The 144,179-nt window shown below is 42.9% G+C and overlaps 1 protein-coding gene across 5 annotated transcripts; it reads right to left on the bottom strand.

Annotated features, from left to right (window-relative positions):
- Positions 1–5,025: 5,025 nt before the first annotated feature.
- Positions 5,026–106,999, bottom strand: FAM110B (family with sequence similarity 110 member B). 5 transcript variants are annotated; one of them, XM_066624993.1, is made up of 3 exons: positions 106,729–106,999; positions 71,465–71,606; positions 5,026–7,953 (listed from the first exon to the last, which is right to left on the bottom strand). In XM_066624993.1, exon 3 carries the CDS (start codon positions 7,622–7,624, stop codon positions 6,512–6,514), a length of 1,113 nt encoding a protein of 370 aa, XP_066481090.1. In that variant the 5' UTR covers positions 7,625–7,953; positions 71,465–71,606; positions 106,729–106,999; the 3' UTR covers positions 5,026–6,511. The 5 variants fall into 5 exon arrangements, with proteins under 5 accessions (XP_066481090.1, XP_066481091.1, XP_066481089.1 ...); XM_066624994.1 differs by lacking the exons at positions 71,465–71,606; positions 106,729–106,999 and adding an exon at positions 50,356–50,489; XM_066624992.1 differs by lacking the exons at positions 71,465–71,606; positions 106,729–106,999 and adding an exon at positions 50,331–50,489.
- Positions 107,000–144,179: the final 37,180 nt, after the last annotated feature.

A 144,179-nucleotide genomic window follows, 5' to 3' on the forward strand; every position in this document is an offset into this window, starting at 1 on the left:
TGATTTGGATGTCAGCTATAGAACATTTTCCTAAACTTTGAATCTTTTATTTTTCAAGAATCTAGATGTGATATCATTGAAAGAAAACGTCTGCCTAGTTGTCAGCCAGCCAAGTGAAGCACGTTAATTTTGACTTAAGGAGTTCTTAAGAAAAATGACAATTAACAGTTGGTCATGGCATCTCCCCCATTCCAAAATATCAGGTTTGATTCTCAGTCTTGTGTTAGTGGGTTGGCCTCCTGCTCCATGATATGGCTGTCATACATACAGTAATTTTGTATTTAATACAAAGAAATGGAAACTGCAGGTTACAGAAGAGGTATTCTGATGTTAGTGGTACATACTGGAAACACAGATTGCATACTTATATTCTTGGTCTATAATATTATTCCAAAATGAGTTTTGGAATACAGTACTTGCAATCATTTGGGGGCCATGAGAGAAAGATGCAGGGGGTAAATTGTACCTGCTCCCAGGGTCAAAAAGGGAGCCAGGAGCCAAAGGAGGGGCCTGAAAATTTTCTGGAATCTTACATTTTCCAGTTTCACCAGGGTCCATGAGAGACGGTGTGTAGGGGGCACATCCTACCTGAGTCAAAAAGGGGGCCTGGGAGCGCCAGGAAGGGAGCTGGAAATTTCCTGGGATCTCAGGAAACGTTTGTATATATCGTGTGGAAACTAGCATTTCCATTTTGTGTAAGTCGGCAGTTTTACATATTGTAATTCATAGAAATTATGATTCAATCATCGTGATGATCCAATGGAGAAGGAAAGGGGCCCAAATGAAACTCTGTACCCCCTGATAAAATTCCTCTCAGAGACCCTGACATCATTAACAATATGATCTATGAGAAGAAGGCATGGATGCTGACCCCAAACTAATATTGAATCTGCTATGCAAAATACAAACATGTGTACATCTAAATATTGGGAAAAGCTAGCTCCACTGTCAATAACAGACAGGCTTTAAAAAAAAGATTGGGAAATTGCACTATCTACTTCATTTCTCAGTGTTATTCCTTTAAGAATCAAACTGATAGGCTTTATAAAAAGATGGCTTTTTATAAATTATCAGAACAAGATTGATTTATTTTGTGATTTATTTTTCAGTGGTACAATATTTTGTATGATATTTACATATACTTCTGTAAAAATAAGTAAACTCAGAGAAATGCAAATAGTCGAAACAGGTAATAGTGTATATTCAGTTGCTGTAATCTTAAACTCCTTTATCAGGGAGTTTGTTAACATGTATTCCTATTTTTATAGCAACGTTAAGCCTTTGCAAAATCCCAGGTTAAGTAAACATATTTAGAATTGCAAGCCTTCTAATCCCCTTTATATTAATGTTTATGCTACTTGTGTGCATGTATTAAAAGATGATGCTATTGTGTCTGAATCCCAGAGTTCCAGCATTACATTCAGGCCAGAGAGCGTCTGCTTCAGCTGCCCCTACTTGGCGCTTTCCAGGTGATAGACTTCTGTGAAGAGTTTATTTGACTTCCTCTCCCAGGGCTGCATTAAGCACTTTGTTTCTCCCTGAATGAGCAGAGACTTGAATCAAATATGTGCAGCCTCTATGGATGGTTGAAGCTGTGGAGAGAAAGGAAAATGCAACACTGCTGATTGGCTGTGTTTTCTAAATGTGTCTTGATTGTTGAATTCCTGCCAAACACATTATTCCTTCTGTCTGCCCTTCAAAAGCCCTTGATAATCAGATGCTATGTTTCCTTTGCAACACAGACACAGCCTCCTCTAGCACAAAAAACTAAAATTCATAATTTCCATCCCAAGCTTTTCATCATCATTTCTTTTCCTCTCTCTCCAGATTTCATGATCTCTCCATTTTCATGCTAGCATTTCATTGCAAAATATGAGATAACAGAACAGCTGCAGTTCCACTTTCTCAGGAATCTCTCCTTTGGGCATAAGCAGGAAATCATTGATTTTTTGTTCCAGAATTTTGAAACAAGAGTTCAGAAGGACACACTCCATTGCAAGTACACTAGAAATATGGGGGGACATGCTTTCTGACAAACTAGAATTGCCACTTACGGAAGTACACATGTAACACGTACACATGTAACACATGTAACAGGATGTGCTGTCAACTGGGGCTGGAATCCTATACACTTACCTTGGAGTAAGCCCCACTTAACTAAATGAAGTTTACTTCTGAGTAGACATGCATAGGATTGTGCTGTAGGTGGGTGCAAACTTGGTGTGGTAGTTGCCAAATCTAAAAAAATCTGATACTTGAACAAGTTGCAAAGTTTGCACCGGGGAGTTCTCAGAAAACACTGTGTACTTTTGCAATGCTTAACTCTTATAAGTTCACTTCCATTAAGCAAAACTAGCCACAGATCAGGCCACCGCACAATTCAGACTAAAACTGTGTTACATTCAGAAAGAAGGAAATCACCCAAGATATTGAGGCATACCCCATATTTGTGTTCACAGGCATACTGGGGGGGGGGGTCAACTCTCTCCCCCCACTGCCCCTTTTTCTCCCTTAAGGTCCATTTACATTACCTTAGAAGGCCTTAAAAAGGCATAACGCGTTAAAAAAAAAAGGCTCTGGCAGGCCTAAAAAATGTCATAATTTTCAACGAAAACTGGAAGTGATGTTTTAAGCCCTTCTGGAGTCATCAGAAGGTCTACTGAGGGCTGGGGAGCCTGTACGTGGCCTCTCTGGCCCTCAGAAGGGCCCTCTGGCCCTCAAAATTACTTTGAAAACCAGAAGTGACTTTTTTAGGCTTGGGGGGCGCGCAGTATTTTGTGGCCCTGGCCCCAGGCGGCACAGAAACCAGGATCGCTATTGCTTGGGTCAAGATAACATGCATTATGTGATCAAGAAATTAAGCATCACTGGAAGCATTTTCCCATTTTACCAACAGGTAACATCAATTCCCATTGGAAAGGAGTCAAATTCATGGCAGAGAGCAGAGAATTCAAGAAAGCAAGTTAACAATTTATTCAGGACAAATCACACATACAGTATATAGGTGAAGGATTAAGTGTATGGAAAACACAAAACATGTTCTCGTTCCTCAGCATATGCACAGATGCAACAAGATTAATAGGGACCAACCCTATCCAGCTTTCCAGCACTGATGCAGCCATGCCAACAGGGCATACGCTGCATCCTGTGGCGTGGGGGGAGATGCTGGCTGCATCAGCACTAGAAGGCTGGACTAAATTGGGCCCTCAGGACTCAGTCTTATCAAACTTTGCAGCATTGATGGAGCTGTGCCATCCTGCGGTGGGGGACGGGACAATCCCCATCATGGAATTAGCCATTTTCACTGATGCCACATGTGGAGTTGATACTTTTCCTTAACCTACCTGATATTTAAACATGAGCCAAAGAACTCTTTTCAGGTGAATTCACAGGCCATGCAGAGTCAGTACCACAACAAATCCTTGGATATGCTACTGCTTGCTTTCCTTCTTGGCTTATTCCTATATTCCGTGTCTGGTTTTTCACTCATTGAACATGGGGAATGTTATTATCATGGGAACCTATCCTCTTATTCATTGTGAAGCTTACACAGAAGTCTTTGGTGAGCAACTTGTCAAACATTTTTTCAAAGTTTAAATATATAATGCATCCTGAATTACCCTTACAGACTTGTTTGATGATGGATTGGCAAAGCAAGGTATCTTGCAATTACCATGCTGATTTGCCCTTAATAACACTTTCTATCACTTTCCCACATCTGGGAAAAATAATAGGCTAACGATCCCCTCCTATGCCTTTTTTAAAACCGCTGCATTAGTTATGTTACAATTAGGAGACTAATTGCTTTTTTTTTTAAAAAAAGGATCAGCAATTTCAGATTTTCATTATTCAAGAATAGTTTGTCTTCATTTTTAGTGTTTTATCTGGGAAAGAAATACAGTTAATTATTGTTACAGCAGAGACGTGCTGTGCAGTATCATGGTCCCTGCTAACCAGGCAATAAAACACCCTTTAAAGTAATTGCTCTCTTATGTTTATAGGAGGGGCAGAGGAACTAACCCTCTTAACCCCAGCATAGCTTCCCTCCCAGTGGCTATTTCTAGCATCTCCTTTGTGTGTGTTTTTTAGATTGTGAGCCGTTTGGGGACAGGAATCATCTTTTCACACCTTTGACTATGCAAACCACTTTGAGAATTATTTTTGCTGATAAGCAATTTATAAATAATAATAAAAAAACATGTGTTGCCAGAGTTTTTGCTCCTCATTGTTCTTTTCATGCAGACAAGACTTCCACTTGTTAAATACAGCCCCATGATGTACTGTAGCATCCTCAACTCAGCCCATTAACCGTGCTGACAAGCTTTAACACTGGCTTGAACCTTCCCTAATTTGTGGTAATTGTTAAAATCTGAGATTCCATTACAGTGGTTCCAAAAAAAATCCTGAACTAACATGATTACCCTGTTCTTTTAACTAATTCTCCCCCTTTTTCTAAGAGTTTTTTTTTAAATTTTAATTATGTGTAAATTTATTGGCAACTTTTCACTTATATATAAGTACTGGCTATAGTACCAGCAAAAAGTTTAGCAGTTGGACCTCAAAATCTTCTGCTATTCTCCATGCCATAGACTTACCTGATTATGCAGGATGCAGTTCATTCAAGTCTTGGGTTCAATATGTTTGCCTGTGGCTACCACTGTGATACTGTGTATGCACCTGTTTCAAATTACATAGTGATTATGACTGCAGCACCATGCTGCAGGTGTTGCACAATCACAAACCACAATCAGGATTTAATTTCTTTCCTTCTTAGGATCAAATCAGTCCTGCCTAAGGTCATTCTGTTAGAAGGAAAGATGGTTCTGTAAGCAACATGGAAAGCAAAGCACTTTCTTTAACCCATTTTTGCCCAGGTCACAGGTACGCATTTGGTCTTTGTTGCATATATGCAACATGGGGCAGATATGGTTAAAACATGTGCCCAAGAGTTGCTCTTGTATTCTGTTCTGCATTTCCTTCCTGCACTCACTGTAAAATAAAAGGTTACAAATACAACGGGACGAGTATCTGCACCAAGAGCTATTTATTAGCATAACACTCTTTTTTTAAAGATCTCATAAGAACTGAAATATGTACAAAGTCTTACAGCATTTACACAATAAAAAGTTTCCTATTAGCTGATGAAGTATAAGATAGTGCTGCAAAGTACTTCGAAGCATGAATAATAATAATAATAATGATAATAATGAAGCAGACCACTGCACTTTCAACTTTTCCGCTATGCACCACAACTGTCACTCTGACATGACAGTCAAACCATTGGGAAGACACAAGATTGTCAAAATATGTGTAACAGATTGACGTGCAGCACTAAACATTGTGGGGGGGGGCAGAGAGAGGAGGGAGGGCAAAAAGGAAAAAGAAAAAAAGAGAGGAAGAAAGCTACATACTGTCATGTTTCTACAGTTTCCTAGAGCTGTAACAAACTTCCACAGCCTTAAGGATATAACATATTTAAGACAACAACATCACAATTTCTCAGATATAGTTCAGCTATATTGAGTGTGTTTAACTTCCAGATTAAGAGGCTCTTATACTGATATGGCTGTGTACTCCCATTTTTTTTTTTCGGTTCATGAACTGCTCAAACAGGTCGACAAAAAAGTAGTCAGCAGCAGGAGCTTGTAATCATGATGTGCTTTGTCTAGTTAAAGGCATTCAAAAATCAGCAAACAGGATCTCAACATTCCTGTCAAAAGTTTAAGACAAGGAAGTGTCCTTTAATCCTACCTCGCTTTTCATTTGTCCGTTTTCTTGGCTTCTTTCTCACTAACCTGTGATTGGTGGAACCAAGCCGTACACCTTCTTAATACACCAATTGTGTGCCAGAGTAGTATATATAGGTTGAAACCTTTCTAACGACTCATGTGTGTGCATGTGTGTCAGTGTGTGAAGTCAGAAAACTCCAACCGAATGGACCACTTCTCAAAAAGGTGGACAACTTGTTTTTAGAAGAATTGCACTGTGCATCTTCATTTACGGAAAATTCTTTCAACCACTTTATACAGGCTACTATGCTGTTCTAGGTAAGGTTTCAGGACAATTGTATTTTGGCAATTTTCCCTCTTCTCTGAATCCAAAAAAGATTTCATTGAAAAATTATACTTGTGATTAAGACACACACCAAAATAACCTGTGAGATATTGGGGGGGGGGGGGAGGATCACAAGGGCCTACAGAAATAATAAAAAGAAGCCATATAACCATTTCATGTAAACAATTTGTTTATAAACAAAGCCCTATTTAGATTCTGGTCTTAAACTTTTGACAGATAATGTGTGTATGTTCAGCCAGGCTCTGTAGCGAGTTATTGTTCAAGTGGAAGCCAGGTCAGTTCACATGTTGACAGGCATGCAACTTGAAAACATTGCACAACAAGCAACACAAAAAAGAGATCTGAGAAGTGTATTAAGACTTCAAGTAGACTTCACAACCCTTCACAACTTAATATTCACAAAGATACAGTCCTTGCCTGTCCCCCAGTGATCCGCTCACACATGGGACACTTTCTGTGACTCTCGAGCTTGCTTGATGCTGTATAACCACTTGATGATCCTGGCATTTCTTTCAATGGCAGAAATGCCGTATGGCACGCGGTCATTGGCACTGTCATCGTTTCTAAGGTCACTGTTGCTGTCCTGAGACTGTTCACAGTCTGAACTGATCATACTTGCACTGCGAAAGTTGAGAGAGATAATATCCGAGTTAGCCCTTGCAAAATTTTCCATCCCAAGATTTTCAAGCTCTTCAGGATCCAGTCCACAGTAGTTAAAGAATCTTTCCACATCTGCATCCACACGAAAGTATCTGTCACTTAAGTCTGACTTTGAGCGCTGTAGGGAAGGTCTTCTGCTGACTCCACAACTGGTTTCTACTGTGTCCATCTCAGGCGATTTCAAAGTGGTGATAGCGGCAATTCGGGGTTTCGGAGGCAGAGGTGGAGCTGAACTACTACATGGTATTGCTTTTAAGGGTTTGCCACTAGATACTTTTCTAATGTCTGATGAACTATGGGAAACGTGCAAGAAAGACTCTGGGGACTGTTCCAGTAGTCGCCTGCCCACACTGGAGTTGCTCTCTTGAGGACTGCTCCGGCCTTGGGTGGGGTAAACCTTTAAGGATTCTGCAAATGAGTGTCGGTTTAGATCTCCTGAATCAGATTTGTGGGGAGGCCAATTTCGTGAACTATGTTTGTGGCCTGAACCTGAGCTGGAGCCCTCTGAGCTATTGATGATGTTTTTCAAAATCTCGAGCTTGAGGTTCTCTCTCTGGACACCGCTCTCAGTCTTTGCATTGTTGTTGAACACTTTCAAGGTAGGGCTGCCCAAGGCTCGCTTGGCGGTGGGGCAGGTGGGTGGCTTGGGAAGCACTGCTGGCTTCACAGGCTCTTGTTTGGCATTGATGACTTCTTGGCTCTTGACATATTTTGCTTTGTCAGCTTCCAGCCTCTCCACTGCACTAAGTCTTTTGGGATTAGGCTCTGCCTGCCTGCGAAAATAGTCCGGTCCTTTGTTTAAAATGCGGAGAGGAACTGCCGAGGTGAAAGTGACGGCGGGGCTGACGGGTTTGACCATGCTACCTGTCTGTAGTGTTTCTGTAGGCATGTTTGGTGGCCTTTCCCCAGCAGCCGTTTTGAATTCCTTTCCGGGATCTTCTAAATGCACGGTGCAGAAACATGTATATCAAGCACAATGAATAGCAGGTGAATCTTGGAATTGGAGGGTTAGCAGCAGCAGCAGCACTTCATTTCACAGCTCATTTCATAATATCACAGTGTGTCTTTGCTTTGTCTCCCCTCCCTCCGAGACAACCTTTGTAGAAAGAGGCCGCCAGAAACAAGCTGGTATTAATCCTGGTCTGTTGGTTTCCTTTCTTCTCGCTGAGGGCTGTGGAAGTCTCTGCGGTTTCTTTGTGCTCCACTACAAGCAGTGATCTGAAATGCAAAAGAAACAACCACATGTTAGGAACAGTGTATGATATCACAGCTATAGCAACAGAGCTTTCGTGCTCTCCACACCCTTTCATTTGCTGGCTGAACTACAGCTGTGGCTGCTCTGGCAGAAACATTCCATTGTACCGTTACCTCACTGCACGTGCCTTATTAGGACAGTAAGGAAAGCGGCATTAACCTTTTTCATGACAATTACAGGCAGGTGTGTGTTTATGAGTCTCATAAAGAGGCTAGCTACTGATAATGTAAAATGGGAGCTGAAAATTATTTCAAAGGTTACAGTTAACACTTCTCTAGGGTTACAAAATACTACACATTCTGGTCTCTTGCTGCCTCAAGGTTATGCCTACATTTTCACCTGTCATTTAAAACAAGGTAAAAGCTGACTGAGTGAAAAATGTAGCTCTCACTCAGGGGGAAAACTCCATCTTCTCCTCTGCCATATCACAAATAAAACACAAAAACGATGTCTGTGTTGCCTTCCCCTCCCCCACAACAGGTCTTAATTTATGCATTTGATATTAAATACATTTTCTACAGAGTTAAAACAGCAATATGTTTTCCTTTTACCAATATGTTTTGCCACCGCAGGAGCAGATGTGGATACATATTTTCTCTCTCCCTCTCCCCACGTGCTTTCTGACTCCCCGCAATCAATTATGAATATTTATTTGATTTATCACATTTTTATACTACCCTTCTTCCAAAGAGCTCAGGATGGTGTACACAGCTGTTCCCCTCCTTTTGCCCTCACAACAACCCTGTGAGGTAGGTGAGGCTGAGAGAAAGTGACTGGCCCAAAGTCACCCAGGAAGCTTCATGGCTGAGGAGGGATTTATATGGAGTAGTCTTGTGAACATCTTTTGAGTGAACATTTGCCTGCTGTCTCTGCCACCACCTTATTGAGGACACTGATATCCCACCTTCGTAGTTTATATCCCACCTAATCATATGAACTATTGGAAAGTTCCAGGTAGCTCACAAGGTAAAACAAAAATCACAACACTGAACACAGAATAAAAAAGCTGGAAGCAGCAAGAAAGTCATGGCTCATAAGTAGTCCTCAGAGTCTTCGCTATTCAACTTCTTTGTACTTGTTTTGCCATATTTACCTTCTTTCTAAGGGAAACACAGGCACAAATTTATGGTCCTTTGCAACTCTGTCACTTACTGTTTGGCAACAACAATCTAAAGTATTAAACCCAACAATTCATTTTAAAGAATTTCTTCAACGAGAGACATTTGAGGGAAGACAAAAAAATTGCTTTTCCAAACAAATGTATTTCACATGCATTATTTTTATTTCATTACCTGGGTTTTCATTTCAGTCATATTGAATTCCAGATACCAGTAAAATACAGTCAAGTTCTCTTTATCTGCAAATTTGCTTATCTACCTCTTGTTGTCTGTGATTGATGGACATTATCCATGAATGTGCTGGTGCCACATAAGACCCGCTGGATCAGGCCAAAGGCCCATCTAATTCAGCTCCCTGTATCTCACAGTGGCCCACCAAATGTCCCAGGGAGCACACAAGACAACAGACACAATCTGCGTCCCAGTACCCTCCCCTGCATCTGGCAATCAGAGGCAGCCTGCCTCTAAAACCAAGAGCTTGCACATACCTACTATGACCTGTAACCTGTAATGAACTTTTCCTCCAGAAATTTGTCCAATTCCCTCTTAAAAGCAACCAGGCAAGATGCCATCACTACTTCCTGTGCAAAGAGTTCCACAAACTAATTACATGCTGGGTAAAGAAATATTTTCTTCTGTCTGTCCTAACTCTCCCAATACTCATCTTTCGTGGATGTCCCTTGGTTCTGGTGTCGTGAGAGGGAAAAGAGCGCCTCTCTATCCACTCTGTCCATCCCCTACATAATTTTGTTCGTCTCAATCATGCCCCCCCTCAGGTGCCTCTTTTCCAAACTGAAAAGCCCCAAATGCTGTAGCCTTTCCTCATAAGGGAGGTGCCCCAGTATCAAATGGGCATTGGTATTGGCCCAAGAGAGAATCACCGGACACATTTGTGTCCACTTCCAGACATGCACTATCCTGGGCACCATCTCGGAGACTCCAGCTGAACCTGCACAATCCTGGCAATGCTGAGAGGTCCATGATGAGAGGTCACTGGAAGGCTATCTGAGGGTTACTCTGGGGCTGGGGCAAGCTAAGGGAAGGAACCAAAAGACAGGTGGAGGAGGAGGACGGGTGATGCAACCCCCTCCACACCTACTGAACTCTGAGGCCTTGTTGTTGGGCAAGCAACCTTCAACCAGTTCCAGGATAGCCAGCACTGAGAAAATGCTATCACCACAACTTTCAATGTATTGAGGGAAATCCAGTATGGAAGAGGAAGCATCAGATGTTGGAGATGTAGATGAGCCCTCACTATCACCCAGCCCCACAGTTTTCAGATTTAAAAAGTTCATAGAGTGTATAATGAAGAGGGTCCCTTGGATCCTAACCCCATTTTCTCCACAGTCTCAATGATTCAGTATCTGCTAATTCAGTATCCATAAAGGTTTCCAACCTAACCCTAGAGGATAACATGAACTGACTGTACAATAAAGGCATTCAAAAGACTATCAAAGGTCTCCAGAAAAAAGGTGACTTGCTAACAGATATCAGTACATCATGAATCTAACACAACATAAGCAGTCCAAAAATGTAACTCTTATGGATAAAGTTACCTCCCACTTTGCGCATGGAGGTGTCCTCCCCAACACATGCATCCATGTGCACATACCAGCACACATGAGATTCTGGCTTGGGTTGTTTCTTTCCTTCAAATTATATAGAAAAACTCTAAATGAAGTGACATGGTTTCATAAAAAGTAAGCAAAGAAGCTTCAAAACATTTTTTGTCAAGGCATTCCACTGAAACATTTGGTTACCATGGGGCAAATATAAACCTCAAGTATGTACAAAAAACACACACAACATTCACCCAAGCAGTGTAATTATTTGCTAAAAGGGAAGGTCTTGGTACAAATGGAACTAAGTTTCCTTTTAATAATCCAAATATTTCATCAGTATGGGCACTTTAAAAAACATAATTTGACAGCATTTTATTAAATGCATCTGGCAACTACTGTGTGCCAAACTGCAAGCTACTGGCTCTCTTTTTAAAAGGGCATTTACAACATATGCCTCAAAATATTAAAATATTTATTATCCCTTGCTATAAAACTAAGATGTCAGTAATTCACACAAATTATGAATTCTTAAGATCTCTCTCAGTATAATCTACTTTTTAGTATCAAACTCCATAAATGCTCTTTATACTACCCTTCATAGAGCGAGAAAGGTTTGTCATACTTCATCAGTAACTGCAGAAATAAATACTGCAATAAAGCCAGAATTAAATATCGTTTAGTGATATTAGGAACATAGACTGAGTTCTTTAATGTGCATTACCATTACCAGACTAATTATGTGAAAGGACGATTCATTGTTGTTTTGCAACTAAAGAGTGCTGACTAGCCAATCAAAGTACACAGAAGACTGTAGAGTATGGTCTGTTAATTTTCCAAGTGTGCAAATACTGTATTTTTCAATTGTCTTTTATAAATTTGTTGAGACTCTGGAATGGACACTCAAAACAAACAGTAGAAGAAGGCTATGACCAAACCAACCCTCTTCTTAGATCAGTTGAGGATTATATTCTCTATCTTTGCTCTTGTGGCAAACTGCAACTACTTATGGCAACCCTTAAGACCCAGTGTCCCTTATCCATGTTAGTCTGGAAGGAGAGATCCAGTTAATGAAAACAGAATCTAAATCAAAACTGTGCTAGAAGATGTGGCACTGTCTGTGAAGGAGACAGACATAAACCTCAAACTGAGTCTACTTGTCCTTCCATCTCAGGTAAACAGAACTGGATGGTGGGAATGATGAAGGAATCTGCATGGTACACCTCTGCTGGTCAAGGAGGTCTGTTGACCAGAAAGATCGCACAAATGTGTAAAAACATAGAAAGCTTTATGCAATACAGTCCGCTCCAGTGAGAAGTGGCAGAATACAGTAGTAGTAAAACCACAAGTGCCATCATCTCCAACTCAGGGTGATGGTAAACTGCTGCTGCATTTCTTTGAACCCTAAACTGCATCTTTCCTTTATTGTGGGTCTGGGTCAACTTCACTATATGTCACTATACGTCAACTTCACCCTTGCCATTACAAGACAACAGTTGCCTCCATAACATATTTACCTGCAATGCCCATCTATTATGTTAACATTCCCCCCACAGTTGGCTCAGTAATATTTGTTGTTGTTGCTCACTTTTCATTTTGCCACAAACACTAGACACTAGTCAGTCTAAAAAACAAAACACTGGACAGAGGGAAATTCTGATTCAGAGACCCCTACATCTTCACAGAGGCCTTTCAGGAAGCCAAACTGCAGTTGGGGAGGGCAGAGACGACACACATTGCTCAGCTGCACAACCTGGGCGGCCATTGCCTACATAGAGGGGGCTTCAAGGGCCAGCTAGTTGGGCTGCCAAAAATCTGACTGATCAACTCCAGCCCTATATATTCTTCTTTCAGTAACAGAAGGTCTGGAATCAGTTACTGAACAAAATATAGAGCACTGGCGCACTACCTACTTGTGTAAGTCTAGTGTGGATGCAACTCATATAAGCTCCTGCCCTCTCCTGTGTGAATTCCCCCTTCAAAAAAGTTTGCAAAAACAAAAAGCCTTCAAGAACCCTAAAGCTGAATTTGATAGATTGGCTTGTCTCCCTAAAGATGGGAGATATTCTATAACTGAAACAGAGAAAGCTGCTCCACACTGAGTAAGGCCATTGGATCATTTTGCTCAGCATTACCGACATTGACCGACAGGAGCTATCTGGCATTCTTTCCTACCTACCTGGGACCGAGTCTGAGATAACACGTCTACGAACCAGATGCAGTTATGTGCTGCCAGATGCTACTGAAAAGGTCCTACTCAGAGTGCTGCATGAGTTTAGCTATTGGGGTGGGGCAGGAACAAAGCATGTCAGTTTATGAATTGCATCAGACATGGGCAGTTGAGAGTCATACAAAGAATTCACTAGAAACGCCCACAGCATAAACTTGCATGATATGAGACCAGCAGTTATGCCAGATCCCAATCCCGTTTCCCTAGTAGTGCGGAGCGGCTCCAAACCGCTCTATCCTCCTTGGACTTGTGTCACCTTCTGAGGTGACACAGGTCCGAGGAGACCCATTGGAACTGTGATGGCTTACCTGGGGGTAAGGGGAAGAGTTTCCCCTGGCCTCCGGCTGAGCCGATTCTAGTCCCAATCTTCTGGCCCCTCCTGGCCTGCCTGTTCCAGCGCAAGATAGGACTGCACTGTAAATCAGTTAAATATAATCCTATTTTCTGAACAGTGATTCGTAAAAGTTCATAGCTGACAAACCAAAAATTTAAAATATTTACGAATTCAGGTTGCCATGGTAAGTCAAAATTTGTTCCTGATATCAAGGGAATGGCTTCAGCTGAAGGGCAGATGTTGCTGTAACGCTTGACAACCACTGCATCATTGCTGGAATGGATGGATTTAGAAGCAGTGGCAGCAAATATTACTGGGCTGTGAACAGGTGTGGAAGAAGCCATAGGTCACTGGAGGGAGAGGAGACTCGTGGAGAGAGCATCTCTTGCGCACTCAGGACTTTCACACAGATCACATACTCTCACTTTCTCTTCCACCCACAGGTGCTCTAGGCACGCATATGTCTCTCCTCCCCCACCCATGCTAGAGAAGGGCATGTGCTGGTTCTACAGCCCATGTCTACTCAGAAGAAAGCCCACTCAGTACAGTGGGACTTACTCCCAGACAAGCGTGTATAAGACTGCAGCCACAGTGCCATGAATGTTAACTTCAAAATAAGTTTTTCTTGATGCAACTTCTTTATGTTCTTTTGGATCAAAGCTTTTAGATCTTTTTGCTGTCATGTTGACATTTGTGATGTTTTCCTATCACCACATGAGTTTGAAACGCACTATTAAAATGCATACTTATATGTCAAATCTAATTTATACATTAGCAGCACATGAGATTTTTTTTTTTTGCTAGCGTTAAAACATAAAACACTGAAAGCTGCAAAATTTGTCTGCCTCCTAAGTGTTTAGATTGGTTCCTAGATCCAAAGCAAATTTGTCAAAAACTAATTTATAGACCCTATACCCCCCAACCTCTTGTTTGTTTCTTAAGAGAGCCAGCCTCTCTCTGCAATAATTACAAGAGAGGAGGTTCCCATTTATTGTCTTTCCTCCTTCCTCTCTCTTGTACTTCATAAACTCACCAGAACGTTCTTTTAAGTTCACACACAGGGTGCAATCCTAACCCCTTATGTCAGTGCTTTCCAGCACTGGCATAGCGGTGCCAATGGGACATGTGCTGCATCCTGCAGTTGGATGTCACTCACAGAGGCCTCCTCAAAGTAAGAGAATGTTTGTTCCCTTACCTCAGAGCTGCATTGCCCTTATGTCAGTGCTGGAAAGCACTGACATAAGGGGTTAGGATTGTGCCCACAGTGTTCTAACTACTATTTGCTACTTCTCTGGGGACTATTATAGTAGAATTCTCCAAGCACCCTGAAAAAAGATATGATGCAGCCTAATTTTATATTACCAACCAATGTAAACAAAACAAATAAAAAACTAATGCCATACAAGTATACAAAATTTGTGCTTGTTTTCCATTTGTGATTTTTGGTTCTAGTTTGAGGGGGAAAAACAGATTTCAAAAGCAAAAAAAAAAAGAAAAAAGAAAAAAAAGCAACCAAGCACTGGAAGAGAAAGTGCCAAATGTGAGAGATTTTTAAAATCATAATTATTTCTCTTCTTGAAACTAGACAAAATAGTTAAAAAAACACCTTTCATTCTTCAACAATGGAAGCTGTCAATGGAACAATGTCACAAAGTAAAACCCCTGTCCCACCCACCAATCTAACCCTGGGATGTGGGGATGAGACAACAAAGCAATGCTCTATGTGGAGTGGTGCACCATCCAACCCCACCCTACAGCTTGAGCGTATGCAACATGTACCTTTTGGCTATGTTAGAGTGATGCAAACACTAAGGATTAACTGAACAATTCAATTTTTGACAAGGTGAGCCTAAGCCAACATTCCACATCATGTGCCAGAGCCGGTACGGGAAAATGGTTAAATACCTTGCTCAATGTTTGACCCATCAGGATTTTCAATTGGAATTTGCACATTCTAACTGTAAAAACTCTTTTCAGTATTTCTTTGCATGCAATTTGACTAATTATTCTGGATGCTGGCCTGTCATCTTGCAAAACGAAAGCACCAAAGGGAGTCTGACTCTACAATCTGGGAGGAGTCTGAAAAAAGAAATGGGACCTGTCAAGAGTCAAGATAGTGTGAATGGAAGATTTATCATCTGCATTTTTAAGAAACTGGAGTTACCTGACATGCAGCTCATTCACTTGCATGTTAGTTGCAAAATATTCACTGGTTTGGACAATACTCCCACTCTCAAAATGGCCCTATGTGATGATGGATGTGCACTTTCATGCTCCATATTTATCCTACCCTGTGCAGTTGTCCTAATCACATGGAGAGCAGATCATCTATATTGTTTTTCTACTTGCGCTGAACAAACCAGGAAGGGAGTGCGCATGGAGCATGAGTATGCATGTTCATCCATTATCGTGTAAGGTTGGTTTGAGATCAGGAATGCTGGCTGAACTGGCCCCATGTTCTGTGAACTAGAATCAGTCACTCGTATTGATTTCACTGCAGTTTCCTGTTAAGAAAGCCTAAAACAAAATATTGGCCTAAAGGTAGCCTTTGGAGTGATAATACATTCCTTGCACATATTTGGATTTTTTATTCTGATTTTAATCAAGGGCGATGAAAATCAAAAGAATTCTATTCTGCTTCTGCACTGCAAACAAAAAAGAGTGAAGAAGATACAAGAATTCCTCTGATATGGTAATGCTTGATGAAACCACATAAAGAAAAAAAGGATTTTTCTAAAAGTCATGTTCCAGTCACCAAAATTAATTCCAAGATGATTTACAATTAGCTACATAATGTTAGGGTGTAAGTAAAAACGCCAGCGGTCTGGGAGTAGAGAATGAAGAAATAACTTTACAAAATTGAGACTGCTTGACATGGGCACTGCCAACATTTTACTTTGTATTTTAAAACCAGTCTTGCCTCTATAATCCTAAAATATGCCATTGTAATGTTTTGTTCAACAAAACAACACTGAGGACTATGACCATTGTTTTTCTCTCCTGTCTATTGACCAATTGGAGGGTGGGGAGGAATTATTTATTTGCAAGCATTTGTAAGGTGTGATTTGCTGGATGTCAGAAATGCCAACGTGAAAGTGTTCTAAGGAAATTGGCCATTTAGCTCTTAGAGTGAAAATGTTGGGTATCTCCCCTACCAGACAGTGTGGCTCAAGCTAGAGAGAGAGAGAGAGAGAGAGAGAGAGAGAGAGAGAGAGAGAGACCTTTGAGATGGTTAAAAGCAGATTCTGGGCAGTGAGCCAGGCTCCTATTGTGTTTTGCCATTTGCCTAGATTTTTGCAGGCTGAAGAAACAGCATCTGCACAAGGGCTCTTGAAACACCAGAAACCGTTCACTTGGTCTGCACAGAGTCTGGAAGAAGTTGACAATGTTGAAGCCAGAGGATATCCATACTTCGTATTCATCCATGGGATACGAAGAGCAATTTAGATCATTTGTATCCATCCTTGGACTTCCATGATCAGAAATTCAACAAAGCACATAGTGATTACGAGTAGATGTAACAAGTGAGTGTCCCACAATCAAAAGTTTTGACCATGGCAGGTCACTGTGCAATACAAATTTGTAAGAACATAAGAACAGCCCTGCTGGGTCAGGTCAAAGGCCCATCTAGTCCAGCTTCCTGTATCTCACAGTGGCCCACCATATGCTCCAGGGAGCACACAAGACAACAGACACAACCTGCGTCCTGGTGCCCTCCCCTGCATCTGGCAATCAGAGGCAGCCTGCCTCTAAAACCAAGAGCTTACACATACCTACTATGACTTGTAACCCGTAATGAACTTTTCCTTCAGAAATGTGTCCAATCCCCTCTTAAAGGCATCCAGGCAAGATGCCATCACTTTGGCAAAGAGTTCCACAAATTAATTACACACTGGGTAAAGAAATATTTTCTTCTGTCTGTCTTAACTCTCCCAACACTCAACTTCCTTTCCACATAAAGGAAACAGAGAACTGATAGAAGTCTGGGTAGTGGATGGCTAAAGAAACTTTGGATTATCTGCTGTGTCTCCCGACCAAATGTGACAACCTTTTATTTTCATTTGGAAGTAGGTTGCAGAATTGGGTCAGATTTTAAAAAAAATTACAGTGCTGTTCTATGCATATTTATTCAGAAATCCTACTATGTTCAGTGGGACTTACTCCCAAGTAAGTGTGAATGCAACATTTTCAAAGTAAAATGTAATAATAAAATTCAGGCTAGTACTGGCCTCTATCAGGACTGAAGTTATGAGTTGGGTGTGGGCACCTCTTCTTCTTTCTTCCTGTTAGGATATGCAGATCTTTAATAGTCCCTGGGAAAGGAGTAGCTGCCCTTATAAGGACTCTCAAGCCCATGCTGGTTTGTACAGGAGCTGTGGTTATGAGCTGCTTTTGGCCTAGCAAATCATCTTTCTTGGTTCCATTTTCTCCCATTATATCCTACTGACAGCGTGAAGCAGTAAGATCAAGAGCGTCAAGCATATGGACAGAGATGGCCCATGGAAGCTCTTTATCTGGTTGATGTGATAATTGGGGTTTCCCAGTGCCACCTTTTCAGCAGCCCTGCTATTGCAGAAGCTCTGTTTGGGAGATAAAGGAGGAGGCCTCAAAAGACAAGGAACACTAAGGGGAAAGGAGTAGACCAAGAGGAATGAGAGAGTGAGATGATGCTGAGAGAGTGGAAAGGCTGCCCTTTCAGCTTTGCCACTTCTGCAGAAGAATAACCTTGCAGCACACCTTTTTGCTTAACTACAAAGTGACACCTTGGCAGAAAAGGCACTGCTGAAAACACAGCCCACCTGATACTCTTCCATATCTTGAAAACAGCATCAAGATTTGCATATTTTCCCTGCTGTTATTTGGAGCTAATGAGTTTCTATGTGAGAATGAAAGGGTTATTTCTGGCCATCATCTGCTTAATGATGCCACTTCCGACCCCTCCATTGGCCTCATAAATGCTATTCAGCCTTCTGTATGAATAAGAGTTTGACACCCCTGGGTTGGATGGACAGAGAGTGACTTACTGGCTGAAGGCCTGAGTGGAAATTTGAATCGGAGACTCCGCAGTTACAGTTTATGTTAGATTATGTCAGACCATAACCCCACCCTTCATTTATACCAGGGACAGACTGCACTTGCTCCCGGTGTGGGATTGTCACTCCCGAATTGGCCTTTTCAGCCACAAGAGACGCTGTTCCAGAACCACCATTCAGAGCGCAATACCATAGTCTTTCGAGACTGAAGGTTGCCAACAACAATTTTATAAACATGGATGCTTCAAACTTTGGGCTTGCTTTAAAAAAATTTTTTTTTTTACATATCACAATTATTAAACTTGTCAATTTATCTCCTACTTTTCAATAATGGAGATTGTCAAGATATCCCTGTACAACTGAAGTCTTATGATAATTTTTAATTACTTTTTTCTTACAGTATCAAGTGCTAGAAATACTTAACACAATTCATTAAACACATTCCTCATTTCTGGTTTTAGAGATTACAAAACGAGCTGGGACTACAAAATAAGCATATGACAGCAGCTTCTTTTCTACTCTCATGCTAAGAATAGAAACCTTGGGGACTATATGCTGTGTTGCTATATTTAACTGCTCCAGGTTTTTACATGGAAAGCAATAATCACAATAGCTTCTTCTGATGACAGAAGGAATTTTGGTACAGCACAGCAACTGATGCTAAATGGCTAAGACTCAGCTGGATTGCTGTTCAAACTTGCCTCATTGCTTGTGACCAAAAGCATCTGCAAATGGTAAAAACAAACAACCATTACCCTAACCTATATCCGGTGCAGACATAGTTTACTGGCAGAACTGAAATGTACAGGGTGTAGAAACATAGACCTATTGATACGACAGAATAGAACCAACTACTAGGAAATGCAACGCCAGCTCACAGGTGAATTCAGCTATTTTCTTCTCACTATACAGTTTGTTTCACAATTGCCAATACAGCTTATCACTCTCTCTGCATCCTTGAAGCTTCATTTCCACGATGGTGCAGGAACTGGACTGACAGCCTTCCTCATCAGTAGAGGAGTCCTAGAACCCCAAGGATAGGGAAGACACTCTGGATTATTTTGCTACGGATATTTTACAAAAGAGAAAGAAAAATCTGAAGCAACTGCAATGCAATTAGTGGCATAGCTAGAGGGGGTGCCCAGCACTAAGTTTTGCAGGGATCCTCACTGCAGCGTGCAAGGGGCCCCTCTCCCTCCCCTTTGGAACCATTCAAGGTGGTGGGAGCAAAAGGAAGGCCTCCATTTTGCTCCTACTGCCTGGAATGACTCCAAGGGGGAGGGGGCTGTGCCCCTAGCATGCTGCAGTGAGGTTCCCTGCAAAACGTAGTGCTTGGCACCCCCTCTAGCTACACCACTGAATGCAGTGCAATCCCTTACAGCTGAATGAGTTGCATCAACTCAGCCCAGACATTTCCTTACCTCTAGTGATCCTAGTCTCATTACCAGTTACTTTAGGCTGCAATCCTGTGCGCATTTTCCAGAGAGTAAGTCCCACATAATACAACGGGACTTACTTCTGAGTATTTTTTTCTCCTTTATTCTTGAACAACAACAAAAGTTCATACAATCAAAAAGGGCAAAATATGCATACATAACAAAAACATTAGTAAACAATAAGCAATGTATATACAAAAAAGTCAGAACCATAGGATTGTGCTTACCTCACTGACCAAAGTGCTTCTGAGTAAAGTATAGGATTGTGCTTAATGCACTGACTAAAGTGCTGACATTCAACTTCTACTTCGTGCTCTACTTAATTGCCTACCAAACCTTACAGTTCACTCATTCCCTGCCAGATCCCTGTGCCCTTGGAACAGCAGCTCTTTTGAAACAAAAAAGACAATTTCCAAAAACACTACCAAAGGATACTATTGCTTAAAAGGTTCTCCATCCCCTTCCTGCTGAAAATAAGTAACATGTTTGTGTAAATAAACAAAAAAGAATACAGTGTGCTCCTTAATAGGTTTTAATTAGCAAAACAGGGTAGTGCTTTTATTCTATTGCTCCCTTTCCAAACTCACTACCTGTTCTGATCTACAGAACTGCCGTTTTGTTTTTTTCATAGGCTGCCCTCTTCCAACGTGTTATCTGTTAATAATTATTTCTTCTTTTTTTACTATACTTCTCCCCCGGTTAATGAACTTTGAATTCCTCTTGGTTTCTGCATAAATTTATCCACTTATGCTTAATGGGCTTATATGATAACCATAATGTTCGTTCAATTCCTCATTAACTTTCTCCAATTTTGACTGTATCATGAATTTTTTCACTTTTTTGGAGAAAATTTGGCTTGATTGGGTGCAGCTTTTTCCCAGATGGCAAACTTCCATGTGCATTGCTTTTACTCTGCTGGATTTATGAAACAGTCAATATTTCAATTCTTACAATCCATACAATCCTTCCTAGTACTGCATTATATGAGCCCATCTGTACTTGGGTAGGTTTAAATATTTTGTACTGATTGTTCCCAGACTTCCTTATAAAGTTTTCGATATTCTCTTACAGAGGACAGAAAGATTCACTCTAAAAATGATTGTCCATTTCAATTATTATTCAGCTGTATTATCCAGTAGACAATACTGAGTAAGCCTCTTTTAATTTATGTAAATGTCAATCTACAAATACACTGGCTGCCTGAGCTATGGACATTCAAGTTACAGATGACTTTTACACTGGTGCAATACATTGACTGTGCTTTTGAGTAGGTGTGATAACACTGGGCTGCAAGATCTGGATGTTTCAAGCTACATAAATGGCAACATATATACAGACTCCTGGAGCCTACCTAGTATGTAAGTTGGGGGACTTTGTGTAGAGCAATGTGGGTTAAAATCTCAGAGTTTCCAGATTTTTACCCCTTATTTCTAGTAAAGTAAATTCTAGTAAAGTGCATACTATTACATCTTATCACTCCTTACAAAGCCAAAAGATCTAGTGTTTTGCTTCTGACATTGCCTTTTTATGAAGTTAGTGTCTGTACCGATGTCTGTATTTCCTACCAAGCACATCTGATAATGATGAGAGTTACAACTTGGTTTGGTTTGTAAATCCAGGTGGTGTTGGGAAAGTGGATGTCAAAATAATTGGCATTCTTACAATTCTGAGATAGATTTTACAACCAGACTAGCCGGTGTATGCCTGAGGACCATGTGCGCAACCACACCACCCAGACAACTGGAAAGAATGCAATTGAATGGAGTGAGGAAACTACATTAATGGATGGAAGACATGATGAGCAATGGCAAGTTTTTTCATACTTTTTCCTCTTTTCAGTCTTAAGAGAATTTACATCCTGGGGTCCATTGAAATGAGTGAACTCTCCTTATTAGCTGAAATGGAATTAATAGAGTGTACATCTTCACCGCAAGTCCTGGTATACAGTTGACGGTACTGGGTAAGCCTCTTTTAATCTACGTTAGTGTCTACATCATATTTCAATAGTGCACAAAATCCATAAAATAAATGTGTTACTACTGCTAACCCCTGTGGATATGGAACCACAGATAAAAGAGAACCCTGCAAAATGCAGTTTAAAAACACACCCCATCATGCAATAGACTTATTTGCTTGCGATTTCTGCCTCCCTCTATTGCTGTTTCTGGGTCTGGTTGGCTCTTTGCTAACTGGAAAATGGAAACAGAAAGCACTCACAGGAAGAAAAGCAGAGGACTGAAAAGAATGCAAGGTTCATCATAGAGTTCAAAGAACTTAGTGTCATGTTCTTTTCAATGCCAAGGGAGTAAGTAGCAAACAACCAAAAAAACTGAGGTATTCTCAATCCTGCTGTAGTCTATTTAATGGATGGGTGAAATGACTTGAGTCTATATAAATTCTCAGATTATCATCACCGGAGGCAACAGCACACATAGGTAAAATCTGAGGGTATACCAGTCATAAAATTCCAAAGCAACTAGTTTTGTTTGATGAATTAAAAGCAATGTTTTGTCCTACAGTTGCTGTCCTACAATGCCTGATGAGGTCTACAGTGATTATAAGACAAAACGTTGCTTTTAATTCATCAAACAAAACTAGTTTTGAAATTTTATGGCCAGTATACCCAGAGGTTTTAATTATGAGTGATGACTTAGTTCTATTAACCTATAGGTTGGACCACCCTTTAAAATAAGTACTATTTTGATCTACTCCACATTTCCCCTTCAGAATGCAGAATTTTAAAAGGTGAACCAAGTTTTCATCAAAGTCATCACATCGCAATTGTGTCAAATTTCCTCCCATTCAAAAATTTCACACCATACCTAACTGAAAGAAAACTCTCTCAAGTCTTTGCAACTATAATGTTCTTGTGCTTTATTTTATAAATATCTTATTAGTGTTTGCTGCATACTTCATATGCACAATTTACTAGGGATTATTTGTATGGAGGAACTAAAATTCTGGATTTTTCCCTCTGGAGGAAAGTCACATGGAACAGAAACTTATTGGAAAGAGAAATGTGTTCTGAGGAGAAAGGTTGCCTCACCAGCAAATCACCGGATTTGGCAAACTATATAAATTCCATGGGGGCACTTTTCCTACAGAAAAACGTGCATATTTTAATGTAGTGGTTCTGCTTTGGAATACATAAGTCTCTGCACCAGAGAACTCAATTTCTTTGTTATGAGCTGCTTGCGGAATACACAGATAGCCTTCTCCACTTAGTGTGACATTGCGGTTAATCAGCTTCTGTTAGCTGCGGTCTCCCCAAAAGCTGCAATGGTAAGATAACCTTCCACTGAATTCAAGCCATGCAGAATTTGAAGTCATTTTCTTTGTTGATTTTTACAGTCAGAATCTGTCAAAGTTTGGATTGCCTGATGGCTGCTTTCTGAAGTTAACATGCAGATGCTGTTTACTTTGTGGTAAACTCCCAGATTTTGTTTTTCTTTGTTTAGAATTTATTTTTCTTTGATATGAATGCACACACACAAAAAATAGTGCTTATATATGGGAGGGCAATGTGAAGCAACCTCATTTTTATGTCTGTCTAGCAACTGGTTTGACATTTAAGGAAGTTTTCTACAGTTACCTTTTGATCTCTAAAGAAAATGAATTTCATAATGATATGTATACCTAAAGGGTATACTCTAGTAAAATATACTTTAAAAGGACAGAAGAGCCACAAATTTGAGAACAGTGCACTTTGTTAATATAAGGGCAGGACGGGATGGGAGAGGCAGAAAGGGGGGTGGAGAGCAGAATGAGGTGGTGACTGGAGTGGGAGGAGGGTGAAACAGGGCAATGACAGGGAAGGGGACAGGTGTGGTAGCAGCAGCCAATATCAAATCCTAACCCCATTTGCAGGTCAGAGCCATCATCTCAGGTCAATGCAGACTTGCATCAGTTATTTTGCCAGTGCAGGTCCAAGCAGACTCTCCACCCCTCTCCAGTGCCATGGAAGCTTACCCCTGGCTAAGGGAACATTTGGATAAGGAGACATCTGCAACCGCACTCCCACAGGATGCAGTGGTAGCCTTGGGGGGGGGGGAGAGGAGTGGGCTCCAACCCTGCTGAAACTTTCTTGCTATAGAACATCATGATATCTATGAGGGCTTGTTCTATCAAAGAGTTTTGTATCCAACACTGACAGGCAGTAGGTGGCAAAAAGTGGTAGCAAAAATAGTTTCTGGGATCAAAAAGCCTTTGTTTAAGATGAAATGCAAAGCTCTTACAGCTCTCACTCATGCTCCAAAGAGCATAGAATTGTGAGTTAAGGGTCACACCGTAATTTGTGTACCATGTAAGCAGCAAGAATGTTTGACTATCCTGCATGTTATGCTTGCTTACAAGTTAAGACACCTGCACTTTGCCTTGACTTTTCAGCTCAACCTTCTGTGGTGCGAATGAGCATCAAGGCAGGTGTTCTACAGGAGCAGCTACCCAATCACATCCTACTGTATGAAAAAGTTAAGCTCAGCAATCAATAAGGCCTACTGAATACATAGTAAATTGCTTGTCAAATAGTTTAACCAAGTTTAGTATCAGCTTCATAGGAGAGGAAGGAGAATTTTAGTCTGTAAGTGCTTACTGTTAAAAGGTTTCGGTTCAGACCAGTCATGGGCAGCTAAGGCCGTGGACAGACAGCTGTCAGCACTTTTAATTATAAAGTTTTATAAACAGAGTAAATGTAGAAAAAAAGAGAAGTAAGGGGACCCAACACTAGTCTGTGTCTAGTTATGACAGACCCTGACAGCAACAGTGCTTGCAGATAAATGGCAAAGCTGATGTTTAAAGTATTATAATTCAGATCTGTGATTTTCAACCTTTTTCATCACATGGCACACTGAAAACGCAAAGTTTGTCAAGGCACACCATCAGTTTCTTGACAATTGACAAGGCATAGAAGTACTGTTGGGGGGGGGCTCGCATCCCCCAATGGTCCTACTATCATTGTCAAACACATATAGGAGCTTATTAAAAGTACAGATGTATAACATTTCCCCAATTGCAGTCACATACCAAGGTAGCATCAAGTCTAATATATTAAAATAAAATATGGAAATGAATGGGGACCCACCTGAAATTGGCTCATGACCCACCTAGTGGGTCCCAACCCACTGTATGAGCAACATTGGACTATATTATTGATAACATTTTCCTGTAAGATATTCAGTTAACAATATATTATCTGATTATTGCTCCAGTTGTATTACTGAATACCAGTGACATGAAACACTATATGAGGTACTAAATTCCATGTACCTTCCCGTATTCTTCAGTCTGTGATGACCATTTCTTGAATTAGATTTCCACTGGCTGACTGTGTGGAGCTCACAGAAATAAATCTCTCACAGCCCAGTCCTAACCAATGTTCTTATGCTGATGCAGCTGCAGTGCAGCCCAGAGGAAAGGGAAGAAGAGTCTTCTGTGGGTGCCTTGCCTTGAAGAGTCTTCAGTGAGTGCATCCCCAACGGCAGAATGCAGTATGCTCCCCACTGCACTGGCACTGGAAAACTGGTTAGGATTGGGCTGTCACAGTGCATCTTTGAAGAATTTGGTCTTTGTCTTTTATTCTTTTCCTCCACACTACAGAGGCACTTGATGAATTTCTGCCTGAAACATCCATATGAGCCGGGGTGTCAAACATAAGGCCCAGAGGCTGGATGCGGCCCACTGAAGCTTTTTATCTGGCCCTCAGGCTCTCATCTGCTGAGCAGTGCTGAGGTGTTAGTGCTGAAAGGGCTGCCGAAATGAAAATTGGGCTCTCCCATATTTTGAAATATGATCAAGATTTGCATATTTTCTCTTCTGTCATTTGCAGCTAATGAGTTCCTAAGTGAGGAAAAGTGCTTATTTTTTATTATGACCTGTTTAATGACATCATTTCCTGCCTAATGACATCAGTTCCGGCCCTCAGCAGGCATCATGAATGCTATTCGGCCCTTGGTTTGAAATGGGTTTGATACCCCTGATATAAGCAATAAGTTCAGTGAGTATAGAGCCATATTTACACTTACAAAGATTTTGTGACTTTCAGACAATGTACTGAACCATAGTCTAGAGACACTATCAATCATGCAAAACCCTGCTGATTAACACAAATACTTTGCATTTCAGCTGTCTGCGTTAGCACCACTAGATTTTGAATCCTATTAAATTGTTTCCAACTACTTAAAAGGAACTTTTCAGACATGTGCCAACAAAATGAACAGATTCACTATCCATCATCATTTATTTTGCCTTTTTTGTTACCCATAGCTTAGAATAAAATGCAGAATGAAGAAGAAAATCAAGTCCATCCAACCCCAAGCATTTGTGAAGTCTGAATTTGTTCGAAAACAAGTGAGAGGATTTGTAGTTTGTAAGTTATATATAAAAAAAGGATCACACAAGAAGCCACAGTGATATGTATTTTATTACATTGGAAAACAAAGTTAAAAGTGCTTCAATATGGAAGGCTAGAAGAGAACACTGGTACAGCTGGACAGCCCCTGTTGCTCAGTTACAGCTAAACCAAAATCGGAGCCAAGAAAGTATGTTATGTTGGGGAAATATACACTTTTGTAACCACCGTATTCCAGCCATTTCTCCAAAGATTTGTCAAATTTGGCCAGAATATGAAGTTCAACACCAGATGTTCCATATCCTAGGTTCTCCATTTGGCCAGTTTGGATCAATTGTCTGTATTTTATCAATACTTAGAATTCTAACATTAGCAGTCAAGAATGCTAGCTCTTTGTGTTAAGCCATTTCTGCCCAATGTTGCATATATGCATATACGCAACAGGGACCATATATGCAACAGGGACCAAATGTGTAAACCTGTGAGCCGGGCAAAAATGGGTTTAAACCCAACAGGTTCAATGTCCTTGGGGGCCTACACTTTTGTGAAACAGATAACTGACTATTTAACCAGGAAGTCAAAGGATGCTCTGAAGCGCTTCATTCTTGCTTCCAAGAATATCACATAAAGGGTCTGAAGTGAAGGGTTGAGGAGTAAGAAAGGCAAGTCCCTCCTTCACTGGATTATCAATGAAGCAGAATGGCTGGCAATTTCTGTACAGCGTACATAATGGGTGATAGAAAAACTAGAGTTTGATCCGTGAGAGACAGACACTGGCATGGAAGCTAAGGGAGAGTGCTAGCCTAGGATCAAGGTACTTTTGGGGGGCACACAGCTGGAAACACGTTGACTGCAGGAGTGTCATACTATCTGATTATTTACAACACACAACCCGGACATTTGTAAGTAAAGCAAATCTTACAAAAAACATTGCAAGTCTCTAGTGATCTCTACCATCAGGGAAGCCCAAAACCAAGAAAGGATTATCTCTGAACTTCTCATCCTCAGTGAAATGGGCTGTAAGCATGGAACAGAATAATAACCTACACTGGAGAAATGCTGTTTGGTCTAACTACACAGACACTTCTGTGCCTGTATAATAAAAACAGGTTGGAATTCAAAAGTGGGTCATAGCCTGACATCAGGCACATAGCACAAGTGGCATTTCAGTTGTTTAAAATATAGAAAGGGGGGGAGGGTTGAAGTATATGCTACTAAATTATCATGTTTCTAGATAAGCCCAGCCATTATGACCATCAAAATAATAACTGGAAATTGTAGAGAGAGGGACAGATATATTGACAAACTGAAACTGGATCCCATGCTGCACATTAGAGGATTTCTAGCCTAGCAGAGATCAAGTGACACAAGAGGATTGCATATGGCCCCAATATGCTGTTGCCCGTGGCCTGCTTAGTCTCTCAGAGGCAGAAGAGCTCAGCCTTTGCCAATCTGCTTTGTTACCTGTGGAACAATAATGTGCAGTCAGGCTAGGTAAGGGAGGCAGAGCCTCACCTAACCCAGAAAGAAAAATAAAGGACCCCAACAAGTTTTTAAAAAGTACCTTTTCCCTTTCCAAAGCTGCTCCTCTCTGCTCAGCATTTAAAGCAGCACATGTGCTCGGAATAAGGAAAGCTTCCAATTAGCCCAGTTGCTATGGAGACTTGCAAGGGACTAAATAGGAGGGCACTTAAACACTGGAGAGGAGGGGCACCAGGAAGAGCTGTTTCCACTTGCCCAGTAATAAAAAAAGACAGCACTTGTGTCGTCAGTCCCTGAGATGCCATTAGGAAGACTTCCCTCCAGCAGGTTAGGGCTATACTCATAGCTAGCTTCAAGAAAAAAAAAAAAAAAGCAGGGCAGCTGGTTAGCCAATCGAAAAACGGCAGGATGTCTGCATCATTAAACTCTGGGGAGGCAGCAGGAAGAGTTGCTTCACTACTGTAAAAATAAAATAAAATAAAAAAAACCCATGAAGAAAAGCAGGGAGCCTGCGCAATGGACCAGCTCTTAATCTAAAACAGTGATTTTCAACCTTTTTCATCTCATGGCACACTGACAAGACACTAAAATTGTCAAGGCACAACAACAGTTTTTTGACAATTGACAAGGCACACCACACTGACAGTAGTGGCTCATATCCCCCAGTAGCCTTACTAACAAATGACCTTCCCCCAAATTCCCACGGCACACCTGCAGACCGTTCACGACACACCAGTGTGCCATGGGCATAGTGGTTGAAAATGGCTGGACTAAAAGCATGAGGGGCTGTAATTTGCTAGTTGCTTCAGGAGCCCTGTGCAGCTCCAAGTGGGGAAAGAAGGGATGATATTAAAAAAAAAAATTACTTTTGGGGGGGAGGGAGAAAACTTGTGTGTGCTCCAGAAACTGAGCTTTATTTATTTATTTATTTGGTGGGAGGGGAGTGTGTTTCAGAGACTGAGTTTATTTATTTATTTAAGAGATTTATACCTCGAGAGTGAGTGTGTGTTGCCTCCCCTGGTCTGGAGAACACTGCATGCCTCTGCTGTGGAATCACCCACTGGATGGCAGCTCTACCAACAGAGCAGATACACTAACAATGGACAGAAGTCTTCCTTCAGACACTGAAAGCTACATTTCACACAATGTTAAAGAGTGCAGATGAGTTTAAAATTGAAAACCGATTCATCAGCAAAAAAAAAAAAAAATACCTGCATGTCTTCCACTGCCCCATATATTGCAGAAGATTAAGAATGCCTGATGTATCTTCAACAGTCCACATACAAGGCGTGAGGGGCACAGTGCCCCTCATCTGATCTTGGAAGCTAAGCAGGGTCAGGCCTGGTTAGTACTTGGATGGGAGACCACTTGAGAATACCAGGTGCTGTAGGCTTAGACCATAGTCTTTCGAGACTGAAGGTTGCCAACCTTTCTCCACTAATATTGCAAGGCAATATGGCAAACACAATTAGAAAGAAAACCAAAACTGCAAAAACAGATACATAACTAACATGCATATTAACACCTCTGTCTCTATCAGAGGATCAAGTTAAACAGGATTTTAAAAAAAATGACAGATATGGATTTGAAAATTTCCTAGTTAGAGAGTTTCAAATATGAAAATGATATGTTGGAAGAAGTACGACAGCAAGCAACTGATCAAGTTTTACAGGCAAATAACATAGTACCTCTGGCATTACAACATAGCATTATGTTCCCCATCAGCACACAGGCACAGTGACTTTGCAACATTGGTGATAATATACACACCAATTAAGGACACAATCCTAACCCCTTATGTCGGTGCTTTGCAGCACCGACATAAGGGCAATGCTCCAAAGTAAGGGAACAAATATTCCCTTACTTTGAGGAGGCCTCCGTGAGTGACACCCAACTGCAGGATGCAGCACATGTCCCATTGGCAACACTCTGCCAGTGCTTGGAAGTACTGACATAAGGGGTTAGGATTGCACCCTAAGTCAAACATATTATGTGGGCAGAGAAGATCAGTAAACTGCAGAACCTCAGTAAACAGGAAATTTTAAAAGTGAACCACCATCGCAAAATTCTGAAACTACTACATATTTGTACTTATATATAACAAAGGCCTACATACATGTTATTAATAAAAATTAACCTATGGTTATATTTGGGGCGCTGAAAACAAAAATGGCATTGGTTTTGTCCGACTGGCTCTAGTTTTGGGGTATGGCATAGCCACCTTATATTCTGATTCTCGGAGCTTCCTTGTGAAGACTTGGTATCGACTTCCTCATGAGGAAGCTACTTGAATCGGCATATAACATGGCTTTGCTGTACCCCTAAAACTAGAGCCAATTGACAAAACTGATGCCATTTTTAGATTTAGCACCCCAAAAATATTCTAAACTTGGTCAAATAATCCTTGGAAACTAAAAGATGTATGTGTATGCTGTAGGCCTGTGTAAATATATCTCTAGCATTCAACACTAATTCAGAGTGACTTAGGTTGTCCTTCTGCTAACGAAGAAACCAAGAACTTCACGTGATCATGTTACTCCATGGAGAAAAGAGCTGAGAGGATCTATTCTGGACACTTCAGTGCTATACAGGAAACTTTCACTTATTCTTGCTGTTGCTTTTGCAACTTAGTAAAACCTGAAACTGTTCTTGCTGAAAAGTGAAGTCAGTCTAAGACAGGAGACCGTGAGATTACAAGTAGAAACAGATGCTGCAGAATTTTCCAAAATTCAGGTTCAGAGAAAAGTTTCAGAGATTCAAAAAAAGAAACTTGCGTAAAAAACCCCACAAAAGAAAAAGAACCAAGGTCTTCAAACCCTTTAAGATTATTCCTGACCATAGAAGTTCACTTGATTTTCCCCTTTAATTACCTGTCTGGGGCAGCAGTGTGACAAGCGAATGCGATAGAGATGAGTGATTTTTTGTCGACTCCCTGCCTTCATTTCCATGTTGTATCACATTTGTAATTGTAATATCGCTTGAAAAGACTACGAGTCCCAAAGGACTTTATAGATTTGTCTTTAGTCCCAGCACAGAGCAGTGACCCGAGACGTGGGGTCAAGGTGAGAGGAAAAAAACGAGGAAGACCACAGTCCTCTCATTCCCCAAGACACTGTCATGACTTCTTTTGGTGTGGTGCAAATGCACCATTTAAATAGGGAGAGGAAATTACTCTATTGCTCCATGTCCCACTAGTTACCTAACTGGTAAGTAAAGAGACAGGGGAGTATGGCTTGGGAGTCAGGACTGGCTAGCAAAATGCTTTAATGGGCATTCACTAAGCCTCCAACTGACTCAATAAATGAGCTGAGTTTTTTGCCCAATTTTTTTTTTTTTTTTTTTGGTGTTGGGGTGGGGACTGGATAATATTTTATTCATTTTGAGGTGGGAACCACCTTGTCCATCTCTATTTAGGAATATCTGCATCTTTTGTTGTTGCTTATGTAAACATATCAACTTGTTATTTATACAAAAAAAGTGTGCCAGGGTAATACAAAGAAGGAATACATCATCTCCAGTTAACTCAATGTTCAGACTGAGTTGAAATTGGCATGCTCTTTTTATAGTTGCTATCCCCCATTTCCAGAGAAACAGCAAAAATAATTTAGAAAAGCAAGGATATAAAAACTTTCAAATTTATAAAAAAATGCATATATTTTATATTTACTGAACTGCTACAATTAAGAAATAATTTTTAAAACGACTACTATTTTTAATAATAATAGTTTCCATCATCTTAGTGGCTTGTAAGAACAGAATAATTCTTGTTAAAAATGTTGATAGAAAAGTACCATTGTCTAAAATGACCACAAAAAACTGGTTCACACAACACTCATGACTAGTGCCCAAGAGCCATACAAACTTCAGTCTTAGAAAACTGTCAAGGAAGAACATTTGAAAAGAAGCCTGGCGGTTTGCCAACTGTGGGTCGCAACCCAATTTTTGGTGGGTATTGGGGCCAGAGCGACCCAGAAGCCACAAAGCATTCTGGGTCACATTGTGGTCCAGAATGTGGCTTCTGAGTAGCGCCAGCATGCAGTCCACTTTGTAGGCTCTGTCGTACCAGGCTGTGACCCAGAATGCTTTATGGCTTTGCATTCTGAGATGTGACCAGGAAACCATGGCCGCCAAGGTGGGTCATGGGGGTAAAAAAGTTTGAGAACCGCTGATTAGATTAACTGCGGGACTCGCAGTAAGATAAATGGCAAACCCTTGATAAATGCAAAAAAAATGGAATAGCCTGAAGCACTAGACAAAATGAGGATCCTATCACTTTCATTGCCAGTTTAGTTTTACTAAAGTTCAGGTACCTTGGAATGCCCTAATTCCTCCAAGAGACCTGGAGTGCAAGGAAATGACGAGCACCAGATGAGGCAATAATGAAACCATATATTATTATTATTATTATTATTATTATGTAATAACAATATTATTACAGGTATTTATATACCGCCTTTCTTGGTCTATATTCAAGGTGGTTTACATAGGCAGGCTATTTAAATCCCCGTAGGGATTTTTACAATTCAAAGAAGGCTCTATATTTCAAGAACCACAACATTCAGATGTTTCTTTCTGATCTGGTTTTACATTCTGGCCTCCATCCTCCCACGCTCAGAGCAGATGGAATAACTCGGCTCAGCTTGTCAGCTGCTTCAAGGTCTCACGGTGCCGGTGGCCTCGAACTGGTGGATGTTATCTTCAGGCAAATGGAGGCTCTACCCTCTAGACCAGACCTCCTACAATATCAAAGCTTGCAAGAAACAAGAATAAATAGAGAATTCCTTCAAAATGTGAGATCTACAGGAATGAATCTATGGTCTTTGCAGAATTTGTCCTTCACAGTAGGTATCTAGAAGCTTTCATAATAGGCAAAACAACATTTTCTGTCATCATAATCAATTTGGTACAACTTTTTAAGGAAATGTAAGTAATGTCAACGAACACAAAGCAATCATCTGTTTGATAAACGTATCCAAGTATGAGAAATTCTCTCCTTTGTTGCCTTGGTTGAAGGCTGCACAATGGCCAAGTATCTTTAGCTAAGCACATCCAACTGGATGCTACAATCATGGCTGCTTTCCATACTCTAAGCAAAATCAACTTACTGAACTCAGTAAGAAGTATTAGGTTGTGCTATATATTGAACCCATCTAATAGCTTATGCCCAACTGTTTCAAGTCACAGATCCTTAAACCAAGATTGTATGCACATAAATAAGATGTTCATACAGATTAACATCAAAGTGTCATATTGCAGTGCAAGTTCAATCAGTGCATTATATGCCATATAAATTGGTTGTACACCAGTGCCAAGATGCATGAGTCAATACTGAACTCAATATCTCTTGCTTATATAATGCAGCCAATGATGTAATTGAGAAAATGGGGCATGCGGCTTATATTGCAAAGATGGGCCCCCAATACATTCCCTGTTAAATCTAATCACGAGAGTCTTTTCAAATGGTAAGTTAAAGTGCACAACCCTATATAGGAAAGCAAAAGAAGCAGGCCGGGCAAGACTTTCATAGGCTTCTTAGTCGCTCCAACAAATGAATAATTAGGACAAGAAATATTTCATCCTCCTGCCCAAAAAGGGGGAGATGAGTCTGAACCAAGTGTATGACTTGGGTACACAGAAGAGCATAACATGTTCACAACATTTTTCAGTGGCAATTAAGGCTGCAATCCTACACACAATTACCTGGGAGTAAGTTCCACTTCACACACAGGGACTTGCATCTGAATAGATATGCATAGGATTGGGCTCTAAAAACAATAACCGGTAAGAACTTGGTGAATCTTTGTAGTTGGAAAAGAGAGTAAATTTCTAAATTATCTAATGAAACAAAGTCCTGAAAAGGATGACTAAAGATCGCAGGAAGTATTACGATTTGTCAGTACCAGGAAAACTATATTATACACTAATCTCATTCATGAATGATGTGATCAATAGACAATACAGGCAGCTTATCGGGTACTGGACTAGGCTGGAGGGAATAGTGATCAGATTCTCTCTCAGATATTGATTACAGAACTGAAACATAGCTGAATTCCAATGGATGAGTGCATTTCATTGAGTAGTTAAAAAGCAAGATTGATTAGAGTTGTTTTGACATCTTAGAGTAACCCATAATGGGGGTTATGTTGCAGTAGTTAAAAAGTACATGCCATGTTAGGCAAGATACATATTCACCATTTTGGCCAGGGAAATCTGAAGTAACTTGAAATAGGCCAGTAGTTAAGAAGGTATGGTAGGTCTATAAAGATATTTTGACAAATCCTAATTTTGCTAATATTATTATTGATAGAAAACATATACCAGCAACAAAGTAGGTATACACACACACACATATATATGTAATTTTAAGCATTTATATAATTATATTAAACAATGTGATAACTGTGAGTCTTGGGGAAAAACCTAGACCTATCTAGGTCTAGAATACATGCTAACAGTACTGTAGTACCTAAAACAGTTTCTTGAAGTTGGAGTACTAGCAACTACAAAAATCACAAGTCACAGGCAATTAGATTGCATACACTTGTTAACAAATGGAATCATGGTGCCAGAATCCCCACGAAAAAGTGATTTTTGTTTTTAAAAATTGTTTGAATAGGACAGGGCCATGTGAACCCAGGTCCAGCGGCCGGATCTGGCGTTTGGGCAGATCCGTCCACCCAGTGAATAGACCTGTTCGTTCTGCCTCCGCACGGCGCCTCTCATGGGTAGATCTGGGCCCTGGGACACCCTGGCATACATGTCTGCCCGGACATCCTGTTGTGCAGCCTTCTGGAACGCCAGGCAACAGATGTGATTGCCCAGAGCGTCTCAGAGCCCAGAGAGAGAGTCTCGCAGGAGGAGGAGTGAAAAGCTGAGTCTGGACAGGGACTGCATTTTCTGAACACAGTGATCGCAACTTTGGGTGCTGCTGGTCTCAGTCACGTATATAATACACAGGAGTCAACAAATAAAGCAACTGGATAAAGGGACCATGCCTTAGGTAGGGGAAAACACAGTCATGAAAAAAGCACAGGGTTGTGCAAAAAGCATTAGAGCAAACATTAAGCCATTTCTGCCTAGTGTTGGATATGTACAACAGGGACCAAATATGTACACCTGTGTACACCTACTCAGTGTTGCTTAAGACATCTGGTTGCCCATTAATGCCCTTAAATCTCCTTGAAGCACACCCAATCAGGATGAAAATAAAGGCTGATGGGTGAAATGGGGATTCAGTTCTGTACAGAAGCAAAAGGTGAGAGTCCAGATTGATTAATGTGGCAGTACAAAGGTGTATGATTTTGTGTGTTTGGCATTGGATTGCATTAGTGAACCAGGCTGCTCCAAGTGCTGTTTTATGTCTGTTCTGATAAAGCATAAGAGCAGTTTGGACAAATTTCCTGTCTGTTTTGATATCCACACTGGTGAACATGAATGTTACTTTAATGACTCCCTACAACTCTCCGGCTGCTACAAATAGAAAAAAAATACTGTTGGCAAAAATTGGACATTCTTTTGTGTTTATAAGCTGGAAAACACAGGTCCATTGGACAGCTTGCAAGACAATTAGCCTTCTCTTCATGTGATAGGTTTTATAAATAGGACTATCACATGGAGAGTTGGTTGCTTGAATCATTCGATAGTCCTACATGGTGGCTATTCTCTCAGCCCAGTTAAGTTTCCTTAAATCAAGACAATTTACATTACACCTAGGGCATCCCCCCCCCCCAATTTCTCAAGAAATCTTCCCTTGAAGACAATGAAAAATGCTACATTCTCAAGCATGCTGTCTCAACGTGTTTTGTTTTTTTTAAAGGATGCTTGTTAGGCATGTACCTCTGTAGCCAAGCTTTTAACAGTTACTTAAGAACCTGGATCTTTAATATCTTTTCTGAGCAGGCAGAGCATCAACGCTCCCAAAGAAGCCTAGAGGGCTTTTGTTTTTAAACTGGTAAGAGTACGTTTCTATGGCAACACCATGTTAACAAAGTGCAATTATTTCACACATTAGCAAAAGGAAGCATCCAAGCAATTTGTAAGAGAGAACGTAATTTAGGTAATGGCACTTTGGTTCATAACAATGTATACAACAACAAATCAGATGCTTCACAGTTCTGCAAAAGGAACTTTCAGGCGACTTTCACTTGGCCCGATATGGCTGCTACGCACAATTACGAATACTGTATTCTTAGCTTGAATGAAAGGGATATTCTTGGTGTGATCACGTCATTAGAACTTGGACTGTTGGTCTTGACAGAAAAAAGGAGTAGATAGGGTTTGGAGGTAACACAATACAAGCACCTTTGTACAGCCTGCATATTTTGTGCCCCAAGATTCCCATCACCCTTAGAACATATGCATGGTTAACAGTTGTGGGAGCTAAACCAGTCTGTCCTGTTTCTTGTTCCATTAGTCTCAGCTTCTCCCATATGTGGACAAATCAAGTTTGCCATGTGGAATTCAATAATTCAGAGGCTTAAATTTTATCACTTATAGCAAATAATATCTATTGTCCATTATCTATCTAACTCCAAACAACGGAAAGCAATCAAGCTGGTGGACACTATGTCAATCATTCCTTCCTGATGAAATTTATTCTCTTTTCTACTAATTTCACAAAAAATTAGTAACAGGTATTTAAAAATGATAATTCATGATTCTCAGCACCAAAAAATAAAAGGCACTTTACAAGCAGTAGGACTAGTTCAATCTCCTTTAAGCTACAAAATCACAACTGCAGACCATTTGTGGCACACTAACATGCCATGGCACAGTGTTTGAAAATCACAAATCTGTGCCACTTCTCACTCTGATACAGGCAAAGCTGCCCCAAAATAAAGACCCTGTTGCCTGCCTGCAGCTCTTGTACTACTTTTACTGGTATCACTGTTCAAGTAAAAGTTCAAAAGGCAGTTTGCAAACAGAGAATCTTAGAAACAGTTACTTACCCAACAGCCTTCATGTAGAGGTCACTGTGAACATCTCCCATCATAACATGTACTTGCTGATGTGTCTGAAGGCTGGGAGCCCTGCCACACACCAAAATAGACCTAAGGAATTTTAGTCAGGATGATTTTCCACCATCACAAATGCCTATAATTAAAATCCTAATATAGTAGCTTGGAACCAGTACCACCTGACACATTAGAGGAAAAAAAGGCTCTCTGATGCATTGAAGAATTTTAAGACATTCCTTTCATCAAGAATACGCTGCCTTAAAATTCATATAGCTTTGTAACCATAAATGAAAAAAGTAAAGGCCTTCATCACCGGTGTTTGTACAGAAACTGCTTTTACATGACAGTATACTTTGCTTCCATTTTCAAGCAATAGTACCACTCCCAATCATTCTAATGCACACATGCACAGAAAACATAACACAGAAAACTGTAGCACATTCAGAAAGCTTTCTTCCTTGGAAGCCCTAAGGAACAGAGCACCTCTTGCTATGTAACTATACCTTTTGCCCTCAAAGCACTCATTTCTAAAACAAATGACAGAACAGTGGAAGAGAAGGCATCTTCAAGCCTCTATGTCCAACCAAATGGGATTTTCGACCTACTATGCCATAATGTGAGGTATGCCAGAAATTCACTGCTTTCTGAAGCACAGTATGGGCCGCCATTTTGCATTTTAAGAAATTAACACCCTAATATTTGTGTGTGCATATTTTTATATATAAATACATAAATACAATAAATACACAGGCAGCCCCCAGTAGCCATAGATCCAGTTATCCATTGTTCCCTGGGCCCCCTGCACCAATTACCTCTGTTTATTTCCAGAACACTCATGCAAAGCAATTATGTCTCTTGCTTTAACCAAATGCTATAAGCTTTCTGCTTACAGAAAGTCAAGCAGGCACACAGCCTGCACGCTACAGCAACAACTAAAGTAACAGTTAGCAAGAAGTTAAGATTGATCTAGTTGCCACTCTAGCCTGCAAGTAGCTTGGCTGCTTGTCTGTCTATAAGCAGAAACCTTATAGTGTTTGGTGAAAGTAAGAGACATAGGCCGCAATCCTAACCAACTTTCCAGCACTGACATAAGGGTAATGCAACTCTGAGGTGAGGAACAAGCATTGCCTTACCTTGAGGAGGCCTCCATGACTGCCCCCGAACTGCAGGATTCAGCACATGCCCCACTGGCACAGCTATGCCAGTGCTGAAAAGTTGGTTAGGACTGTGCCCATAATTACTTTGTGCAGGTGTGATGAAGAGAAACAAAATAACAGATGCAAAGGGCGAGGAAATGGATTCTCCGGTATATGCAGTTTCCAGTACCTGCATGGGGGGGATGCATCCTCTGCAGATACTGAAGGACACCTGTATATAAAATGAGAGAGGGTGCAAGCATGTGACTAAGATTTTGCATCTAAATGATCTCTATGTTTGCTCCAACACAAAAATAGTGGTTCTTTGAGAAAATATGTAAAAATCACAAGGACAAAGGTTGATATACACACTAGAAATCACCAGGGAGAAGCTACTGAAGATAGTGTCCCTGGAGCAAGTGGTTAAGTAGTGGTTATTGTGAGGCTAGTTGTGCTGAGAGTCTCCACAACCATGCTGGAATCTCAATATAATGATTCAAAATAAGAGCTTCTGAGTGTCACAATGATCACTTGTACAAGGAGGCAGTTTTCAATATCTTCCGTCACCATGTATATAATGCATGAACCAGCCTTAAATTGCAAATCTAGAAGCAGATTCAAGAAACTTTATCAGAACATGACGACAGTTTTATGAAATAAAAAGTACAGGCAGGAAAAAATGGAAAAATTCAGTACTTGCCCCATACAAATTATGAAGAGGTCTTGCCAACATCATGAGAGTTTTAATAAGTAGACAGCTTTCACTGTTTGATTCATACCTTATGAACATTACCATATTTCGTAGCTCTCTGCTATAGCAAGAATTGCATTGTTTTGAAAACACAAAACATAACTTTCAGAATTGTAAGAAGGGTCTCCAAGTGTGCCTCAGTAGTTGTGTACTACAAACTTAACGCCAGTAGTCAGTATGATCAAGCACCCAGCATATTCACTGAGCACCAGGCAGCCCACCCACCTCCAAAGAATACAGTGGTTTGAAACAAGTCTGACGAGGGACCAAAAGACCATGTTCTACTTTCTCTATTGCTGGTATTCTGGATGATCTCTCATTTTCTGGTGGGAGGGGTGCCCAGAGGGGACTTGGCACTATCCCTCTTAAGCTTCCACTGGTCCTTCTGTCACTGACCTAGCTTCACAGAAGGGCCTGGCAGGCATTGTCCTCTTTAAGCTGCATGGCTGCACAGCTCAAGGACCTCTAAAGCAAAGTTCTGCACAGCTCAGTGTTCCTGGAAGTCCAGCAATGTTTGATTTCAACACTATGTATTTGGAAACAATGAGGAGCTGCCACATGATTACCGTATTTTTCGCTCCATAAGACGCACCTGACCATAAAACGCACCTAGTTTTTAGAGGAGGAAAACAAGGAAAAAAATATTCTGAACCAAATAGTGTAATAAAATATTTAATAAACTATAACAGAACAACATTTGAACCATGTAAAGTGAACAGCAGTCAACAGTTGGCATTAAGAACCATTATCACTGTCATTAACAAATGGAGAGACTTAAAGGTTTGAGTACTCTAGTTTTCTGGAAACCCCAAGAACTCATCATCACTAGAGTCAGAATTTATGAAGCTCACAAAAGCAGGTGCACACAAATAGGGGATCACATTATCTTTCTGCTACAATGATGTTCTGCCAAATCCCAATCCACTGGGCCTCGTGCCCGCTTAAGGCTGATCAGTCCCCCTTGTGAAACTCACCAGTGCAGCAAGCAAAAGTGAGTCCAGTTCCAGTCCACAGATGCCAAGTAAACCAGTCCCATCAATCAGAGTTGCCAAATCAGAGTCCAGAACCAATAAGCCAAATTACAGTCCAAGGTCAGTCAAATCCATCAGGGTATCCAAGTCCAGTCACAATCCACAGTCAGATTCCAAATTCAATAAACCCAGTCAGTCTCCTCTCCAACCTGCACTCCTTCAAAACCCACAAACCCTTTCTGCCTCTGGTACTCCTTATATCCCTGAGGGCCCTATTGCCTTCCAGTGGCTGCAGCTGTGCAGCACACTCTGCTGGATGCCCAGGCCTTACCCTTAAAGGGGCCACTGCTGACACCACATCTACCTCCTCACCAGATCTTCCTGGATTCCAGTACAAGGGGGGGGGGAGCAGATCTCTATACAGACCAGTGCAAAAACAGGGGAAAAGTGTGGGGAAGGGAAGATCTCTGTATCATACCACACACCACACAGAACCAACAGATGGAAGTTGGGGGGGGCAGATCTCCATACATACCAGTGCAAAAGCAGGGGAAAGGTGTGGGGGAGGGAAGATCTCTGTATAGACATCACAGCAAGACCAGTGCAAAACCCCTTGCACACAGAACCACACAGAACCGTCAGGGCTCCCTGGACTCACTCCCTAGGCTCCCTCCCTAGGCTCACAAGCCTGCCAGGGGCTCACTCCTAGGGATGCTTGGACGGGAGAGAAGCCTGCGATTGACTCATTTCGCCTGGAGATCGACTGGTAGCTCTCAATCGACATAATGAGCACCCCTGCTCTAGGGGCTTGCTCAGCAAGACTGCCACCCCACCCACGCTTTCCTGGGAGTGAGCCCCAGTGACTCTGAGACTTACTTCTGAGTAGACAGGAGGGCTTGCTCAGCAAGACTGCCACCCCACCCACGCTTTCCTGGGAGTGAGCTCCAGTGACTCTGAGACTTACTTCTGAGTAGACAGGAGAGGTTGCTCAGCAAGACTGCCACCCCACCCACGCTTTCCTGGGAAGGCGAGCAGAGCAGAGTGAGCAGGGGGCGTGGCTGGGGGCGGAGTTTTTTTTTTTTTTGCGCAGTATTCGCTCCATAAGACGCACACACTTTTCCCCCCACTTTTTGGGGGGGGAAAAGTGCGTCTTATGGAGCGAAAAATATGGTACTTTCCCAAATGTACCTGCATCACAGTGCCTCCGCAATGTCTTTGATCTGGCTGAGCCAGGTGCTGCCATCTTAGATCTTGCAAAAACTTGCGAGATTCAAGATGGTTGCACTCAGGGGAATATGTGGGGAACATCCCGCGTTGCCTGCGAGTGTGCCAAAAGGCAGGGGTGTCAAACAAAAGGCTCATGGGCCAAATGTGGCCCCCCAGAAGCAATTTATCTGGTCCCTGTTATTGCTGAGTTCTCCCAGCGTGATAATTGAGCTCTCACATCTTGAAAATACGAATAAGATTTGCACATTTTCTCTTCTGTTATTTGCATATTTCTGGCCATCATCTGCTTAATGATGTCACTTTCTGCTTAATGATGTCATTTCTGGTCCTCAGTAGGCATCATGAATGCTAACTTCAGCGCTCAGTATGAAATGAATTTGACACCCCTGCCGTAAGATATCATGGCACATACTTTGGGAACTCCTGCCCTAATGGGAAGACTGCTGGCAGGACCACAGAGAGCTGCAGCCTGCTCTTTCCCTTCCCCCAAGCATGATCGTTGATGCATCCTCAGCTCGGTTGCTTTTCCTCAGCTCCCATGGTCAGCACTGGCTCGGGGCTTAAGGGCTAGTTACTATAGGAAGACATCTAAATGTGTGAGTAGCCAGTCCACAAAAATTTGGGTGCACCCTGTCCACAGAAGCCACAGCAAGATACAGTGTGAACAGCTTTGTTTTCAGGGACAATGGCACAAATATTAGAACCATTTTACCTGCAATTTAATGACTTTGAGAGATGTATTTCCACATCTGATCAGATAACAGTCAGTTTCACCAAATAAATCATGCTTAATGTGAAAGGTAATGACACAGCCACCTTTTCAGGCAGCAACAAAATGAACAGAAACAAAATAGGTAAAACACCGTATCTGGGACATTGTGGCTGAGGCCTGTATTTCTCAGAATTGGAGACTTGTAATTTAATAGCTTACCTGTTATTTATTGAAATGCCAAACAAATTTTGTTGGTTTAACAGCATGAGAGTTTCTGGTCTGCTGTAAAACTGATAGAGAGAGAGAATTATTTCATCTCATATGTGCAATATCCACCTTCCTCATGAGTGAAACTATCAATGTGTGGAGAAGTTTTTATTTTAGACTCTTTGCCCTGGATTCATACTCTGCCTTTAAATATTAAAGGTTTATAGCACATTTTTACCGCCTGTCAGGGAGACATTCTCTTGTCAAAAGTAATATTTACGTATCCATGGAAAATCAGATTTTTCTGACAAAGCAGGAGTTATGAATTTTTTTACAAGGGAATATTATGAAGAAGTTGAAGTGCATTCCTAGTGACTGGGAAAGTGATGTTTAAAGAGTGATCAACTAACTGTACAGCTTTTGGCCAAAATATCATTTTACTTTGTTCTGAGTGCTCACAAAGTGCTCCAAGTTCCTTTTTGTATCTTAGGCCCCAAGCCTATGAACACTGCCTGCAGATGGTGCAACTCCTTTGCTGACAGTGACTGCCATAAAGGGAGTATTAGTAAGGGAACAGAGCAGGGTAAGCAAGGCAAAACAGAGTGGCACACTTGGAGACATGAAAGACCCAGAACTGGGCCATGCCAACATCCTGCAGAGTGTGGAGCTAACCCTGTACATACATTTCTAAGCTTTCCAAACAAGGAGTTGAAGCACTACATTTGAACATAGGAGCAAGAGTGACAGCATAATCCTATACACATCTATTCAAATAAATCCCACTGAGTTTAATGGGACTTACTCCCAGACACGTGTGTGTATAGAACTGCTACTTCAGTTCATTTGCAGCAATGCTGGATTTCACTTATCTTCCAGCATGTTAAATGGTTTACCTTTGTAGCATTAACTGGAATCCTGAGTCCTCATAGTTGTTAATGCAACCAAGTTGTTACATTGTGAAATGAGCTGCAGAGCTATGTTCTCAACTCTCTACAGGGAAGGAAGAAAAGTGAAGCTGTTGCAAGAATCTCATTTAGCAGAAGTGAAAGTCAAACCGCTGAGACTCTGCAGGCCATTTCAGAACATGCTCACCAACTTTACCTCTACTTAGAAGCTGAACCCAAGTACCCATTTTTATTTATTAAAAATCCACCACCACACAACTCACCCTATTTGCTCCTTTGCAGCAAATCATGAATCTGTTTTCTCCCAAATAATTTTCTAAACAGAACCAAGCTACATATTACATTAAGAATATCCTTAGATCACACAGGCTTGGTCTCCCCCCCCCCCCCCGCTAAATAGGAGTTGGAAGGAATGGGTATGATCCAGATTAGAACTGAAATATGGGAATTGGCATCAATGGGAGTTTCATTCCAAGGCAAATACAAATTGCAAAAGGGACTCCATCCTAATAGGAACTGTGGTGGGAGCAACAAGTTAATGCCCCCTACCTTAATGCTGTAGTCCCAATCCAGACGGAACATACAATAAGTTCTATGTATAAAAAAAAGAAACAAGCACATCAAGTCTAATGACATCCTTAACTCTCTTCGTAGTTTGGCCCCCAGTTAACAGATGGAATATGCAGACTCAAAACAGTGACAATGAAACAAATGGAAAAAGAGTTTTCTGATAACACAATCCCCTGGAAGTGGGTCCTATATAGTCTCTACTGAAATTAGTGAGCCAGGTAAAAAGAGCCATTTCTGTTAAGGATGGATGACAGTCCCCATAGAGTTCAATGGGGCATGCACAATGAAAGTCAATTATGTGGATACAGAGGAAAATAAGTAAATAATATACAGGTTGTGCCTTGTTATTCACTGTGGTTCTGTGGATTAAAAAAAAGCCAGTGAATAACAAATCATCGGAAAAAACCCACTTCCAGGTTTCTTGCTCCTCCACTACAACCTCAGAATGCATTGGTATAGACACTATACCACATTCATTCACTTGATGGGGTGAATAATGGAATCTAGTGGAATGAATTTATAATTATTCAACAGCATGAAGGTGGGAAATTGGATTTTGGTACCTTTTTCCTTGTTACAAAGCATTTAAAGGTGGACCTCAGTATCAGCCGTGAGTCAAATCAGTGGATACCAAGGTCCCACTTGTATAGACTTTCTTGAATTCTCAGTGCCATTTGTAGCATTAAATTGAGAAAAATTCTCCTAACTAAACCAAATAGCATTGAGAGGTATTTTCTAGAACAGGGGTGTTAAACATGCAGCCATGGAAGCTCTTTATCCAGCCCTCGGGCTCTCCCAGCACAACCATCAGCTGCTCTCAGTTGCTGAGCTGGGCTAAGGTGTCACTGCTAAAGAGCATCTCACATGATAATTGAGCTGTCCTGGATCTTGAAAATATGCTCAAGATTTGTGAATTTTCTCCCTCTGTAATGTGCAGCTTAGTTCCTAAGTGAAAAAAGTGCTTATTTCTGGTCATCACTTGCTTAACGACTTCACTTTCAAATCAGCAGGTATCATCAATGCTATTCAGCCCACTGTATGAAATGAGTTTGACCCTCCTGTTCTAGAACGTAAGTACAGTATCTGCTCGATGACAAACTCCTCCTCCACATTTACTGAAGTGGAATATGAAAAAGTACATCCAGAACTCTGCATATTCTATGAAAAAACTCTGCTCCAAAGGAATCCCAATTCTCCACTCCAGATCAACTGTGGATTTGCTTCCCCTTCCCCCAGAGAACAACTGAATGAAAAAAATAAGAATTATAGTGATGCATTTGGTACAGGTAGGAGGAACAAGTTCCACCTCCAGAATGTAAGTGATACTTGCAGCCACTGACTGTAAACAACCCTTGCTTATAATAGCTCTCACTTATTTCTTTAAAAAGCACAATATTGGCACAACACTGCAAAGACATACCAATTTCTATGGAAAATTCTGTCTAGAATAGCAGAAGGTTGTCTTTTTATTTCAGGCCTGCTCAACTTGCGACTTGCCAAGCTAATCACAGCCCATGAGGCCAATAAACATCCTATTTTTGCTCTCTGCTTAGGATTGCAAAAAAAAGGCATGTTGTCAAGCACTTGGCAGAACACAATACATGTCTAGAAGGCTGCTTCGCTTGATGGGCCATAACGCTGCACAAGTTTGATTTATCATGTTTGCATCCCACTGTTCTTCCAGTGAGCTCAGGGTGGCATATACATATTGGGCTATCATGTTTTATTCTCACATCAATCCTATGAGGCAAGTTAGACTGAGAAATAATGCCCAGTGAATTTCACTGTGATGAGTATACGAGTACAATAATTCTCCTTTACAAATACCTTAGGCAGAGTGGCACAGGTTGTCTGGATAAACTACATTATATATTTCAAAAGCTCATTTTACAGCAGCAGTTCCTTACCCATTAAAAATTCCTTTCTAGCTACAAATAAAAAAATAGAGGCAGTCAAGAGACAAAATCCATTTTTTTCTTGGATTTGCAAAATCTAGAACCACAGTTCTTACTGAAGTCCATTAAGAACAAAGAAAATTTAGGTTTCAGGAAATAGAATGGAGATCTTCACTCAAGTTGCAGTCGTCCATTACATCTTGAATGACAGCATTATCCAGAAGGCCCAGTTATTAGGTTGACTGACAAGGTCCTTATCATAAACAGGAAAATCACAATCCACATAAATGATATTGGGAGTGCAGGACTTGCAGCTGGCAAGAGTGAAGATATGGGGTCAAAGTTCTGGCAAAGGCGTCAACAGAGGCAAGCAGGAGAAAGGCCATCATGTGTGTCATGGTTTCGGTATTAGGCTGAGTAGTCAGGCTGGATTTAGGTGAACACCCAGCTCCTTCATAATTAAAAATCCTTCTCAGATCTACGAGTATAAACTGGTTTATTAAAAAAAAAAAAAAGCCAACTGCACACCACTATGAAAAGGTCATTAGGCATTTATTAGGGGATATATACAAGACACAAAGCATTAAAAATGGAAGAAAAAGGAACTAACTTTCTAAGCTTACTCACTCATCCAAGTATCCATAAGGAGTGAAAAGGCACCTCCCACCAACTGAAGAACTCCTTTACATGGTAACTTACAAGGGAAAAACAAACACTTCCCCAAAAGCAAATCAGTCGGACCTTCTTTTTCTTCCAGTTAATCAAGCTGATTTGCTCCAGTTGATGTAAAGGTAGTTATAAAATCACAGGAATAAAGTCAAAACAAGCCCTAAACTTATCTGTTCTTCACCATATGAAGTTGAGTCAAACCACTGGCCAGGGCACTGAGAACTGTCTTATCCCAGCTGCCAGTGGCTCCCCATTTTTGGACAGAGATCTTTTCCAGCTTTGCTCTAAATGGAGGTGCCACTAACCGAACTTGGGAGCTTATATGTGAAAATCACTTGCTATACTACTGAGCTTCCAGAGCTTTCAGCCTAGTTTCCCACAGCAACCTAGATTAAGGAACACATCATGTCACCCACTAACAGTCGTGGGCAAGCAAACATCAAAAAGCAACTTTCTACCAGTTTCAAAGTTCTCATGACAGGTTTCAAACTTTAGTAGTTAAATAAATTGGACATAAATTGGCATTAAAAAGCTATTGCATTTCTCTCACTGCCTACAGTACTATTAAAAAAAAATTCATAAACCTCAAGCACAAGTTCTCCTTTTCAGCCTAGCTGAAAAGTACAACAAAATTCTGTTTTTATGTGCAGCGATCAAAAGGTATATGTCAGTAAATCAAAACCAACATGAAACCATTTGCCAGTGGACATCAAAACCCCTACATATGCCAAGCTAGAATATGAACATCTTCTTAAGAAACGCCACCAACCCCATGCATACAATTCGGCAGCAATTGCAGGTAAATGAATAAAGGCAAACAAATAATGGAAAGGTACAACTTTTACAGGGAACTGGTTTCAAACAAAAGGTCAGCTGAATCTTAAGACAACTATTTCAAAGATTTGGTTACACTTAATAGTAGGAAGGTGAATGTAAAGATAATTGAAGACACTGTTATGAAATGCAACATGTAGGACTAAAGATGCCAATACAAACAACACTGCATTTAGACTCCCTTTACCTGTCTCTCTAGAACAGGGGTGGGCAAACTTTCAACTTTAGGGATCCTGGACCTTTAACAATTGTACAGAAGAGGGAATTTCAGCAGGTGCAGCTTGTCATCTCACAAACTGTTGACACAATTGACACAATTGTTAAAGGTTCAGGATCCCTAAAGTTGAAAGTTTGCCCACCCCTGCTCTAGAATCATGCCTCCCTACAGAATTAGAAGCCTCTCCATAGCCCCTCTCCCCAGCCCAGTAGGTCCAATAACATTAAAGCTAGCTAGTCTAGCATGAGAAACATGCTTCCTGTTTCTCTCCTGCCCCACAGACCCTTACAGCACTGGATCCTACCACCCATTTTTAGCCATTCACAGAAAGAGAGCAAATGAGAACAATCCCAGTTACTCAATTCCTCATTTATTTTGTTGTTTTTAAGACTAGGATTACTCAAGCAGTCAGCTTGAATTTAGAGTGCTCTCTTCAATAGACTGACAAGCTCCAGTGTATATGTTTTGCAACAACACTGGCTGTGTGCGCAGGTGTAGGCAAAGGCACTAGCACATTCTGGTTTAATATGCCATGTAACAAAACCCATTGCAAAATTCACAGGTAAAATCGTTGGGGATGCAAATTATTAGCCATGTTTAAGAATGAAGCACACCTTTGCAAAAACAACAATGAAACAGTTTGTTTACATGAGCTATCGGAACTGATTGACTTAAATTTGTTATACGGGAACCTTCATGCTTATATTTACAAGGTGCCCTAACAAGAGAAAGAGGCGTAGGTGGATAATAGTTACCACCAGCTACTGTATACTTCAGATAGATGATTTACCTTATTATATTTCAAAGCCATGTACAGAAAAAAAAAAGAAGACAGTCAGATGAGCATCTTTATAAATGTGGCGACGGTCTGATAGAGTCAGAAAAATACACCAAGCAATCAATATAGGTTTCAATTATCCAGGTAAATCCTATTTAGGGCTTAGCATTCCCCTGTTATAAAGACTTGCCTATACCCGTTTGCCTGGGCACTTGCACACAGTGGACATAGGTGGACACAGACAACGCATATTTTTAAAAAGCTGATGTGGTACAGTAGAGCGCTGCTCTCCATACAATGCATATTCATTTCACCATCATGCTATAGCCTTCAAAACGCTGCAAAATCTGTTTGACCAGAGACATGACAATGAAAACAACGTGAGCACTTACAACTGGACATGATGTTTCTATCCACATTCTTCAACTCCCTTAAAAACTGTTGCCTACCTCCACCAAAACCAAACTGGTTTGTTTTTTTTTGCTGTTGTTGCGAGATCACCTTCATGCTCCTGTTTACAAGGTGCCCTAACAGGAAAGTGAGCCAGGGGAGGACTACTTAATATATTACAAGGTGTCAGTGGGAGAGAGGAAGGGAGTTATGATGTGAGAAAGAGCTCTCATTGTAGGGGGTGGAACCTTCATTATTCAGAACCACATGCATCACACATTTCAAAGAGATTCCTAATAACAAGAGAAACATTAACACATGTCATCCTTTAGGAAGCCATATTTATTTTCTAGAAATCTAAAGTTAAACGTATTACAGTGAGCTGCTCAAACGCAAATGCAGGTTATTCCCATTTTGAATTCAAACTGTCTTGTTTTGTCACATGAGCCACACTGTCAACATCAGCTAGCACTGGCAGTATGAAGCATCATCCCATAAAGAGAATGCAACATTTTATTCTCTGCCCACGCACAGTACAGGATGCAGCAGCATTCTTTGCAAAAAGAAAAAAATGGACAGTTTTAATTGGCAATGCAACATACAGAGGGGTGAGCAGACAAGAAGCACGCAAGCCTCTGCAGGTGCACCCACTCTCTCACTACTTATCCCTGTCCTAGACTTAACTGTGACTATGCAGAAAGAGAATTCACTATTTTCAAGAAAGCATTATGTCTGCCCTGTCGAGGGATGGGTGGGAGGCAGCGAGGCAATAACTTCTGGAAATATATAAAGTTCGGATAATACTGCAAGAGCTTAAAATATCTGTAGAGCAAGTTCCCCCAGACGCTTGAAGCACTTTGCATAGATTATCTTGGAAAGGCTTCCAATAACCCACTAAAGATTTTTGCATACCAGTTAGAGCTGGGGAAGGGGGTGCTAAAGGCAAGAGTCCCAAGTAATCAGCAACAACAAGGCAATGCAAAGATTCAGAATTAAATACATTCCACATCTGGGACATCAAAATCCTAATATCCTCGCCCAAGAAAAATAAATATATCATATGTATTTTTAGAAATCCAGGCTGAAGAAAAGTTTGGTAAATATTTGTGCGATTAGCAGCTATTTTCATTACTTGCTTTTAATATGTGCAGTTTTAAAACAAGTAATCAAAATCTACTTTTTAAGGATTCACAAGGCAGACGGCTAGGCTACGTCTTATTTTGCTTTGTTACACAGTGCAAAACTTCACTGAAGGAAGAAGGGGGAGATTAGAAGTTAAACCGAAGTAGCTAAAATCCATGGCTCGCGCCATCACTCAATTGAAGCAAACCTCCTGCTACCCAGACGCATGATGGCCAAGTGCCAGCTGGACAATCGGTGACCTAATGCACGCTTGTATGGCCATCAGAAGTCAAAACAAAACAAGGGAACAACCTCAAGGAACCTCTCCTGCAAAGGCCCAAGTGAGACAAACATTGTTACGTGTGCCTTTCTCTGCACCTTACTGAAATCTGCACAGAAGTTCCCAGAGCTGAGTCACCAGGTAAAAAGTGCAGCTACATCAGGATGGATCAGTTTTGCAGTGGTTCATGATTCTCCTGCTCTTTTAGTAGCCAGGTCTAACAACAAAGTCCCAATCAGCACAGTTTTGCCTAAGTTCAGATTTTATCACTCTAGAAATTCCACATGTAAATTAAATGTAAGACTGCAATTTTGGAAACAGTTTTTAAAAAATCCCCTACATCTAGCAGTGCATCTAATAGGTCTACTCAGAAGTAAGTCCCACTGATTCCACTAGGACTTACTCCCATTTAAGTCTATACAGCATTGTAACCTAAGCCTTGTCCAATGCATCACTGCACTGTATACACCTTGCTTCATTCCACTATACGCAGGACATATATACATACAGACGTGCATATACACAAAAGGCTCAAGTCTACTATTTGGCCTTTGGGAACAATCAGGGATGGATACACTGTACTAGACATGGGGTTTAGGTGGTTGCTTTTAAAAGGTTACTTCACAGGAAATTCAAGGGGATCAAACAAAGAATCCACCCAGACATGAAGGCTACAGGCAGACAATAGAGCACATTAATCTAAATTCTTCTCTCTTTGCATAAATATGCATGCAGTTATTGCCCTGAACAAACTGAAGCATCTCTCCCAAAATTATCCTCTGTAACTCCTCATATTACTCCCCATATCAAAAGGTATGAAAGGGAAAAGGTAGACATGCTCCAGTTCAATTGTTCACCTTAAAAAAAAAATCCAAATGAAGACAATGTTGCTCTCTGCACAAGGAAAATAGGGGGAGGGGAGAATCAACAGCAATTATTTACATGCTGGGATCCAGATTCTGTACGACAGCAATTTCTTCATGCAATAAACATTTTATTTCCCTGCTAAATCCTTAGTATAATGATGTGTTTTGTAATGTGATGACCATCCCTCTGGAGTACACATGGTATTAATGAAAGCAAGATCAAATTAAAGAGATGACATGATTAACTGTATTCATTTCATGCAAGAACGTGCTTTATGGGGGGGGGGGAAGAGATAAAGACCTGAAAGTAATTACCATGAACTGAAACTCCTTCACTGACCTCTGCTTGCAGCCAGCAGTTGTTAAGAGCTGATGGGTTTATAACAAAGGGCTATGCCTCTCTCTTCTCTAGGCTTTTCTTTTATGCTACACAAGGAGAAGCACAGTTCCTTCACCGTTGCATGAACACTGTACCTCTGTATCTATGTCTCTAATGCAGCATAAAGATTACTGTGGAAACCTATCAAATTGGCAAGAAGCAGCAGCAGCAGCCAATGGGAGAAAGGCACATGCAGAATCTAGCACATGCTCTCTGAGGCTTGGATACTGTCACTGCTGTTTAGCAGGCTGCTAATCTAATTATAGCAGTTTGCTAGCACAGTACTATGAAAGCAGGGCACAAGACCAAGACAATCAAATGCCCCCAAAGAAGGTAGGTATACCAGGAAAGTGTGTATGCTCATTTTTTTTTTGTCTCTTTACATGCAAGAATTCAATTGGACACTATCTGCTTATTCCAACACTCCCCTCCTGCTAGCCAAAGACGAAGGCTGCATTCAGCAATTTGAAAAGCAGTTACCATTTTTAATATATACTCTTCTAGCATTTATAAGGAATTATTCTTTTCCTTGACAACACCACAGATGATAATACACACAGTTGAATAATTTCAATCCCAATATTGCGCTCTAACAAAACTACAACACATTTAGATGTTTGGAACACAGGTACACCACGAAGTTAACAGAGCTACAGAAGCCTGCTTGAAGAATACACTTGTCTAGTTTGCTGAACGGGAACGTCCCATTTAATTTTTAAAACGCAGTTCAAATCTACATTTTATTAGGATCTGGGGATACACAATCCTCTTGGCCAGCTCAGCTGAGGCAAGTGATGCTCTCCCCTCATGACTCTATCTGCCTAGCAAAGGAATTCCCTCCCCTTTTTATTAGCACATTGCCAAGAATTCCACAGAAAATGGGATCTCTGTGATGGGCATGCAAGTTCAACCTGGTCCCCTTCAAGTCTCCTACTGCATGCAAAGAACTTTGTGAAGGGACAGAAGTAGTTTTCACTTGAGTGAAGAAGAGTAAAGCAGAAGAGCAGACTCACTATTTTCTTGATAGCAGTTCCTCATATAAGTTGGGAAGAACAGCTGGTAGAAGCTGTTGGAAAGAAATGCTCAGGGGGGCTTGAGAAGCAGCAGCATGATCCGGTCCTAACTACAACTTCAGAAGCAAGAGGAAAGAGTTGGATTTGTGTGATTACTCTGCCTTCTTCCAACACTGAGGGGTCAGCTCCTACTCTACGGTTCCTTCTCTGGGCAGCATCCAGCCTGCTGCCATACACCACCAAAATATTTCTGATACTGAAAAATGTAATGGAATTGGAATGGCATTTTATGCCAGAAGTGAAGGGAAGCAGCTGGGGTTTGGGCTGCAGCAGGCCTTCCCTGGGTTTGGGAACATAACACAGTGAGATGGGAGAGAAGATACCATTCCCAATTTGCCTCTGGATGCCAAATGATATGGGGAGGGAAAGTCAGTCAATGATTGATAAGCACGCATAATGACTAGTTACTAAGCAAAGCCAAAATCTGTGGAACCTTGGTTATAATTCCTAACCTATTCCAATAACTGCTATTGGGTGAAAATATTGAGAATATTAACACTGTCAACAAACCAGAATTAAATGCCCAAAGTCACACCTGGGTCTGGTTAAGACTCAACTCTTAGGTACAGTTTTGAACTATGGGAATAGCAAGCATCAAGCATGTGCTCTTCCACACCCCTAGCCTTTGGGATGTAAGGAAGAGTGTGACAATTCTGACTTTCACTGTTAGAATAAACATGGTTCCAAGTTTCTATGTCATGGGAACTGGCGTTTGGTCAACATTTGAGCCATTTGTCAAAAGTGAACATGGAAGCTTTTCCTGTTCTCTCATATTCCAAAGAGGGGAGGGGGAATATGTTAGCCCAAGACTTGCCACAGCTCATTTGGACCATCTCAACAACGGATTTAGGTGATTGCATGCATCACACCAATGAATCCACATTAGAGGTGGGGTTGAACCAAAATCTTCCAGCACTCTATCGGCTATGCTGCTGTTCTACCAGTTGGTAAAGCAAACTACTCTCTGAATTAAGGGCAGATTAAATTAATCCCACAATCTGCTAAAGTAAATTGCATATATGACTACAAGCTACAAACTGCCCTGTGTTACTACATCTTATTAGCTGAAAGCCAACAGAGCGCTAAGCATATTTAAATCCCACTGAAATCAATATGTGCTTAATTCTGCACTGGATTAAACTCACTAAGTGAAACACAGAGATGTTTTAGCACATTGAGATCCAATCTACAACAGTGATTCTTAGGTACACTTTTTAAAAAGTTTGGTTAAACATAAAAAACCCATTGCTGTATTTTTTCCCCCCTTTACCTACATCCTATAAATTTGACGAACAGCCAATCATGATTTCGTTTCACCTGAAGAATTGCCTTTTGGAAATATTCAACAGTCTCTATACTTCTCTCACCTTTTGTTCTGTTCGAAATGAAAACAAGACTCTCTTAAGAACTTTGGCACATTCAGAGGAAGCAGGGAGAGGAACAGCTAGTGGGCAGCACAAATGATGGTCAGCCAGTAAGCAAATGACACTGTTGATATCTGCACTTGTAGAAAGGCACTTTGATTTCATGGAATTATTTGGAGAAGGTCGAGCCAGTAGCTGTCAGACTTGTTAAGTAGTCGGTGCCCCCTCCCAAAACATACACCACCTTCACAGTGGTGTGAGTTTAATTCTTCCTCTGTATAAAGCGTCATAGCTTCCATATTCCCCAATATACCCAACCAGCAAAGACAGCAGACATGAATTGGCTTATGATCATCAAATCCAAAGCAATAAAGTTTCAGAATGGTGGTCTAGCTGTATTTCATATCTAGGCATAGATCAAAGTCCCACTGGATTATTATAAGTAAACTTGCAGTTCTGTACCCAAATCAATTTTTTTTCTGCTCTCTTATCACTAAACTATAAGCTATCAGATACTTTCCTTCTGCACACGCAATGATTTCTATCCCTCTGTTGCATCAGTCACACTATGGCAGCAGAAATTAAGTTCACCACTTCTGAGTTATAACCAACACAATAAAGACTGCTGCAGCATTAAGTTCAAAATTTCACTGATTAAATGCTAGTTCCTTATCTACCAGCTATTTTGGAGAGCTGGTGAAAACTTGTTACACAATACTGATGTGTTGTTCAGACATTCCAGTTTAGCAGAGAAATGCCTCAAGCTGAACATGATTAGGAATGTAAAATGATGAAATGTCTCTCTGCCCACATCAACCTTTTGCAAAGGCAAGGAAGGTTTTAAGTGGAAAGTACAGCAAAACGGTACAGCTTGATTGACAGGAGGAAATGCCAGTAATGAAACAACCAACATCTATGCTCTAATTCATAAATTTACTCATTCCACAAATTCAAAACCTTTTATCTGGAATTTTCCTGATTAAGTTTCTGAACATTTCCTTCTCATTAATAAACAAAACAAAACAACAACATAGGACAGTGTTTGCAGTTCCTTGCTGCCTCTCAGTCAGGTAGGAAGCTATGCAATGTACACTTAAGGGTCCAATCCTATCCAACGTTCCAGCACCAATGCAGCCACTGTGGGTAGGATTGGGCCTTAAATTGCTTATAAAAATATCAAGAGCAGTGGTGGGTTACTGCCTTCAAAAAATGATGTTGAAAGTTCTACCCCATATCCACTTCAACTCTTCTTTCCTGTCCCATGACTACTTTCCCACTCAAGCCTTCCTCCCAGCCTTCCCATCTTAATAGAGATTTAAGGAAAGTGACTTCACAAAGAACAAATAGGAAGTCTGTGGCAGAAAATACTTCAATACAATCAGTTTGCAACTTACTGCAAACTCTTTTATACAGACTAGGAGCTGAAGCAAAGAGAAAAGAATTTGGCCAAAGTCAGACAATGAAGGTATATTTAAAAAGGATATCTCTGCCATACCTAATTGTACAGAAAGGAGAACTGGATGGGAAGAAATTCCATCATATTGTAAGCATTTCCAGTACAAACAGTGACTCTAGGTAAGTGCAGCGTATACTTCCGTTGCTACAGTTAACATCCAATTATCTGAGACAAGTTAGGAAGGCAACCCATGTGCAATTTTCAGCCTGAAACCACTTATTTTAGAAATGGTTCAAAAGGGTTACGACAGCAGTGCCCAAACTCTCAGGGAGTTTGGGAACCAAGGTAAGTACTTGTGGGGGAGGGGGAAAGGCAATGATACGATCACTAAGTTCGCACAGCTGCCAGGGATGGGGAGAGTTATAGTGATGTACCTGGTGGGGGGTTCACGGAGTCATATGGTTTGGGGTGGCAGATGCCTCGGGGTGGCATCTGCATCCCCCATGCCCAGGTGCCACCACTTGGAGGTGCCATCCCTGGGCCTGCTGCCTCCCCTTACAGAGGACTTCTGAGGCCTGGGGAGGCCTCGCGCTCATGCCTTCTGGATGCCAAAAGCCAGTTTTCAGCCCTCACAAGGCCTCTGTGAGGAGAGGCAGTGGGCCTGGGGATGGCACCTCTAGGTGGGGGGGGTGGCACCCCTGGAGGTGCCTCGAGATCGCACAGTGGTGAGGAATGCCACTGCAGGATTGAACTTACCTAACGCAGCTCTGGAGTCAGCAGGTGCAGGGAGCCCTCTAAAAATAGTGATTCATGAAAAGAGAAGTAATGGGAACACTGCAAAGGGGTCCATGGGCTTCCTGCATCCCCTAAGTGCTGCACTGCATTAGGTAAGTTCAACCCCCCATGTCCCCGGCAGTGGCACAATCCTGGTGATTGCATCATTGCCTTCCTCCCTCCGCCTCCCTTAAGGGGGCAGAGGCAGGGGTGTTTTCCTTTCCTGGGTTGGGGAAAGAATGGGAGATGAGCATTGATCTATACAAGGAAAGAAGAAAAATCAAGAGTGGAGAAGTTTGGAGTTTGAGAAAAAACATGGACAGGACAGAGGTTCTTCAAAAGATTGCAAAGAAGGGAACTGAGAAGGATGCATGGGGAAAACAGGATTTAATTAGGGGATATTCGTGGAGAAAAGGAAATGCAGCAAACTGTGGCTTTGGGGGGGGGGAAGATATAGGCAACAAGAAAGCCTGAAAGGACATCTGGCTCTATACAAGGGGGAAGCCCCCCCACACAACTAGCCCTCTTTGCCGTACACTCAGTCCTAAGCCATTGCTGAGAATATATCCACAAAGGAGTCTGGATTGCGGCTACAGCAAGCAACACAAGAAGAAGTTGCCCTGCTTGTTAATATGCAATCAGCTGCAGCTAGGCAGGTGAACTCATCATGCACATTTTAAAAAAAGTTTATGGCCCACCTTTCTATGGAGAAAAAAACCCACTGATGGCACAGTCCAATATCTATTAAAAACAACATCAAAGCAATTTAAAAACGATGCAAAGGCTGGCAGTAGTCTTATTAAAGCATTTTTCCTGAATTCAGGAGGAGGATAAAAAACAGGAGGATACAAGAGGTTCCTAAGGGTGCTTGCCGGCCATGGCTACAGGCGGTTGCAATTCACAGCTTTTCTCCAGAGCACAGACATTAACATGAAGTTCCATGTTGCTGTCTGTAGACAAAATGCTGAAAGGAGTTGTCTTGCTAGCTGGCACTCCTGTTTCCCACAGTCAGTGAATTCCAGGTCAGTAGTGCTTGAAGGGGCTAGAAAAATTTCTACAGCGGGCATCTCAAAAAGCCAAAACCCTCTCCAATTCAGAAAGTCTTCATACACTCTGCTGACTTGGATCTTTACAGAGTAGGGTATGTACAGTTTTATCTGCTCTCAGTAACTGAATTGTAGAGAAACCAATGTCTTTTATCTCTTTCCTGTGTTTTTGCCAGCACTAAAGAACCCCAGTGTATCACCAAATCTATTGTTCTCTGTGCCGACTACACACACATACACACAAGTTTCTGAGCATACAAAAACTTTTCCAATAAATGATCAACACCTTTTCTGAAAGCTAGTCCTGATTACATTTCTAGGAAAACAGTCACACATGCAGTATGAAGAATGCTTTCTGCAAACACCCAAAATCAGCAGAAAATTTGCATGCTTTATTTTCTAACTTCCTTTTTTCCTTGCCGGAGCAGCTTGCAGAAATGCTTCAGCTGCAACACAACCTTGTATCAATGAAATGAACACAATGGCTCCAGTTAGATTAAGGTTAAACTCATATGCAACATGGAAATTCGCAATATTTTCCCATCTCCCCAGCATTGCTGTTATATACTAATTTCACTGTTCCAGTACCTAACTCTGTCCAAAAATATCACCAAGGGATGACACAGAACAGGTCCTATTGGATTTCCCCTCTTCCATTAAAAAGACATCCAGCACAGCCTTCTAAGATTTCTAAATATATACCATGAGAACATTTTACAATCTTATTAAGTCTCTCTTTTGAGACTTTTACAACTGTCCTTCAGACAAGTCTTATGGTAAGCCACTGATTGCTTTCTCCTAGGAAGTCAGCTCTGATGAGCAGTCCCAAAAGGAACTCTTGGTCATGACATACCAACATTACAGTGATTAGAAGAAGAACACTACCAGGAAATGAAAGCTCAAATAGTACACCTATGAGCCTGAAAGAGAGAGCCAAAGAAACAGAATACCATGTCCAAAAGCACAAATGCTCATCTTCCTTTCCATTATCTGTGTATCCTTTGTGTATCTGGATATGAGGGCTACATAGTATATTTCACACAAGTTTGGGAGCAAAATAAAAAATCTGTTTTATATAAAATTAAAAAATCTAAATGAACGCATAAGTTTTACTTGGATCTTGTTATCAGCATGATATGATTTTACAAATACCAATCTTTCCACCCCAGTCCATAAATATTGCCACCTTCCTGGGTGGTCATGTCAGCAGGTTGCTGGTATTTTGCTACCCAATGAGCACTCTTAACTTTTTGTTAAGTGGGAAATAAAACAAAAATGTCAAGACATTTGCCCACACTTTGAGTTTTTTTTTGGGGGGGGGGGCATATAAACAGTACCAAACCTTTCCCTCTCCCTCCCTCAGTTTGGTCACCTCCCGATTGTTGAGTGAGGTTCAAAGCCTACCTCTTAAAAGTTACTCAAAAGCTTTGAGTCAAAGGCAAAGGGGAATTTCTCCCCACTGAGTGAGGAAGGGGAAGCACCTGGTCTGATCACCGATTCCATCTTCTCCTCCACTGCTGCTGCTGCTGCTGGGCTTTCTTCTCTGGGGACGCAGTGAGAAGCAGTACTTTGGCAGAGCAAGGGCAAGCACTGGTTGGACTACGATTGCGAGGTCCTGCTGGGAGACCAGGTGGGGAGCATGGTGGTGAGGAAGATTTGAACATTCTGCTCGAGCCATAGTTTGGAGACTCCTCCTCTAAATAAGTGCAGCGTAATACTAGACCACACTAGACCACTTGTGCAAGGAAAGCTCCCTACAGGAAGACCACAGCTGCGATACAAGGACATCTGCAAGAGGGATCTGAAGGCCTTAGGAGTGGACCTTAACAAGTGGGAAACCCTGGCCTCTGAGCGGCCCGCTTGGAGGCAGGCTGTGCAGCATGGCCTTTCCCAGTTTGAAGAGACACTTGGCCAACAGACTGAGGCTAAGAGGCAAAGAAGGAAGGGCCACAGCCAGGGAGACAGACCAGGGACAGACTGCACTTGCTCCCAGTGTGGAAGGGATTGTCACTCCCGAATCGGCCTTTTCAGCAACACTAGACCCTGTGCCAGAACCACAATTCAGAGCGCAATACCATAGTCTTTCAAGACTGAAGGTTGCCAACAACTTTTTTAACTTTAATACTAGACCATGCATTTGCAGTCATCTTGAGACACCCACGTACCTGTGTTTGAGAAACTTTAGCCAGTCAGATTCCCCATATGCACACACAGACACACACACACACACACCTCACTTCTACATTTTACTCTGTTTTGATTCTCTGCCTCTCACTTTTGCTCTTATTCCAATTTAGATAAAATGATTGTAAGTCATCTCCACAGCCCCATGGTGCCAGACTTCTGAACCTCCACTCTTCACTCTACTGTGTTTGTCTGCATAGACAACTGCTGGACCCATGGAGACCGTCCTCCTTATGATCTGGAACACTGGGCACCAGGCATTTCAATTCACAGAGATAAAGGCTTAAGAACATAAGAACATAAGAACAGCCCCACTGGATCAGGCCATAGGCCCATCTAGTCCAGCTTCCTGTATCTCACAGCGGCCCACCAAATGCCCCAGGGAGCACACCAGATAACAAGAGACCTCATCCTGGTGCCCTCCCTTGCATCTGGCATTCTGACATAACCCATTTCTAAAATTAGGAGGTTGCACATACACATCATGGCTTGTACCCCATAATGGATTTTTCCTCCAGAAACTTGTCCAATCCCCTTTTAAAGGCGTCTAGGCTAGATGCCAGCACCACATCCTGTGGCAAGGAGTTCCACAGACCAACCACACGCTGAGTAAAGAAATATTTTCTTTTGTCTGTCCTAACCCGCCCAACACTCAATTTTAGTGGATGTCCCCTGGTTCTGGTATTATGTGAGAGTGTAAAGAGCATCTCCCTATCCACTCTGTCCATCCCCTGCATAATTTTGTATGTCTCAATCATGTCCCCCCTCAGGCATCTCTTTTCTAGGCTGAAGAGGCCCAAACGCCGTAGCCTTTCCTCATAAAGAAGGTGCCCCAGCCCCAAAACCATCTTAGTCGCTCTCTCTTGCACCTTTTCCATTTCCACTATGTCTTTTTTGAGATGCGGTGACCAGAACTGGACACAATACTCCAGGTGTGGCCTAACCATCGATTTGTACAATGGCATTATAATACTAGCCGTTTTGTTCTCAATACCTTTTCTAATGATCCCAAGCATAGAATTGGCCTTCTTCACTGCCACCGCACATTGGGTCGACACTTTCATCGACCTGTCCACCACCACCCCAAGTTCTCTCTCCTGATCTGTCACAGACAGCTCAGAACCCATCAGCCTATATCTAAAGTTTTGATTTTTTGCCCCAATGTGCATGACTTTACACTTACTGACATTGAAGCGCATCTGCCATTTTGCTGCCCATTCTGCCAGTCTGGAGAGATCCTTCTGGAGCTCCTCACAATCACTTCTGGTCTTCAACACTCAGAAAAGTTTGGTGTCGTCTGCAAACTTAGCCACTTCACTGCTCAACCCTGTCTCCAGGTCATTTATGAAGAGGTTGAAAAGCACCGGTCCCAGGACGGATCCTTGGGGCACACCGCTTTTCACCTCTTTCCATTGTGAAAATTGCCCATTGACACCCACTCTCTGCTTCCTGGCCTTCAAACAGTTCTCAATCCATGAAAGGACCTGTCCTCTAATTCCCTGACTGTGGAGTTTTTTCAGTAGCCTTTGGTGAGGGACCGTGTCAAACGCCTTATGAAAGTCCAGATATATAATGTCTATGGGTTCTCCTGCATCCACATGCCTGCTGACCTTTTCAAAGAATTCTATAAGGTTCGTGAGGCAAGACTTACCCTTACAGAAGCCATGCTGACTCTCCCTCAGCAAGGCCTGTTCATCTACGTGTTTTGAGATCCTATCTTTGATGAGGCATTCCACCATCTTACCCGGTATGGATGTTAGGCTGACCGGCCTATAGTTTCCCGGGTCCCCCCTCTTTCCCTTTTTAAAAATAGGCGTGACATTTGCTATCCTCCAATCTTCTGGCACCGTGGCCGTTTTGAGGGACAAGTTGCATAACTTAGTCAAGAGATCTGCAACTTCATTCTTCAATTCCTTAATAACTCTTGGGTGGATGTCATCAGGGCCCGGTGACTTATTGATCTTTAATTTATCAATGAGGTCTGAAACATCTTCTCTTTTAACCTCTATCTGACTTAACTTCTCGGTTAGGAGGGGCCGTTCGGGCAGCGGTATCTGCCCGAGGTCTTCTGCCGTGAAGACAGATGCAAAGAACTCATTTAATTTCTCTGGCATCTCTAAGTCTCCTTTTATCTCCCCTTTCCCTCCCTCACCATCCAGAGGGCCAACCGCTTCTCTGGCGGGTTTCCTGCTTCTAACATATTTGAAGAAGCTTTTATTATTCCCCTTAATGTTGCTGGCCATGCATTCCTCATAGTCTCGCTTGGCCTCCCGTATCACCTTCTTACATTTCTTTTGCCACAGTTTATGTTCCTTTTTATTCTCTTCATTAGGGCAAGACTTCCATTTACAGAAGGAAGCTTCCTTGCCTTTCACAGCCTCTCTAACTTGGCTGGTTAGCCATGCGGGCCCCCTCCTGGATTTAGTGGAACCCTTCTTTCTTTGCGGTATACACCTCTGCTGGGCCTCTATTACTGTTGTTTTAAGCAGCCTCCATGCACTCTGGAGAGATTGGACTCTTTATACCCTCCCTTTCAACCTCCTTCTAACCAGCCTCCTCATTTGGGGGAAGTCCGCCCATCGGAAGTCAAGGGTTTTTGTTAGAGATTTGCCTGGTATTCTTCCCCCAACATGCACGTCAAAACAGATCGCAGCATGATCACTGTTCCCCAATGGCTCAGTAACGTTTACATCTCTAACCAGGTCCTGCATATCACACAATATTAAATCCAGAGTCACCTGTACTCTGGTGGGCTCCGTGACTAGCTGATCTAAGCCACAGTCATTTAGCACGTCAAGAAATCCGGTTTCCTTATCGTGACCAGAACACAAATTGACCCAGTCAATATGAGGATAATTGAAGTCCCCCATGATTACAACCCTGTCCCCCCTTGTCACCTCCCTGATCTGTTTCCTCATTTCAAGGTCCCCATCCGATTTCTGGTCTGGAGGACGATAGCACGCCCCCAGTATTACATCACTGCACAAGCCTGGTAATTTAACCTACAGAGATTCTACGGTGGAGTCAGACCCACCTTCAATCTCTACTTTGCTGGATTCTATCCCTTCCTTAACATAAACGGCCACCCCACCTCCAACACGCCCCTGCCTATCCCTCCTGTAGAGTTTATAGCCCGGGATTGTGGTATCCCACTAATTCTCCGCATTCCACCAGGTTTCCGTTATGCCCACTATGTCAATGTTTTCCCTTGTCGCCAGACATTCCAGTTCTGCCACCTTTGCTCGTAGACTTTGGGCATTCGCATAAAAGCATTTGTACACGGAATGCCCTAGGATGGGCTGCTTATTCACTCCTTTGTCCCCGCATCCTCTCATTGTGCCAAACCGTCTATCACATCCCATCACGCTACCTTTCCCAATTTCTTCTCCTACTCTGCCTTTGTCTTGTTGTTCTCTAACCTCCCCATCCTCATCCCATAGGGATGAGGAGTCCCGAACCGGATGCCCCTTGGCTCCTGTCGGCCTTCCCCCAGCGATCAGTTTAAAAGCTGCTCTGCCACCTTTTAAATATTATGTGCCAGCAGTCTGGTTCCATTCTGGTTCAAGTGGAGCCCGTCCCTCTTGTACAGGCCCCGCTTGTCCCAAAACGTTCCCCAGTGCCTAACGAATCTAAACCCCTCCTCCCTACACCACCGTCTCATCCACGCATTGAGACCCCTGATTTCCGCCTGCCTAGCTGGCCCTGCGCGTGGAACAGGTAGCACTTCAGAGAACGCTACCTTTGAGGTCCTGGCTTTCAGCTTCCTGCCTAAAAGCCTAAATTTGGCCTCCAGGACCTCCCAGCTACACTTGCCCACGTCGTTGGTGCCGACATGCACCACAGCCGCTACCTCTCCCCCAGCACTGTCTACCAGTCTGTCTAGACGAGAAGTGATGTCCGCAACCTTCGCACCAGGCAGGCAAGTCACCATGCGGTCCTCACATCCGTCGCAAACCCCCCTCTCTATGTTTCTAATAATCGAATCCCCCACTACAAGAAGCCCCCGACCCCCCTCCTGCCGAGGAGTATCCCGAGTGCGTTCGGATACGGGCCCATTCCCTGGAGAAGGGGTCCCCCCCTAGGGGATTGTTTCCCTCCTCTCCAGGTACAGCATTCTTCTATGCTCAGGTACAGCATTCTTCTATGCAGTGAAACACTGTAGTACAGGGAATACGGTTTGCCAACATGTTCTCACCTCCCCACCTGTGTATGATTATTCTCTATGCAAGCCCAACATTCACACTTTTTTGTGTTAACTTAAAAGAAAATGCAAACATTTATTTTACAAGTAAACCAACAAAGTATTAAAATACCAAATGTACAAACTAGAACCAAAGGCTGAAACATGACTGTGTAAAAGATTAGATCCCAAACCTTCTTATTAATAGGCCGAAGGGATTCATAACAACACAGAGCATGCATAAAGGTAACTTTGCCTTACCAAGTCAGATCAAAACATACATACAGTATCCGATCTCTCTTTTGCAGCATCTGGCAACAGCTGATGCACAAGATAATTCCAAATCTCCCTGCCCCTCGCACAGGGTTTGACTTTGGTCAGCCTTCCCATAACACAAAAGTTGCTCATCTTTCCTTTTTATTAGTGGCTGTGGGAGGTGGAGGGGGGCCTAGGCTTACCTGCCCCTCCCATGGTGACCATTCCGTCTCCATATGGGATAGTCATGAACCAGCCTAGAAGGAGACAGCTATCAGTTTTACCTCCTTTTCCACCTCTCTCCATTCACATTTGAAAAAAGGTTCTCCTCTCTCTCCCTCAGGTCCACTTCCTCTTCCAAGGCTCTGACCCTTGGGCTCTGGCTCTCTGGTGGTGAGAGGTGAGTGAGAAGGAAGCATGGTGAAGCAGGGGCAGTAAAGGGAGCAGCCACAAGCCTAAGGTAGGGAGGGTAAGAAAACAGCGCACAGGAAGCACACTAATAACATGCAGAGTTGCTTCAGGCACCATATGTGTGCATTGTGTAACTAGGGCTAAAACCAGAAGGGCTTATTTATTTTACTTAAAAAATTTATACCCCACCTTCCTAGAAGTTCATGAATTTATACAAAGTCTACACAAGTTAGACTTTGAGAAATTCCAAGGATCTCTAAGCTACATATGTTCCAAATACATAAGTAACTTTCTTTCTGAAAATGAAGCTGATGGACACTTATAATTGTCAACCGTCCCTTCAGAAATGGAGGCAGACATTACGGTTCAGTATATTTAATTTACACAGGCTTGATGGGGACCAAATAGATTGGCTGATTTCCTGATTTATTGACTGAACAATTTATAGCCTATGACCTTTAATCCCCACAGCCAATGAGGTCTCTTGAAAAACAAATGAACAAACCACAACACACATAACCCAGTCATAACTCTAGTCACTTATTACAACTAATTACAAAATTAGTTGTTCAGTTCCCATTAGAAACAATCACAAAGCCTCTGGAAACTTATGTGTCAGTAACACAAAATATTACCCAACACTGTTCCCTTTCAACATATTTCATTGCAAATTGTTGAGTACAAAACATTGTTTTGTGGTTTCCCTGTCAGGAAGTGTGAGTAAGGAACAAAATACATACAAGCCTGATGACAAACTGGAGAAAGTTAGTATAACATTGTCTAAAGTGACAGATAGATTGCTTGATTTTATCCGAATGACATCGCTAGTTTTCAGTGTTCCATATGATGTTTTAAATACAAGAAAAAAAATATTGGATGAGAATGTCCCATGAAATGATACTTCTGAGTAGTATCTGTCACTGTGTTCAATGGGGCTCATTCCCAGGAAAGCACATATAGAATTGCAGCCCTACAGACCTACCACAGACCTACCAAGTTGAGAGCTCATCTTGCTGTGAGGCAAGCAAAAAAAAATTATTGCTATCCATTCTGGTAGCATGGGAATAGGACATTTCCTTGCTACACAAATAAAGTACCTGTCTTGCCTGCTGTATGTTTTCCCTGGCCTACGAAACTTTTATTTCAGCTCCCAGTTGTTTCAGAAAATGTTTCTGAAACAGCTTCTGAGAAAGTCTCTGTCACTGGGAGCATCTGTGAAGGAAGGACATTTTCCCTGGGGCGCAATTTTTATTTTTGGTTGTGGACTGAGTACCTGGAAGTTTTGAACATGCCCTGGGCATTGGAAAAAATCTGTGGTCTAGGCATATGCCAAGACTCAGCCTTTCTTTTTCGTCTTTTTTTTTTGGGGGGGACGGGACACGGGGGATGGACTTACAAAGCCATTATGACAAATATGATACCAATCACTATGGCCAATTTGGTAAACAAATGTGCTCTTGAGGTACCGGTACTCTGTAGAATAGCTATATCAGGGAGAGAGCTCGGTGATAGGGTACATAACTGCATGCAGAAGGTCCCAGGTTCACTCCTTGTAGGGTGAATAAATCAACTGCTTGAAACCCTGGAGAGACACTTCCAGCCAGCATAGACAAGTTAAAGGGATCAAGGGACCAACTCAGGAGAAGCCTGCGACCTATGTAGATAAAATCTGGGCATCTGTTCAAATATGCAGAGCACCCACAGTCATGCAATGTCTGCAAAGTTTATAAAAACTAGACAAGGTGGTGGCTCCATCTATCTCAACTTCCGCTTTGGTCTGATCCCCAGCACACTGTCCTGGGTTCTTCCAAAGCCCTCCCGCGTTCTTACAAAACTACAAGGCAAGAAAGAATAGCAGGGCATTTTTAGAGCATCGCATTTGCTAGAGCAAAATTTCAGTAAGTTCCTAAAGGAAACAAAGCAGTCAATTAAAGCTTCCCCCATAACATCTTGGAGCTAAAGTGCTGACTAAAAAACAAAAAACCAAGAGTCATTACTTGGGGTTTGTGGTAGAGGTTTACATTTGAACACATCTGAATCTCAGTCAGCCAATTCCCATGACAGCCCCCTTCAAGCCGTATTGCTTTCTGGAGAAAAGGCATTATAAATCTGCTTCAGCTGAATTACATCATTTTCAAGGTTGGCTTCGGAAGACAAATTAAACATCTTCCATAACAGAAAGGCAGATACACAGTTCTGTTTTCATTTCTTTTGGAGCCTCCACTTACAGAATACTGAATGGCAAAGCCTTCATGTTTAATGTTTGTGAAGGCAGCAAATTCAGACTTAGGAGAAAACATCTCTTGTACAGTCAAGAGAGTTCGTAGGAATGCCTTTTTGGGAAGTTGTTTGCTTAATAGCAATGTTGATTTTTGAAGTATTCATTTAAATCATGGAGGAAACCAAAGCAAAAGCCAGGACTCTCCTCTGGGGAAATGAAAAATCACAAACAGATGAGGCAAGGCTGTATACAATAAAGGCTGAATGCAGCTCTGAGCAGTAAACAAGCTACATATCACTTCACGTAACCAGTAAGGTATCCTTGATCAATTATTTACACAGACTACAGCAACAGTTAATACCTGCTTCAGTAAAGGGAAGTAAACTAGGACAAGCATCACCTTGACAACTTTAAAGTAGAATCTTGCATTTTTTTTTATGCCTGGCAATTGTTTCATTCACAGTGTTTTTTTATAAGTACTTTAATTCTACCCACTGTTGTGGAAGAGGAGGAGGAAAGGAACACACTGAATTTCTGGAATGAAGAACAATATTCAAGGCAAGTTTTCTGCCCATTACACTTGCCATGCATACTGAAGTACCTTAGAACTTCCCACCTTTATCTCAAGTCTGAAGGCCGATCTTCAGCATGCTTCCAGTACAATCCTGTGGCTGTCTACTCATAAGTCAGTCCCACTCTATTCAGCAGGACTTGCTCTCAGGGAAGTGTGTATCGGATTGCAGCCTTGTGGCCCAATCCTATTGAAGGATTATGCCAGTGGAACACACATTCTGTTGGCAAAACCTCCTTTACTGCCGTTGCAAATGTGACTAGGCCAGGGCATGAGGGCTGGCTGCTGCCTCAAGTGATTACTGACTAGTTCCATATGCTGATGGATACCCACTGGAAGAGGTGCACTAGTGCAGGGGTTGGAGTGAGACAAGGAGAGGGTTCAACAGAGCAGGAGATGGGTGGAACAGGAGGCAACAAGAGTCGGAAGACGGGTGGATCAGGCCCAGAAGGGGGAGGGATCAGCAGCAGTGGTGCATGCCAAATCCTGACCCTCTTCCTGGGACTGATCCACTTTCAGTGATTAATGCAGACTTCTGCTTGTGATATTGCTCACGCAAGTTGACCCATAGCTGCTGCTAGAACTTATCCCAGGGTAAGGGGACAAGTATCCCTTTACCCAAAGTGGATCTCCAGCTGCCAAAACGTCCCTGCAGGATGCAGAGGAAGCCATATCTCCACTACTGCATTGTCACTCAGGGAGTTAGGGAGGATTAGGCTGTCCACAAGGTAATTCCTAAAGAACACAGCTGAACCTACTATATCATTCCAGCACACCTCTAGCAGTACTGCTGGGGTCTCTCTTGTGATTTTTTTTGCAACCCCATTTGGGAGAGGGCACCACTTTCTCATTCCTACTGTCATGCAAAATACTCTGGGACCTTTTTGTTGAAAATCCATCCATAAAAACCACCAACATAGTAAATTGTATTGAATAAACAGGCAGATTGTGCCCCCACATGAAACAACTTTTGAATGTTGCATTTGGGAAACAATTTCTGGCATGGTGATTAGCCAAATAATCTGTTGTAAACTGTGCTTTCATTATTTTATTTCACAATGTTTTACACATTCATTTTATGTTATGGCCTTTCATTGATACAGTTGTTAAAACAGCTTAATTGTTATAGAGATACTTCACTTCCTTTTTTGTACCCTGTTCCATAGTAAACAAAATCTAAATGTGAACCTCAAAAGAGAACCGACAGATCAAAAACAGGATGTGGGAAGATGAAGGGCTTTAGCACACGGCAGTGCTGCTGTGATCAAGAGATGCTCAATATTATTTCCATTTCTCAGTGTCAGGAATCTGGTACTGAATAGCTACTGCCTAAAACATAAACACCATGGAGTTTTAAGAATCGCTAGGAAAAAAGCCACTTGCATTATTCAAAGGGTATTTTTAAGTTGATGATGCTTCATTTAGGAGAAAGCCCCATTTAGAAGAGCAAAGTGTATTTACTCAATTATTCATTTTCTAAGTGCTAAGCTGGCAACATCCTTTTGAAATAGTCTACATTTAACTTTGATGAACTTTATTACTGTAGGTCACTGCAATTGTTCTTGGTGCCAGTCAAATAACTATGGCAGGTTGCAAGCCAGAGTGTTACAAATTTGGCTTTGATACAAGTTGTTCCCTCTCCAAATATCGGTTGATGCAGTCAGCTGCTAAGGGACATCTGTTTGGAACCCTACTATACCAAAGAATCCTAGACAGAGTATAAATCATCTCTGAAGGGAGGAAGCAGAGCATCAGAGATCTTGAAAAATACACATCAATGATTTGGCAACAGATTTCCACTCGTTTCTCAGACAACCCAGAAATAATAAGGGATCCAACCATGTGCTTCCTATTGCTATTGCTTCCTATTATTCCAGATAATTGCTAAAGACTGACTGGAGACTTTGGTCATGGAAAATTTTAAGGCTATGGGGTGGTCATGATGTCTGCCCTCTTTCCATGCTTTTGAGCAGATGGTAGTCTATTATCAACGGTGCAGATTCTAGACTGTTGGAGGCCCTGTGGCAAAGCCCTGTACTGGGCCTGCTCCTAATGATATGTTGGGTTCACCTCCCAATCTCACACTGATGAAAAATTGCCCACAAGAGCATCCCCTAGAGCAGGGATGGGTAAACATTTTGGCAGGAGGGTCACATCATCTCCCTGACAATGTGTTGGGGGCTGGGAAAAAATAATTAATTTACATTTCAAGTTTGAATAGATTTACATAAATGAATATATTAGAGACAGAACTTATAGGAATGAATGAATTTTACTGACCTTATTTACAGTACACATGAAAACTATAATACAGGCATGTTGAACCACATGAGAACTATGAACTGTTTGCCAGATACCTCTTGCACAGTGAAAACATACAGACCAAGGCAGAAACACATGGAGACATAAGTTGTTCAGAGGGAATGAGGGGAAGGATTAAAATAATGCCCAGGGAAAAGCTGAAAACACATGGAGACTATAAAAGGCCTTGATCTAACTTGGCCTGCTTAGTGTTAACAGGCTCAGAGTTTTGTCAGTCACAGTGTACTGTGTAAAGTACAGTTTACAGTACTTTACTGTGTAAAGTCAGTTTACAGTAAAGTCAGTTTACTGTGGCTTTGTCAGTCACAGTAATGTACACCAATGACTCAAAAATGACAAAACTGTGTCAGCATGCAAGGGATATCTAGATGGTTCACTAGGCTTTATGGACCCACAGTTCTGATTGGTTAACCAGGAGGTCTGGTCTAGAGGGTAGAGCCTCCATTTGCCTGAAGATTAACATCCACAAGGTCGCCAGTTCGAGGCCACCGGCACCGTGCGACCTTGAAGCAGCTGACAAGCTGCAGCTGAGCTGTTCCATCTGCTCGGAGCGTGGGAGGATGGAGGCCAGAATGTTAAAACCAGATCGGAGTGTAACAGCTTGAATGTGGTGGTTCTTGAAAGAGAGAACCTTCTTTCAATTTGTAAAAATCCCTGCGTGGATTTAATAAGCCTGCCTGTGTAAACCGCCTTGAATAAAGTCTTGAATAAAGACCAAGAAAGGCGGTATATAAATACTGTATATTATTATTATTATTATTAACCAGTGACCACATTCAAGAGTTCTCATTGGTTTCCAACAATAGATCCAATGCTCAGTGGCCTTGAGACAGTGCATCCTATGAATGATCACGGAGGTGGAGAAGGACTAGATAAAGGGGGAAACAGAGTCAGGGAGAGAGGTTGCTGTCAGTTGCTGCTGGGATCTGAGAGGAAGTGTTGCCAGGAAGAAGAGACTGAAATACCAAGACCAGGAGAGGAATTTGCAGCTGATAATCATTGAAGAAGCTGAGGGAAAAGAATTTAAGGAAGCCTTTCTAGGAGCATTTCTGACTGACGAGACAGGAGTTGCCTACTTGATGATGTTTTCATATGCCGATTCAGCAACAGCATTAGTGTCCCAAGAACTAATGCTGCATGAGGACCTATGCACAAGGACCTGAAAACTTCAGGAAAGAGCTTCCAAAATTCTGAATATGCCTGATGTATGGACCCAACTTGCTTTCTGGGGGGGGGGGGGGGGAGAAACCAACTTGGGGGGAGAAACCAACTGGAGCCAACTTGCTTTCTAGGGGAGTCCTCCAGTGTGTGATTGGGGTGGGGAGAGGAAAGGACAACTGGCTATCTAAACCATTTAGAGAACTGAAATATTTGCAGGTTCGAGTCACCCTTGACAACTAGAATTAGAGTATCTTCATCAGCAACAAAACATTTAAGCAAATGAAACAACCTACATACTATTTTTAGCAAACGAACTTTGTTTTTGTTGATTCCATTTAATATCATATTTTGGGATCACTAGCACATCTATACCTCACTAGGTTACCATAGGAAAATATAAGGTGGCAACAAGTGGGTAGTAAAGAAGTCCACAGCAGGAAAGAAAAAGAGGTTTTTGCAAGAATCTCTCCTTGTTACTGTTATTAAAAAAGAATGTCCTTACATGTAATTAAGGCAGGTAGCAGGTTCTGCCTACCTGCCTGTTTAACTCACCCCTATAGTCATATCCTCCTCCACACACATCACATGTACAAACCACAGTTCCATCTTCTCTAGACATAATTCTAAAACTCCAATCCTATACATGCCTACCTGGAAGTGTCCCACTGAACAAAACAGGATTTACTTCTGAGCAGACATGAGTAGGATTGTGCACTGTAAATTAACTGAATTCAGTCCAATCAGAATAGATCCACTTTATAGTCTGAAGGTTCTTCATATCATTTGATAAACAAATTGGTAGTATACTAGGAAAAAGGAAAAAAACCAAAAGATGAACACAAACATAAAATGTTAACAAATCCCACTGAAGAAATGGTTCAACTGTTAAGGCCTAACTAGGGCACGATATAGAACTTTCAATCCAGCTATGAAAGGCTACTTCTGTGCAACAAGATGAAGTTCATAATGCTTTCCTAAAAGCCATGGTAACATCCAAGGATTAGGAAGAAACTGATTCCAAGAAAAGCACTGGTGGAGACTGGGAGAACACCTCTAGCAACAAGGAATGCAGAGGGGGCAGCAAGGACCACAAAACAAGAATAGCTAGTACAATGCCACTGTAATTAAACTGCAAGCACTCCAACTACAGCTATGCGGACAACTGAAAGTTGAAAAATGGAAACTCGGCATTATAGTAGGACAGACTAAGACCTTCCAAATCCCTTACAACCACTTATATTTCCATAAGAGAAGTTTATGGAACTTAGAATTTCCCAATTGATATTAAGTGATTAGTTTTATTCAAAAATCAATATAACTGCTAACAATATTCATGATTACAAGTAACTAAATCTGTCATTTTTTTTAATCCTCTTACAAATTATCCCAGTATGTTGTCATTATGTGCCAAGAACTGGTGCACAAGAGAACTGGTGAAGCACAATAGCTAACAGACTGACAAATCAACTGATGGGCCAGCTTGCCTTGAGCTCTCACCCTCAGCTGTGACATGCAGTATGGGGACAATCTATCTCAGGTGGTTCCTGAAACACAATTTACAACAAGACAATGTATGCAAAGCTGAACAGTCTAAAAGAGCTGTACATACACAAATCATTACTACGACTGAAAGATAGGCGACTGTTGACACCAACACTGGAAAAGCACCAAAATAGAGATCATAACTGGAAACTGTTGTATTCTGCAGAAGATGCTGTCAATCCAAACTTTAAAATGGGATTCTCGGTGCATCTTGCGTTTTGCAATTTGTAGCCCCCATTTACTCTGGGTTTTGTTCTCTCTGATGCGGTATATGAATTGTATCACTTCAGACTGCACGATGGGGTTACATGGTTAAACAGCACTCTATAATTTGAAAGAAAAAATCCCCTGTACATAGAAAACTAATGGTAGAGAAACATTTTAGCTTCTACTTAACATAGTAGTTTTCTTTATGTAGAATTTTTTTTTGTTAGCTCTCACCTGCAAACCAAGTGGCATAATCAAAATAGAGCTGTACCACTTTAGTGGAAACTAAGCCCAAGTCTGTACAACTGAACATAATTATTACAACAAAGCAAACAATGTAATAGACATATAGAAATCTCTCACCAGCTATAGCACTTCCTGAGCTTCTCTATACCAGTCTGTTCCCCAGGTGGTTTCTCTACACAAGGTGATGCTCCAAATCGGAAAGTGTTCTTGTATCAGGGACAACTCTCAGACAGCAATTTCAGGATACTTCCTGCAGTACCTGGAGAGAAGAGCAGCAGAAGGTAGTCAGATTGATAGGTCCATATTTTCAGAAGTTTCATTTGCCTAAGGCAGTGATTTTCAACCTTTTTCGTCTCATGACACATGGACAAGGTACTAAAATTGTCAAAGCACACCATCAGTTTTTCGACAACTGACAAGGAACACCATGCTGTTGGTGGGGGAGGGGGGTTGAATGAATGAATCTACTAATAAATGACCCTCCCCCAAACTCCTGCGGCACACCTGCAGACCACCAGTGTACAATGGCACAATGGTTGAAAATGGCTGGTCTAAAAGGCATAACTTCTACCTGAGCTCTTGTCAAAAACACTCATCTTGACATGTTAGGTTTCCTCTAAGTCTATGACCATGACTTGAAGTCTTAAGATACTGTTTGGGCTGGTTTACAATGGCCAGGATTCAACAGAGACAAGAGTTGAACAGAAACAAAATGGATAAAAGTACATCCAATTGAGGATTCACCCTCTAGCGCAGTATTTCTCAAAGTGTGGTCCTAGGAGTCCTGGGGATTCCTGAGACCCCTTCAGGGGTTCCATGAGTACACCATAGGTGGCCACAATCTATTTTAGCGCTGCGCTTCTCAATGTCTCACATAACATTGGTGCTCTGGGGCTGTCCAAGACTCTGTGCACGTGCCAACAGATCTCCCCGACTCTGTTTAGGAGCGTAAAAAGCTTGAAAGGCTTTTAAGTTTCAGAACCACTGCTCTCTAGCGCATTAGGGTTTTAGCATTTGTTATTTCTAAAAATTTCTCACTCTGAACCCTTTTCTTTCTCTCTCTTTTTAAAGGTTGGCTAAATACAAGCCAATAAAACAAATGAATAATAATTCAACTCTGTATCATATACACAAAATCTTAAATTTCATTTAAGATCCTAAAAGTCAAGGAGCATTACAATACTACAACAACATTTAACCATTGGGGTTGGGAGAAAAGAATCATCCCTGTGAACAATCTAGCCAAGTTAAACACCTTTAAATTCAATTGATTTACATAGAAGTGTTTAAGCACCCATCCTTAAAATATCTCCTGTAGGTGCCCTATATGTTTTTCAACTTTTTTTTTAACAAAACATTAGAAACAGTCTTACTAGGAACAGATATAGTAAATATCAACTTTTAAAAAAACAACAATGCAGGCATGTTTTTTGCCCTCAAGAACTACCAAAACTGATACAGAATCTCTTTTCACAGGCAAGAAAGCAAGTGCTAAACACATAAACCATTGAAGCCTTCCTACAGCCTTGTGCCAAGAGAAATGACCCAGTGATGGATGTGCCTTTACCATAAAATGCAGAAGCCAGCTGGTGTATGAGCAAAGCTACTGGGATACATGGACCACAGGAATTTCAAACTAGAAGAGGAGATTTTTTTTTAGAAAATGAGGTTTAATAATATCTGCAGTCAGAAGCTCTCTCTCTCTCTCTCTCTCTCTCTAGCAAACAGTTCTAGCTCTACAGATTGCACATTCACCATTGTGAATGTGACACCAGTATCTTCCTTGGACTTTTGACGGCTGGAAATGTTCAGTTCTAAAGCTCAGATTCTTTTTAGTTGGAATCAGAAAATGCTACAGCACTTCTTACATTTTGCACTCAGATAACAGGGAGCCTCCTAATTAAGCTTTGCTCCTCTTTGCAGCAAAAAAAAAAGTTTTGCTCCTCTTGGGGTAAAAATAGGTAATGTTTGAAACATCTCAACACACTTTAAAGGAGGGTGGAGCTCAGTTCCATACTATTCAAGCATGCTTAATGTGTGGAAATACCTTCTCACACAGAATTATCTTCTGAGGCAAAAAGGGAAAGAATTAACTTCTGGAGATGAAAGTCATGTCTGCTGAACCTGAGTAGGGGTCAGGTTCAGTGGCAGAAGTCATGCATTGCATGAAGGAGGCACTGTTCAAATCCAGACCCTTCCAAGTCAAGGGTTCCAGTAGCAGGGCTGCCAGTCATCCATTAGAGTTGGGAAGAGGCAACATTTTGCTGCAGAACAGGTCCCACTTGTCATTAAGAAATGGGAGGGAGAACAAAACAGCTAATATAATACCGTTGTACAAATCAATGGTAAAGCCACATCTGGAGTATTGCGTCCAGTTCTGGTCACCACATCTCAAAAAGGACATAGTAGAAATGGAAAAGGTGCAAAAGAGAGCGACTGAAATGATTACTAGGCTGGGGCACCTTCCTTATAAAGAAAGGCTACGGCGTTTGGGGCTCTTCAGCCTAGAAAAAAGGCGCCTGAGGGGAGACATGATTGAGACATACAAAATAATGCATGGGAAAGATAATTGGATAGAGGCTCTTTACACTCTCACATAACACCAGAAGTAGGGGTCATCCACTAAAATTGAGTGTTGGGAGTGTTAGGACAGACAAAAGAAAATATTTGTCTACTCAGCATGTGGTTGGTCTGTGGAACTCCTTGCCGCAGGATGTGGTGATGGCATCTGGCCTAGATGCCTTTAAAAGGGGATTGGACAAATTTCTGGAGGAAAAATCCATTACGGGTTACAAGCCATGATACGTACGTGCAACCTCCTGATTTTAGAAATGGGCTTTGTCAGATGCAAGGGAGGGCACCAGGATGCAGGTCTCTTGTTATCTGGTGTGCTCCCTGGGACATTTGGTGGGCCGCTGTGAGATACAGGAAGCTGGACTAGATGGGCCGATGGCCTGATTCAGCGGCACTGTTCTTATGAGGGAATGGCAGAGCTGAGAATAAGAGTTGCATATAAAAAGCTCAACCAATACTTTCAGGTAAATCTTTTCTGGTAGCAACACTGGGAAGTGCTTTTGCCTGACTCTTTGGAGTGATGCTACTAGACTAACTGCACCATGTGTGTCCAATCTGCAATATGAGTGCAAGAAGTGGCATTGGCTGCAGTAGTATGTGCCATATCCAAGTTCCCCCCCCCCCCGGCTCTAAAGATTTATCTTTAAACTGCAGCCTGACATGCTATACTTCCTACCAGAAAAAACCTCCCCATGCTTAATTTCCATATGCAAAGCTGCTCCTAAACTTATAGATATAGGATCAGCAGAAAGCTGGCAGCATAGTGGAAGATGGCATGAGGTCTAACTATGGCTTTTTATACCTGTCCCACACTGGGAACCTGCCCAACTCAGGAGACTATTGGAAACCATAGCAAGATCCAGGGTGCAGAACTTACATACGAGGCAGCTACTTTTGCAGAGTGGTAGGCAGTCCAATCCAATTCCCCGCCAGCCCATAGCATGTAGCACCTCTTTACTTACGTCCCTGTAAGCTGCCTGGCTGTCAATTGGTCTCCTTGGATGTACACTGCTGAGGAGCCTCAGGGGGTGTATCAGGCTGGGAAAAGGGGATGGGATCTTGAATTGCACTGCTGCCTCCTAGTTCCTTCCCTTCTCACCCCTGAATGTCCCCTGGATTGACCAACTCCCTGCCCTAAACCTCCCCTGTATCACCCCTTGCCAGTACTTGACCTGCTCAGGCACGTACTGGGTGAGCTGTGGAGTCTAAAAACATTCACACCGATGGGCCCACAGTAGTGGTGGTGCAGCTTTTATGACACTGGCTCCAGTCTTATGGCAGTGGATTGTGAGATCTTAGTAGGATTGGGCTATAAGAGACTGAGCTGCCAATCTAAACTTCTCCAGTTGTCTCTGAAATGAACTCAGTAGGTGGCATGTCATACTTTGGATGTGATTTGCAGGAGATTTGCTGAAAAGGTTGGCCACCAACTGCGAATAGCAAGCAATGGGTTTAACAGTAGCAAAGTGACGTAACTGTATAAAGACAGGCCTATCACACATGCCTGTAAAAACAGCCTCATAATAAGTTATGTGCATTCAGTGTAACTGTTTCCAAGCTGTACCTGAGTGCCCGATCTGTCGGGTGTCCCACCCCTGCCAACTTTGAAAAATTCGGCTTTTATGCTCCTTAGTCTGATCACTTTCTTAAGTATAGAACTGAGACCATTTTGGGACTGCATCCAAGGAGGACACAGCCTGCTTGGCCACAGATTGGGACAACTGCCTTCACGGGCAGTGCAAGCACCATCCATCCCCTATCCTCAGTAATGACAGATCTTACCTTCTCTTGTCCCTTATCCACTGATACATGGAGGGGGTTAGAGCAAGTTCACATTTGAACAAGAATTTGTACATCCGAAGTTTTATCATGCAGGAACAAAGATGACACTGAACAACTCAGAGATCCTCCTTACTCATTTGTTAAATATAACACTCTTTTCAGCATTAGCTATATTACAGCTGAACCTAAGGTTTGTTTTTTTTTTTAAATGTGAAGGTGCTGTTTGGGTGTCTCTTTGATGCACCATCAGCCTCATCTTTAACTCTGACAATTCTGTAATCCCCAATTACTGAGAAACCCAGCCCTCCCAAATCATGACATTTTATGCTATCAGCGCTGTCCGTATTAGCTACAGTTTGCTCAACTGACATATCCTGACCCCTCTGTACTCTGTTGTATACATTCCACTGCCTGTGAAAGTATACAGTACTAAGTTCTCAAAACAAGCCAAGGTTAGTTTGGGACAATTTATGAGGTTGGACTGATTTCTTATCCTCAGAGATCGCACAAGAGACACTTCATGCATTCAGATCAACAGAAAGAGTTTGTAATCCATTTTTTCAATCTACCACCTATGATATTGATTTTGCAGGAGGAAAAAAAAGATATGACCAAATGCGTTAATAAAACAAATTAAAATGCTAGACTGCTGTAAGATTATTTCCTCTTACACTATATTATCAAATACCACATTTTACAACTGCTTAGTGAAAAACTATCCCAAGACTGCACACCTACGTACATCTACCTGGGAGCAGGCCCCACTGAACATGATGGATCTCTCTTTTCAGTGCAAAGCACAGGACTGCAGTTTAGGTTTAACAAAATATGGTCCACCTGCAACCAACTACACTTTTTCTATGACCTGCTAAATGTCTAACACGGATCATATCTCATTTAACAGCACTAGAGTCTACAGAATGAATCAAATCCAGTTGCAGACTTCCCATTCAGTCTATGGGGCAAATGTCCCGGGCACCAGCCTCTAGGACGCTGCGGTAGCCTCTCTGTGGCTTCTGATGGGGTTGGAAACTGTGCTCCCGGTTTTCCGGAAGCACAGTTTATAGCGTGAAGGAGGCTTCCCTGACACAGGCATGAGTTGTGCAAGTCTCCATGAGCCTCAGGTGAGTGGGGGGGGGGGTGGATCTCTGCATGAGGGGTGGTGACAGTCTGTAGGGGGTGCCATTGCCAATCTTGCCCCAGGGCGCAGGGCTGGGAGGTCTGCCACTGATCAAATCATTATGTGCACCTGAATTTAAGGACTTGAAATCTTGACTGTTGAAGAGATTAAACCCCTGGCCTTTAAAAGGAGAAATCATATTATACACTGAATGCAGACCAAAGAGCCAGAAACTGACTGATTCTCTACCACACAATCCAAGATATGGGCAAAGGACTCTAACCCCAAAAAGCCACAGAGGTTTGGGAAAAGAAAAAAATGAGGCTGTGCTGACAGCAAAGTAAGAAGGCACTGGTGACTATGATTGAGTTTTCAGACTGAAAATTCCCCATTTGTTTACCTATGGTATTTTTCTTGTGTTTATTCCATTATAACTAAATCACAAGGTCAGTCAATAAAAATTCACTAGCGAAGAACATCAGTCATCTTTTAAAAAGGATACAAAGCAAGCTTTCTATTTACCCTGCTCTCATACCTTTGTCTCCTTAACACCTCTTTCAATTGCAAACCTTTGGGCAAAATTCCTTGCAACTATTAAAAGTATTAACAATTGTGATGGTGTCAAAATGGAAGATCTCTTTCATTTTCTTACTCACAGGGGTTAGAATACAGGGTGACCTAATATGGACGCAGTAAGAGAACCATTAAGTAGAGAAACCGTGAATTCATGTTGTGCTAATTACAGATATGCTCATCTACAGACAACACTGACACACTTAAACATTACTCTTCTATTAAATAATTCCTCCTAGTACAAAGACAGACCACCTGATTTAGCAGCTTGACCAACACTATCAATCATCCATTATTCCTCAAATAAAAAAAACAGAAAACCCATTTCTACATCTCAGAGTAGCCATTAATGCTAAACATTTGCAATACCTTCAACATGTGAGGAAGTTTAAGTCATTATCCACTATGGAAGTTATATACGTAGTATTTCGGCTCCTGGTAGGATAGTATATCTCCTGTAATGTAAAAGCTCATTTGCACACAGATGTTTCTATTCTTCAGTTTTGGCAAGTCTCTTCACCTTTGGTGTTTTTTTTCTGGAAGTTGAAACCGCAACATGATGGGCTATCTTCCCAACCACCAAAGGTAAGCTCCTCATTCTGAAAACCTAGAAATTGTGATAGTTGAAAATGGGGCCTGCTGCATAACAGCATAAGATGATCACCACTTTGTTTCATTATCAGGCACCAATATTTTGATGCAGCAGAAATCTCAATCAGCACTTAGCTTTGGGTTCACCTGTGTGTAGCTTTCAGATTGAAGACAGCTTCACCAAAATTTTCACACTTGAACATTTTCAGAAAGTGCAAAGAGATGCTTATAAGAGGTGCAAAAAGCTTGTCAAAGAAGTTCCCATCATACTAGTCCTTTTTCATTGCGTGCCTTGTCGTGACCCAAATTTATGTTGCTTCAATGCCATTTTTAGATTGTATCTTTTCTTCTGTGCAGTCCCAGCCAATAATAATATCATGGCATCAAGGAACCAGACTTGGTTACCTGAATGTTACTGATGGCAAACAAAGGATTCACACTGTTCTAACTCTGAATGGGATGCAAGAGAAAGACAAAACATGTAGCCAGTGGCATAGCTAGGTCATTTGACACCCAAGGCCCATAAATTCTTGTCACACCTCCTCCGCCCCCCTGCCATATGACAAAATTAATTTGTCAGAGGGTAAAGGTGCCCACCAGGAAAGGAAGTAAAACTGGGCACCAGTCAGAATGGGAGCCCAGGTCTACCCGGCAGGTAGCTCTGGGCACCGAGTCCAGATAGGAGGCCAGGTCTACCTGCCTAGAAGAAGCTTGAATGAAGCCCAGGTCTACCCAACAAGTAGATTCCAAGTGGGTTCCAAGAGCAGACAGAAGTCCAGGTCTACCTGTCTGGAAAAGGCAGCTCCAGAGAACAGTTGGAGTGGAAGACCAGGTGTACCAGGCAGGTAGATTTGGGCTCCAAGTCTGGACAGCAGCTCAGGTCTACCTGCCTGTAAGAGGCGGCTCCAGAGGGCAATCAGGAGGCCAGATCTACCTGGCAAGTAGATCTGGACTCTAAGTCTGGATGGGAGCCTAGGTCTACCTACCCAGCAAACCTTGGCCACAGAGGCCAGTACAACCAGGAGACCAGGGTCCACCTGGTTGACTGGGCTCTGGAGTTAAGGTAGTGCTCACACAAACCCCCAACACAAACACTGGTGTCACACACACACCCCGGTGTCACCTTGCTAATATCCTATTAGTTCCATGCTGCATTATAACAACATTTCATTGGCTCTTTGAACAATCATTCTCATTCATCCATTTTGAGTTAGGGAAATAATAATAATAATAATAACTTTATTTTTACCCCGCCTTTCTCCCCGAAGGGACTCAAGGCGGCTTACAACAGGTTAAAACAGATTAAAAACATAATTTAAAAACAGATAAAAGCATATTAACACATATCATAAAAATAGTAGTCAGATAAAAAGTAGTAAAAAGGTAAAAAGAGCATAGAGCAGCAAGTCATAAAAGAATCAGGCCTGTAAAAAATTAAAAGATGTTGAAAAGATGTTAAAAAGACCGAGAACTCAGAAGGCTTGTTTAAACAGTAGGGTCTTCAGGCCTCACCGAAAAGTCTCAAGAGAGGGAGCCATTTTTAAGTCAAGGGGAAGGGAATTCCATAGCATTGGTGCCACTACTGAGAAGGTTCTATTTCTAGCCGTTGCCCCACGTACCTCCCTAGGCGGCGGCACTTGTAAAAAGGCCTTCTCTGATGACCTAAGAAGACGAGCTGGATTGTACGGAAGTAGGCGATCTCTAAGATACCTTGGCCCAGAGCAGTATAGGGCTTTAAAGGTCAAAACCAGCACCTTGAATTGGGCCCAGAAACGAATGGGCAGCCAGTGCAGCCGCTGGAGAACCGCCTACCTCCAGTAACTACACGGGCCGCCGCATTCTGCACTAATTGCAGTTTTCGAACCGTCTTCAAGGGCAGCCCCACATTGTACTTTGTTGTACATAAGAAACTGCACTTTGTTACATAAGACAGTTGCATTTTTGTTTTCTGGTTTTTTTGGCCACAACTTTTGATTGAATTGAGATATTTATCTCCAATTTGTTTCCTTCCATTCTGCATGAAATTACGCATCAAAGGATATATAACAGTATTACTCCCAACAACCATGATTTTAGTGATTTTGGTCACTAGTGGTATCACCCCCCCAGGGTGGCACCTGAGGCAGACCGTTCCCTGCCCCCCCCACTAGCTAGGTCACTACATGAGGCCATCACCGAGGCAACCAAAATGGATGCTGCCTGTTTTAATATGCTTTGCCAGCAGATTCACACCCTGCAAGCACTATGTGGTGATATTTTTGCCCTGGCTCAGCAACAGCTGCACACTGTTAAGCAGGATTAACAGTGGCCAAACATGCATTCAGACATACAGTCAGTTCTCTTTATAAGCAAATTTGCTATCTGTGAATGGCAGAATTGCCACCTATTCCTTGTTATTTGCTACTCATTATTCACAAATACTGTGCAAATGCAAGCTGAAAGTTATCTGGATTGGGTCAATTTTACACATCAAATTGGTATTGGCCCATGGAGAATTGTCAGACACATTTGTGTCCACTTCCAAACTTGCCCCAATATCTTGGGCACCATCCTGGGGACTCTGGATGAACCTCCACAACCCTGGCAACAATGAGAGGTCTCTGAAAGGCTGAGAGCTGCTCTGCTGCTGGGACAAGCCCAGGGAAGGAACCAAGAGAGGTGGAGGAGCAGGATAGGTGAAGTAACCTCTGCCCCATTGCTGAATTCTGAAGCCTCACCGTTGGGCCAGCAACATCCAATGAGTTGAGGACGGCCAGCATGGAGAAATCACTATTGCCACAACTTTCAACGCATCAAGGAATATCCAGCAAGGAGGAGAGGAAGCATCAGAGGTTGTAAATGTAGATGAGCCCACACTATCATTCAGCCCCACAGACTTCAAGTTAAGATTTAAGTTCACAACATTCATGGTGAAGAGGGTCCCCTGGAACCTAACCCTGTTTTCCCCATAGGCTCAATGATTTGGTATCTGCTATTTCAGTATCCACTAGGTTTTCCAGGAACCTAATCCAAGTGGATAATGAGAACTGACTGTAAATGCCACTGAAAGAAGTGCACTTTGAATGGGTGTTACTTAACCATATTACTTTCACCTGGAAGAGCATCTGTGTGCCACTACAACAAACCTGCTTCAAGATGCTGTGCAGAGTGATAGCTTGGCACCAACTGCCTTGGTGACGGTTTTTATTTTTTTAAACAGAATGAGCAAGTGTTGGTGACATGTCTGTCCCCTTTTACAAAGAGGAGAAAAAAATGTTGTCAAGAGAGAGTATTTTTAATGGGGATGTGCGTAAAAGCCTTCACAAAAAAACATCTCTCCCCCATTTCAGTTCGGCACTGCTCCAAAGTCATTGCCTTGGCAATCTTTTGACAACCCTGAAATGTTAGAACAGAAGGCAATGACAAATGTATACAAAGAAGTACACATTACATGTTTAGTCACCTTGTAGCCATTACTCCGTGTTTAGTATTTTTATACTTCTTACTTGTGAGAGTGTATTTGACATTCAGTTCTCTTGGAAGAAACCCATCTGTGTATGTCTTCTACAATTTCACTTAATACGAAACAGATTTTACACAAGGAAGTTCTACAGCAGCAGATGGAGAAACTTTTCCCATCATTCTCCCACATACTGCCAGAAACCCTTAGGAAGTTATTTGGTGCTCCCCCTTAAACGTGGCCAAGAAAAAATGAAGAGGGACAGTACTGATGCACAGCTTGAACAAGACAGCACTCAAGGGGCAACACACGATTACAGAATACAAATGAAAGTGTTCATTAGTAAGGGAAAAAACATAAAATTATAAGACAATCAAATAAGAACACAACATAGATCCAAGATCTAACATTTTAAACTCATCATTACCTGACACTATAGTGCCCATCAATTTATATCTGGAAAATTAAAAAGAACTGATATAGCAGCACAATCCCACCCATGTGTTCTCTGAAGTAATATTGTGTTCAATCAGGCTTACTCAAAATGAAAGCGTGTGCAGTACTGCAGCTCAAGACAGCAATGATTGGGACATACACACATACATGGTTTTGAGAACTCAATAAGGAAGCCAAGAAAACCTTACAATCTAAACTGTGGAAAGAGGAAAAGTCAAAGCTCAGATCCAATTACGTTACCCACAAATTTTAAATAGAACACGATTCCAAGCAGAAATGTAATTTTCTCAAATTTAAGAATAACTACACAGATGACGTTTTAAGGAAAAATGTTTCCTTCATCCCATCTGTTATCGCATCTAAGTTTGAGAGCATGGTAGGAACAAGAAATTGGATATAAGACACACGATACCATTTCCGTTTGTATAGGTCACACAAGGACGCAGACTATAATATTCTCAAGAAGATTTTAGATTTCTTGGTGCCCTAATTTTCCCTTTTGATTCCTACTTCCCACGCTCCTTCCCCTTATGCAGAGGACTTGACGCAATCAGAAACTAAAAAAACAACAACAGTGGGACAGAAGATTGTATCATTTGTTTATGGTAGTGTCCCTGATATGCAAGTTATTTTCCAGGAAAATACAGATTATGCCCAAAGGAATGCAAAATTCAAGAACCATCATGCAAGCAAAGACACATTCATGGGGGGGGGGGGAGAATTTTATTCTTTTAGACCTATTTACCAGATTTTTGGTAGGCAGAAGCCCTAATCATTCATGAAAACTTCTCTGTAGTGTGCCTTTGATGTACACCCTTGACAATCAGAGGGGGTGGAATTAAGTGTGTGCATCATCAATGCACTGTAGAGAAGCTCTCATGTAGACACAAACTAAATAAGGCTAATAAGCAGAAGTGTCTTTACAGGACACAAGTAAGGAAAAGCAGGGTGTCGGTGGCATAACTGCTGTCATGAGCAGGCGAATTAGTGCTACTTTTTGGATGGTATAAGGCCACAGCATGTAGTAAGGTGGACCTTTACTACACCTGCAAACTGAGCGAAGCAAACTGAGCGACTACATAAACTGTCAATCCAGAAAACAGGGAAACGCTAAATCTGAGTTTACTAAACAGGAGTACGCCAAGGTGAGGCACAAGCAACATAACTGCACTGCTGCCACCAACCAGTTCAGAAGTGTGTCAAATCTACTGAAGCTTCTTCAAATAAATGCAGATGAGCCATTTACTGCACACTGTGTTCAGCCCTGTCCCTCACTGAGTGGTTCAGCATGGATGTGGGGGGAGGACGCCATAACCGCAGATCCCGTATCTGTGGATTCACTTATCTGCAGATTGGGTCCAGCCCCCCAGCATGCACCTCTGGAGGGGCTTCTGAGATCAGCAATCTGTTCCCAGCCTCTGTCAAGTTCAGACTGAGCTATGAAGCTGAAAAAATTTGACTTCCACTTTCTCGGAGAAACCAGAAGTGAAATTTTTAAGTTCCTTAAAAGGTATTGGGAGGCCCAGGGAAGCCCTGGAGCTCCCCTAGTATCCAGAGGGAAGGTGGTCCCTTGGACTGCAAGGACGGGTGTTTGCATGTATACGTGGTTTCAGCAATTCGCAGAGGGTTCTGGAACAGAACCCCCACAGATCAGGGGGGCACGCCTGTAGTCTAAGAAATTACTGGTGACGTCATTTCTAACCGTTTGATGACAACACCTATCTCTGACACAGAGCCAGATCTTTAGCAGACTTTTACAGGGGAAATGAATGGACCAAAATTTTCATTGCCGATGCTATGATACAATATTGCAGGATGGGTTGCTTTGACTCATGATATGGGGTTGATAACAGAGAAATATGTATATAGCCTAAACTCCTTATTTATTTACTAAATTTATACTTTGCTTTATCTCACTGAAGAACACTCAAAGTGGTTTACAAACCACTGGTTTTACAAACATAAACATATGTTTACAAACATAAACATACATAACATTTGTAAATGTTACAAATACAAATTCACAATAAGAAAATATTAAACATCTCATCAAAAACAATAAAATATTAAAACATCACATTCAAAAACCAAACAAATATCATTAAAATCATATATCCGCTGCAATCAGTAACAAAGTGGGCAGACGCATAAAAAAGCCACAATTTCCAATAATTAAAAGACCTTGACTCATGGACATTGTTTACTCATGGACATCAACTCCAAAGTTAAAAATATTCCAAGATTCAAACTACACATTACGTCCTGAGGCTATGCTGTAGCTTAAAACAGAACCTGGATGTGGAAAAGTGATCAAGACTGGAATCATGCATGTGGAGACAGGACGTTTAACCCTTTCCTATTATGCTAAAGCACTCCTGACAATCTCCTCTCAAAAGCTGCTACAGCTCCAGGAAGAAGGTTCCTTGGTTGCATCTCTACCAGGGACAGCAATAGCAGAGGTGGTGAATTTTTATCAGCACTACAGCCAGAAAGAAATGGGCTAAATGCTCCCTCTGCACACCACAATCCCTATAATTTTCCCTCCTTGCAACAGGTATTTCAGCTAAACACACACATGTGGCCAAAGTTGCATTTGCAGGCCAAGAAACCTTCGCCTTAGAAGGGTAAAATAATTTTCTAGTCAGGGCTGGAACCATAAACCAGTTTAAACCATGTTTAAATCTCTATCACTACACATTTAAAATCATGTGGGGTCTTTCAAGCATTAGTCCAACAGTCTCTTTTTAAAAGTAAAGCAACCCCCCCCCCCCACACACACACACAAAAGAAATTCATAGGCTATAGCAGTGGTTTTCATACAGGTGGATCACAACCCACCAGCTTGAAAACAAGCGCCACTGGAACTGTAAGGGGTGGAGAAGGGGGAAGGCAGCAACATAATCCACAGGATCATGTTGCTGTCGAGGTCACAGGGGCTTTATTAAAACTTACCCTGCCCACAGCAGACCCCCTGGAGGTGAATGCAGCCCCTCTGCAAGGCTCCCCATGCCTCAAAAAAAATTATAAAACCCCGCAATTGTGACCCACTTCTGGGTGGCAATTGCATTTTTTTTATCATTTGAGGTGCAAGGAGCCTTGCAAAGGGCTCTGTGGGGCTCTCTGCACCCCCAGGAGGCTGTGGATAGGGGTAAGTTTTTTTTAAAAACCCTGTGACCAGGGAAGTGACACAATCCTGCAGACTGTGTTGCTGCCTTCTCTCTGCCCGCACTAAGACTTGCTTGCGGTCTCAAACCCCCTGTGAGTTTGAGAACTGCTGAGCTATAGAATTTTGCTATAGGCATCAACTATGAAGGAAAAAATATTTTATGATCCAAACACATTTAAGCAATTTCCATAAGTAGCTAATTGAAGGGAATGTGAATTTGTTACAGATGATTGGAGGAAACAAGTTTCAGGACTAGTGCCAAGATCTGTTTTGTTACAACATACTATATGCTTGGGACGGAAAGAGCAGGCACCCTGCACTTGCTTGCTCATCCCCAAAGCAGAATTTTTTCCCTTCCCCAAATCTTCACAGTTCCAACTCCAATACATCAAATTTTTTATTTCTGGAAAAGAACAACAAGACCTGGGCCCAAGCAGAAAATATAGATTTCAGAAGTACCCCAGTTCGTCTCCTCTAGCTCTTTCGCCTCCTAGCTTTTGTTAATTTTTTCCCCCTAATTGATAAATAATAAACAAAGCTCTGAGGTGAATATGGTTCCTATGACCCAGTATGTATGTTGTGGCCAGTGGCATAGCTAGAGGGTTTGCAAAGCACTAAGTTTTGCAGGGAGCATCACCACAGTGTGCAAGGGATCTCAACTGATCCTTTTATTCATAATTTTACAATTACAAAAATAGCTTAAACCCAACCTATAAGCACTCTTATGCTACATAATCGTTAAAAGTCAAGAGAGCTGCGATTTCTCAGCAAGTCAGAAGAGAACTTAAGACTTACTAAACTGTAGGCCAAGCTAGATGCTTTGTTCATCCCGTCATCCTGTTTGTTTTTACAAGGGAGATACATGATCAGGACCAGAAATACTGCAAGGGGGGGTTAGCTTTTAACTCCTCACCCCTGTGGCATGGTCCTGATGAAATTGCCCTCTTCTCATGGTTGCTATTTGCCTCTGAAGAGAAGAGCTGTCTTTGATGCCAATGCAGTTCAGCTTCAAAGGAAAGCAGCAGGTACAGTAAGAATAGCATATTGGGGGGGGGGAGAAGAGGGGGACCATGGCACAGTGTAAAGACTTTTTTAAAGTTCCCCTTGCAACACTCCCACTTCCAATCCCGTCCTCCACTCCATGACTAGTATTTCAACTTGAACACACACACAGGGCCAATGACAGGATTAACATCTTGTCAAGTTTTGCCCAGTGGTTCTAGATTACAACTCCAAGCTCTCCAAATAATTAGCAGATTGCTTAGTTGTCTCCCGATTTACCACCTTTTGGACAGCATTCTGGGAGCCATTTGCACATAATATTCAGGTGATGCTTTTTCCAAAACTGGTGTTAATATTAGCAATGTGAAACTAACGTATACAGTAACTTTCAGAGAAAGCTGCCTGCTCAGCATAACTAAGGGTCATATATCTAAGTACATGCTCCTGGGAAGTGAGCTACTACAACACGACTACAACAGAGCACTGTTGTGAACACAGAGGTTATCCTGACTGAGACATTTTATAATACAGCAGAAACATTACAGGTATAACCAAATTATCCATGGATTTTTCGCCTAAGTTTATATCTCAACACAATGAGAAGCGTCCTTTAAATTAAAGGGAAAAAGTCATTTAACAATAGCGTCAATGTGAGAGAGGGCGTCCTGCTGACAATCCATCAATCATTCTCTCACCAGGCACTTAAAACAGCTTCACTCCAATGCAAGCGACCCCTCCCTTCCCCCTGAGCATGTGAAAGAAAGATCATCACTTTGCATTGGGGAAGACAGGGGTCACTGGCTCTGAGTGAAGCCTTTCTAAGCACCTAGAGCAGCTATTTTCAACCACTGTGCTGTGGCACACTGGTGTGTCTTGAATGGTCCCCAGGTGTGCCGCAGGAATTTGGGAGAGGGTCATTTATTAGTAGGGCCATTGGGGGATGTCTGCCCCCCCCCATTGGCAGCACAGTGTGCCTTGTCAATTGTCAAAAAACTGATGGTATGCCTTGACCATTTTAGTGCCTTGCCAGTGTGTCATGAGATGAAAAAGGTTGAAAATCACCGACCTAGAGAGAGACTGATTAGAGAGAGACGGATTGTCTGCCTAATGACTCTGTCTTACATCACAAAGGTTGTTTTTAAATTGCCTAGAAAAGGGACTTTTTAAAAAATGGATTTGCTTTAATGAGATTTTTGCCATCCACGTGAGTTCTCAGAATGGAACACTCACGAATAATGAGACTCAGCCTGTACTGCCCAACATTTGTACAGGAAAAGAAGTAGGAGAACAAAAACATATTGACATCTTGTCAAAAACAGAACAGACACGTTCTATAACTGGTCACATCTCCCCACACTGACAACAGCAGCCGAGAGGCAGCTCACTTACCTCATTACCCCCAGTTGTCCCAATGACAGAACTTATACCAAGACCAGATATCCAACCTGAGCAGACACACACACAGCTCAGTTCAGGTAACTTTCACAAAAAATTATATAGCTAGAGGCTAATCAGAGCTATCTTACAGGGATTCCAATGAGTCACATCACCTAGGTTGCCCAAACCCAAGTTTATAGGCCCATAAGATGCCAAGACAAGAAGCTGTTCAGGAGAGGCAAGCAGTAACTTTTAGAATATCTTCACATCTTTGCAGTATCTCCTACTTATCCATACACATCCCTGCCAGACCATCATGCAGACCAACCGCTACAGAGTCTAACAAATTGCTATACTCTAATACAAGAGTGTCCAAAGTTTTTGACAGGAGGGCCACAACATCTGTCTGACACTGTGTCGGGGGCCGGGGGGAAAAAAGAATTAATTTACATTTAAAATTTGAATACATTTACATAAGTATACATAAATGAATATATTAAAGTTGAACTTATATGAATGAATGAAGGTCTTGCAATAGCGCAAGGCCTATAAAAGGCCTAAAAAAGCAAGGCCGGTCCTTCCTTTGCTGCCGCTGCTGCATCACAGATGTGAAACAACAAGCAGTGGAGGGAGCCCTCATCCCACAGCTCACGCGAGAGGTCAAACAGTTGTCCTTATGCTGAAAGTAGTTGCGTGGGGCCAGTGTAGGCTCCAACAAATCTCCAGAGGGCGAGAGGCTCATTGGAGACTGGGGGCTCCCTGAGGGCCACATTGAGAGGCCTCGAGGGCCGCATGTGGCCCCAGGGCCGGGGTTTGGGCACCCCTGCTCTAATAAATACAGAATATGATCCAATCCAATTGCCTATCATCACCCAGGAATATAAAGCGTAGATGCTTGTTTCAATGCCATAGTTAAGCCACAGCCCCTCCCCCCTTCAGGTGTGTCACAAACACTTATGACAGCTGTGCTGAAAGTTAATCATTCAAAGGTGCAATCCTAACCCCTTACGTCAGTGCTTTCCAGCACTGGCACAGCGGTACCAATGGGACGTGTGCTGTGTCCTGCAGTTGGGTGTCACTCACGGAGTCTTCCTCAAAGCAAGGGAATGTTTGTTCCCTTACCTCAGAGCTGCATTGCCCTTATGTCAGTGCTGGAAAGCGCTGAAGTAAGGAGTTAGAACTGCGCTCCAAGTTCTACACAAAACAAGAGACTTGAGCTCAGAGAGCTGACATGCAATTGGTTCTCCAGATGAAACATTTCTCTCCCTTCATATCCCCAGCTCATATGCCTAGTTTAGAAAGCATATAAATTCGTAAGTTTTGGGAAGACAGAAGATGCTTCATTAGAGCTAAAACTTCATTTTGTATGGACAAGCTCCAAGGAAGCATGCCAATCTCTTACAAACGGATAGCAGTTAATTCCATAAGCATGTTGAAGTCTTCATGATTTCTCTTTAAATTTTCCTCCACTAAAGCAGGACTTTTCTTATACTGCCTAAAAGCCCATTTACTGTATATGGAGAAACTCTCATGAGTGGGATTTATTTTTCTTTTTTAAATATATATAATCTTTTTTAAATATATATAATACAAAGAAAAGATTTAGATTGCTGATAAAAAATACTGAGGATCATAAATCGGTAATCATATGCAAGCTTCCAAGGTTAGAAGATCCTTCACACATATATTCTGCAACATCACAGTATATGTGGTGAGGTCCCAACCCACACTGAAAGAATGTACATGTAAATAATGGTGCCACACAGTTTGAGCAAATTGCATGAACCTGTAGGGAACTTCCCCTGGAGGGACCTGGAACAGGCTTGTTCCTCCCCAGGGAGGCCTCAGATTGGCTGGAGGGAGAGGGGGTTCCAGCACCCTTATCCTCCTCCCTAGCAGAGCTGCCAAACCTGGCCTAGGAGCAGGAGCTGTTGACCTCACAGCTCCCTGCTTCACACTGACTGCCTCTCATCCCTGGCCTCCCTGTTTTATGGAGCAAGCCTGCCCCCTTTGGCCCCTCCCCTTCCTCCAGGTGGGGCAGAAAAGGCCTTTCCTGTTCCTGGCTTGTTTCCTTCTGTGTTCCTTGTTTGCCCTGCCAGCCCCCTCTGGCTGGTTGAGGTGAGCCACCCTGCTTTTCCCCCTTTGGGGGCAGTGAAGCCTCCCAACCCTGGGCATGGGGTGCCTGCTCCCAGGTAAGTCGGGGGTCAGGGCATCTGGGAGGGGCCCCGACAGAACCTTTCCAAAAGAAAGTCAGCATTGTGGAAACGAAGGTGCTAATTCCATTTGAGAGACCTACAATTTGGTGTTCATCTGGTGGGAACAATGATGACACATGTCATCAGTATGAGTTGTCACAACACCTGAGATGATCCCGAAGCATGAGTTGACACAACACTGTTATGATGCAGAGAATATATGGTGCTTTAGGATGCAATCCTAAACCACTTTCCAGCACCGACATAAGGGCAATGCAGCTCCGAGGTAAGGGAACAAGCATTTCCTTACTTTGAGGAGGCCTCCGTAAGTGCCACCCAACTGCAGGATGCAGCACATGACCCACTGGCACTGCTATGCCAGTGGGAAAGTTGGTTAGGATTTGGGTCTTAATTTCACTGAAAACAAGGGGACTAACTTCTAAGTAAACATGCTCTGGGGACACCAACAATCCTGGCTCCTCTGCTGTCTAGGATCCAGGAACACAAATGCCTCCCCCTCACCCGGAACATGTGACAAATGCGCACCGTGGGATGGCGGTGCTGCGGTGCGCCCCAGAATACCACTCGGGGGATTTGTCCCCACTGACCCTTCTCCAGGTATGCCACTGCAATGGAAAATTTTCAATACAAACAAAGCTTAAATACTTTGATTCCTACAAGACAGACTGCATCAAAATACAAAGAACCACACCACACACTCTAACCAAGAAGCTTGAAGTCTACAAAGTTAAAAAAAAAAAAAAAAAAAAAAAAAGGTCAGTGGAAAGGGACATTTTATCCTGAACAATGGCTCAGATATTGGGAGGGCTAGGCAGCTGCTGTGGATAATTTCTGTTGAACAGAGCCCTAAGTTATTAATAAGACAGAATCTCTTGACCTAGATATTTTTTTCCTAGCTACAAGACAGAAAGAGACTCTGTGTTTTTAAAAAAGCAACATATTATACTACAAACTGAAATATATTAAAGGGACACTAACAAGCACCAAACTAAAAGAATATCTACTCTTCCTGATTATGTGTAGCATCATTTTAAAGAGAACTCAGCATTATTTTGTACTTTCAGTTAAGATCTTGTTTTCTTTAATGCAAGCTAAGCTACAAAGATTTATTTTCAAAGTCACTTTGCCATTTGATTTATTCTCTTTCTGTTTCCTTTACCGTTGTAAAAATTTAATCAAAACTACACATAAGCATCCCAAGCACAGTATGACTTGCTTCAGCCCCCTACTGAGATTCCTATATATATAAAAATCTGAATTTTATTTATCAAAGCTTGGGCCTTAATATACAGGGAATCTCAAGAAAACTTACACACACTTTGTAGTGTCAAATTTATTATGCTACAATTTACACATATACTGCCTATGGCATATATTGCATATGGAATACACAGAAGCAGTTGCTCGACCCAGTTAATTAATTGCTTAATTAATGAATTAGATCTGGCACTGCTCGAAACGGTCCCCACTGGTATCTATACAATGCTGATATCATTAACAAAGAGATCTGCAGACATCTACCAGTGTATGCGCTGAGATGGTTCTACACATCTCTTCAACGGCTCCCCTTACTTAGATGTTCAAGTGTGGCAGGTTTTCCACAATGACGTATGTATGAATGAGAGGAGTGTTTCTCAAAGTTAGTCCTCTGCTGTACCACTTCACATAGCCCACCTAGTCAAAGTACCACCAGAAGTAACTGACAAAGACATCATCACCAGTTACTTCTGAGATGGGAAGCCAGATGCAATGCAACAAACACCAGTAAGAAGCTCAGGATGAACGGAAGGACTTTTATGAGCACAGAAAAGCACGCTTTGGAGCTCTGCTCGCTGAGCCAAGTCTCCTACTGCTGTGTGTTACATTGTGTTCCTAGTCTTGCTGCCAGGTGGCAAGTGTCCAGGACTCCTGCAAGCACCACCGGACACCACCTCAAGTACCACCCGTACCACTGGTTGAGAAACCCTGAATTAGAGCTCATTAAGGGCTGATCCAGTGTGCTGGTTTACTGCCAGTGTACACTGTTGCAAATGTGTCGTAAGGCTCGTTTATGAGCCCTCTATATTATCGCAGGCCCGCTGCTGGAGCTCACCCACCGCTCGCCAACACTGGGTCAGCTCTGGCACTGAGCCCATGTTCTGCCACTCAGCACTCACCCAGACGGCAAAGAGGTGAATGGAGGTGTGGGGGGAGACCGCGCAGCCCAACACAGGACTCCTTGATCTGCACCGGCTCAAAAGCTGCTGCAGAATTGAGTATCCACTTTGCAGTGCTACTTCCCTTACCTGGGGAAAGGGGACAAATGTCCCTTCCCCCAAGGAACCACCATGGGCTGTGCAGCATGCATTGGATGCCGCAGTAGCCATTTTGGCGCCATGGCAGCCTTGCACGCTGGGCAACTCAGGATTGGGCTGCTCAGTGTATGTACATGTTTTTGAGACACCCTCTAGATTATTGCCCTGTAATAAGTTACCCCCTGTAATTTTCACAGTATATTAATGCAACAAACTGTTTGGAAATATACTTCGGTGCAGCCAACACATTGCCAATAAGCACATACCAAGATAAATGCTTGTCAATAGGGACACATCTTTAAACTTTATGCAGTGCACACCTTTTGCTAATCTACATGTTAGGACAAACATCTGCCTTACACATTTTCAATTATAACCACATTTCAAATTTCATCTATGCGCTTTCCTCTTTCATCAGATTTCAGCCAAACTTCCACAACATTTGTTAATGTTCTTATGTTTATTTAGTTTCATGCACACTTGTATGTGTTATATACTTCATTATTTATGTTTTTCACCAGCCAAAATAAATTTGCAAGCTAAATTAGGTTTTGAACATTCACCCATTTTTGACTTACGCCCTTGCTCTGGTCTCTAACCAGACAGAAGTATAAGATATTGCTGTACTTCACATTCATACTATAACTCAAATTGAGAATCCACCCAGCAACACAATCCTATGTCTATACAAAATTAAGGCCTATTAAATTCAATGGGATTTACTCTCCAGGCTTAGAGTAAATCCCATTTACTCTATCAAATCCTATTACACACTTACCTGGGTGTAAGTCCTATTGAACAGGGCATATTTCTGAGTAGACAGGCATAGGACTGCACTACAAGATACATTAAAGGTCTACTCAAGAACAACTTTGAACATAACTGTTGCAAGGGAGATTTCCTAGCTATTTTGCCATTTGACATGTGTAATAGATTAGCTATGTAACATAAAAAATCAAAATCAGTCCAATCTGATTTACAGAAATGTAATAAGGGTACAAGGAATTCTATGAAAAACACACTAACCCTGTTTCCAAAGAAAGAAAAAATTTGGCTAATCCACAATTTAATCACTGAAAGCTCATTCTATGTGCAGGCATGTGCCACTTAACAACCTTCCGCTTAATGATGGATAGCATATACAGAGCACAATAAAGATGCTTTTAATGAGACAGTCAGGAATGCCATAGCCTGCAGTGGCATGTCCGTTTACACAACAAAGAGGCTCTTAATGCAAAGAAGAGGCATTCGGTTTCCAGTAGCCTGTGCAGCCAGCTAGTTTCTTGCAAGGAGTGTCTGTTTACACAACAAAGGCACTAGATAGGGCTCAATGTTAACTTAACAACCTAATCACCTAACAGATATTGGAGAACATGCCCGTTGTTAAGTGATGCACACCTGTGTATTTAGTCAAACACTAAGGTACTAATGACACAGCAGATTTACATTTAATACATTGATTGCCCAATGAAAACTAAGGATTGTTAAATACAGAAATGCCCCAAAAGAGAGAGCACAGCACATTAAAATTGGTCAGGAGCTAAGTAAGGAGACACATGAACATGATTACCATAATAGTCATGATTACCATAATAAAAATGAGCTATCCTTCCATCACTTTAAAGCCAAGCTCTGGATGAACACAAAGCAAGACAGAAAAATCTTATAAATCTGTAATATATTTGTTTTTATTTATTTCTGAGATTTTTTCCCTGCCTTTTGGTTTCCAAAGAGGATCACATCAACCGAAAAGCACAACGCAAAGACAACAACTTAAAACTCTTAAGAACTTGCTATACTTAAAGACTGCCAACATACAGAGGCAACTGCTCTTCAATTTTCCACATAAATACATCTGGTGGTTTCAGCAGGGATGAGAAACAGAAAGTTTATTGTAATGGCAAACGTCCCACTGCAATATTTTTCTGTGGAAAGTTTTCCATTTTGCAAAAGGTATAGTTCAATAAAATTAAGAAATGGATAAAAATACCAGTCAAATCGGGTAAGTTCCGTTAATTTTTTTCCCCTAGGTGACTATCATACACACTTACATTATCCAGCTGATGGCCACTAAGGTGACAGCAAGAGACACTTTCCCACTTGCTCCCTCTTTCAATCAAACACGGCTGGTGCTGGAGTCCCAGATGAACCTCACAGACTGAGGTGAGGAGGGACTTATAGCACTCTTCACCTGGGAGCTTCTTCCCTATGAACTGATGGTCTCCTCTGCCCTGGAGAGGCGGACAGTCAGCCCAGCCCTCCAGTAGTTCATGTTCCCTTTTCCTCATCATCAGCTCCCAATTTTTTGAAGCTGTATTGCTCACCGTCTTCTCTGCCTCTTCCTGCCCTATCCCCATCCCAGCTGCCCTCTTGCCTTCAGGTTTCTTCCCCTTCTCTAAGGAGGGTGGCATTCCAATGCTGGCTGTCAGAAGGAAAGTACTTCCCATCACGTATTGCTGGCACAGGAGGTTTCATCTACAGTAGTTTCAGCTGACCCCAGGGCCTCTCCCAACACTGCCCTGCCCTCAGCATTGACCATTGAACCATGCATAAGAATGTGCAAGTCTTCTCAGGAGAGCCAGTCTTGGCTTGGGAATTACAGTTGGATGGGTGAGGTAATCAAGATGGTCACTTTTGAGTGCAGAAGGGCAGACAAGGTTCCTGGGAGAGGCCACCAGCAAGTCCGAAATCAGGCATTCTTCTGCATAGCTCTCTGAGAGAGCTAAAATGAGTACATTAACCGTTGTCAATGTCTTCAACATTTTTGTAATCCAGTCATTTTAAAGGAAGTCCCTATTATTCAGCTACCATAGCTAAAAACATTTAAAAGTACTCCAATAAAAATATATTTCAAGTAAAGTTTTGAATTTATTTGAACAGAACTGGAACCGTATTAAATTCACTTCATTAATATATTTTTTTTTAACTAATCAGGGGTTTCATCTCCTTTTGGCCACTTAACTTACACTATTTATATAGCACATAAAAACACAGGGTACCTTTCTTAGTTTAATTTACTAAGTAAATCAAACATGCTAAAATCAGATCAGTGCAGTGGCCTTGATCTCGGACACCAGAAATTTTCCAAATCAACAGTTTTTGGAAAATCCAAGTCACTGGCATATCAACAACAGAAAGTGCAGCTACATCAGCATGCCATAGATGACTACCCACCCTTGACAAGAACGTTTTATCCATGATTTTTCTTCAGAAATTGTACAAAGAATTATGCACTTTTTTCTGCAACAGTTGTCTTTCAATTATGACCCTTTTGCAAGGAATGATTTTTGAAGATAAAGCAAGGGTGGCCTTTGCAAAAAGCAAGAACTATAGAGCAGAGAGTTGCATTCAGAGAATGCTTCATGAACTGATTTAAAGGCCACTGCACTAGCCCAAGAATTTTATTTAAGGCCCATAGTTTACAATGGATCACAAAAAGCTTTTCAAGCAGCTTGCTCTTTTCAATTTAGTACGCTATTGTTAACAAACAATTACCTCACCGAGCACAAAGAATGGTATCGCCACCTGCTTCACGCCAAGAAGCGGACCTCAGTCTGTGGCACAAGTTATTGTAAAAGTGAAGTCTGCTATCAAGTCACCAAGAACTTGCGCTGAAGAAAGTGATGAACTTTTATGATTAAAAACAAGGTTAGGTCTTCATTGTGTGGAGTTCAGAAAAACAGATAAAGAAAGTCTTCAAGTAACTTCAAACACTTTTCCCGGACGTGGATATACTTTTCAGTCCAATACAATCACAGCGTTGTATCCTAACCTTCAGCTAAGGGCCCACAACCATGCCTGGCCAGCACCTGAGGTAGGAGAATTGCATACCCAGTAAGTCAGGGTTCAGGTTCACAGGGAGGCTTATGCTGATATGGCTTGCTTCCCATCATGACCTGATTACCCCTGGGCACCAGTTGACTTACACAGAGGCAGTGAGAAACATGTCAGCAGGCGACCCCAGAATGTCTTTACAGTGCCACCTATAATTACAGTTGCAGTAATGAAGGAAAGTTGCCATCTGCTTACTACACTATTGGCTTTCCCAGCTGCTACCATCAAGACACAGCCAAGAGTCCACTTCACTGTTGTCACCATAGCTGTGGGTGGCAGCATGCAGAAGAATTTGCATCTGTCTGCTGCCTGGTTCCTGGGCTTGAGGGAAAATACCTGACACATACGTGCTCTTTCCAAAGCATTCAGGCATTCGTTGGGGAGCCCTCACAGGACTTTTGCCCCAGGTCTGTCCATCCCCCCAGAAGCTGAAACTGCCACCATCTTTAGCACTACACATCATCATCATAAATTTCTCCTGCTGCTGAAGGATCACTGAACTCTCACAAGGACACCTTCTCTCACACAACGCTGCTTCCACAAACAGAAAGAGCTTCCAATGTCAGAACCCTCTGCACAAGGTTAGTTTTAAACACACGGACACCAGTAACCCAGTCCACTATAACTCCCCACATGATAATATAGTAATGCTAACATGGCTACCACTATATCGCACGGGGTAGTTTCTGTCTCAAGAGGTCTCCTCAGGGTAAGGGAATACCCTTACATAGGTGTCTAGTGTCCATCACTGCACATACCTGGTCACATACAGTTTTTGGTGGTAGTCAGGACACACTCTCCAGTGGAGCTGTGTTTGCTACAGTTGCAAAGCATGTTATGCCAGCAGAATGCATGTTCCAGCAGTATAATATGCACTTAGGATTGGGTGAAATTCCATCAGCAATGACACTGAGTCATAACTTGCATTGAAAACCACCTGCCTGGTACACAGCCATTGCGTATCCTGACAAAGAAAGGAAACTGTGCCATGGTTAATGACATACCTGGAACTCAGTACTCGGTGATCTTCAGCACATCCCTGTAAATACCTACCACTGGCAAGCGTTTGCTAGAGTCTAATGCACACACATCATTTGTCCCTTCACATAGCTACATACAAAATCAGCAATGATCTTTATCATCAGTAAAAGCAGTTGTTACCATGGCAGAAAGTAGTCATGAAAATAATCAACTGCAGGAGTAAAAAGCTACAATAAGGTGTTGATATGTTGTTTAGGTGTCCTCAGACCTGTGCTATCTATTTTGCTGGCACAAGTTCAAGGAGAGCCACTCCTGAGTAAGTGTGGGTAGGACTGCAGCCTAAATTGTTTTAAAATTTTCTTGCTTGATGATGTCATTTATAAGAACATAAGAACAGCCCCACTGGATCAGGCCATAGGCCCATCTAGTCCAGCTTCCTGTATCTCACAGCGGCCCACCAAATGCCCCAGGGAGCACACCAGATAACAAGAGACCTCATCCTGGTGCCCTCCCTTGCATCTGGCATTCTGACATAACCCATTTCTAAAATCAGGAGGTTGCGCATACACATCATGGCTTGTACCCCGTAATGGATTTTTCCTCCAGAAACTTGTCCAATCCCCTTTTAAAGGCCTCCAGGCTAGACGCCATCACCACATCCTGTGGCAAGGAGTTCCACAGACCGACCACACGCTGAGTAAAGAAATATTTTCTTTTGTCTGTTCTAACTCTCCCAACACTCAATTTTAGTGGATGTCCCCTGGTTCAGTTGTTTTGTGAGAGTGTAAAGAGCATCTCTCTATCCACTCTGTCCATCCCCTGCATAATTTTGTATGTCTCGATCATGTCCCCCCTCAGGCGTCTCTTTTCTAGGCTGAAGAGGCCCAAACGCCATAGCCTTTCCTCATAAGGAAGGTGCCCCAGCCCAGTAATCATCTTAGTTGCTCTCTTTTGCACCTTTTCCATTTCCACTATGTCTTTTTGGAGATGTGGCGACCAGAACTGGACAAAATACTCCAGGTGTGGACTTACCATTGATCTGTACCATCGATTTCCAGTCACGACATCACTTCTGGTGGGTCCTGACAGATTCTCACTCTAAAAAGTGGTTCCCAGTGCTAAAAGTTTGAGAACCACTGGTAGACCAATACCACTAGATAATATACCACATTCAGCCACTAGATGGAGTGAATTATGGACTCTAACGAAATAATTTCCCATCTAGTGGCTGAATGAGTTATAGTGTCTAGACCAAAGCATTCTGGGGCAACAACGGAAGAGCAAAAAACCCTGAAGTGGGTCTTCAAAGCTATTTTTCCACTGATTTGATATCCACTGGTTTTTTTTAATCCACCAGGGGTTCTGAAATAGAATCCCAGTAGATAATGAGGCACGACCTGTATATACAAGCACCTCTTGATTAACATGGTCTGGAATTACACATTGCTAAAATAGCACAATTTGCAAATTAATACCAGGTCTAGTTTACGCTGACAATTTTTGCAATAATGTGCTTAATTAGCTGCTAATTGGTTGCTAATTGGTTGGCAATGGAAGCTTCCTGTGGGACGGGGGAAGTCTCCTCTAAAGCCAAAAGATAAAAAAACAAGAAAGAAAACACATTCACGGAGCTGCCACTTAGTTTCCTTAACAGCATTTCGTGTTGTTTTCTCAGCCATAAACACCAGTAGCCACTCCCACTTCCCATAGCCTCCCTCCTCAGCTGGGTATCTCCTCCTCAACTGGGGATCAGATGAAAGTCCATATCAAATTTCCTAGTGCATACTCTTACACCAGGACTGGAGCTAAAGAGAATACTCTTTATTTTGTCTTTCAACACATCGACACACATCAACAAACCAACAAATAAATGGCCAGTAAACACCTAGTACTAAATGGCTAGGAAATATCTGTTTGTTAGTCCTGAAAATTCCCAGTCAATGAGCAAAAGTTGCCTCACCCTCCCATATGAGCTTCTATGAGATCCAAGTGCCCTCCCGTGCTTTCTTCCTCTGCAGTTCCACCCCATAACATTCTCTCTCAAGCTTTCAGGCTGGTTTGCCCACACCTCAGCATACCACTTGCAATGAACTTAGTGGAGAGGTGTTAGGGAGTGACATTGTTCCATACTGTGTTGCCTATGCCATCTTGGGCAACCAGAAGTCACCAGTCATCAGCATGAGTGTTCAATGAGTCATGACAAATACTTTTCCCCTAATGTAAAGTATTTATATTGATTGCTATGGGAAAAATAGTTTTAATTTATGCATTTTAAATATATGAATTGATTTCAGAGAATGTAACCCACATGTACATCAAGAAGTGCATATCTTTCACCAAGTGCACCATTTTCATTTACGTGAACAAACACTGTTTCAGTTGCTTGAACGGGATCCAGAACTCCAAGAGATCTCTACAGGAGAAAGCTCTTGCACATAGGGATTAAAAAAAATGAGATAGAACTGAAAGACTTACATTTTATTCTAACGTATCTAACTTTTGTCCATAGGCTTTAGAAGATTTGTAAACACAGTGGTTAAACATATTACTTGCTTGTGTACTGTAACATGTGGTTTTTTATTGCTCCCCTAGGGAAAAAATGTTTGGCCTGAACAGTGTTCAAAAGTTGTAATGTCAGAAGTGACAGGTCCAGATTAATTACTGGCAAATATTTTGAAGGTTCAGATCAAAGTAAATATACATTGTCAGTCATTTATACAATCACGTATTTCTGGACAATCCTGACATCACACTCCACTTATCTGAACAAAGTTTTCCTTCAAATCTACGTAAAACCACAAAATTCTGGCAACTTCCAATCTTATAACTTAGACATGAACTGCATGGCATGGTCATGGGCAGGAGGTCTGGTCTAGAGGGTAGAGCCTCCATTTGCCTGAAGATTAACATCCACAAGGTCGCCAGTTCGAGGCCACCGGCACCGTGCGACCTTGAAGCAGCTGGCAAGCTGCAGCTGAGCTGTTCCATCTGCTCGGAGCGTGGGAGGATGGAGGCCAGAATGTTAAACCAGATCGGAGTGTAACACCTTGAATGTAGTGGTTCTTGAAAGAAAGAACCTTCTTTCAATTTGTAAAAATCCCTGTGTGGATTTAATAAGCCTGCCTATGTAAACCGCCTTGAATAAAGTCTTGAATAAAGACCAAGAAAGGCGGTATATAAATACTGTATATTATATTATTATTATTAGAAGTCAAGCCTATTAATGAATCCCACCCATTCCAGAGGGTTAAACTGACTGACATTCACTGATGTGACAATTTACAAAACTGTATCCTAATAGGGACAGCATCACTTCCAGCCCAATCCTATGCATGTCTATCCAGAAGTGAGTTTCATTGAGTTCAATGGGGCTTACTACCAGGAAAGTGTGTAGGATTGCAATCTGAGCAGAAAATGGATTAAACCAATTCTTCCTTCTCCAGATTTATGAATTATGGAAAAACAGATCAGTCAGCTTTCTTTTCCAAGAGTGCACATACAGATGCCATTCATCTTGTCAGTATGGTCACACAAAAATTTTAAGTGTCAAACCTATTAGTAGTCACACTATATGATTACTTGTATTTTCACAACAACCACCATACAGAAAATCTATAATAAACATTCCTATTCCGATATATGTACTAGATATACTAGATAGCATGCTTACATTTGTTCAAGAGAAATCATGAACTTAAACTTTCAAGAGACTTCTACCACTTCTACTCTCTGCATCAACAGAAAAAAAGTGTACATTATATGTGTCTAGAAGAAACAGAGCATAGCATTTTAAACAAAGAATAATTATATATACAAAAATATATAAATATCTTCTATATAAGACTTTATGTTCCTGTATTTTCAACATTATGCTTCATCTCTACAATATTTTCTTAATTTCCTTCAAAAATTATTTCCTATACAATTAATTACTATAGTTGATCAATGACTGTCCTTGATCAACATAAAAACAAAAATGATTGTCATATTACAGAAACCTATTTCTGAATATATAATATCGTGCTGGAAACAAACTTAGTGCTTCCTCAGCAGATATTTTCCTTTCACAGAAGACATCCTTCCATGAGAGGGAGGGACCATAAATTAGTATCCAACCCAAGGTAGAGTAAATATAAGGGAGAGCGCTTCTGTTTGGCCAATGGATTGGTCAAATATCACATCATGGTTCTTTTATCTCAAGTATAAACATTAGACTGATACCACAAAAAGAAAACAAATTAGTTAACTCTTACTAATGAAATTTAATTCCAAGCCAAGTTAAGGAAAATCAATAGTGTTACGTTAATTTAAATTATATGAAATTATTGTTGTTGGCAACCTTCAGTCTCGGAAGACTATGGTATCGTGCTCTGGATGGTGGTTCTGGCACAGTGTCTAGTGTGGTTGAAAAGGCCAATCCGGGAGTGACAATCCCTTCCACACTGGGAGCAAGTGTAGTGTGTCCCTGGTCTGTCTCCCTGGCTATGGGCCTTCCTTCTTTGCCTCTTAGCCTCAGACTGTTGGCCAAGTATCTCTTCAAACTGGGAAAGGCCATGCTGCACAGCCTGCCTCCAGGCGGGCCGCTCAGAGGCCAGGGTTTCCCACCTGTGGAGGTCCACTCCTAAGGCCTTCAGATCACTCTTGCAGATGTCCTTGTATCACAGCTGTGGTCTATACTGAAGCTATTGCACAGTTCTTAGGCATTTTTTCTCATCTTGAATACAGAGATACAAAGTTATCACCTTCCCAATGATGGAGCTCTTGAGACTATTTCTGGCTTTTGAATGGCTGAGTCTTCAAACTGATCAATTCCATTTAGCACATGCCACAACACACGTGTTGTGTTAACACACACACAAATTTTTCCCACTGAATTAGAACAGCACAACCCTTTCCACTACGATGAAGGAGCAAACTGTATTGATTGAACTGCTGGGATTACATGTCACATTGTTTTAGCAGCTGAGAAGTCTTCCTTTTCTTACTTTGTTCTTTGCTAGCTCTAGCCAAGCTGTTTGCTCTTTTTATATCCTTTCAAACTTTTGCAACATCCACTATGAGGCTCTGAACCCAAAATTTAAACCAGGGGGCAGATGCAATCTCTCAATCCTCCATTTCCTATCAGGAGAGACCATGATTTGATTTTTTCTTTAAGTACGCAGATACTTCAACAGGGAGTTCTTGATTTCACAGAGTATTTGACTGTAATCAAATAGTCAATCGATCAACAGGTTTTATATCACTAATACAAATATCCTTTAACTAACAGGGGACAAAATAAAAATAAATTGTTATGTAATTTTTCTGTCATTTTCCTCCACTGCATCTCCCCAGTAAAGAAAGCAAGTATGCCTTTGATATCTGACCAGTTAGCAGCCTTTAAAAAAAAAAAAAAAAAAAAAAAGGTAGCCTCATTTCACGTATTGTTGTGACAGATGTGCACCAGATTTGCAAGAGAACAGAAGCCTAGCCTACAGGAAGGAGTCTTGTGTTTATCCATTCATCATAAGAAAATCAGGCACATAAAGACATCCTAAAAATCAAGTCATAAATATGTAATATTTCTGGGTTCATGTTGTTCTATCTGCACACATTAGCTCCTTTGTAAAGCCATTTCAACAATCATGTATACACTACTGATTTACATCCCAGTCCCAAACTGCCTGGTGAACGGGGCTATAGCAGCGCCAAAAATGGCTGCCGCTTCATCCAGCATGCCCCAGGCAGCCACTGCTGCCTCCTCGGGAGAAGGGGTTTTCGTCTTCTTTCCCCGGGTAAAGTGAGTAGCCCCGCAATGGGGCTATTCCATTCTATGACGACCTGAGGGTCAGCGTAGAATTTAGAGCCTCCGTGACAGGCAGACAGCCCGACATAGAGGCTCAAGATTCAGTGGAGCCAATTCCGCCTCTCTCCTGCTGGCATGCCTCCTCCCTGCCTGCCTCCCCTCACCCACCTCTCTGCTTCCCAGTGGTCCATGTGACCGCCAAGTGGCAGAGATCCAGCGCTCCACCGGCGCTAGTCCAGCGCCAGCCAGCATTGGGCTAGCACTAGCACTCCACTGGAGCTAGGGCCTGCAAAACATGCCTTACGGCACATTTGTGACAGTGCATGCCGGCAGTAAGCCAGCACACAATCTTTAGGATTGAGCCCTCAGAGCCAGTTAAGCAAGGCATGACCTCTGGATGTAGGACGGAACAGCTTACATCAGACATGTGTCAGACCCAGAATAACCTCACGTTGGTGAAGAACTCATAACACCTCCAGAAGAGTTGATTAAAGCAAGGGTCTGCATTCGATGAAGTGGTACAGTAGTCCACAAATCCTTATTTTATGCATTTAAGGTGCTACAAGACTCTTTGTTGTTTTGGTCTTATATAATGTAATTTCTCTTAATGAAAAATTACTGAAGCATTTGTACTCCCATTGACACAAAGCTGCTTAGAAAGAACAAAAGGCCAATTGACAAGTTACAAACCACACATGGACAACGGCTGGAAATGGTTCTCTATAGAGGTGCCCCACAGATACGCAGTGTGAGTGAGTATTGTCACAGACTTACTATACCAGTGGTTTCCAAATTTTCTACTTTCAGAAAATCCTTATCTATTTCAACTCATCTTCCAGGACATCTCTGTTACAGAACATTCTGATTCACAGAACATTCTAATCCCGTTCTAGCTTACAGACACTTTTCTTGAAAATAGCGTGCAGGCCTTTAGATTCTACAGTCATCTCCTCTCATGTTAATATTTCCTGAGTGTGCACTGGAAAGAAAGATCTATAAATGGAGACAAATTGTCTGCCAAAAAGTTCATTCACTATTACTGTGAACTCACTATAAGCTTCCGAGAAAACCCAGAGTCCCTCTGACAAGATTTTTAAGCCACTGCTCTGCACAATTGGGCCTGCAACCACAGCAGTGGTGTATCTAAGGAGTACAAGGTGTAGTAACTGCACCAGGCTACAAGCTTGGGGGCGGGGCAGGCAAAAAACTGAGTTTGACACTAGTGGTCAAAATTGTGAAAATCCTGGTATGCAAGGATAATACCATCATGTTACCATCATCATCCAGTGATATATATCACTGGAAAGGTAACTTAATGCTGAATGCAATGAAATATACCACATTGGAATATCTGTATTCTACCAAAAGTTATAGCCAATTAACCAGAAAATGAAAACATTACTGCCTAAGGGAACAAAAAGTAGATTTCCTTAACTCAAAATTGACATATGAGACTGATTGTGTTGAGAGCCAATGAGAACATAAGAACAGCCCCACTGGATCAGGCCATAGGCCCATCTAGTCCAGCTTCCTGTATCTCACAGTGGCCCACCACATGCCCCAGGGAGCACACCAGACAACAAGAGACCTCATCCTGGTGCCCTCATAATGAGATGTTATTAAGACACGGTATGGAACCAGTAGGCTGTTAATATGAGTCAGCTCTCATTTCCAGGTATCTTAATACAGTTACTTCTGCTAACAGGGTAAAGAGGCACATTTTTCAGTGGTGCTCCTCTTACATTTAGCAGGGGGAGAATAACTGTCCCTCTTCACCCCAGCACAGTGTCTCTAACCAATAAGGGGCACATTTTTTATTTATTAAGTTAATTAAATTTGATTTTGTCTTGGGGGGCTACAAAACCTTTTTTGACTTTAGGAAGCAGATAGATGCCTTAGTTAGACGGGGGGGGGGGAGGTGGCTCAGCAAGTGAGGAGGAAGCTGCTGAGGGGAGGAGGTGGGTTTTTACTTAATTTTCACTTTTTTAAGAGCCTGGGTGGGAAGTCATGTTCTGTTGTGACATCTCTTCTGGGGCATCATTTGGAGCTCAGCACCAGGCTGCATGATCATTAGCTATGCCACTGACCCACAGTATCTATCTTTGAATCTGCTATATATGTAGATTGTTAAAAATGAACATGACAATCCATTTTCCCCCACAGGTCCCCCCCCCACAAATCCCATTAAACTAAACTTACCCAATGTAAATTAAATAATAAGAATTTTCTTCTTGCTAATCACAGAAAAAGTTTTCCCAGAAATTCTTCCAAACACCCTGTGAAGCAGTTCAATACTTTCCCCACAATGCACATGGAAAGGTTGAAATTCAAGAGAAAGTGTCTTTCCCAATGGGTTCATGACCAAGCTGAGACTTGAAGCAGGAATCTTTCCAAACATCGTTTATGCTCTTAACCACTATGCTACACTACCCTGGTATGGGACAGAAGTGGTCTTAATTAATGTCAAGGAACTGAAATAAGAACAGGCAAGCATATGGAACTGGGGTTCACACGGGTGCTCTTCACTGAGCATGTAAAATCTGAAACTGCAATCCCACACATACTTTCCTTGGAGCAAGTCCCACTGAATAAAGTGGGTTAACTTCAAAAGAAATGTGAATCGTAAGCTTATATAGACTGGACAGTCTTTCTAATCCAGGGTCTGAGGTCTTTCCTAGCCTTACTAGAGATTGAATTATAATGATAGGGATTCACAAAGTTTGACAGACATCTGTCATGAACTGATCTTCTTGTGGATCCACACCAACACCAGGATTCTAAGATCCTAGCTTAACATAATTCTCCAAGAGGGAACTGCAATCCTAGTTCCCAACTAACAGGTGCACGAAAGTGTGGCCATACAATTGTAATCTTAAACGTAGTTTTAAAGGGCTACTAAAACAAACTCTACCTAACAAAGAATGAGAGAAGCAGGAGCAGAGCGAGATGCTGCCAATAAAGAATCCCATCTACATGTTCTCCCCCCCCCAAGGTATACAATCTTGTTCTCTATGTCTATAGGCTGAACAGCAAGCCTCACAGGGAAGGAAGGCAGATGTGTTGTGGGCAGCTTTCAACAGGCAGATGTGTTGTGAGCAGCTTTCAACAAGCAGAGGTGGTGTATTCAAATCACTTCCACTGCGGTACAGTCCTATGCATGTTTACCCCTTTGTCCCTCTGCCTTGGATGGGACAGCCTTCCTAGCAAGCATGCTGAGGATCGCAGACTAGCCGGGGAAGACCCAGATGGGGAGAATCGCAGACCTAGATGGGGAAGATCTAGGATCACAGTCTTCCCCATGCGTGCGCACTGGACTGATGCACGAAGGTGCTGGTTAGCAACATCTCTGCCAGCGAGAAGGGACACCAGGATGATCCGCTGAACAGAAGAAGCAAACAAAAGCCGATTCCATCCATTTCCCCCAGGAAAAAGTAGCCCAGAAGTCCTGAGCATCCAACCGTATGCTTCTATGTTCTCCCAGAATCACTTCCATCACTGGGATGTCTGGAAACCAGACTCAGTCTCTCCTCCCCCCTTCTCTGCATGCATCCAGGGGACGCCCCATCCTCCCCCTCTGCAACACAAAACCACTTTTCCGTTTCCCGATCAAGCCCAGGGAAAACTTCCCCCTCCAGCAGTTCTCCCGAGTGCTTCCCTCCTGGGGCAGGGCGAACCACCAACACAACAATCCCACCTTCTGGCTCGAGGGATTCCACCCCCCTTAGGGGACACAGACACACGCACAGACCAGAGGGGGGTGGTAGTTGGAGCATGCACAAAGCAACCCCCCCCCCCAGCTGCTGCTCCTGTAGGCTGGATTCAGTGCAGTGTGGGGTCTGAGGCTCCAACCCCATCCACACTTCCCTGGGAGCAAGCCCCACTGACTATACTGGGACTAACTCCCGAGTTAACGTGCCTAGGATTGGGCTCTCGTATGGCACAATGTTATGCCTGGAGTGTCTACTCGGAATCAAGTCCCATTGCATTGCACAGGACCTACTCCCAGGAAAGTGCGCATGGGGTGGCAGCCTTGGATGCTCGAGCGGCTGTGCTTGCGGAGCCTGCAAGCGGCGGGGATGGCCCAGACCCTGAGAGAGCGGAGGGGCGGAGCGGCGCCCGTGCAGTGGATGCCCAGGACCAGGGGGCCACAGAGCTGCTGTGCGGCCGCGTTCCCCGACGGCTGCTCCTTACCTGCCCCGGCGCGCAGCCTGCAGCGCGGGAGGGCAGCGGCGGACCAGGAGCCGCACCGCTCAGCCCCGCAGCCTGCCCGCCTCTCCCGGCGCATTGAATGAAACTCTCCCCGACCGAGTGGCTGCTGCTCCAGTCTCCGCTAGCGGCGCCCCGCTCCGTCCTTCCCACCGCCTGGCCGCGCAGAGGGGAGTCGAGGGGACGCGGCCCCCGGCCCCCGAGGCTGCTCCTTCTCCCGAGGCGGAGGGAGACCCGCGAGGCAGCCAGCGGACCGCCGCAAGCTGCTGCCTGCCTGCCGCTCGCAGGGAGGAAGGAAGGGCTGGGGACGTGGTTTCCCAGGACGCGCCCGCCCCCGGCGCTGGATGGTTCGCTCCACGATGAAGTGGGGAAGGGGCGGAGCGGGGGATGCTGAGGCTGCTGCTGGCACACAATAGGCTGGGGGCGGCGGGCAGACGGCGCTGGGAGAGCGAATCCCCGCCCCTGGTCTGGCTCCAGTCTCGCCTCCCGGCTGGATGTGCAGAGTTTGGCCCAAGCCGTCTGGGCACAGCGGAGCAGCCAGCAGGGCAGCGATTGTCCCCCTGCGTGGATCTGGGGAGATGAGCCACCCCCCTCCGTAGGTCTGACTCCTAGTGTAATTTCAGGAGCTGTGCACAGGCTGGACCCTTCCTGCAGCAGAACTGATAACGTACAGCCTGAGCCCATGCAGATCTACTCAGAAGTCAGGCCCATTATAGTCAATAGGGCTTACTTCCAGGTAAGTGTGGAAAGGATTGCAGTCTCAGAGCCCAATCCTATGCATGTCTACTCAGAAGTAAATTCCATTATAGTCAATAGGGATTACTACCAGGAAAGTGTAGAAAGGATTGCAGCCTTAGAGTCTAAGCCTATGCATGTCTACCCATTGTGGTCAATGTGGCTAACTCCCAGGTAAGTGTGAATAGGATTGCAGCCTTAGGGCCCAAGCTTAACCAATTTTCCTGTGCTGATGCTGCTTTGCCAATGGGTTATGCATTGCTTCCTGTGTTGGGGGTGCAGTCAGGGAAGACTCCTCAAGATATGGTAACATTTGTTCCCTTATGGCTGCACTGCTGCACTGGTGCTGGAAAATTGGATAGGAGTGGACCCTTTCTCCTGATTATGCCGAAGTAACTCCCATTCAGTTCAATGGACTTTCCTCTTGAGCCCTAGGAGTGCAAAACATGCACACATATGGTGCACACATACCTAGAAGTTAGTTCACCCCACGAATAACAGAACCTAGTTTTATGTAACAATGCAAAGGACTTCATCTCCATTGGCCTTAAATCTGTTTTTGTAGCTTGGGCTAAATAAATAAATTTCTGGTGCTGTGTATTGTCTTATATGTTGTAGAACTTTTTTTTTTTTAATGTTGTACCTTTTTTCTCCCTAAGATCCAAGCTTTCGAAAGAGAAAGGCACATTAAAACCATCAATGGTGAAAAAATGATAAAACAAACTTTGTCTCCTGGTTAGAATTAAAACAAAGGTGAAAATAACTAGGGCTGGTTGCTAGATTGGGGACGGGTGATCCATTTTTTCATACCCCGTTTTAAATCTGCCTGGACTCCAAAATGGGCCAGAAACCTGAAGGTCAGCTTGGGCCACCTAGACCATTTCAGGCATGCCCCACGTCATCAAGTGTACAGCAGACCTGGAGGTGCTCTTATATCTTCTTTATAGCTTTCATATATAATTTGCATGTTGCTCAGCCATCGAAGATGAATTGCCATATGACTCAATGTATGACATACGACTCACTTCAAACAATTGCGGGGTCCAAACAAATAAAGTAAAATCACATACCTATATACCTTAAAGCAGCTGTTCCCAAACTGTGGGTCCAGGACTCAATAGTGGCTTGTGATCCCATTTTTGGTAAGTCACAAAACTGACAAGGCAGATTAGGTTATGTGCATCAAGGGTTAACCAGCTGCTACTTGTGGGGGAGGATCACTGTTAGCAACACCCCTTGGCATTTATAAATCAAGCAACAGCCTCTGGGGCCTCTAAAAAGTTTGAGAACCACTGCTTTAAGCTGTTTACTGCCAACCTAGCTGGATTACATAAGGGCATACTCATATTAATTAATGAGCACAAGTGGTCACAACAGACCTTAGACATCTGGACCATCTCACTGATAAGAATAAGTCTGATTATGTACTTGGCAGAGAATCTCTTTATAATTACATACACTGGAATGTGAGCTTGTTAGCAGGAAAGGCAGCAAGCGAAACACAAGCCACTGCATGGCCTTTGACCTGCCCTTCTCATCTTAGAGGTCCTTGGCTCAGTTTAAAGATAAACAGGCCAGGAAAAAGATGGGGAAGTCTCACAGCCAGAGACTGTACATATGTAACAGTGTACCCAGGCACAGAATATATGTACAGCAATACCTTGACTTTCATCCGCTTGATGTTCATCGTTTTGCTCTTTCAACCCTATTCAATTATAACCACATTTCACATTTTCGTCCATGTGCTTTTTCTTTCATTCCATTTCAATCAACCTTCCATGATGTCCATCTATGTTCTTATATTTATTTGTCTTTTATTTAGGCTTTGCACGCATTTGGTTGAGTTATATAGTTAGTGGTTTACATTTTTCAATGGCCAAAAAAATATGTGCAAACTCAATAAGGCTATACTTTGACAATCATTCATTTTTGACTATCATCCATGCTCTGGTCCCTAAGCAGACAAAAGTGCAAGGTATTGCTGTACACAGGTACACATTTCCATGTGAATGAATGAATGTATGTATGTACCTAAGGTCATTTTTATAGACTGCACACAGATTGAACCTGCATATAATCCAGGTACAGACTAACAGTGATTGTGCTGGGAATATTCAGGTAAATTTATCATGTAAACAGCTCTGTAGTAAGCATACAAGACGTTCCCTGCCTTCCCCACACACACTTGTTCATACTCTCATGTGTGTCAACATAGCCGCATCATACTTCCTCGTTTGTTAGTTGCACTTGCTTACTCATCATTTACAGAGTTGGTTGCCCACCAGAGCTCTCAAGGAGACATTTCTACACTAGAGTTTCACAAATACACAGATACACAGTCATTTTCCATTTGCCTGATATCAAAGAGAGAAGAGCCCAGACCAGTTGCTATGTGATTTGTGCTCATGGAGGCAGCCCGGTCATGAGAGCAGCCAGTCCTTGTTTCAGATGGTAGGACAGGGCGGATAGCAAGCTGTTCCTTACCTGCCCTGGCCACTGCCCCATCCCTTCTTTCTTGCTTTCCTGAGAGCACTTCCTTATCTCATTGTAGCCTATTTTCTTCTTTGATCCATATATAGTGGCTCCCCCTGAGATAATCTGAGGAGACTCTAAACATGCTGACCATAACTGAAGCCAGGTGGGTGAAAACAAGAGGCAGAGTCTTTTCTGTGGCAGCACCACAATTATGGATTTTCTGTACTGGCAATGCACTGTTATATTGTAATTTACAATATTACAATAGGGCCTGAAGAGGCCCTCTCTGGATTCCACTGTATTAGACAACTACTGGCCAGTCTCCAACATCCTGTTTCTGGGCAAGGTAATTGAGCAGGTAGTGGCATCTCAGCTCCAGAGGGTCTTGGATGAAGCAGATTATCTGGATCCTTTTCAATCTGGTTTCAGGTTGGGCTTTGGGACTGAAATCACCTTGGTCGCCTTGGTGGATGACCTACGCCGGGGACTGGACAGGGGAAGTGCGTCCCTGTTGGTCCTGCTGGACCTCGCAGCAGCTTTCAATACCATCGACCATGGCATCCTTCTGGGCCGATTGGCCGAGCTGGGGGCAATGTTTTGCGGTGGTTCCGCTCCTACTTGGAGGATTGGTCCCAGATGGTGGGTACTGGGGGATGCCTGTTCAACACCCTGGCCCTTGAGGTGTGGGGTGCCCCCCATGCTATTTAATATCTACATGAAACCACTGGGAGAGGTCATCCAGGGGTTTGGAGTGGGGTCCCATCAATATGCTGATGACACCCAGCTCTATCTCTCCTTTCCTCCAGACTCCAGGGTGGCAGTTAAGGTCCTGGAGCGCTGTCTGGAGGCAGTGAGGAGCTGGATGGGGGCTACCAATCTGAAATTAAATCCGGATAAGACAGAGACTCTCCTCGTTTGGAAATTGTCGATGCAGGTGCTGGAGTATAGGCTTGCACTGAATGGGGTTGCACTCCCCCTGAAGGAGCAGGTCTGCAGCTTGGGGATCCACCTGGACTCGCAAGCTGCTCCTGGATTCCCAGGTGGCAGCTGTGGCTAGGGGGGCCTTTGCTCAGCTTCGGCTGGTACGCCAGCTGCGGCCGTTCTTGGATTGTGCAGACCTGGCCAAGGTGATCTATGCCACGGTGACATCGAGCCTAGATTATTGTAACACGCTCTATGTGGTGCTGCCCTTGAAGATGGTTCGGAAACTGCAACTAGTACAGAATGCAGCAGCCCGTGTAGTTACTGGAGGTAGGCGGTTTGACTGTCAGTCCACTTCTCCAGCGACTGCACTGGCTGCCCATTCGTTTCTGGGCCCAATTCAAGATGCTGGTTTTGACCTTTAAAGCCCTATACTGCTCTGGGCCAGGGTATCTTAGAGATCGCCTACTCCCGTACAATCCGGCTCGTCCTCTTAGGTCATCAGAGAAGACCTTTTTACAAGTGCCGCTGCCTAGGGAGGTACGTGGGGCGACGGCAAGAAATACAGCCTTCTCAGTGGTGACACCAACACTATGGAATTCCCTTCCCCTTGACTTAAGAACTGCTCCCTCTCTTGAAACTTTTCAGCAAGGCCTGAAGACCCTTCTGTTTATACAAGCCTTCTGAGTTCCTGGCCTTTTTAACATCTTTTAATATCTTTTTAAACATCTGGTTACAGGCCTGATCCTTTTGCTGCGCTATGCTCTTTTACCTGACTACTTTTTTATCTGACTACTGTTTTTATGATCTGTCGTTTTTATCTTTTTTAAATTATGTTTTTTAATTTGTTTTAACCTTGTTTGTAAGCCGCCTTGAGTCCCTCCGGGGAGAAAGGCGGGGTAAAAATAAAGTTGTTTATTATTATTATTATTATTATTATTATTACTGATGGATGCTGAAGGAGCTTGCAGAGTTTATCTGTGAGCCACTATCTGTAAACTTTGAGAACTTCTGGACAATGGGTGAGATGCCCAAGTCCTGGATGTTAAGGTTAGTTTTGAATGGGATGATTGGTGTAGGATCCCTGTTTTGTCCCAATGTGAGCAGGTTGCAAGAAAAACAGCAAATACAGCAGAGTACTTCCAGCAGATGTATTTGAGCAAGGGATATCACAAGTAGAGTAGTCAGTTAGCAGTCCAAGAGACAGCACAAAGAGCAGTCAATCCAAGTATAACAAATCCAAATCAGTTTCCAACAATACACAGTCAAAGGTTCAGTCCATAAGTCAGTAATAACATATACATACAGTATCTAGCCTCCTCAGTCACTGGCAGCAGTTCCACAGTTATCTCCATCAACTCCCCTACTGCTGCACTGGAAGCTTCAGCAGACTAACCTTATGTAGTTAGCTTAGCCAATCAGTGCTGGCTTGGTCACACCCAGGGTGTGTCAGTCCCAGGTGCCTGCTGATTCTGCTGACTCAGCAATCTACACCTGCTCCCTGAACCAACTTGTAAGCTGTGGTTCTGCTTCCCTCAGAACTCAAAGCTAACACTGGAGACAAGTAAATGTCCCTATCTCTCAAAAGGGACTAAAAGACCTAGAAAACTGCAGACCTCATCAACCTGATGTCAATATTTGGAATGATCCTGGGCCAGATTATTAAGCAGAATGTCTGTGAATGAGAAAATATTCAAGAAACATTAAAAAATTAAGGTGATTTCTAGTAGGCTACATGGGTTTGCCAAGGACCAGGCATGTCAGGCTAATCTTTTCTCCTTCTTTGACAGTGTGACTAGTCTGATTGACCAGTATTTGTCCCCTGCCCACTTCACATCATCCACCACTTCCGGAAGTACCACTGGAAGCAATTGGCAATGATGTCATCATCAGTTACTTTTGGATTGGAAAGCTAGATGCAACACAACAAACACCAGTAAGAGGATCTGAATAGACAGACGGACTTTTCTGAGCACATGAAAAGCAGTTACTAGAGCCCTGCCCACTAAGATGAGCCTTCTACTGCTGCTTGTCATGTTGCATTTCTGGTCTTGCTGCCAGGTGGCAGAGGTCTGGGGGTCCCACAAGTACCAAAGGACACCACCTGAAGTGCCACCGGTGGTATGAGTACCTCTGGTTGAGAAACACTGTGATAGACCCTAGGAATGCTGTGGACATGGTGTAGCTCAGGAAAACATTTGATAACATCTCCTGTGATATCTTTGTAGATAAAATGTTGGCTAAATGCTACTACTATTAGGTGGGGTAAAAGCTGATTGAATAACTGTTCCCAATAAGCTCGATGAACCTGATATGTACCGTCCATCTGTAAAAGCAAAAGGGTTACTTGAAAAGATGGAAGTCTTTGCTTGAGCCAGCAGGAGATGCCGGTAACCCTGTAATCCTGCAAACTATTGAAGAAATTGAGATGAAATACTTGACATAAACTTGTCTGCAATTTCATCATGTGGCTCTGCATTGTACCCCCTTCTTGGGGATGGAGGCCCAACTTCACTCTTGCACAGTTTTTGTGCAGGAAACATTGTTGGAGTTCTGCATCCCTTAGCAGTATCAACAGAGACAAGGAAAATCACTTGCTATCCAACTATCAGGACTGACAAATACGATGCTGATACCATTCCTGCTTCGAGCAGAACACAGCAGCCTCAGAATCACCAGGTGTTGTGTCTTATTGTACCTGATCAAAAGCATATGAAGCAAACAAAGGTAACATTTTGATTCTCAGCTGCCTGCATTGGAAATGATCAGGAATACTGTAAAAAGAATGTGGAAATAGAGGGCAAAAAGATAATGCACTTTGTTATAGAAAGGTACTCTTGCTGTGAAATTAACTACCCATATATAGTTCCATTGTGTCTCAGTGCTGTGCTTTTCCCTTTTATGGGTATGCTGATGGCTACGGAATAGCCTTTCTTTCAATCAAAGTTCTTTTTTGTGGGTTTTTTTTATATTTATCCCCTTGACAGTAAATACTGAGACAATATGGAAAATTAGGAAATATGCTACTGCATTCCCTCAGAGGTAGAATCTCTCTGTTTCAGCACTATAGCACAAATGGGAACAGTTCACCCCAAAATGTGGTTATAAATAGTTACTCTTCTAGGCATCATAAACTTTATATCAAAGCATCAATTCCCTTGATATAGTCTTACAACACTCTTGCCATATGGTAATCTTGACAACTAGAACAGTTTTTTTTTTTTACAAACTTTTAAAGATTTCCTATCATGGGCAGAAGAAAAGGTATCTTCACCATTTCAGCATCCTGACTTATCACCGGAATTTTAGGCATTACACGCAATGTATGCCACCACTAAATGTATGCCAGCCCTGGGGGCTGGGGGATAAGAATAGGCCCTCAGTTTGGCTGTACTTGTCGTAAGAGGTGACTAAACAGCCACTGTGTAGATGGGACACGTTAGCCTGGGAAGGCAGCTGAACTGCCCCATCGACATACTTCAAAAAGTGCCACCACTGCTTTGAGTGTTTGCACGCCTCAAGCAGCAGCAGTCCTTTTCAAAAGGACTCCAGTGAGGCAGTTCTGCCTCACCTGTCCCCCCCCCACTGCACATCCCTGAATTGCCCAATGACTTTATATAAAACTCTGACTTACATACAGAGACCAAAAAAATATAGTCACTATGTGGATCTATATTTCCCTGCTAACCCCTGGAGCTGGGGGATAATAATAATAATAATAATAATAATAATAGTACAGGTATTTATATACCGCCTTTCATGGTCGTCAGATTTCACCTCAGACTTTATTTCAAGGCGGTTTACATAGGCAGGCTATACTAAATCCCTATAAGGATTTTTACAATCGAAAGAAGGTTCTATCTTTCAAGAACCACAACATTCAGATGTTTCTTTCTGATCTGGTTTCACATTCTGGCCTCCATCCTCCCACGCTCAGAGCAGATGGAATAACTCGGCTCAGCTTGTCAGCTGCTTCAAGGTCGCACGTTGCCGGTGGCCTCGAACTGGCAACCTGTGGATGTTATCTTCAGGCAAACGGAGGCTCTACCCTCTAGACCAGACCTCCTGCCCTTAGGAGGCCCTCAGTTTGGCTGTACTTGTCGTAAGAGGCGACCAAACAGCCACCAGGTAGATGGGATTTATCAGCCTGGGAAGGCAGCTCATCTGAGAGGAGGAAAACTCTGATCCCAAAACTCCACTGCCTTGTGGCTACATCCTCAAGGCAAAGTCCGGAGCCAGAGTCCCTGAGGCAGTTCATGGCTGAACACAGTCACGTTCTGGCAACTCCTGCGACGCCACTGGAACCTACCGTATTGGCTTCTGTCTTTCCATTGGACCATTTCAGCGATGTGGAGAGGGGGGATTTGCTGCGTGGGTAACAGTCTATCCTCCATATCTACTTTATCCAGGCTTCGCGCACTGGAGAGGACTGTTCCAGAACCACCATTCAGAGCGCGATACCACAGTCTTCCAAGATTGAAGGATGCCAACAACACACATGCCACCACTAAATCAATTTCTGGACCAGATAGTTATCCTCTCACGGCTCTACCATGTGTGTGCAAGCACACGCAAGCAATGATTTTATTTGTTGTTGTACATTGTACATGTACATTTATTGCTGAACTTTGTAAGTTGCCTTGGGCATTTGCTTTGGCATGGGAAAGGCAAGACCTAAATTTTTCTAATAATTATTGCTTACACTGGAATTAAGATCATTTCAAAATCTAAAAGACACATTTAGTGAATTCACCATTGGATGTTCCTTTTAATATTTAACCTGTTTTAATGCTATAAGGTACTTTAGGTTGTATTTCTCAAATTTTTACAAATTTTCAGTCAATACATCATTTTAGTACCATGATTGCTAAAAGTGTATGTATCTTTTGTGATTTTATTTTTTTATTTGCCATTATTTTTATCCCACCTTTTTCCCCCTACCCAAGGAGTTTTTTAAGTGACATAGAGAAAAAGATACTTTCAGATTTTCTCCCTGTGATCAGATATGTAATGTGATGGGATATCCAGTGTCAAGCTGTTGGGGGCTATGGAGCAATGTCAGTTGGAAAAGGAGGTTCTAGGAAGCAGAGCAATGAGCAGAAGAACCCTTTTACTATGGAAAATTCCACCACCCAGCTAGTTTGCAGCTATCAGTAAACATACAGGAACATAGGTAGTTGAAGTTTTAGAAAGAAATATTTTACTTAACAATTGTTTCTCAGACGTGCATATCTCCTGAAATAATGGAGGGGTCTATAACTTAAGAAACAAAGAACCCTATAGCTGTGGAAATAAGGGGGAAATAAGAGCTGTGCTCTTCAGTAACGGCTGCCAAGGACAGAGATCAGCAGTATGGATGCTTCTCCTTCTGTGGTCAGGGAGAGAGGGGGAATGTGGGAGGAAGGAAGTTACTCAATGGACACACCTCCTACAGGCACCGCAGAGAGCATGCAAGAGGTCTCAGGCACTTGGACAGTACAATGCCCCTCCGAGTCCTGCAGGCAGTGTTAACATCCATGTTCCAACAATGTCCTGGTGTGGTTCCAGATGTTCATCAATGACGTAGATGAGGGCAATAATACTGAATTACATGTACTCAAGAAGAGTGTTACATCAGAAGAAAGTCCATGTTTTCAATAAATGGCAGATAGGGTTAGGCCATGGCTGAGTACTGAAGGAGGCAGGGTGGTCTTTTTCACTATTCCAAAGAGTGATATTAGTCAGAGAAATCTGGTCCTAGAATCAGAGTTTTGTAGAGCCACCCAGGGCCCTATACGCTCCTCAGATCACCTGGGCAGGAGAGGAGTAGTACTGGCTCTGGTCATTATTGGGAGAAGCGGGAGGTAGTAGTGCCGCAGAAATCAGATAGCTCAGTTTGATAGGTGCCCTGATGAGGCAGTAAGGAAGGTGTTTGAGCCCTGCTGCCAGGGCTGCTGTCAGATCCCCCAGTGTGAGAGCCATTGTGTCTCTCAGTCCCAAATATACCAAACATTTTAACTCAGCTCCCTATACTCTTTCTCTTGGTTGTCCTTACACACATGAAATATGAATTAGATATATGAAATATAAATTAGAAGTGGGGCGTAGTAGGTAACCTAACTCCTGCCTATCTCTGTTCAACAATTGGCCATGCCCTGACCCACCATATTGGTACAGCAGCTAGGGTGAGAAGCTTATTACAATAGTAATCTTTTCTCAGGCATGCCCTTTGCTTATTGGGTGATAAGATCTCAGAAATGCACATAGTTCATGAGCCAGGGTGCATGGTTGGGAGATGAAAGTTTACTATGGTGTTTGGCAAGCTCGGAATCCCTATAGATAGCAATAGATGTGAGCCTTTCAAATCTCTCAGGTTTCTCAAATAGTTAGTTAGTTGGCAACCTTCAGTCTCGAAAGACTATGGTATCGCGCTCTGAAAGGTGGTTCTGGAACAGCGTCTAGTGTGGCTGAAAAGGCCGATTCGGGAGTGACAATCCCTTCCACACTGGGAGCAAGTGCAGTCTGTCCCTGGCCTGTCTCCCTGGCTATGGGCCTTCCATCTTTGCCTCTTTGCCTCAGACTGTTGGCCAAGTGTCTCTTCAAACTGGGAAAGGCCATGTTGCACAGCCTGCCTCTAAGCGGGCCGCTCAGAGGCCAGGGTTTCCCACTTGTTGAGGTCCACTCCTAAGGCCTTCAGATCCCTCTTGCAGATGTCCTTGTATTGCAGCTGTGGTCTACCTGTAGGGCGCTTTCCTTGCACGAGTTCTCCATAGAGGAGATCCTTTGGGATCCGGCCATCATCCATTCTCACGACATGACCGAGCCAACGCAGGCGTCTCTGTTTCAGTAGTGCATACATGCTAGGGATTCCAGCACATTCCAGGACTGTGTTGTTTGGAACTTTGTCCTGCCAGGTGATGCCGAGAATACATCGGAGGCAGCGCATGTGGAAAGCGTTCAGTTTCCTCTCCTGTTGTGAGTGAAGAGTCCATGACTCACTACAGTACAGAAGTGTACTCAGGACGCAAGCTCTGTAGACCTGGATCTTGGTATGTTCCGTCAGCTTCTTGATGGACCAGACTCTCTTTGTGAGTCTGGAAAACGTGGTAGCTGCTTTACCGATGCGTTTGTTTAGCTCGGTATCCAGAGAAAGAGTGTCGGAGATCGTTGAGCCAAGGTACACAAAGTCATGGACAACCTCCAGTTCATGCGCAGAGATTGTAATGCAGGGAGGTGAGTCCACATCCTGAACCATGACCTGTGTTTTCTTCAGGCTGATTGTCAGTCCAAAATCTTGGCAGGCCTTGCTGAAACGATCCATGAGCTGATGGAGATCTTTGGCAGAATGGGTAGTGATAGCTGCATCGTCGGCAAAGAGGAAGTCACGCAGACATTTCAGCTGGACTTTGGACTTTGCTCTCAGTCTGGAGAGGTTGAAGAGCTTTCCATCTGATCTGGTCCGTAGGTAGATGCCTTCTGTTGTAGTTCCAAAGGCCTGCTTCAGCAGGACAGCGAAGAAGATCCCAAACAAGGTTGGTGCAAGAAAACAGCCCTGCTTCACGCCGCTTCGGATGTCAAAGGGGTCTGATGTGGAGCCATCAAAGACAACAGTGTCCTTCATGTCCTTGTGGAAGGATCTGATGATGCTGAGGAGCCTGGGTGGACATCCGATCTTGGGGAGAATCTTGAAGAGGCCATCCCTTCTGACCAGGTCGAAAGCCTTCGTGAGATCTATGAAGGCTATAAATAGTGGCTGTCATTGTTCCCTGCATTTCTCCTGCAGTTGTCTAAGGGAGAATACCATATCAGTGGTGGACCTGTTGGCTCGGAATCCACACTGTGATTCTGGATAAACGCTCTCTGCAAGTACCTGGAGCCTCTTTAGTGTAACTCGGGCAAACAACTTTCCTACAACGCTAAGGAGAGAGATGCCATGGTAGTTGTTGCAGTCACCCCTGTCGCCTTTGTTCTTGTACAGCGTGATGATGTTTGCATCCCTCATGTCTTGAGGTACTCCACCTTCTCTCCAGCAGAGACAAAGGATTTCATGCAGCTCAGTGATGATGATCTCTTTGCAGCACTTTAGGACTTCAGCAGGGATGCTGTCTTTTCCAGGTGCCTTGCCAAAGGCAAGGGAGTCCAGGGCCACGTGAAGTTCTTCTAGCGTTGGTTCACTGTCAAGCTCCTCCAGCACAGGCAGGCACTCAATTTTGTTCAGCGCTTCTTTGGTGACTACATTTTCTCTGGAATATAGCTCAGAGTAGTGCTGCACCCAGCGTTCCATCTGCTGCGCCCGATCCTGGATGACCTCGCCTGTTGCAGACTTCAGAGGGGCAATTTTCTTCTGTGTTGGACCTAGGGCCTGCTTGATACCATCATACATTCCCTTGATGTTGCCCGTGTCAGCTGCTATCTGTATCTCAGAACAGAGCTGGAGCCAGTAGTCGTTAGCACATCTCCTGGTAGTCTGCTGGACTTTGCTGCGAGCACCTCGGAGGACCTGCAGGTTGCACTCACTGGGACAGGCCTTGTATGCTGCTTGAGCTCTCCTCTTTTCCTCAATGACTGGTGTCAACTCCTCAGAGTGGGCTTCAAACCAGTCTGCTGTCTTGTTGGTCTTCTTGCCAAATATGGACAAGGCGGTGTTGTAAACGGCATTCTTGAAATGTTCCCATCTGTTGGATGCGTTTGCATCGACCGGGCCTGGAAGAGATTCCTCAAGCGCTCGTGCAAATTCCTCCACTTTTCTCTGATCCCGGGTCTTGCTCGTATCAATGCGAGGTCTTCCTTCCCTTTTCGTGTGATACAGTCGCTTTGTTTGCAGTTTCACACTGCTGCACACCAGGGAGTGGTCGGTGTCACAGGCGGCACCCTGATAGCTGCGTGTGATCTTGATGCTGGGAAGGCTGGAGCGTCTGGTGAGAATCAGGTCGAGCTGGTGCCAGTGCTTTGATCTTGGGTGTCTCCAAGAGACTCTATGTTGGGGCTTCGTGTTGAAGAACGTGTTGCTGACACAGAGACCGTGATGACAGCAAAACTCTAGCAGGCGTTGGCCATTTTTGTTCATCTTCCCAGTGCCGAACTGACCTAAGCAAGTGGGCCACGAACTGTTATCAGCACCAACTCTAGCATTGAAGTTGCCGAGGATGAACAATGGCTCTTTTACGGGGATCTTCTTGATAGTGGTGGCCAGGTCATCATAAAATTTGTCTTTGGCTTCTGCTGGAGACGACAGAGTCGGTGCATAAGCACTGATGAGAGTGACAGGTCCTGCTGATGACTGGAGCTGCAGGGACAAAATTCTTTCACTTCCCACAGTAGGTGGGATGATGGATTTCAGCAGGGTATTTCTGACCGCAAAGCCAACACCATGTTCCCTGGTTTCGTTTGGTGGTTTTCCCTGCCAGAAAAATGAGAAATTTCGCTCCTTGACAGATCCGGAATCTGGCAGCCTTGTCTCTTGAAGGGCGACGATGTCCATCTGCAGTCTGCTCAGCTCCATGTCGATGACAGCTGTTTTGCGTGCATCGTCTATTGCTTGCAGGTCATCAGAGAAGCCAGGTGTCATTGTCCTTACGTTCCAGGTGCCCAGCTTTAGGGCAGGAGTTTTCTGTTTTCTATTGCATGGTGCAGAGTTGTCGATCCACTTGTCGGTTTTCACCCTAAACCCCACGCACCCCGTGAGGTTAACGGACCGTGGCGAGGCAACACCTTACTGGCTGGGGACTGCCCAGCTTAAGGCGGGCGGTAGCTGCCCAATGAGATGCAATGATCTCTCCCACCGTCGGAAGCAGCCCCTGGCGTCATGCCCTAGGCCAATCGAGCAAAGACTTATAACCGGTAACTGCTGCTTCCCGTGTTGTGCCGACGCCGTATGGCGATGTTGGAGTGTCCTCTCTAGTGCGCGAAGCCTGGGTAAAGAAGGTATGGAGGATAGGCTGTTACCCATGCAGCAAATCCCCCCTCTCCACGTCGCTGGAATGGTCCAATGGAAAGGCAGAAACCAATACGGTTGGTTCCAGCGGCGTCGCAGGAGTTGCCAGAACATGACTGTGTGCAGCCACGAACTGCCTGAGGGACTCCGGCTCCTGATTTTGCCTCGAGGTTGACTCCTGAAGCCTTTTCCACAACTGGATGTAGCCACAAGGCAGTGGAGGTTTGGAATCAGAGTTTTCCTTCTCTTAGATGTCTCCCTATTCAACTTCCTGATAGCCACAAACCCCTCTCGTGCCCCTCCCCCTGCATCCCATCTGCCTCGCCACTACTCCCTGTTCAACTTCCTGATACACACAAACCCCTCTCGTGCCCCTCCCCCTGCATCCCGTCTGCCTCACCACTGCTCCCTGTTCAACTTCCTGATACACACAGGTCCCTGGTTTCTCAAATATATCACCACATTTCAACCATATTTCAACCCTGGATTTCTTAATAGTGAGAATTCTGCAACTCCAGGTGTGTGTGTGTTGTGGCAGTTATATCAATCTATAAAATATTTAGTGGATATTCAGGTGCAGAGCTAAAATAACCTGGTGCCTCCTCTTGATTATGTAACAAACAGCACCTAGTGATCTCCCCCAGTTTGGCCTTGGTTGCTTCTTTAGTACATTTGATCACAGTACACAATTTGCATGCTTGTGCAATGCTCATGCACATCTCTGACTAGGGGAACTACAGTGAGGCATGGGCTGTGATCAGGCCATATATAATCACCTCCTCTAAAAGCACTAGTGCAGCTTTAGTTGATGAATAGTTTCCAAATGAACCTAAGATGGGCTATGCTTCCGGATCCCAGACAGTAGGTCAATTGATTATCCATTGATTATCTACTACAAAGATGCAGAGTAATGGAAAATTCAGCAGCCATGGTTGCAGTGAATACAGTACAGCAATGTTTTATGACCTGCTTACAGGAAACTACTAGAATCTAGAGCACAAGCTTAATTTTAGACACAGGATCAGTTTCACTGAAATATTCATGAGGCTGTAATCCCATCCACATGTACCTGGCAGGAAGCCCCGCTGAACACAGTGGGACTTACTTTTGAGTAAGCATTGTGTTGCACAGCATATGTAGAGAGAATTAGCTAGCTTCCTGACTTGTGATAAATACAAATTACTATTTGGAATGTAAAAGAAATAATTTAAGTAAAATTTTTTGCAAGATTTGAATGCTAACAGTCTTTTGTTTTCATAGAGGCTCTCAGACAATCAAGATTGTTGCCAATACATTTGGCAATAATCCAAACTGACAGCCGAATTGCTTTACTGATTGTGCCGATATTTCTGGAAAGGGAAGATTTAATACTTAACTGCTTCTACTTCAATTTGATATTTTCCCAAAAAGTTCATTTATACCATTGTTTGCTTAGTATAATATTACTTATGTTGGTTCCAACTTCCGATTGAAGGTCCAGAATGGAACCAGGATATAAATTGGGAACTACCTGTAGTATTCTTTTACATGGCTGTGTGTAGGCCATTCTTATGCATATTTACTTGGAAGTAAGTCCAACTGAGTTCAGTGAGAGGTAAGTTTAAAAATATTGTATTTTTAATTTTCTCCCTGGTCTCCAGCGAGAAGATCTCCCTGGTCTCTAATTGAGAGGTTCTTCTCAGACCTACACCAGCTCTTTTAGAAAGTTTTTTACTTACCTTTCCTTAGTTGCCTGGTGTGTGTGTCGTCCCCCCCCCCCAGCCCATAGCAAGCAGTGCATGTTCCATTGGTGGAACTGCATAGTCTGGGCTGATGAAGAATCAGATTGGGCTCTTACAGTCCTAAATTGCTTGGGACTGGGGTAGGTGAAGAACCACCTGACTCTATATGAATCTACCCATATCACCTGTTGGGTGAGCCCTTTGGCATATCCCATGTTTGTCCAGAGTAATATTGAAGGGGCTTGTGGGAGGGTTTGTTACATGATGGCCTCATCTCTGTGGAACTTATTCTCCAGGGAATTTTTTTTGTTTTCCCTTCCTCTTTTCATTTCACTGCTCTCTGAAAGTGTACCTATTCACCCAGGCTTATTCAGATTGTGTAGTTTCTGGTTTTGTTCTAGGTCCTACAGTGTTTTTATTTTGGGGTAAAACTTATTTTTAATACTTTATTTCAGTGGTTCCCAAACTGTGAGCCATGGTCTCCCTGGGGAGCTGTGGAATCCCTGCAAAATCCTGCCGCCCTATACAATGTATAGCCCAGTGGTTCCCAAACTTTTTTGGGCTAATGCCCCCTTGAGGCCCAGGAAAAATTCCTAGCGCCCCCCATCTCTTTGCTTAATAGTCTACTGCAAATTCAAAACAAGTAATACAACACTATAAAAAAAGCGTATGTATTTGACAAATAAATCTAGTAAACAGTATTTAAAGTTAAATATATAACATTTAACATTTTTAATAAATAACATTTTTAAAAAGCTAAATTTGCATCTCTTCTGCAACTACGTTGTCTTCACAAGTTTAATGGGATGGAATGGATGTATTTGGTGTAGGGATATCAGCTTATCAACATCTGGCTGGAAGGAACTAAGGAAAAGTCTTAGATCCCCACGTTCAATAATGTTCAGTCTGTTTCTTTGCTTGGAAAGTAGGTAGGCGACTGCACTGAAGCCTCGCTCCACTAAATATGATGTAGGGAAAGCAATGAAGTACATCTTAACTTTGTTCCACAGTGCAGGGTATCAGTCAAAAAATTTTTTTTGTAAGCAAAAGTCTTGATATGACTGTTTGAACTTTGGCCTGAGCTCAATGTCATTTTGGAGTGAAATAAGTTCTTCCTCTACCATTCCTGTTTCACCGAATGTAGTCACCAAAGAAGCGCTGAACAACATTGAGTGCCCGCCTGTGCTGGAGGAGCTGGACAGTGAACCAACCCTAGAAGAGCTTCACGTGGCCCTGGACTCCCTTGCCTTTGGCAAGGCACCTGGAAAAGACAGCATCCCTGCTGAAGTCCTAAAGTGCTGCAAAGAGATCATCGTCACTGAGCTGCATGAAATCCTCTGTCTCTGCTGGAGAGACGGTGGAGTACCTCAAGACATGAGGGATGCAAACATCATCACGCTGTACAAGAACAAAGGCGACAGGGGTGACTGCAATAACTACCGTGGCATCTCTCTCCTTAGCGTTGTAGGAAAGCTGTTTGCCCGAGTTGCACTAAAGAGGCTCCAGGTACTTGCAGAGAGCATTTATCCAGAATCACAGTGCGGATTCCGAGCCAACAAGTCCACCACTGATATGGTATTCTCCCTTAGACAACTGCAGGAGAAATGCAGGGAACAGCGACAGCCACTCTTTATAGCCTTCATAGATCTCACGAAGGCCTTTGACCTGGTCAGCAGGGATGGCCTCTTCAAGATTCTCCCCAAGATTGGATGTCCACCCAGGCTCCTCAGCATCATCCAATCCTTCCACAAGGACATGAAGGGCACTGTTGTCTTTGATGGCTCCACATCAGACCCCTTTGACATCCGAAGCGGCGTGAAGCAGGGCTGTGTTCTTGCACCAACCTTGTTTGGGATTTTCTTCGCTGTCCTGCTGAAGCATGCCTTTAGAACCGCAACAGAAGGCATCTATCTCCGGACCAGATCAGACAGAAAGCTCTTCAACCTCTCCAGACTGAGAGCAAAGTCCAAAGTCCAGCTGAAATGTCTGCATGACTTCCTCTTTGCCAACGACGCAGCTGTCACTACCCACTTTGCCAAAGATCTCCAGCAGCTCATGGATCGTTTCAGCAAGGCCTGCCAAGATTTTGGACTGACGATCAGCCTGAAGAAAACACAGGTCATGGTTCAGGATGTGGACTCACCTCCCTGCATTACAATCTCTGCGCATGAACTGGAGGTTGTCCATGACTTTGTGTACCTTGGCTCAACGATCTCCGACACTCTTTCTCTGGATACCGAGCTAAACAAACGCATCGGTAAAGCAGCTACCACGTTTTCCAGACTCACAAAGAGAGTCTGGTCCAACAAGAAGCTGACGGAACATACCAAGATCCAGGTCTACAGAGCTTGCGTCCTGAGTACACTTCTGTACTGCAGTGAGTCATGGACTCTTCACTCACAACAGGAGAGGAAACTGAACGCTTTCCACATGCGCTGCCTCCGATGTATTCTCGGCATCACCTGGCAGGACAAAGTTCCTAACAACACAGTCCTGGAACGTGCTGGAATCCCTAGCATGTATGCACTGCTGAAACAGAGATGCCTGTGTTGGCTCGGTCATGTCGTGAGAATGGATGATGGCCGGATCCCAAAGGATCTCCTCTATGGAGAACCCGTGCAAGGAAAGCGCCCTACAGGTAGACCACAGCTGCAATACAAGGACATCTGCAAGAGGGATCTGAAGGCCTTAGGAGTGGACCTCAACAAGTGGGAAACCCTGGCCTCTGAGCGGCCCGCTTGGAGGCAGGCTATGCAGCATGGCCTTTCCCAGTTTGAAAAGATACTTGGCCAACAGTCTGAGGCTAAGAGGCAAAGATGGAAGGCCCATAGCCAGGGAGACAGACCAGGGACAGACTGCACTTGCTCCCGTTGTGGAAGGGATTGTCACTCCCAAATTGGCCTTTTCAGCCACACTAGAAGATGTTCCAAAACCACCTTTCAGAGCACGATACCATAGTCTCTCGAGACTGAAGGTTGCCAGCAACAACAACAATTCCTGTTTCATCATTGAATGATGAATGGTCATTCATGAATGATCATCATTGAATGATATCTAGGAATGGATTTATCACCCAGTCTGGTATCTGAAGCAAAAAAAGATCCTGAAATCTATCAGACATGTCTCTGTGCAACTCATCCAGGTGTGCACAATACACTTGTAGGTTATCGTCTGGTATGCTCTTCTCCTTGTCCAATTCAGAGAGGCTCGGAAACGGAAAGAGCTCACGACGGGCTATGTTACGTCTGAACAACTGTAACTTCGAGCGAAACGTGGAGAGAACAGATTTGACTTTGATAAGGCTAATCTCATTTCCTTGCAGTTGCAGATTAACTTCGTTAAAATTTGTGAATACATCAGACAAGTAGGCGGTATCATGCTTGATGTTTCTTAGTTCATCAGAGAGAACAGGATTGGAGTCTTGGAAGAATTCAACAACTGTTCCAAAAACTGAATAGAAACGTCTCAGGCAGTTTCCCTTTGACAGCCATCTAACTTCTGTGTGCAACAACAAATGTTCAAAATCTTCATCGTTCTCAATGCAGAGCTGTCGAAACAATCGAGAATTGAGAGCATGTGCCTTAATTTTATTTATCACTTTGATAATAGTGTTTAATGATTCGTGAAGTCGACTGCTTAGGTTTTTTGCGACCAAATGTTGCCTGTGAATTACACAGTGGACCGTAAACACACCAGGTACAGCTTTTTTGTAAACTGATGAAACTGATGAAGCCACGGTAACGACCTGTCATCACAGGTGACCCATCTGTTGCACAAGCAAGAATGTTGGTAAGCGGGATATCTTTCTCCTTGAAAAAAGTCTCAACAACACGAAATACTGACTCCCCTTTTGTATCTGTTTCTAGTTGTCTTGCAAATAACAGCTCTTGAACCAAACTTTCATCTTTGACAAAACGAACATAAGCAAGAAGTAAACATTGATTGCCTGGAAGAATGGACTCATCCAATTGTAAACCAAATTCTATTGTTCTAAGCATGTTGCACAATGTGTCTTCAATATTTTCAGCCATTTCATCCACTCTTCTTTGAACAGAGTTATCACTGAGAGGAATAGCTTTAATAATTTGTTTGGGTGACTTGTGTAGAACTGTGCGCAGAACCTCACTGACTGCTGGCAGAATAAGCTGTTCCCCAATTGTATGAGGCTTACCAGATCTAGCAATTAGCAATGAGATGTTGTATGATGCACACAAACCATCACTGGATTGCTGTGAAGTGCTAGCAAACATATTTACAATATTTTTCCTTTTCTGTAATTGTTCCGAAGTGACTGAAAATATGCTAAGTTTTTGTCTGCTTTATCAGAGTGCATTTTCTTCAAATGTTGTAGGAGCCTGGAAAGTTTCATGGCTTCATTTGAAAAAACTCCCTCACACAGTAGGCACATTGGTTGCTGCTCGTTATTTGGTGCTGGTACAAATCCATATTTCAGATATTCCACACTGCATTGCCTACACTTCTTTTTTGTTTGCTGTGTTGGAGCCATATTTTATTCTGGAACAAGAATATGCAAATTCTTTGCAAAGCACGTACTCACTATTTGCAGCAAACTTTGCAACTAACCTTCTCTGCAGAGTCTGCAGAAGTCTCCAGCAGGCCAAGTCAAGAAATACCTGTGCAAATCACACACCACTACTTGCAGCGAACTTTGCAACCAACCTTTTTGCATCCAGCATCAACCATCTTGTATATGTATAAATTTATAAATAAATATGTATAAATATATTGCATATATTTTTTATCTTGGGGTGGGGGGTGCATGCATGACGGGATTTTCTTTGGGGCAGTGCAGGCAGGTCCAGAGGGGTTGGGGGGCAAGACTAGTTAGGCTGCAATCCAAGCCACTTCATTTCAGGGGGCTTACTTCTGAGTAGACACAACTGGGATGGGGCTCAGACTGGGAGATAGAAGCTGCAGGTGCAGAGGGGGTTGGGAGGGGGAGATTGCTGGACTGGGGGCGAGCCCAACTGAGTAATGGACCTTACTTATGAGTAGACACAAGTAGGATGAGTAATGTTTTTAACGTAATGTATTGAGGCTGCAATCCTTAAAACACTTTCTTGGGAGTAAGTCCCATTGAATATAATGGAACTTACTTCTGAGTAGACAGCCTCAGGATTGCACACTTATACTTCTCCTCTTTTACCTGGATATCAATGGAGAAGGCTGCTGCTGAGCTGTGTTGGTCCCAGGCAGGCAGGCAGCACAACGCCGCTGCAGAGGCTGTGGTGGCGATGGCAGGCACACGGCACAGGCAAGCAGCTGTGGCCACACAGGCAGCAGGCAGGCACCACGACCAGCGTTGAGGCTGTGGCCACACAAGCAGGGAGGCAGGCGGCAAAGCGGCGCAGGGGAAGAGCACTCACGAGGCTGTTGCCTCAGAAGTCTGGAGCGCTCTGAGCGGTGAGGGTGGGAGGAGCCTCCTTCTCCCGCTCATTGACTCCAGGCAGAGAAAAACAAATCAGAGGCGCGCAAGGACAAAGCGCGCCAAATTCAAACGCTGGCCGCCTGGAACCCCTTTTTTTTGGTGGCGGCCAGCGTTTTTCACCTGGCCTGACCTGTCACTGCCCCCCTATCGCCCACTTTGTCCCCATCGCCCCCCTAACGCCCATTTTACTTTCAACGCCCCCTTGGATCTTTCCAACGCCCCCTGGGGGGCACTAGCGCCCACTTTGAAAATCACTGGTATAGCCCTAATAGGTAGCCGCAGCCAATGGCCCACTAGGTCAAGGGAGCTACCAGTCAAAAACATTTGGGAACCATAGCTTTATTGTATTTTAAAATATGTTGTTAGGCACCTAAGATCTTTTGAGAATGAAAGAATATAAATCTTTCTAAATAAATAAGTATAAGTGTTTTAAGAATGGCATAGAGGTAATAAGCACACAATACACAACTTAAATTGAGTGCCTTCATCAATGAATTCAAATGCATTACACATATAACCCCCCATGAAATATCAAAAAAGGGAAGTGTTCATTAACAAATATTCTAAATGTGAACTGGCTGTATATTAAGGATGAAATAGAAATGTAAACCCTTGCTGTTAATTTTAGAATTGCAAAATATAATGGCTCCTTTTAACCTGGAATCATTATGGAGTATTGTGACTTACAATCATATGCAAGCTATTCAAATAAAATTCCAGGGAAGACTATAAAACAACAACTTGGAATAGCACTGGCCTATCCAGAGCTGGCCCATCTATGAGGCATACTGAGGCAATGTTCCTTCATACTGAGGCAATGCCTGAGTTCCCTCAGGCAATGGATTGCCAGATGCACTGTCTCTATCTGTCCACCTCTTCAGCTGTCTTCTCTTTGGATTTGAATGAGAAGAGGGGATTGGATTAGCAGAGAAAAAGTGGAGGAGATGAGAGTGGTGGGCTGGAGTGTCAGGTGCTCTAGCTTCTTTTCTTCTCCATCTTGTGCTTTTCCCCCTCCCTTTTTTGAATCTGTATAGATTTAACACTGTATAGAATTCCTGGATCTAGGGCAGTGTTGGCGAACCTATGGCATGCGTGCCAGAGAGGGCACTCTGAGCTGTCTCTGTGGGCATGTGCGCTGAGCCAGGCAGCCTGGAGAGGGGCGCTGAATCTGCTGTTGCTCTAAAGAAAATGGAGGCTCTCTCCTAGACTCCCTGTGTGGGGAGGGCGGGCTGCTTCCCTCCACCCCCTAAGCTCACTGCCCTCCTCTCCCTTCGCTCCGTTGCCCCCACCTGCCCCGAGTTTGTTTCCCTTTTCAATTTTGCCTGCTCTGCAGGCTTCAGGTCCCTGTTTTTCCCTTCCCCAACTCTCCAGCAGGCTCAGCCAATCAGCATCCAGCAGGCTCCTGGCTTTTTCAAGTTGGAATGGTTCAGGGCCTTTCACTGACTGACCACCAGCCAATCCTGAGCTGCTCTCCTCCTCAGCCATTTGAACCTTTGTAGCCCGTCTTTCCAACTGCCCACTCAGTGCCAGGAGAGGCTTTTCCTCCACAGCACAGGCACAGCTGGGGGTGAGCAGCACAGCCAGAGACAAGTCCTGCGTGTCTACTCAGAAGTAAGCCCCATTACAGTGGATGAGGCTTACTCCCAGGAAAGAGTGACTGGGATTAGAGCCTGCTCCTGTGCATGTCTACTCGGAAGTAAACCCAATTACAGTGGATGAGGCTTACTCCCAGGAAAGGGTGGCTGGCCTTGCAGCCTTGGAGCCCGCTCCTGTGCGTGTCTATTCAGAAGTAAGCCCCATTACAGTGGATGAAGCTTACTCCCAGGAAAGGGTGGCTGGCATTGCAGCCTTGGAGCCTGCTCCTGTGTGTGTCTACTCAGAAGTAAACCCCATTACAGTGGATGAGGCTTACTCCAAGGAAAGAGTGGCTGGGATTGCAACCTTGGAGCCCGCTCCTGTGCCTGTCTACTCAGAAGTAAGCCCCATTAAAGTAAATGAGGCTTGCTCCTAGGAAAGAGTGGCTGGGATTGCAGCCTTAGAGCCCACTTCTGTGGGTGGGATTTTTAAAAAAATATGTATTTTATTGTTTGAGAAAATGAGCAGTGGCAAGCTCTTGCAGCCACCCCCTCCCTGCAAATATTTCTTTACCCAGCATGTAATTAGTCTGTGGAACTCTTTGCCACAGGAAGCAGTGATGACAACTTGCCTAGATACCTTTAAGAAGGGATTGGACAAAATTTCTAGAGGAAAAGTTCATTATGGGTTACAAGAAATAGTAGGTAAAAGATGTTAATGTACGAGTTGTTTTTTCTAAACTAAAACCTCAGTATTCAGGTTAAATTGCCATGTTTGCACTTTGCGATTAAAAAGTGGGTTTGGGGTTGCAGTTTGGGCACTTGGTCTCTAAAAGGTTTGCCATCACTGATCTAGGGGCTGAACATCATGTTGATTGTTTCACTTTTGAAGGTTCACAGTTCAGCTCTCTTTGCTTTTTGGTTTGAAGACATTCTTCTAATTTTTTTTATAAATAAGATTTTAAAAAGTTTTAAAAGCCTGTTTGAAATGTATTTCAAATCCACACTTACCCCTTCCTGAAACTGAAACCTTCATGAATGTGTCGAACATTCATCTATGAAATGCCCCAGATTCAGATACAGGGTCCTGTTTGCTTACATTTCATAATGGACTTATTTCTACTGTGGCTTTTAAGGGCAGCTTTCAACACTGAAGACTCTTTTCATTGACTCCTATTAAAATGGACAGATAAAGAGCCACTGTCTGTGCAGATTCTAATGCACAGAGATTTGACTGTGACCCAACAGTTCATGTGGGCTGCCTTTGTGCTGCAGCAAAGGAAGGAACCAGTGCTCAACTGGAGGTTGCACTGCTGAATTTAAGCACAGCCGGTTTCTTAGGAATAGGTTTAAATGCGAACTAATCCCCCAGATAATGTGCTGCTCTCATAAGGACAGTTGTATTAACCCGCAATTGTTAAATTATACCACTACAGTCTTAAAACTTGCCAGGCTCCAGTGCACGCATGGAGCTCCACACAAGCTCTAGTTCTGAATGGAGAAGTCTTTCCGTGCATACACAATTCTGAATGTAAGAGCCTCTACAAATGCATCTGAGTAATGGCTGTTATGCACAGACCATGACTGCTATGATTTTGATGTAATTGTATAGTTAAGAACATGGATTGTAGTGTATTTGAAGGGTCTGTATTCTAGCAAAATAACTTAGGAGGACATTTCTGGGTAGGCATGTAGAGGTCTGTGGGTGTGTGAATTTATGGGTATACCAGCTATGCAGGTGAGAAAGTAGGTGAAAACTGTTATTGCAGATTTGAAAAGAGCTATATAAGTAATCATGATTGACAGCAATGATACAGCTGACTTTTACAGGAGACGCTTGCCATTCTCTTCATGAGCAAGGAGATAGTGAAAGTATGTGCAGCTGGAGTCATTCCCCATGCCCCTTTATAGTCCCTCCCCACCCTTGGCCCCTGCATGGACTTACCTTACCCCTGTGACCACCAACACTTTTGTGTTGTTGCAAAATGCTTTAAGTGCTTTAAAGCACTTTTGCAACAGTGTGTGCTGGTGAAACACGTCTTCTACTGGTGCCAGAGTATATGATTAGTCCATTAGTCAATAGAGTAGTGCCATCCATGCCACTTCTCTCCTATCCCATCTACCAAAGAAGGTTCCACCACAAACCTTAGAGGGCCCAGCCAAGTGGAAGGGGGTCCATGGAGAACATTAGGAACCTATCTTGAACTGGAAGCATCTCCTACTGTTCCATAGGTTCCTTAGCCCACTATTCTCCTGTGACTGCTGAGGGCACATCTAAATCAAATGGTGTGAAAGTAAGGAAAAAGACAACTGTTGCATATCCTGTCTCTGATTTTGCACTCTTGACAGAGTCAGCGAAGGCATTGCTTAGGTCTAGTAATGCCACTGACAGTTTGGGCTTGTGATGCAAATTTACTGATTCCAGTGTATGAGTATACTTAGAGGCAAAATCCTTTACCCCTGAAAATGGTCACCTGCTCATAATTTAAATTGAGACTATGGTTATGTATCGGTTTTTCCCCTGCACAGACTGCAATTTTCAGATTCGGAGTTCAAAAACTACAGCTGCTGTGCTGGCAAGTGTGGTATGATTGCTGAAATTGACTTGAACTGTTTAAAATGAGCATGCAATTTACAGAAAACACTCTTGGCTCTCCAGTTCTCCTGACTTGACCAATCGATTTGGCTGAAAATATCGAAGTTAGAAGAAGAGCATATGGACCAAAGAACAAGATATGCATCATGTAAATGTGACCTTTAAACACTGAAATGAAGAGTCCACCTGTTGTAGGGTAGGGACAGAACAACTTATCAACCACCTATTTAAGAAAAATTCCTAACCAGCTTGTCACAGTCCTCATGTCTCCCAGACCAATCATACGCACTCCTGGCCCACTGGCCCCAACACTCCCAGTGAGACAGAAATGCATGTTATCAATTTGTTCTTATTTTTCTCACTATCTCAAAGGTCTTAACACTCCATTAGAGAGCAGAATATAGTTCCCAGACAAATAAGCCAAGCATTGAGATGCATATACTTGCACACATCCACCTGACTAGCCAAACATCCCAATCAGGTGGGCATACAAGTACCAAGGCAACCACCTTACAACAGTTGCCACCACCCCTTCTAACAGCCTGTCCTCCAGCCCAGGGGAAGCTGAAGCCAACATAGACATAAGCCTGTAATGAACAGTTTATTTAAAAGAATACAATTATGGTTACACATTACTTTGAATAAGTCCTGTGGTTAGAATTGCAGCCTTAGTTCCTAAGCTTACTTGTTCCTAATACTCACCTAGATCTTTACAATTCCTAACATAAGCAAAGGGTAGTTCTTCTACCTATTGCACCATGGCTGGCAGGCAGCCATGACGGAATAGCAAAGAGTGGCTCATCCCCTCTCAGCAACAGCTTTCTTTATGCCTTAATCTAAGCATTTAGCCACCCAGAGATTCCAACCTCCTGAACCTTCTGGCAAACGACCTCATCAACTGATGTTACTGCTGGTCATTCACTCTGACCCCTCTCAACTGGAGATTCACAGCTGGCTCACATTTCCAGTTAGCACCAGTTTGAGGTGCAGCATCTTATTCAGCCTAGTCAAAGTCAGATTCCTAATAAGGGGCTGTTTCTCAGCCTGCTAACAAGCTCTGTTCCTACAGCTACTGCAAAATAGCTGCAGATTAGCAAGATGGAGTCAGATGCAGGGCAGGATCATATGCATGTCTGCTCAGAAGTAAGTCCTTTTGTGTTCAGGGGGGCTTACTTTCAGTGTGGATAGAATTGCAGCCTAAGCCAGTGATTTTACACACTTTGCTCTTCACACAGCTAAAAAAAAAATCACCAAACTAATTTAACGTGTTGATAATGCAGCCACCATAGTGCTCCTTCTATCACCCAACAGAGTGATAGAAGTCTCCCAGTCTCCCAACAGAGACTTGGTAATGCAGAAGCCAAAACCCACCACTAGCTTGGCACCAAAGGAGCTGCTGCCCCTTGTTCTTCATGCTCCATTTGGAAAAAGGAAAGAGCAGCCAACTAAGGGGGTAATGGTTATAATCACACACAAAGTGATGGGAAGGAACTGGATGGACAGGGAGTATTGTATCATCACCTGATTGAAGTGTCCTCTGTATCTCCTCACACACTAGAATTTCCAAATGGCACTGGGAGAATGCTTTGCATCCTGAAAGCAACTCATATCTGAACAATCATTACATGCCAATTTAGAACTCTAAAAATAATTTGATTCCCCCCCCCCTAGCATTTATGGATGCTGTTTGCAATTACCAGCCCATTTGCAATGGGAACTGAGGACTTTTCATTCTCTTCTATTTAGGTCCTTCCGTAATGCAGTGGAGCAAATAACAGGAAATTCATTACTTTTATTGTTAAATCATTAACTGGTCACTTAACTTAAAGGCAGAATTAATGTTCTAGGGAGTGGGGATTTTACAATAGAGTCAAATTATTAGCCAATTATTGCACATTGCAAATGAATGAAAGCATAAACCTTGCTGAAGCACACGTTGAGATCGAGATATGAGAAAATATGAAACAACTTTATGTGATTTGTGGATCTACCCGTAATGCAGGGTGCTGGGTAGTGCTCCTTGAATACAGATCTCTCAGCCTGATCACAAAGTAGGTACGACACAACAAGGTTGCCCAGTGACCCAGCCCTGTTGCCCTTATCCCATTATTGTTCATCTGCCATCTCTCACTCCTGACTTTGGTGTAATATGTACATCTACTAGCACCAGTTGTTACTGGGCCACTGCTATCACGCCTGTCCATGACTGTGTTTTAATAGAAAACATGATGACAGCACAAGGGCCTAGAAGAGAGGGGTAAAGGGGGTAATTTGTACCTGAGCCGACGGTCAAAAAGGGGGCCTAGGAGCCAAAGGAGGGGGCCCAGAAATTTCCTGGGATCTTACATTTTCCAATCTCACCCAGATTCACTGCCCACATATGATGCTGGGGGCATTACCGTGGGCACATGGCAGTGACCACTGCCACAAGCCATACACACCAGGCCCAGGAATGCTTACATTCCTTAACAGTGTCATATCTGGGAGAAAACCGACCTGCTACAGTAGCTCTTCAGCTTGTGACTACACTAACCATGAAGGAGCGTAGAGGAGCTCAGGAACACAGCTGTAGGACTGCAGCTGATGTAGAAGTTGGTTTGGGATACACAGGACAATTTGCATTCTAGTGTGAGCCTAAATACAATGATACTAATCTCCTGCAATGATTTTCTATATTTGAAAGATTTTAGAGAGACTTAGGAGTGTATCTAGCTGCCAATGCCAGGCAGACAGGTAGACCTCAGCTCTACATTGGGAAGACTGGTAAACCTGGACTCCAAAGACTATTGCAGCTGTCGCCAGTTTCCCCCTTCCTGTTTTGCCCCCATTCTGCCCACCCACATTGCCACCCCCCCCCCACACACACACTCTGTTTCACCCCTTCCTCTTTGGGAAGAGGCCCAAAAGAATCTTTGTACCCCCTGATAAAATTCCTCTCAGAGGCCCTGGACAGATTCAAGTCAGCAGCATCTCTTAGCAGAAAGGAAAACTGATGCTGCTCTTCTTAATGAGGAATTGAATGAGGAAAAACCATAGCAGAGAAGAGTAGGTGGCAGAAAAACCATGGCAGCTCCTTCCATCTTAGTGAGGAGTCTAAAGCATTCCAGCACCAGCAGGATAGGGCTACAAAGAAGGGCACTGGGAAGCCACTTGCTGTTTGCATATATGAATTTGTGGCTGAGTGTTGCAGAAGTTTCAGCAGGGACACTTCCCCTTTCATAATTCAAGTACCTGGCAGCCTTTGGCCCAACTTCAAGTCAGACTCATACAACAGGGGTGGTGCAGGGTTTAAGACGCAGACAAAACTCAAAAGGCTAAGTAAGAGAGGAGAGCTAATCTGTAGTCAGATTTGTACCCAGTAATACTTCCATGTGCTGATCCCTTCCCCAAGTGTTGCCCTGCCTTAAAATTATCTTCATTCATTCATTGTTAATACAAACAGGCACCTTGTCTCACAGTGAAGCTTTGCAGCTTTCTAAATCTTCCTCTCCTTCTTTGGCACCTAAGGCAATCAACATTCTAAATACCAAGACTGTCTTTTGGATTTGGAATGAATAACAAAACACATAATTTGATCGGAAATTGGACTTAATTTTGCGTGAATTAGCAGACTACCTCTATTTCCTATTTATTTAAGAAGTTCCTGGAAAAAACCTCAGTGGGGCACATTGGAAAGCTCTGTGGCATTGGTTTACACAGTTATACATAAAACAGCAACAGAAAATTAGATTACATAGCTGAGCCTTGATAAAATGTTTAGTTAAAGCATGTTTAATTTGACCTACTGGTAGAAGGCCAAATGTTGCAGTCAGCCATGAAGCAGTTGGGCGGCATGTGTGAAATTGAGGTGAGAATGACTATTCCTGTACTTAAGCCCACTGCAAGCTCATTTAATTGCTCTCCTATTGAAAATCAAAAAGAAATAGTCAGTGAAAGAGACCAGGAAGATAAGGGCTTGGCATGCCTTGTGGGGGTTTTGACTTTTGCGCTTTGAACAGTAGGCACCGCAAGCCGCTTTTGGCACTGCCATGTGCCATGGGGAACGGTGGGGGAACTATTTTAAGAGACACAAGACCAAAGCTCCCTTAGATATGGGGAACTAGTTGGATCTGGGCCATTCAATTTCTTTAGTGTTATTTGGAAATTAAACATAACCTCAGAATCACATTTAATTCTACCTCCAAGGATGGGAGACAGAGTATATAAGCATGAGACTGTAGCTCCGTGGTAGATCACATGCTTCTTGCAGGGAACATTTCAGATCCAGCCTCCGGCCTTTTTTCCAATAGGATTGCAGGAAGCAGGGATGGGAACAGACACTGCCTGTGCTTGGGGAAGGCTTCTGTCAGTCAGAATATCCTGCCCTAGATGAGCCAATATTCTGATTCAGTCAGCCGAATCCTATCAGAATTGAGCCACCACGTGGAGGGGTTTACTCCAAAGTGGCTTCTGGCAGTGTACTGCCAGTGACCATTTTGAGTGTGTTGCTTCAACCAGTGGCAGCGCAGGAGGCCCACTGCCAGACTGGGAAAGGTGAATCCGACAGTGGGGTGGAATGGGGCAAGAGGGGGAGGAACAAGGATGAAGAACGAGTGCATTCCCTCGTAGCTCCGAGGATGTGGAAGAAGGTGGATTGGAGGAAGGATCAGCAGCATCCACACTCTAGTCCAGGGGTGTCAAACTCATTTCATTCAGAGGGCCGAAGTTAGCATTCAGGATGCCTGCTGAGGGCCGGAAGTGACATCATTAACCAGAAAGTGACATTATTAAGCAGCTGATGGCCAGAAATCAGCACTTTGTTCTCATTAACTGCAAATGACAGAAGCAAATCTTGATCTTATTGGGCTTGATCCAATTTTCATGTGAGCTGCCCTTTCAGCAGTAACACCTCAGCACTGCTCAGCAGCTGAGAGCCTGAGAGCCAGATTAAAAGCTTCCAGAGGCCGCATCTGGCCCCCAGGCCTTATGTTTGACACCCTGCTCTAGTCCCTTTTCTCTGCTGCTTAGACGTGCTCCTGTGAAATGGCAGGCGTGGATCCATGAATGTTTTGGTGAAGAAGGTGGTGAAGGCTTTCCACAGGGTAAGTGAATGATAGTTAACTTACCCCAAGATCTCTCCAACACCACCACCCCTGGTGCCCAGTTGGCATAGTTGCATCAGTGGGTGGGTGGGGTTTAGGTAGGATTAGGGTGTAAGGCTACTTCTTGGAAGATGTTCATGGAAAAGCAATCCCCTAACCACTTTATTGCAAGCACCAACATCTTCAACTTGTTTTCTCATTACGTTGATCCAACCTGAAAAGTTGTTTTCCTGAATTTGACAAACTCTCCTTATAAGATTGTTTTTAAAATGAAAATGCAAACCCAAAAGTGTTCAACCACATTTTATGCTCATGTGAAAATAGTGGGACACTTTTAAAAAAAACTTTTCTTCTCCTTTTCTAAGGTCTGCACAACTACAGTGTCTAGAACTATTCGTGAATTAATGCCCAGGACACATCAATGTAATGTAGTATAATGAGAGCCCACACAGGGCAATAAAAACTTTTTAAATATCAAGCATTTAACTAAGATTGTGTTTCCACCTGACTATGCTAAATGTGTATCTCCTTGTTATTCTATATTTGCTTCATATGCCCCTATTCACTTTATTGTAGAACCAGTTCTTCAAAATCTTCATGCATGGACCTTGCCAAGAAATGGAACAATACCAGCACCATGTCTGTTTGAAAGATAAACCTCTCTGTGCAATGGTGCCAATTTTATCTACCCTGTTTGTTCTGGAGGTTTCCTGGTGTAGTTGAGATCCCCATAATTGCATGGGATGTTGCTTCCTGGAAATAGCTTCCCACATGGAATGATGCCCAGGGAGCTGTCACACCCTGTGTGTAATGTATGCAAAGTCCATAAAATCCTTGTAGGGCAATACCTCAGACTAGGGCTGAAAGGAAGCTATCTGACTTTCCGCCTCATAGCTTAAGGCAGCCATTTTCATCCATTGTGCTGTGGCACACTGTTGTGCCGTGAATGGTCTGCAGATGTGCCGCAAGAGTTTGGGGGAGAGTCATTTGTTAATAGGACCAATGGAGATGTGAGCTCCCCACCAACACCATGGTGTGTCTTGTCAAATGTCAAAAAACTGATGGTGTGCATTGACAAATTTTAGTACCTTGTCAGTGTGCCATAAGACGGAAAAGGTTGAAAATCACTGGCTTAAGAGGTCATAAGAAAAGGAATGTATCATTGGGGATGCATGTTCTCCCAAGGCCAGATCTCCCATAGGATCCTTCAAGCTATAAGAGGGGAGTTCCTCCTCTGTAGTTCAAAGAAATCCAAAAATTGGCATCAAGAAGAGTTCAGGCTTCCTGCAGAAGCTGAAACTCAAAAGTATCTTTTTCGAAAGCCAGTGGAGGAGATATGAAGGGGAATAGGGACATCCAGTAGGGTTGGATGAGAGAAGAAGGAAAAGAAGTTATCATGGGTATTTGGGCAAAGGAACGCAAGTAAGTAAATAGAGGATGGGAAGGAAGGAAATAGATGAAAGATGGTTTTGGTGAGGAGGTAGGGAAGCAGATAATTTGAGTTTGGGATGAAGGAAGCCTAGAGAATGAAGGCAAACAGACTTTCAATGAATAAGGAAGGTTATTGGGGGGGAGGGGGAACTGGGAGGCCAATCTGTCCTTCCCAAGAGGACACTTTCAACTATCTTCACTATCTTCACTTTATGTTCAAACCAGAACTCAGGAGCTATGGAACACAAGGTAAGCTGATGGGACAATAAAGGACTGCAGTGGGGAAAGTCTGTTTATCCCTAGTGTTTTTCATGAATGACCCCCATAGGTGTACACTGCAGTTTTTGTCTGCAATGTAATATGTGCACAACTGGGAAAGTGTCAGGCTCCCAGTCATCTATCATTTAGAGAGGAAAGCCATAATGTGCTTTATATAGATGGTTGTCTTTAACAAACGGCACTGTGCTTATGTGTTTTGTACTTGGTACTTCAAAACTGGGTACTTCAGATGTCCTGGGGCAGGGGTTATCTCACCTAGAAACAGGAAGAAAGAATGATTTTGCTTTTAATGTATAGCAAAGGGTCACTTTTCTTCTTGCTTATTCTTTAGAATTAGTATTTTTTGTTTGTAATGAACGCATATCTGTCTTCTGTGTTCTAGCATCCCTTAGAGTAGAACAGAGAATGGGAAAGAAATCACCTTAAGAATGCTGTGCTGGGACTTGAGTCTGACCTTGAGATAGACAACAGGGCTGAATAAACAACATGAATCAGATATAGTAATAATGGAAACTTTCTGTCATCAAAATGAAATACCGTTCTGCATATAAGCAGACCTCAACTTTTGTACTCAGCTCCTTGATTCAGACAAATATTCACAAGCCTGTGAATATGCTTGGAGAGAGGGGTGTACAAGGTTATCCTCTGCCTACACAGTGATAAATACACAGACACATCTAGCAAAGTGACAACCTTATATGTGAAAATGGGACTTAACTCATTGGCTTACGAGGGGTGTTGATGATGAGAAAAAATAAAACTGTTTGACATTTAGAGGTTATTGTGAGAATGAGCCCTCTGCTGCACATGTTATATAGCAGAGTTGGGGGCACAATGAGATTGTTATATGTTATACTTCTGTAATATGGTGCAAAAAAAACAAAAACAAAAAAAACACCCTCAGACCTCTGCAAGAGATGCATTAAATCTTTCAATATGGTGTTTAAGAATGATTTTCACATTTTTATATCACCTTTCCTCCAAGGAGCTCAGGGTGGTGTACATAGTTCCTTCCCCACTTTTGTCCTCACAACCAGGGACTTATGGTGGGTAGGGAGGCAGGTGAGGCAGAGCCTCCCCACCGAAATCCTTTGAAAAGCGCTGCCACCGTGTGAGGCGCTCAAGCACCCACAAACCACATGCTCCACGCATGGGTTTATGTGCTTGGGCTCCTCACACAGCAGTGGCACTTTTTGAAGGACTGCACAAACTAGTGACTGGTCCAAGATCACCCAGGAAGCTACATGGCTAAGCAGGGATTTGAACCTGAATCTTCCAGGTCTAAGTCCAACTTCAGAACCACTACCACATCCTGGCCCATTACTTACGACATGTGACTAGTCTGTGTGACTCTAGATTTTCAAAATAGACTCTAGGTTGCTGCAATTTGTGCAAAAGCTCTCTAATGGGAATGTGGGTACTTCCCTTAATCTGTCACTGTAATCTTTTAAAAGAGCACATAGAAATCTGGTGCCTTGTGGTTAACTCTAGTGTAGCAGCGGACCCATGTCTGGCATCTATGGACAAACGTACAATGAAAAGGTAGATTAGATTGCATTTGTCTAAGCCGGGGTCTCCAAACCCCGGCCTGGGGGCCAGATGCGGCTCACGGAGAGCCCCTATTTGGCCCATGGCCAGCCTCTGATCTCCTGAGAGCCTCTGGCCCAGTTGACCAAACAGAGCCAGAGTAGCGCTTGTGTGTGCTTTATTTCCTTGGCTATGTTGGTGCTTGGAGAAATCCTGGACGTTTGAGCCCATTCATTCATCTAAGTTCCATCTCTAATGTATTTATTTAAATTTAATATTTAATTTATTTTCCGGCCCTCGACACCGTGCCAAATATTTGATGCGGCCCTTTGGCCGAAAAGTTTAGAGACCCCTGGTCTAAGCTATGTTTCATATAGGAAATAAGGAGGATATTTGTAATAGAGTTGTGGGTCTTAAGAGATAAGGTGTTAAACCAATTAGAACTAACCAGTAGCTGGGTTGTAAACCAGGAGGCTCAGTCTAGACTGACTATCTTGGAAGTTCAACAGTTGTATCTTAACAGCAGTATGTCAGCAGAGACAAATAAGCAAAGATCAAGACTGTATAAGAGGTCAGTGTCAAAAATGAGGAGTCAGGAAGGCAAAAAATGCTGAGATGCATATTTACCTACTGTGTTACTACATCTTTTAATATTCTTGGAATATCAAAATTCTGTCCGAATGATGGCCTGCATTTGAAAATGTGTCAAATACCTCCCTGCTTTATCCATTCTCATCATTAGGTGTTCTCTCAAATAGCATCAAAAACAAAATTACTGCTGTTTTAGATGTTATCTAGAAATGTTGTGAAAATGATAATAGTGCCTCCAGAATAAACTATTCACTTTTCATAACTGTTCATCTCTAAATCTCTATGCAAGCCGGATACCCAGCTTCATCACAAGAAGCATGTGAGTGACGGGAGCTGAATCCTCCCCCTCCACCAGCTTGTCTCCTCATACTTTGTTGCTCAAGAACTTTTTCCCCAGTCTGGTTCTGACAGTGGGAGCAAGCCAGACTGGGAGGAAGAGAGTCTGAACTGATTGAATGTGAGGAAATAAGGTAAAAAAAGATTTGGCTCCCTTCGCCTGCATGTCCTCTTTGATATAAAAAATCAAGCCACCTATCCATAGCTTTATATATTCATGGGGCAGACGCATTAATAAACAAACGTGGCTGCCACTTCCTGTCTGTTTTGACTCTTGTATTCATTTGGAGCCTATGCAGGTTTCTGGGTATGGTGGATGGTGCATCTGGCATTTTGGAAGTCATAAATCACAATTTGCTTTTAGTTTACTACTCCCTCTGTGGCCGGTGACTTAGTTAGAATAAAATCCTGTTGGACAAGGCTCTAGCAAGTGCATTTAGAAAGATCCGTAATGGCTGTGCTTCTGCTAAAAGAAGTTTAAAAATAATCCACTGCCATCTGTCTTAATTTTGCTAAGCCATTCAACTAGAGGCCCTATTTACAAAGAAACAAAGCAAGATCATTATGCGGCAGAACTGAAAAAGTACCACAGAATGATATTCACAAAGATGCATTCATACCCTAAACCTTTCATTCATACACCCATTTCAACTGTGAATCTTCACAAGCCAAGCATTCATTATTATTTTATTTTTGCAAAAATGTAGTTCTTCATGTTAAGGTAGGGAAAGCAGGATTTTGAATGCTATTGCTGTGTTTCAGGTAGAAATTATTTATCTTCGGTTTACTGGCCCAAACCAGTGTCAGACAACGCTAAGGATGAATAGTTACTGCCTGTGAAGTGTGACGAGGACCAGGAAGATAAAACACTTGAGCACCCTTTGCCTGACATATGCAAATCAACCATTCCTAACAATTTGTGCATTTAACAATGTTAGTTCATGTTGTTGCTCATAAATAACACACTATGATTCCACTTCAAATTCTGTCATTTGGATCCAAAATTATACTTGGTCACGCCCAAGGACTTCAGCATGTTCAGGAGAGCCTTCCTTCTGTTCCTTTCGAGTAGCAGGTCCTCGTGTCATATCATAAGCTGATGTTCAAACTTTTCTCAGTAGACTTTTGGCAGCAGAGGCCAGTGGCGTAGCTGGAGGGGCGTGGAGCACTCAGCCTGGCAGGGAACCTCAGTGAGGCAGGCAAGTGGCCCCTCCCTTTGGAGCCATTCCCAGCAGGGGGAGCAAAACGGAGTGGCTCTTGCCTGCCGCAAGGGAGGCAAAAAGGGAGGGGCTGCTTGCCTGGAGGAAAAATCCATTACAGATTACAAGCCATGATGTGCATATACAACCTCCTGATTTTAGAAATGGGCTATGTCAGAATGCCAGATGCAAGGGAGGGCACCAGGATGAGGTCTCCTGTTATCTGGTGTGCTCCCTGGGGCATTTGGTGGGCCGCTGTGAGATACAGGAAGCTGGACTAGATGGGCCTGTGGCCTGATCCAGTGGGGCTGTTCTTATGTTCTTATGCCTGCCTCACTGAGGCTCCCTGCCAGGCTGAGTGCTCGCCCCCCTCCAGCTATGCCACCAGCAGAGGCTGTGGTCAGCCACTATCATTACTTTTGTAACTAATCCCCCACCACCTGATCCAGGATTCCCCCATCCACTGTGAATAGAGTTCCCCGCCTGCCCAGATCTAAGAACAGCTGGAGAGAGAACACAGTTTGAGTGTGATATTAGAAAAGCGGAGGTGGCTATAAAAAAAACACAGCATGCTTCCCCCAATATGTCAGAGAAAAACAGACGATGATGTATATAGCCTCTGGTGAGATGGAGCAGAATTTCTGAGAAATCGGTTGTGGGGCGTATTAGAGTTCAGGATCAGTCAGGACAGAAGTCTTTCAGTAATACCCAGTAGTAGGCAACAAGGTAGGGAATGTCTATCATGTCACCTTAGCCAGGGCCTCAGCTAGAAGTCCTTTTCAGTTTTGATGCCTGAAGCCCTTCAGGTGAGGAAGGCCTTGTGGACTGAACCAATGTGAAGGTTCAGATGGAAAAAGTCAGTTCTGTTACTTCTCTATTATAGTATTTAAATAACCTTCCACATGCAGCTAAACTTGCTATTTTAATGTGGATGTGGGGAAGAAGGTAACCTATGTTTGCCACCATCTTAGCTAACTGACTGCCCAATTCTATCCCTCTCGAAATTCCCCCTGCCCTCCCCTTCCCCCCAGACATGTCCCACCAAAAACCTCCAGGACGAGTGCACTGCACCTCTTGCTGTTTGTGGCAGTGGCCTGGCAGCGTGTGATGGTGGCCCAGCTTTTGGTGGTGTTCCAACAGTGCAAGGCCCAGATATTGGGCCTCAAGACAACCATCCTTATATCTGATATGTGTAAGTCTCCAAGATAACCATCCTTACACTTCACATCATTACACAACAATATCTGTTGACCATCACATATTGCCATATTTCCAAAATATCAGATGAGAACTTAATTCTTTTGAATTTGGATTAGTGCTCCTATTGGAGCAACATGGTAGCAGTTTTACTTTTAAACACTCTGCTACTATAATCAGTACTACCATATCAGGCAAATTGCTTTTTCATGTCAGAGATGGCATTACCCTTTTAAAAGATTTTAGTTATTAGAACAGCAGAGGCTTCATGATACTTGCTATTTTGAAACACAGTGAAGGACTATGTGTGTCCCCATGTGTTTTTGCACATGTGTATCTAAAAACATAGGTAAATAATTCAAGGAATACTGTACCATTTGCTAAACTGAGTTCTGCTCTATCAATATTTTA

The sequence above is a fragment of the Tiliqua scincoides genome, chromosome 4 (assembly GCF_035046505.1).
Source record: "Tiliqua scincoides isolate rTilSci1 chromosome 4, rTilSci1.hap2, whole genome shotgun sequence".
Taxonomy (NCBI): Eukaryota; Metazoa; Chordata; class Lepidosauria; order Squamata; family Scincidae; genus Tiliqua; species Tiliqua scincoides.

Coding starts and splice junctions, on each gene's coding strand:
- FAM110B (XM_066624993.1), bottom strand. CDS start 7,624: ATGCCTACAGAAACACTACAGACAGGTAGCATGGTCAAACCCGTCAGC.